This window comes from Rhipicephalus microplus, chromosome 8 (genome assembly GCF_043290135.1).
Source record: "Rhipicephalus microplus isolate Deutch F79 chromosome 8, USDA_Rmic, whole genome shotgun sequence".
Lineage (NCBI taxonomy): Eukaryota > Metazoa > Arthropoda > Arachnida > Ixodida > Ixodidae > Rhipicephalus > Rhipicephalus microplus.
This window is the reverse complement of record NC_134707.1, coordinates 81,641,288-81,775,013: the sequence shown is the minus strand read 5'-3', so window position 1 is coordinate 81,775,013 and position 133,726 is coordinate 81,641,288. Positions and strand designations below refer to the sequence as shown.

At 45.2% G+C, this 133,726-nt stretch overlaps 1 protein-coding gene and 1 long non-coding RNA gene across 4 annotated transcripts; both read left to right on the top strand.

The window, feature by feature from the left end:
• Positions 1-23,072: 23,072 nt before the first annotated feature.
• On the top strand, positions 23,073-25,174 carry LOC142769198 (uncharacterized). Its single transcript, XR_012885705.1, has 3 exons — positions 23,073-23,316; positions 23,381-23,654; positions 23,949-25,174. It is a non-coding gene; the product is annotated as an uncharacterized LOC142769198 (long non-coding RNA).
• Positions 25,175-68,387: 43,213 nt separating this feature from the next.
• Positions 68,388-126,982, top strand: LOC142761695 (uncharacterized). 3 transcript variants are annotated; one of them, XM_075872211.1, is made up of 11 exons: positions 68,388-68,996; positions 71,918-72,004; positions 72,080-72,219; positions 77,041-77,227; positions 79,564-79,635; positions 104,938-105,028; positions 106,269-106,690; positions 109,024-109,133; positions 115,885-116,044; positions 122,454-122,562; positions 126,689-126,982. In XM_075872211.1, exons 1-11 carry the CDS (start codon positions 68,819-68,821, stop codon positions 126,729-126,731), a joined length of 1,599 nt encoding a protein of 532 aa, XP_075728326.1. In that variant the 5' UTR covers positions 68,388-68,818; the 3' UTR covers positions 126,732-126,982. The 3 variants fall into 3 exon arrangements, with proteins under 3 accessions (XP_075728326.1, XP_075728327.1, XP_075728325.1); XM_075872210.1 differs by having other exon boundaries at positions 68,389-68,996; positions 109,024-109,217; XM_075872212.1 differs by lacking the exon at positions 115,885-116,044 and having other exon boundaries at positions 109,024-109,217.
• Positions 126,983-133,726: the final 6,744 nt, after the last annotated feature.

The window sequence follows — 133,726 nt, the reverse complement described above, 5'->3', positions numbered from 1 at the left end:
CCCCAAACAAACAATACGCCGTCTTTCGTAAGTTCATTTAGCGGTTCAGCGATTTTAGAAAAGCCTTTGACGAAGCGTCTGTAATATGCGCAGAGTCCCAGAAATCGGCGGAGGTCGCGCTTGTTCGTTGGGACAGGAAATGCGGCAACAGCTTTCGTTTTCTCAGGGTCTGGGTGTATACCAGCGTGGCTGACGACGTGACCAAGAAATTTTAGTTCCTCGAATGCAAAGTGGCATTTCTCAGGTTTGAGAGAAAGTCCAGCTGTTCGAATCGCTTGAAGAACTGCCTGTAAGCGCTGGACGTGCTGCTCAAACGTGTCCGAGAAGACGACCACATCGTCAAGGTACACAAGACACGATTGCCATTTTAGCCCAGAAAGAACCGTGTCCATCATTCTTTGAAAAGTAGCTGGTGCCGAGCATAAGCCGAAGGGAAGGACCTTGAACTCGTAGAGACCGTCAGGAGTAATGAAGGCGGTCTTTTCGCGGTCGCGCTCATCAACAGATATTTGCCAATAGCCGCTGCGTAGATCCATGGAAGAAAAGTAGCGAGCATTGCGAATGCGGTCCAGCGAGTCGTCTATTCGTGGTAAAGGATACACGTCTTTCTTCGTGATCTTATTCAACTTTCGGTAGTCGACGCAAAATCGCAGAGTACCATCTTTTTTCTTGACTAACACAACAGGGGACGCCCAGGGACTGGTCGATGGCTGGATGACATCGTCCTTGAGCATCTGCTGAACCTGTTGGCGTATAACGTCTTGTTCTTTTTGCGAGACCCTGTAGGCATGCTGTCGAATGGGTCTCTCGGTAGGCTCGGTGATGATACGATGCTTGGCAAGCGGTGTTTGGTTAACTTTCGAAGTCGTAGCGAAGCAGTCCCGAAATGAGCCGAGTAGCTTCAAAAGACGTTCCCGTTGTGCAGACGGTAGACCCTGGTTTACGTCCAGAGTGCTTGCAAATGTCATGGCGGAATCGTCGCACGACGAAAGAGCAGATAATGTTGAGGGACCAGGGACGTCAGCAATATCCTCAAGGTATGCGATCGCAGTGTGTTTGGTAAGATGGCGATACTCCTCGCTAAAATTCGTGACGAATAGGCAAGCCTGCTTTCTGCAGGGCTTAACAATACCTCGGGCAACGCAGATTTGTTGTGCAAAAAGTAGGGACAAATTTCCTTCTGCAATTACAGCATCGGAGACGTCTTGGTCACATTCAACGTTGATAAAAAGGCTGCTGCGGGGAGGCAGAGTAACAGATTCGGAGGATACACGTAGGGCAGCCTTCGATGAGCGGGCGTTTTCCGGTTCAGGATGAAACGGGTCCTCGAACGACACCTGCAAGTCTCGTAGGTCAATAATTGCGCCGTGTTCGCGAAGAAAGTCCAGCCCCAGAATGAGTGGACGGGAGCACACAGGTAATATGAGGAAAGACCCTGTGAACGTCGAAGCATGGACTCGAACACGGGCTGTGCACATTCCAGTAGGCGTGACGAGGTGGCCCCCTGCCGTGCGCAACGGTGGTCCTTGCCAAGGGGTAGTTACCTTCCTCAGTTGGGATGCTAGGGTGCTGCTCATAACTGAATAATCGGCGCCGGTGTCGACGAGGGCAGTGACGACGTGATTATCGACGTGTACGGTGATGTCGGCGGAAACAGTCTTATGACTTTCGGAAACGACTGGAAAGTCAAAACGGTCTTCGTCGGATCTTTGCGTCGAAGGAGGCTCTTTGACAGTTCGTTTGGACGCGGCTTCACCCCCAGGAGCCGCGGTTTCTAGTTTCCCCTGTGGGGACTCGGTGACCGGCCTCTGAAAGGAGCAAAAGATGACGAGGGAATGCTAGGTGACGTGGGGCGGCGAGGTGATGGTGATCTTGAAATGGGGCGTTGACCAAGGCGAGGAGCTTGCTGGCCCGTGAGGTACGCTTCAATGTCGCGGGGACGCTCACCGTAACGCGGGCACCGAGCGTCAGGGTGAAAGCCACGGAGACCAAGTTGGCGGTACTGGCAGTTACGGTAGACGTGACCCGCTTCGCCACAGTGGTAGCAGAGTGGTCGGTTATCGGACGTACGCCACACGCTGGCCTTTGTGGCGTTCTGCCGCGATCCAGACGAACGATAAGTTGGTGCACTTGGAAACCTTGAGGCGGGTGGTGGAGTCGAAGAGGTGCCCTGGAATCGATGGCTAGCCTGATCCATTCTCCCCATGGTGGGATCAAGGCCATGTGGTGCAGGAGATCGCAGAGCCGCCGCATAAGTCAGTACAGGGGCCTCAGGCCTTGTTGGCGCGAGTGGGGTGACCACCTGTCGGATCTCATTTCGGATTAAGTCTGTGAAAGCACTTACGGGTGGTTGGGGTCCCGCTGCTTGGAGTTGGCGCAGCTCGTCCCGCACGACGCTTCTTATGAACTCAGCGAGGGCATGCCTCTCGCTGTCAGCCCCGATAAAGCATGCAGCAGGGGTCACGTCGTGGCGTTCGTACTGTGACGACCTATACTGGAGAGTACGCTCCATTGTGGTTGCCTCATTTATGAACTCTGCCACAGTCGTCGGTGGATTGCGCACGAGTCCGGCGAAGAGCTGCTCTTTTACCCCACGCATTAAATGCCGCACCTTCTTTTCCTCGGACATTGCAGGGTCAGCACGCTTGAAGAGTCGCAGCATGTCCTCGACAAACATCGAAACTCTCTCGTTGGGTCGTTGGTTCCGAGACGAGATAGCCTGCTCTGCTCTTTCTTTCCTTTCAGTGCTGCGGTACGCATCACGAAACTGTCGGCTGAACTCATGCCAAGTCGCAAAGGAACCCTCGTGATTCTCGTACCACGTTTTGGCAGAGTCTTCTAATGCAAAGTAAACTCTCCGCAGCTTGCGAGCTTCATCCCATTCGTTGATGTTGGCAACTCGATTGAAGTGGTCAAGCCAGTCGTCAACATCTTCATAAATATCTCCATGAAATGAGCGTGGTGTTTGCGGCGCATGAAAAACATGCGGGAGAAAAGAATAGGCGTCGTTGGTTTGACTCGCCTGGTTGTTAGTAGAAGTTGCCATCTCGTCTTGAGAGAGGGGACCGTACTCGGGAGATAGTCCTCGCAGGCGGCGACTGCTTCTTGCCGTGGGAGCTGTAGCTGTCTCCAAGTAGCTTGGTGTGTCAGCTGAAAATCTGCAGCCAAGGCGCATTTACCCAGCACCTCCACCAGTGCCGCGAACGTAATAACAGACAGCGACGAAACGACGTCTTGCTTGCCCTCAGACCAGGACGCAAAAGCCCTCTTCTTTCTTCACTTCAAAGGGATTCCGCCTACAGTTGATGGCTCATACCCATTACCTGTGACAATATACTCAATAAGAATTATGGAACGCTCACCATATACTTTTGGTGCTTACATCACGCACCTAGTCATACTTAAATACGATGTACCTTTCTTATGGCTGTCATTCAGAACATTATCAGGTGCCCAAACATCAGTAAACTTTGTGTTATTTTGGTGGGTGTATCCTTTTGTTTGTACACTAAGAAGAAACAGTTATGCATTGCCTTTTTTTAGGCCTCTTCTAGCTGTTCACTGTAGTTGCAGTCGAAGGAGTGACTTTTTGAGTATTGATCAAGGGTAATGCTTATTTTTGTGATGGTGGCACAGACTGCCGCCAGTTTCCATGAATTAGCCAGGTTTTACCAAAGTTCCTACAGTTTTCCAGCAAGGCCCCAATTCCCCGACTTTCCCAGGTTGGTAGACACCCTGCACAAACAAAGATAGATGGCAGTTAACTCGCGTCCTGTTCCCTGTCTTATGCAAGTGTCATTCTGCACTTTATTACCTTAGAAGTACTTGCTGCTAGGCAGGTTGGTATAACATTATTAGGGAAAATTCTAGACGATGCAAATGTGTGGTGCAGTGTAAATATTTTCTGTTGTTCAGCTGCGACCGATGCTCTTTTTCTGTGCTTTTTCATTTTTCCAGTGGTGCTTAGGCGTCTATAATTTTCCCCCTTAGCTTAATTAGCTCCCTGAAGCTATGCATCATCTTGCCCATTAAAAACCATTGTTAAGCTATTGTATGTGGCATTGTTAATGCAAAATGACCTTAGAGTATATGCTAAAGCTCCTGCAAGATCACCGGCTGAATGTGACAACCAGTTCACCATTTATAGGACCCGAAGTATTGACATTTTCAATATATTTGTTCGCACAGTGCTTCATTGGAGTCATGCAAGCTTAAAACATGGTGCTCCCACAGAGAAATTTTTCTTCCTGTGCTGTGACCAATGGGAAAACAATGTAGACAATAATGAAAAGAGATCACAACTAGGCTTAGCTGTGTGATGTCTGCCTCAATAAAAATGTAATAAATTAATGCAAGTGTGCTTGTATAACCATGGTGTTGCCAGTTTATTACTACATTTGATATGAATCTCTGCTCGCTCCACCATGGTGTTCCTAAGGGCATACACAGTCTTACCTCTGAGACAGCATTGCCAGAACTAATTTCACTGTCACAATCTTGAACAGGTGTGCAACAAGCATGCGCCAATGCAGAGAACACAAGAGAAGTGGTCACTGCTTGCATGTTCAAGGTCGTATACACGCACACCGGACTATGATTTTGCAGTGTCTTACATTTTGAGTGGAGTATACATCCTGATGGCGGGAGCCATCTCTGTGGTCACCAGCTAGACTGTCACAATGTGCATATTGTTGCTTCAGACAACTGTTTAGGACAAAAAAAGGGCACCGTAGAAAAAAAAATATTTTTAGGCTAATGTAAGAGCTTGTGGTGAGGAGACTCTCAAAAGGTATATGGTGTGTCATCTTGCAATAGAGAAGCAACATTTATACCTAGTTTATGTTAGTAGGAGTCTGCTAAACATTGGCCATACAAGCTTGTGGCTAGAGAAGGATGATGTTCAGAAGATGCCCTCCTGAAATGTTAACCTGCACCGTCCTCCTTTGCCCTTCTTGGTGCACTGGAATTTTTGCCCTATAGGTACTAATTCCTTTAGTGGGTACTCTTGAAGGGCTTCTGAATAAGCTCACTCTTACCACCTGCTTTACCCAAGGGCAAATCCTACTGTTGGAACTTGTTTGCTTGGCAGAAATTTTTAACAGGAAAAGAAGCTTCACTCGTTACACAAATAAAGCTACAGCATTGCAAGATTACTATGATGGTATGTACACAGACCTCCCACATACAACTCACTGAAATGTCACCAATTACCTCTATGGTGAGCATGATTATGCCTTAAGACAGCATGTAAGTTTCTTTATCCTATACTTTTTAATCAGTACATGAACCTTGAAAAAACAAGATCGTCACGTGCAGTGCATAAAACCAGTGCTTACGAAGTGCAATGACGCAATCGGAAGCATCAGCAAAAGTAAATTCACCCTGCTGAAAAGCAAATTGTGCGTGAAGCCTGTAAATGTACTGTTAACAAAGTCTTCTCGACAACTTCATTACTTCTACTTCTGCAATTTTCATAATCCTGTCTCTTCATACCTTGCTGTCAACCCAAAAATTATTGACCTATGAGGTGTTACTCATATGACCATGCTCATTTAACATACCTGCAAGCCTCAGAGGTAACATAATAAAATTGAAGACTTTAATAAATTAATGCTCTCTGCTACTCACCCCTTCAAAAAAAATTTTTAGCATCCCCTTCAAACCTGTTTTTTAAACACTGAACAGGCACAGTGACGTGAATCATGAAAGGCATATCCGGAGCTTGTGGTGCAACTAAAATCTTTTTGGAGCAGCATAAAAGCTGCCTGAAGCTTTTAAGCTAGAGCTGTTGCACCACATCTTACAGGGAACTAGTTCATGAACATATGCATGCATGTTCACTTGGACTTCTGCTCAACATAAACGTAGGCTTTTTGCTTTTTTGCAGACATCCCCAATTTATATAAAGCTACATAGCGCTTTCCGGGAATTCACATGGCATTTGTAAATGACTCTGGCTTTCAACGATAGTTTAGCTACAATATTGAATCACGGACTGGTTAGACTATTTATGCCTTGTATTTACTTTCCAAAAAAAAAAAGTCTAATTATATTAATGCTTTTATGAGTACAACCTAATCGTTCAATCTGCGGAGAAGTGGTTGCTGTCATCGTTTATGTACAGAATTGTTAGGTCCCTGATTAAAGAGCACTTCATAAAAAAAGGGTTTTGTAACTGGTTCTTACTGCCAATTATTTATTATGGCTCGACAAAATTTAGAGTTATGGGGGAGTAAGTAGTTACACTTGGCAAACTGTTTGACATGTACAGTCGTCGAGAAGCCCAGCCGAGACATACCGGAATAGTGGAACACCATGCTTTCTAGGAGAAGTAAAAGTGATTGTACAGCATGCGGTATTGCTCATAAAATTTGCCCACTGTATGGACTTAAAACTTAACCACCTTGTATGAAATATTTTGAAAGTAAACTGTAACAAATAGGACCACAAATAAAAAAAATAAGTGGTCAGTTCTATATGCAGGTACTAAATTACTGTATTTTAATACAGTAAAGCAAGACTGTTGTTCAAGCACAACTAGCTCATTATTACTTTTATCTGACAGTAACTACAACAGTTACAAACTATTTGGCTGAAGTCACGTGGTAACTTTTGTAGTATAAGCGGGTTCAGATTGTTAAGAAAGTTGGTGCCCAGCAACATTTTCAACTACATTGCACGTTCATGTCCACTGTGATAACATCTTCAAATCGCAGGGGTAACGTATGGATTTCAAGCGTATGCCATATACTTGCTCCCTGAGAGAACACAACAACGAAGAGTGCACGCATGCTTGACACAAATAATGAAATTTATAAAAAAGATGTAGCAGGTTTCGTCTCTTGGTGCAGATCCCTACAGGCACTTACCTAATTCCCACCCCATTTTGCCAACAAGCAGCCCATGTAAAACGTTTGAACATGCGCTATTATGTCGGGTCATAACCAGTTTCCTCTAACCACCTTGCACTTAGTTCTGGCACGACATACGTTTCAAAGATCTATTTCTTGCAAACTGTGTGAGTAATTGTAGACCATTCTTCAACAGTTATTTTTGTGCTTACTCGATAGGAAAACATGAGCTACAAATTTTCTAAGTTTCTAAAATATGAATGGTAATTGAATTGTGAATGGTAATCTACACCCAGCCTTAGCATATATTTCATTTATAATCATTTTCAATTTGAGGCATGGCACAAATTTTGAAGTACGACTGAAGCCTCTCATATGCATGTTTCGTTTATTTGAAGGTGCTATTTAACAATCTTGAATTAATCCTGCAATGAACTAACATGTGAATGCCTTGCGAATTGCCTGCCACAAAATATATTTTACTAGGTAAATTGTTCTGTGCTTGTTACACAAGCTGAAGATGATGACGATACTGACTGCCGCATCGTCACTGATGAGGAAGAGGATAGCGCGTGTACAATTTAGGTGCACACACGAGGCCCAATGTCGGTGCTACATTTCCAATTTACACACGAGCGCGCGCAATATGTATGCTTTACCGCAATACACAGCGTGCACTTCACCGCAAGACACGACTGCCTTGCGGCACTGTTTAATTTTAAGAAGAGGCTCAAGGTGGCAATTTTGAGCGAATATTTATAGTGCTCCCAGCATATCTTCAACTTTATTTCTTTTTTTTTCTTTGTATACACCCACAAGAAAAGACATAGCTTAGAAAACCGATTATCGTATTCGGCGACAACATATTTAAGCCACTTGGAAAATAACGTCGTGTGAACGCCTGGTAATAGTCCATCGCTTCCAACTTGTGCATTTCGTATCTGTCTTACGCAGTTACGCAAGAAGAAGCTTCAATGAAAGTTTTGGCGCAAGCATACACTTCACCGAAGCGACACATCGATCCTTACGCTACACACGCACTTACCAGACATACACGTACGGCATACATCCACAAATAGCATAACACACGGTGTTCATGATCGGGCAAGTCGTTACCACATTGCTTATAGACAGTATTACAGAACGAGACCACGTATTCATGCGCAGAGGCGGTCCTCGCGAATGCATGAGGCTCCCGGCCAAGCAAAGACCACGGATAAATAACCACCGCACGGTAAAGATCCTCACAAGCTAGTGAGGAACCTTAGACCTTTCGTTCCCACCACCTAAACGTCCCCCAAAAAATGTCCAACACGGCGATTTTGTCGCCGTCTATTCATACGTTTTCAGCCAAGTCAAGCCGGTTTTAAGCGGCTATTGGGTGAACCGAACCGTTTTGCCTCGAAAAGGTTCGTGCCACCCGGTGGCAGCAAACGCGGCCCATCTTATTGCGGTACATATACAGGCGAGTAAGGCCAAATGTTTATGTAGACAGTGCTAGGCAAACGTACAAGCAAATGCGCTAACAAAGTGGGACAAACCACCCTTTGAGCACGAGCATGATGTACGTGCACGTGCTAGCCTATGCGGATAGCAGACAACGCAGGGAGCAATCCATGCTAGGTGCGCTTCAGCCTGTGGCCACCAGGCGGCGCATGGAGGAAGTAAAGCCTAAGGTCCCTAGATAAAAACTTATTAAAATGTCCAGAGTACCTAGGCCTTACCTAGGCCAACCCCTTCCGCTTCATTTCATTTATTTTACCCTCAATCGCACATAGCTTCACAGAGGGGAGTGGGGTACAGAAAAAAAAACTATAACCAAGAGCAAACATAGTAACATCAAAATAATAAAAATTACAAAACATGAAAATTCGATGTTAGGCAGTACAATGAATGTACGTGTAAGTATCATCAGAATGGGGCAAACAGAGTACAAAATTATATATGTACAATATACACTTTCACGTGTCATCACGTAAGTAATTCTGTACTGTAGATGAGAACAAGTCGTGACTTGAAATGGAAATCATGTCCGAGGGAAGGTGGTTCCAGTCGTTGGATGTGCGTGGGACGAAGGAATGATGAAAAGTGTTAGTGCGGCAGCTAATGACGTGTACCTTATGTTGATGATATGAACGAGCTGAGTAATAGGCAGGAGTGGTAATGAACTCAGCTTTCAAAAGTGGATGATTGAATATCTTGTGAAAAAGTATGAGACGAGATGCTTTCCGACGTGATTCAAGTGACTGTAGTGAAAGGCTGTGTTTCATTGACGTAATACTGCTAGTGCGATGGTAGTTAGAATGAAGCGTGCTGCGTTATTCTGTACCATTTCAAGCGAGTGAGTTAAGTTCAGTTGAAAAGGATCCCAAATGGAGCATGCATATTCAAGTTTTGGACGAACTAGTGTTTTATACATGGTTAGTTTCACGGCTTGAGGGGCACGGCTAAAGTTGCGTCATAGGTACCCTAGCATACGGTTGCTATTGTTAATAACATAGGTAATATGATGTTTCCCGTTGAGTCAGATGTTATATGAATCCCCAAGTATTTATACGAAGTTACAGACTCTAGATCAACGTAACTTAAGATGTAGTTAACAGGGGGTCCGGTAGTTTGTGAGATACGTAAAACTTTACATTTGTTAGTGTTGAGGTCCATGCGCCAAGTTCTACACCAGCTGGCAATATTATTAATGTCACTTTGCAAAGAACTAGCGTCAGAGTTAGATGAAATTTCTCGGTAAACAACGCAGTCATCGGCGAAAAGCTGAATCGAAGAAGTTACAACATCGGGTAAATCGTTAATATAGATAAGGAATAGTAAAGGGCCCAACACAGAACCCTGGGGCACACCAGAAGTAACGGGGAAGAGGGTGAGCTGTAGTTGTTAGCAACAACGAATTGTGAGCGATTAATTAAGAATAACTCGATCCAAGCAAGAATGCCGCCATCAATATTAGGGGTCCTAAGCTTATATAGTAGTAGGTGATGATTAATCTTGTCAAAAACCTTCGAAAAGTATAAAAAATGCAGTCGACCAGTGAACTCCGATCTAGAATGATATGTAACGAATGGGTAAAACAAAGCAACTGTGTTTCCCATGAGAATGACTTCCTAAATCCATGCTGTGACGTGCTAAAGAACGATTTTGATTCTAGAAAGTTGACCAAGTAAGAGAAGATTATGTGCTCCAAAAGTTTGCATGGTATAGAAGTAAGTGAAATAGGTCGGTAATTAGTAACAGAATGCTTGTTTCCTGATTTGTGTAGCGGAACCACCTTTGCCTCTTTCCAAACACAAACGCGTGGCGCCACACCTTCATTCAAAGACTGTCGGAATATTTTACACAGGAATATAGATGAGGCATGCTTAGTTTCTTTAAGGATTCTTGCGTTTATGTTGTCAACACCACAAGCAGAGGATATTCTTAGTGATTCAATTAGTTTTACAATTCCATGGGCCTCAGTGACTATAACAGCCGTTGATGGATAGTTGCGCGCTGGTAAAGAGACGGTAGCAGAAGTGGACGACCCTGAAAAGTTCCGGACAAAATTTTCGTTCAGACGTGCTGCACACATCTCGGAAGATACGGGAAGGCCGTCCGAGTCAACAAGTATGATTTCACTGTCGTTGGTATTCGTAATAGTTTTCCAAAACTTTCTAGGGTTGCTTACAAGCATTGATGGCAGAGTGTTAGATAGAAAGTTAGCCTTAGCATCCGAAACTGCTGACGAGTAAACTCGCGCAGCACTTTCGTAGGAGCGCCAGCGTTTCTCCGTACTCTGGAGTTTCGCAGCACGAAACAAGCGTTTCTTTTTGTTAGAAAGTCGCTTTAGGTATTTATTGTACCAGGGTGAGCAAGATCTCACAGGTATAGACTTTAAGGGAACAAAGGTACGAGTAAGTTCGTAGATTTTGTTAACAAACAGATCCCAGTTTTCCTGCACGGTTCTATTATCAAAGTAATGTAAATAAGTGTCGTAAAATAGAGAGAGTTCGTTGTTGATTGCCTCAAAGTTTGCAGCATTGTAGTTATAGATAACCTTGCGTTTCTTAGTAGCAGTTGGCATGCTGTTGCGTATGTAAAAATGTAGCAGACAGTGATCGCTGAGACCAGGAAGTGAGTTTAGTGCATGAATGTTGTCGGGCATTGTTGTAAGAATCAAGTCAAGAATGTGCGATGAAGAATTGGTGACGCGAGTTGGGTTATTCACCATCTGCGTAAAATTAAACAGGTTGCAAGTATCGAGAAAACATTGGCCATTTGAAGAAAATGGTACGACGTCTGGTAACGATGACGCCCACATTATGGTAGGATAGTTGAAGTCACCGAGAATAGTTATCGAAGAAGATGGGTACCGCATTGTAATTTCATTAATGTTATCGTGAAACTCCTGAACAAAGCTGATGTCTGTATCTGGAGGGTGGTAACAGACGCGAAGAACAAGCGTTTTATTATTCACAACCAACCCGCACCATATCACTTCCAATGTAGACGTCACGTTTATAAGAAAGGACTTGAAACGCTTCGAAATGGCAAGCAAAGTACCACCACCTTGTCTTCCATCTCTATCGCGGCGGTAAATGTTCAATGATTTGAAAGTAGTAAAAATTTCGTTATCGCAAACGTTACCGCGCACGTAACAAAAGTGCGGCATCAGGCAATAAACGTACGTGAAGGTCATGACTGTGATCGGAAGTTGAGTGCGCCCTATTTTCGATGCGCGATTCACTGCCATTACTGCGAGAATGCGCAGTAGTCTCGCGAACAATGCCCGCGGAAGCATCATAACAATAGTTTCTGTGGTTAACAACGAGCTTGTCGTAACAAAGCTGAAAAGCGGGTCGGCCAGGCAATGATTTTGCATAATTGTGCAGCATCTGGCGCACTGTTCTTGTAGCCTGACAGTAGACTTCCGATACAGAGACTTTATGACTTCTCAACTTAGATCGACGTGCCAGCACAAGTTCTTTTGCTTTAAGGCTTGCAAATTTTACTATCACTGGTCGAGTTTTCTCGCGTATATATGGACCACCTAAACGATGGGCCTTTTCTACTGCATTCGGGTCGAACTCGGCGCCTAGGCTACTAAAGAGCAAATTGGTAAGTGCCTCTTCAGTAGCTTGCCAGGTCTCATTTTTATCGGGCATACCGAAAAACACTAAGTTGCACCTTCGGGCTCTGTCCTCGAGGTCGTTTAGACGGGACACCAATGCGTCATTTGTTTGAGTGATGCTGCCGATAGCTTCATTCGTGACCTGCAATTCCTTCTCAATGTCCGCAACAGAGTTAGTCCGCAGTTCAACCGTCGAAAGCCGCCTTTAAATCTCGCATAATTTGCTCGCCACAAGTTGCTGGTTGGCTTTCACCTCGTCGATCGCCTTTGCCAAATTGAACTGCTCAACGGCAGATGAATCACAGCGGGCACTTATCTTAGGAAGCATTGCCATAACTTCTTTATGCGCGCATCAGAAGAAGCTGTGTTGTTCTCGACATCATCTAGTGGCCCAGGGGTCTTTTTTGGAGGCCCTGGGTTTGCTTCAACGTCACCGCAACACAAGAGTAGCGAGCAAAGCGCGTTAGGACACTCTCGCGACAAGACGTATAACACCTGTGGGCGTGGAAGCAGCAGTAAACAACGGTTACTTGTCTTCTTAGCATATAATGAATCCGTTTCACCAACCTGTATAACGTGAAAGCGAAGCTCGTCAGCCATTGCCACAGTTGTGCTGCCTCCACGCCCACTAAACCACTGACGTTCGCTGTTGCCGCTTTTGTTGCTTAATAATAACGATGTCTCTGACGATGACGATGTCCCGAATGGCCTGGAAAGCTCAGGTGTGTCAGCGCAGGCACTCGGATCCGTAGAAAAGCCGCAGTCTTCTGGAAACTGCAGCTGTTTGGCAGGGGTGTCAACCGGCCTTCTGGAGTGAACCACAAGCGGCAGCCAGACCAAGACGACCTGTATAACGTGAAAGCGAAGCTCGTAAGCCATTGCCACAGTTGTGCTGCCTCCACGCCCACTAAACCACTGACGTTCGCTGTTGCCGCTTTTGTTGCTTGATAATAACGATGTCTCTGACGATGACGATGTCCCGAATGGCCTGGAAAGCCCAGGTGTGTCAGCGCAGGCACTCGGATCCGTAGAAAAGCCGCAGTCTTCTGGAAACTGCAGCTGTTTGGCGGGGGTGTCAACCGGCCTTCTGGAGTGAACCACAAGCGGCTGCCAGACCAAGACGACCTGTATAACGTGAAAGCGAAGCTCGTAAGCCATTGCCACAGTTGTGCTGCCTCCACGCCCACTAAACCACTGACGTTCGCTGTTGCCGCTTTTGTTGCTTGATAATAACGATGTCTCTGACGATGACGATGTCCCGAATGGCCTGGAAAGCCCAGGTGTGTCAGCGCAGGCACTCGGATCCGTAGAAAAGCCGCAGTCTTCTGGAAACTGCAGCTGTTTGGCAGGGGTGTCAACCGGCCTTCTGGAGTGAACCACAAGCGGCAGCCAGACCAAGACGACCTGTATAACGTGAAAGCGAAGCTCGTAAGCCATTGCCACAGTTGTACTGCCTCCATGCCCACTAAACCACTTACGTTCGCTGTTGCCGCTTTTGTTGATTGATAATAACGATGTCTCTGACGATGTCCCGAATGGCCTGGAAAGCTCAGGTGTGTCAGCGCAGGCACTCGGATCCGTAGAAAAGCCGCAGTTTTCTGGAAACTGCAGCTGTTTGGCAAGGGTGTCAACCGGCCTTCTGGAGTGAACCACAAGCGGCAGCCAGACCAAGACGACCTGTATAACGTGAAAGCGAAGCTCGTAAGCCCTTGCCACAGTTGTGCTGCCTCCACGCCCACATTGAAGTCTCCTTATTCACTTGAAAGGTGAGGCGGATTCTCTGGGGACATTTCTGCAAGACAGAATCAAGACATTTCAGTTAATAAACTGCATTACTTCCACGCCTTTTACATGAGGAGATACTTCCACTCATTTGACACATTTACGAACATAATATCGAATCCTCACAATACAGGGCATCTGTTTCTCTTCTCTATACCAGTTCATTGTTGAAAAAAAAAAGTTACGTACATGATGCAATAAACAGACACCTGCTTGCCTGGTATACGTACGGCACGCAGAACTCTGTTGCACAATGTCCAGAGTACCTTGGCCAACCATTTCTGCTTCAATTGAAAGGTGGGGCGTATCCTCTGGGGACATTTCTACAAGATAGAAGCCAGCCATCTCGGTTAATTAGAAGCATTACTTTCACGTCTGCACCATGAATGTCACCGCAATCGTACCTTGAGTATCACTCACATGAGATCCGTGAAAGTAGCAATGGTCATGTTCTATTGAGCTGCTGTCAATGCTCATGCCATTTCCTGAAAATGTCGTTCACAAATGAGCAGACACTATAAAATCAAACGAGACAAGGGTAGTACAATTGATTGAAATGCCGTTTTATTCAACCATTCTAGCAGCTGCTTTCACTTAAACCGCTCCAAAGAAGTCGACACTTTGTTAACAAACTTTGAAGTCTCCTTATACGCCAACCTAGCAAATTCATTGCACTCATTGTATTAGTGTTTCAATGATTATTGTCACACACTTCCTCAACTCCGGCATCTGAACACAAAACTAGCATGTATGCCACACTGATGGGATGCCTGATGAATACGTGAGACACAACATTGCTTCGAGTCTTACGCGTATGCTTTCATGTACACATAATCACAATCAATGGACACATTCCTTTTTACTGTGTGCACGTAACATTTGTCGCTACAAATATGGAAAAGGGCGCGTCGATTGCACAAACCAGATACCATGTTCAGCTGTGCAAATTAAGGCAGGGCAGTTGAAGTTCATGCAACAGTGCACGTAATATTGCTGCAAGATTTAAACACGCACAAAAGGAAAACAAAATGCATTGGATTTTGTTGCATGCCCTCCAACTGCTACCACGTGGATTGCATGCAAATATGCGTACACGTGTTTTATATGTGCACCAAAATGCATTTCTAACTTGGTGAAATGAAGCGCTATAAACGGACCAACAAAAAGAGAGACACAGAGGAGAAATGACTGCATTTTCAACTGTTTGCAGTAGCAAGGAGCGCACAACCCTTAAATGCTGTTTGCTGCCAAGCGGCTGTCATTTCGAAACTCCGAATCCGTAATGCGTCATTTCAGCAATGGTGGCTTCAGCTTATGACAATCAGTTTTCGATTAGGGGATGTCCGAAGCACTCGATGGCCCCAACGGGCAATGCACCAACAACCAACATGGAGGGCCAGGTGCCCCAAGCACCGGTCTCAGCGGCTCACAAAGCTTCGATGCGGTCGCTAACCCCTGTCGTCACTTACAGATGACAACATTAACGCAACTGATCATGCGGCGTGCTTCATACATGCGTAAATCTTTAATGAGTCCCTTTGCTGCAGCCCCAGAAAGTTATATTGTAAAATTATGCGTAACGCACAAAGCATGCGACTTTTCCCGCATTAATGCATGCGAGTCCGTAAGAAATACACCGGGTTATTCGAACAAAGTGATTAGCTCTTGCAAGTGATTCCTTGTAACGTATTGATGACATAAATAACGTTAAAACTGAATTTTCTCTCTCTCCGTACATGTTGATTTTTTTCACAGTCTATCGATTTCTTGCGAATGCACAATGTTCTTTAATTCAAACGTGAAGACAAAACGTTCCTGTGCCGGCGCTACCACTCACAAATAAAGTGGGGGTAGGGGGGGGGGTTTGGGATGGTATGCTGGCAATGCAAACTAGCAATCTTGCAGCATCGCGTGAAAGTGAGATCAGCTGTGATGCATTTTTACTCCACTGCGCCTTTCAGTGTAGTCATCCCGTGCTCACCGCAGGAACCAAATATCGGTCGCGCACAGCCCGACAATCTCTTTCAGTAACTATGTTCAAGTTGCTATGTTTGTCTACCTAAAAACTAAACGTGTAATGCTCCTACAAGATATCGCGCAGTGCGATTATTCAGATAATGCAGCACGAGTAATACAAACAGCACAATGACATACCTGAAAGCAGAGGTCTTTTCGTGCGCCTTCGCTGCCGGGAAGGCTTAAAAATCGTTGGCACAGCGTCGCGTCTGAGCTTCTTTACGCCGCGCTCAAGAGCAAGTGGCTCAAACTGGTCTGGCGTGAAATGCTCCTGAAGGTGCAGTCATTTCAGCTGTATTAAACCGTACATGCATACGCACAAATATTTGTAACGAAGGTCACGTACTAGACGCGCGTTGTGTAGCGTTTCAACAAAAGCCAATAAATCAACTCACCTCGCAAAGCCGCGTCGATGGCATTGCACGGAAGTCCTCACGTGAAATGTAAATGTTTTGTAGCCACACTTCACGGCGTGCACTATTCCGGATGCCACGAGGTATGTTGTAGAGCGAGAAACCATCTTCTGTTTTGTTGCTGCAGCCTACAGCACAACAAGCCGGTATTGTTCAAAAATTGGCAAGTACCTAACGTAGTTAAGATCCACTGCGAAGCATGCTTGGCCGAGCGACTTCGCGCCAACTGGAACGCTCCTCCTCTACGGCTTATGCATAGAGAAAGAAGACAAGAGAGGACACTCCGCTGTAGTAGCTGGTCGTGCTTGCTCTGGGGTTTTGGCCTAAGTTTGTGTAGTGGCTGTGGTTTCTTTGTCTTTATTAGGTGTTCCTATAGTGCTTTTACAGCTAAGTAAGCGCTTTTAGCGCTAGAAAGTTCACTTAGATGCAGTTTTCTTCACCTGGACCAGGGGCTTGCCCCTGGTCTGCTTCACTTCCGCCACAGGATATACCAGTGGATCAGTTTCTACGCAACGGCATTCCCGCAGTTCCTGTGGCCCTCGTCCCTAGCAACGACGGCTTCATTCGGATGAAGAATCCGAAAGTGATCCAGGCGGAGCTTAGAGCTGTGACGTCTCACTTTCACAGCATCACAGAGGTCCGCCAGTTCGGCAGAGGTGGTGTTCTATGTTTTTCATCTGATCAGCTCTGTATCCAAGACCTATTGAAGTGCTCGAGTTTCGCGACCAATCCGGTGAGCGCCTTTATTCCCCCGCATCTGGCATGTGTGAAAGGTATTGTTCGCGGTGTCGATGTTAACTTGACCCCGTCTGAGGTATTAGAGATGTTTGCCATGACTGGTGCTATTTCCGTTTATAGGTGTGCACGACTAGTAGAGAAGCAGAAGACGCCGACTGAGTCGGTAATTGTAACCTTTGCTGGAGTGAATCTCCCAAGCGAAATCAAGGCGTGGCCACTAATATACAAAGTGGAACCGCTGTCACCGCGACCACTCCAGTGTACGAAGTGCTGGCGATACGGTCACACTATTAAAGGATGCAGGTCAGAACTCAGATGCCGAGTGTGTGGTGACAACCACGAAACAAATTACTGCAAAGCTAAAGAAGAGAAATGTTGTCTCTGCAACGAACAACACTGTGCAGATAATCCTGACTGTTCTGCAAAGGCTCGAGAAATGCAAATGCTTGAAATTATAGGGCGTAGGCGCTGTTCTCGACGAGAAGCCCTAGCGGAAATACAGACTAGAACTCAGGGGTATGCCAGTGTTGCAGCACGACATATCTCGGAAATAAATGGGTCGATTTCCCTGAATATAGCGGAGGCCATAGAAAAGGCTCTAGAAAAAGCCATGGAACGACTGACTTCTAACCTTTGCGATTCTCTATCTCAAATTTTGGCTAACCAGATGACTCGCATATTTGGTACAGCGGGAGAGTCAGGCCTAGTATCCCAACATGTTGAGAGTTCACGACCAATAGCTGACGGTGAATCTGAAACTGCGCCATCGTATTATCAGCCCGCAGGAGCCTCTGCAATAGGCGTCCACAGCCAAAATGAGGAATTTGAAACCGCACCATCGAATTCTCCGTCTACAGCACCCTCTGCAGTAGATATACAGAGTGTAAGTGAAGACAAAGCTGCATATACAATAGATTCCGATGACATGGATTTGGACCCTAGGTCCCTGAAGAGATCTAGATCCCCTGTGTCAAGGAAAACTAACTCACCGAAACAAACAAAGAACAAAAAGTATCTGAAAGAAAAGGAGAGCCTTTCAAAGAGGGATTTCTTGAAAGAAAGCATTCTAGAGAAAGCTATAGCGGAAGCAGCTCTTTCGAAACCATAGGGTCGCTTAAGATTCTCCATTGGAATTGCCGATCAATCCACTCTGCATCTACGGATTTGGTATACTTGACTTCTAAATTCGCTCCTGATATTATAGCATTACAAGAGACATGGCTATCTGTACATAATTTGTTCCATTTAAATAACTTCCAATCTTTTCGATTAGACCGTCCATCGAGAGGTGGGGGTCTAGCTCTCTTTATTAGTAATAGAATTAGTATGAAAGTCAAATGCTCATACAAACATATGTCGCCAGAATGCGAAATTTTGGCAGTAGACATTACACTGCCCAACTGCACTCCTTTCACTTTAGTTAATATGTATTTTCCGGATGGAGTTCAAGACACACGAAGTTTGGATCTAGCTACAAAATCGTGGTGCAAAGACAAAGTTTTAGTTGGAGACTTTAATTCCCAACACACGAGTTGGGGTTTTAGAACTGATCTTAGTGGGAAACGCTTGTGGGAGTGGACAATGGACAATGACCTGACGTGCCTCAACGTCAGGACCCCCACATTTATTCGTAATCACTCCAGGTCGGCCTTAGATTTAAGTTTTGTCAGTTCAGCCATTAGTACTTCTTCTTGGAAGGCGCTGGACTGTGGCACCAACAGTGACCACTTACCGATAAGTTTTGAAATTTCTTGTCCGATAATTCCATCTTGTTCAAATGTAAGAGTATTTGTAAATTACACTAAATTTAGAAATGACCTGAAGTCAGCACTGGCTTTTCACTCGGAAGAGAGCGATGATAAAAAAGCACTGAAAATAAACGCAGTCATTAAACGATCCTACAAAAGAGCCGAATTTACTGTTGAATCCACAAAAAGAGTATATAGCCGTTGGTGGAATGATGAATGTACAAGAGAGCACCGAAGACGACAGGCAGCTTGGAAGCAGCTCTTACATAATCAATCCCCACAAAACTGGGCCGATTATAAATTCATTGCTGCGGGCTTTAAAAGAACGGTAGCTCAGGCTAAACAAGTTTATGACAGAAGACATTAAGAATACCTGTCGAAGCCTAAACATATGAAAGCACTGTTCCGATATATGAGAGCTCGGAAAATCTTGCCATCACCAGTTAATGTAGCTTGTGATAACCTGTCGGCACAAGAAATGACCACTACCTTAGAGGCTATCGGTAAAGGTCTGGAAAGCAGATTCACTTCAGTAGTGCCAAACAACTGGCACAAGTCTACGACAAAGTCTGACTTTGAAGAAGTGACACAGACTGAAGTATCCAACGTGATTAAACATTTACCCTGTGCATCTCCTGGCCCAGATGGAATCACAGTACCCATGATTAAAATTCTGTTCAATTTATCGCCTCGAGACGTCGCCAATGTTATTAACTACTCCTTAAAAAACTCATGGGTGCCGCAGGATTGGAGGATAGCAAAGGTGATTCCTATACTAAAAAAGCCGGGTGGAGGATTAACAGTCGATAATATCAGACCAATCTCTTTAACATCTAACATGGTCAAACTAGTAGAGAGGGTCCTTCATAGCCGAGTAAGTATCTGGATGGCAGACAATTTAGTAATAAAACCGAACCAAATCGGCTTTCGTAGTGATTTCTCAATTTGGTGTGCCCATGCTGATTTAGAGAGCCGAATACAGCTCGCGCGTAAAAGAAGGCAATACGCTGCTTTAGTAACGCTTGACATAGCCAAGGCGTATGACAGTGTGGAGCACTTCATATTGTTAAATACGCTAGAGAGATTGAACTTCCCACAATATTTTATTGAGTGGGTGGCAGAATTCTTAAAATCAAGAGAATTCTACTGCGTCAAGGATGGATGTTCCTCATCTAGATTTAAACAAACGCGCCGAGTTCCCCAAGGAGCAGTCTTATCTCCAATATTATTTAATGCTTTAATGAGCACAATTCCAACAGATCAAGAAGTTACTGTCTACATTTATGCTGATGACATCGCACTCTTTGCTGCTGACTGTGATATTTACTCATTACAACTTAAATTACAAAGATATATTAACATGTTGGAAATTTGGTTGCAGTCGATTTCGTTATCGTTAAATGTCAACAAAAGCGCGCTCATGGCGTTTCCGCTTGCAGAACCAATTTCAATTTCAATTCTATATAAACAGGAACCCATCCAGCAAGTAGACTCTATAAAATATTTGGGAATCATTTATAATGACAAACTTAACTGGAGTCCACACATAGAGTATATAACTACCAAAGCACAGCGGGCTTCAGGCTTACTACACAAGCTAAGTAACCGGAAATATGGGTTACGGAGGCACACCTTGATAACGTTGTACAAGATGTACATGCGCCCCATCATGGAATTCGGCTGCATATTATTCTCGGGTGGCCCTGCTTATAAAACGAAACCTCTAGTTGTCTTGGAGCGAGAAGCACTGCGAATGTGTCTGGGACTCCCTAGATTTGTGGCTATCAACGTACTGTACCAGGAAGCGCGCCTGCCTACACTGCTTTGTCGATTTCGAATTTTGACCGTACAAGCATTTTTAAAATTTTACAGCTTACCGGCAAGAAGATCTCAATATGCTTTTATCGCAAACCCAGACGCCTTCTTCCTTGCTCATTGGCCACGGTTTCACACACCTCAGATAATGTTTGTACAAAAAAATCTACAAAGTATAAATGTGAACATTAGAAATGTAATTGAGACTAATGACTCGAATTGTCATGTTATTATTGAGTATGATGATATATTCCCGCAAAACGCCAAATTACAATCCCTCAAATTTTTAAATAGCATACTATTAGATTACTTAGAGCATGCAAAAACTAAAAATATAATAGCCACAGATGCTTCCGTAAATAATCAAAAGGCAGGTGTAGGCATTGCCTCTGATTTGCTTGACTGGTCCTTTTCAGTGAGACTGCCTGATTTTACTCCAGTTTTTGAAGCGGAGCTCTTGGCGATTATTTTAGCTCTTCGAAAACTTCCATCAAATCAAAACAATGCAGTAATAATGACGGATTCTCTTTCAGTTTGTGCAGCTCTGACAGCTTCAGAGAACTCTCGAATTCTAAGCACATTCAAAACATTAGTACCGCCGCAGTTGAGACTCCTGAGATTAGTATGGGTTCCGGGTCACTGTGGATTAAGATTAAATGAATTGGCCGATTCCTTAGCTCGAGCCGCACTTGATGGGCCAGTTTTGTCCATACTGCCAGATGTAGAATATATCACGGCTATAAGATATCGAAAATCGGCAATCTCCACTGATACGATAGAAAAAGTAATTACATGGACAGACTATAACCACCTCATGTTTCCATGGCAACCCCACTGGAGTCAGTCCAGAAAGATCGAAGTCTTAATCACTAAATTCCGATGTCGTGTCCCCCCCCTAAACCTATATCTACACAGAGCTGGTCAGACAACATCACCCCTCTGCGCATTCTGCGCAGAAATGGAATCACTAGATCATTATTTTTTGTATTGTCGCCGCTACGAAATACTTAGAAAAAGGTTACTAGTTATGCCATTTCGGAAAATAGGCCTTACATTGACGGCGGAAACGGCGCTAAGCTTTGGCGCCTCAGCTTTGGGACATTGCCACAGGGATGCTTTCAATGCCGTTTGCGATTATATTCAGGCAACCAAGCGTATACCTTTGTGATCTTAAATCAAAAACAAAAAAAAATTATTTATTACTCCCAAGGTCAGAGTGAAGTAAACGCAGCTAAGTGATAAACATAACACCTCAAATATCAAAATTGCTCAACTTGATTTTTTTTTCGTTTCCTCTTTTTATGTTGTTTTTATTTTTACATTAGTCTTATTATAATACCAATTCATTACACATAGTTAAAATGATTACAGATAAACTGCACTACACTTTCTTGGCCAATCCCCCTGAGTGGGTATGAGCCAACCTCCCCGGGAAACAAAACAAAACAAAACACTCCGCAAAACCTGGCCTCAGGAAGTGCGTCACGATTACGTAATCAACTAGTGCTCTCATCAGAATAGAAAGTTGGGCGAGTTGGTGCGTATTCATATTCAAAGAAAAGCGGCGCACAAAAAAGACGGAGACAAAGAAGAGAACCCCACATTGTTTACAATGGTTACATTGCACAAAAAAGAGTTCACTTTTATTGATGAGCGTATCACTTAATCTCGTTGTACCTCACTTGTCATGCGCGGCTATTACTTTTTAAATTCTTGTTGCTCGGATTAAACTTTCAGTTGTGAGTGCAAAAAAAAAAAGAAGAAGCAGCGCTGTGTGTGGTTCTCTTCTTTGTCTCCGTCTTTTTTGTGCGCCGCTTTTCTTTGGATTGCTCTCATCAAACGTCAAAGGGCGCAAGTGCAAAAAAAAACAGTTATAATCAATGCAACAGAATTGTTTTCACAAAATAATAATTATACGCCCAAACTAGGTATGTTCTTTATAAATAAAAACAATTTATTCAACACACCTTACGCGATTATTTTTCTTCAGCCGTACTGTCATAAACACCATCCACCCAGCGACAAGCCCATGCATGACTGACAGCGAGAAGCTTTCGTCGCTTTCGTCAACGTCGGCTGCGTCGGCGTTTTCGTGCGTGAGATAACAGGTGAGGCACGTTTTCAAGCGAAGCTTGTTGAATGACATGTTGTTGGTCTTGTTGGGTCATTTTTTCAGAAAACGGTTACACCTGTGCGAATAAGACACTATGCAACAAACATAGAAAGATGCACACACACACGTTGCGCTTCGTGTGTGCGAGTTTGTTTCTTACGTGGCGTCTCATTCACGCAGTTGTAACCTTTTTCTGTAGCTTGCAAGGACGGGGAGGTTCGCTAAAAAGAAAGTTTGCGGCTCTATGCGGCGGCTAGACGGGAACATTGTGCAACGTATGCAGTATAGCATAGGCGGCACGGCGTCAAGCCGAGGCGACGCGTGCTGAGTCTGCCACGGACGCGAGCATCTGTACCTTTCATCAGTGAAAGCTGGCACTGTTGATAATTCCAAAAATCACAAATTACTTGTTTCCTTGTTGGTGTTTCCTCTTTTCTTCCGCGTTCTACCAATTTATGCGTTTGAAAGAGTTGTTTAAGGTTCCCCATGCTACAAGCTTTGTAACTTGTACCAACTGCACATATATGCAGATTTTCTGAGCGTCGCTTCAAATAGTGACTGTGACATGACTGCAGAAGCTGCACTGCAAGGTGCGGATGAGCTTCAGTTTGTGTTATTTTAAGCCTCTTACTGACACATTGTCGTAATTTCATTTCTTCAGGACCTGCGGTAGAGGCTTCAAAAAGTGGCTCCCACACATTGAGGTGCCCCGATGAACAGGGTGCGTTCAGTGTCGCGATTTCTTTTTTTTTTACCCAAATTGACTGTTGACCAAACCTCTACAGGTGGCAGCTCCCTTGTAGCTGGTTAAAGAATTTCTGCTGACTTCGTCTTGCCGGAGAAAGCCTTAACCAGTCGTTCAGCTGTCACAGAAGGAACTTGTGTGACCGGTAAGTTGTATGTTCACTTCAACACCAGAGTGGATTGATATTGAGACTTCCGCAGGCCGCTCGCAAGGTTGTTCCGACAGCACTGTCCGAGGCACTGAACAAGCTTCACAAGACCCTCCAGAAGATGTCTTTGCCAACAGCTCCACGTCTGAGTGCCCTAGAGAAAATGGTGACTATGCTTTTATTGCAGCTGTTTTTAATGTGCTATTTTATGTTTAGGACATTCTGAGGAAACTATCCTCAAAAGGACACTACGTGTGCACTTACAAAATGTAAGGGTGGGCTCTCAGTGATTTTCATTTTTTTGTGCATTGTCAACATTGTGAATGGTTTGTTTTTAGGTAGTGGAATCGAAAACTTTGCACCACAGAAAGTTGTGCACCTTGGGTCTGAAAGAGCGAGGAAAGTGCTCGTATGGGATTAGTTGTTCTTTGCTTTTACATCCATTTTTTGTTTATTGCAGTGCGTTCCTGTGTGCCAGCGACAATGTCTCCATCAATGAAGTACAAGCAAACCATTAAACATCTGCAAGCCAAAGTAGCAGCACAGCGGAAAACTATCAAAAGACTGCGGAGACAGCCTCACCAAACTAACCACTCATTCGTTGCATACATTGTTTTGGTTACCCGTTATGAGGAGTAGGGACACTGTGTATTCGCTCGAAGTGATTTGCATAACCTTAAAAAAATGTTGGGTATCCTGTCTGCATTTTTGTAGCAAATGCGGGCGAACTGTACACTTTACTGTGGGTCGCTTGGTCACTGTGTATGCTTTATCTCTCCAGCTCAAGTAATATATCGATAACAAAACCGCTTGTTGAAATGTCTTCGAGCGGGTAAGGAACACAGTATGAAGTGGGCACAGTTCACGTTATCACGCTTTTTGTATTTTAGCTTCTCATCAACCTCCTCATCTCGCCCATCAAAATTTTCAGAAGAATACCCAAACTTGTAGCGTTTGATGGGGCTGCGGACGCTGCCATTTTATTTTTATATAGCTTGTGAGTGATAACGTACGATGTAGAGCCTTTGTGAAAAATAATGAGCCAAAGTGGTTTTCTTCTGCTATTTATTAGCCCTGTAATACCACTCTCGTAACACCAATTAAGGTCCACAATTCCGGATAAGTGATGACTACAATCTATTTTAGCTCGCAAGCGTCACAACACCCAGACGCAAATCACTTGGGATCTTAAGTTTTTGATGATAAGAAGAGCCACAAGACCTGCCAGTGTTGTAGCATAAAGTTTGTCTTTCACGTAGGGAGCAAGCTGCAAAGCCCTACCTTTCTGAGGACAAGCAGGCATCAAGTCTCTGCTTTTTTTTTCATTTTGGGCTAGCTGTTCTTAAGCACAGCCAGCACACTGCAGCTTTGCCTTTCTGCTATATTGTGTCGCGTGGTTTGTGTGCACTCTTTTTTTCTATGCATTATTTTGGTTAACCCCAGACGTGATTCGCGACTTCATTGCTGTGTATATGTCACTTCTTCCTTCTTCTTCAGCATTGTGCGCTGTGTTTTTGCCATAGATCCTTACTTACCCACGGGCCCGGTGTGTCATACTTCACCAGCTTCTCGGCTTCTGCCAACTCTAGCGATGTGTGCGTTGTCTGTGTTCTCTCTGTATTTGTTACAATATTTGTTACAATTTATTTGTAAGGCGAGATGCATTTGTTGTCTACCTTTGTCATGTTGTGCTTTTTTATATTCTCAGACTCTACCTTGCCTTTGAATAAAACATTGCGGATACTCTGTCTCTTTGACTGATATATACATTGTTCACTTGTTCTTTTGGAACAAGTGAACAAAAGCACAAGAACAAGCGCGATGAATAAAATCGTAGTGAATTATCACTACCTGCATCTCTCTTTATTATAACTTAATCAAAATTAAAAAAAATGAAAATAAATATTCATAATTTGCGCCCGTGAAACCGAAACAGGAAGCGCACGCTACTTGCTCTCACCAACCACCAGGTGTGCTAGGGTCGATTGGGCCACTTGGGTCTACGGGAGTGTCCACTCTTCACCTTTCTTTATTTCTCTATGGCTTATGTCTTGGATACAATCTCGTCTTTCGTCGCGGCTAGAATCCAACTAGAACCATATGCACACGCTCACTCGTTTTGAACCTTTTGCTTTATAATAAATATCACCACCATCCACTAATGTCGTCACGTGCAACCAATTCACCTATCACAGACACAGATGATGGAGAAAAGGAGGAGTAGGCGCGAGAGTGAGGAGAACGGCGCAAAGAACAACGAGTGTCGCTACCTCGAAAACTTTTTTTTTACCTAGGGACCTTAGTAAAGCCTAGAGTCACTGGCTTTAGTAAAGCCTAGAGTCACTGACTCAAGTAAAGCTCCTTGATCTTGAGAAAGTAGCGCCATCCACTGTACTCGCCGCCACGCGCTAGACCTCTCCCTCCTTGCCCCCCCTTCGCATCCTCCCGGTCTCCGACACTTTTTCTGCACGATGATCGGTCTCCTTCGCGGTTGCCTTTAGAGACGCGTGGATCTTGTGCTTTGCTTGTGTTTTTCTTTTTCGCTTGCGCCATTTTTCGCCGATGCTCCACGTAACAACCGTAGCACGCTTTGTTATCTGTGCTTCGTGCGGGCGCTATGCCGTGCTGTTGCGCCTATGAATGCAACAACCCCAGCGGAAAAGGTTACGCACTTTTTATGATACACCAATGTAAACGCGATGACTTGCGCAAGCAGCAGTGGCTCCGCACCATCGCCCGAAAAAATTTCATTCAAACAAAGAACAGCGTTCTTTGCGATGTAAGGCACCTTTCTTATTCCTCGTAATTAAAGCATCGCCGAATGTTGCATTTCAAATATTGTTTAGGCCTGCTCATCAACATAAGTGTTGTTTAGGAGCGAAGCTCCTTACGCTGTGGGTCGTATGTACCGTGTCGTCGTAGTTGTCGTAGTAGCCAGCTGTATTGCACTGGATATTACAAAAAAAACGGTGTCACAGCATACCTACGAAGTGAATGATGGGCGGACGAAGCGTCCGTCAGGCGGTCCGTGCGTCCATCCATTCGTTTGTGTGTGCATCCATCCGTCCGTCCACGCGTCCCTTCGTCCGCACGCTTAGCCCCACTCAACATCACTCACCTCGGGGATATGCTGTGATTTTTTTATTGGCTATTTGTGCGATGCTTCAAACAGAAGTTGTCACCAATATGCTGAATTATTTTGTTAGAAACAAGAAGAAAGTTTATTCGTTTAACATTTTTGTACAGAATTACTGCAGGGAAAGTTGCCTTAAATTTACCTTGTTGCGTTCAGCCTGCCACTATTAGAAATACCCGCCGAAAACATGATAGACCCTGTGCACCCATATTTACACGAAATAATGCTTACAAATACAGTTATTTTTTAGAAGAGTTGATGACTGTAATTCACTGCCTGGTGAGATTTTTTTCTGCTGACAATTTTGCTATATAGCCGGAACCTTAAGTTTGGTGATTAGAGTGTTCAAATGTTTTGTAAATTTTGTTGCTTGCTGTTTCACAGACATGTGACCTCTGTTAGCGTGTATATATATATATATATATATATATATATATATATATATATATATATATATATATATATATATATTTATATATATATATATATATATATATATATATATATATATATATATATATATATATATATATATATATATATATATATATATATATTGTGGTAAAGCCTTTGAACAGTGGGTCGTCCTCTTCAGCGCCTACTAGTGGGTCGCCCTTTTCATAAAAAGAAGAGCAGCTCGCGCAGAGTCGATCCCCGCATTAACTGTCGCTCGGATTGCCAGTCAACACATCCACCCTATTATCGTTTGGAGCCAGTCAGTTGGGTATGGGCCACAGTGCTATTCTGTCAGCGCTACATAAATTCATTCAGGCAACCGGAAGGATACGCTGCTAGTGGTACTGCCAGATATATCCAATTCTTTCTTCCCCTTCCTCATTCTTGTTAATTTGTTTTATATATTCTGGTTTATTGTATTCTTCTGCAATTTTTTCACGTTTTTTCAAAGGAACATTATTATTGTTTCTATCTAATTTCTCTTTATTTTTTTAGCAAGCGTTATAAAAAGTGATCTATCAAGAGGTACAGTGTGGCCAATCCCCCATGTGGGTATGAGCCAAAATCTCCTAGGAGACAAGACAAGACAAGACTGTCGCTGTCGTGAATCATCGCTGAGTGTCCGCCAATAAACCGCTTAACAATTTGGTGGAGAGTGCTGTGCCCTTCAAACACCTTCGGTCCGCATTCGATGCCCTTGGAGCTTCGATCCCGTACCGTGCCTCCAACCATGCACCAAGACGCCGCCCAGCAAACGCTTCCTCCTACGCCGACGCCATGTCCCGGTGTCCCCTGCATCCGCAACCCTCCTGTCTTCACCGGAGCGGATGGCACCGACGTCGAGGACTGGCTGGCCATGTACGAACGCGTGAGCGTCCCCAACCATTGGGACGAGGCAGGTAAACTGGGCAACCTGTTTTTCTATCTCGCGGGTGTGGCCGGCATGTGGTACAACAACCACGCATCTGATTTCCCGACATGGTCCCCTTTTAAAACCGCTGTCGTCGACGTGTTCGGCCGCCCGGCCGTTCGTAAGCTGCAAGCTGAACAGCGTTTACGTGAACGAGCCCAGCAGACCGGAGAGTCCTTCACAAGTTATATCGAGGACATCCTTGACTTGTGCAAGAAAGTCGACCTGAACATGTCAGAGGCTGACAAAATCACGCATGTTCTAAAAGGCATCGCCGACGATGCCTTCACCATGCTCCTGGCAAAGAACCCCCGCACTGTGGCAGAAGTCATCATGTTATGCCAAAGTTACGACGAGCTGCGGCGGCAGCGCTTGATGACCCGTCGACCGCCACCACGTAATGCTGATCTCCCGGCCTTGTCAGCAGTTCCTGACCACGCAACCTTGCTCGCCGAAATCAAGTCGTTCGTGCGTGAGGAAGTTGCCCGCCAGGTCTCTCTACTGGCTTTTGCTTCCCCACAACATGCTCAACAGCCATCAAGTGCACTTCTACCTCCGCTCCGCCGAGCCATTCAGCAGGAAATCGCGGAGGTCGTCCCTGAATACCACCAGCCGCCTCCTGCATCTGTGCCACTCAGCTACGCCCAAGTTGTTGCCAGGCCGCCCCCACCGATTTCTGCGACTGTTCCCCTAAATTACACCGAAACCGTCGCGAGGCCCCAGGCCTTTGGAGAAACTGTCTTGCCTACATACGCCGGCGTCACCCACGTGCCCCGAGTGCCACCTACCATGCACTCATATCAGCAGCCGGCTCGCCAATCGCGTTCTGCGACATGGATGCGACCCGCAAACCAATGGCGCACTGCTGACAATCGCCCCATCTGCTTTGCTTGTGGTCGCATTGGTCATGTAGCACGCTATTGCAATCGTGTGCAACAACCGCAGGTCGCCTCCAACTTTCCCAGCCAGTCAAGCCGCTCTTATGACCAACCGCCGCCTATGTCACCGTCGTCCCGCCCCGTTCCGTCTACCCGCCGTTCACCATCTCCACGACGTCGCTCACTTTCGCCAATGCGGCCACGTCCACTCGAGGGCGACCAGGAAAACTAGTCGTCGCAGTCCACGAGGCAAGGGCTGCGACGCTGTCGAACTGCGGAAGCCCTCAGGAAAGCCCGTCGAACGTGATAGACGTGCTTGTGCATGGCGTTCGTGCATCTGCCCTTGTAGATACTGGAGCCGCCGTATCCGTGATGGACGAAAAACTTAGCCGATTACTGCGCAAAGTGACCACGCCGCTTTGTGGGCTCTCCCTCCGTACAGCCAGCGCCCAAAGTATTCACCCTACGGCGATGTGCACAGCCCGCCTTATGATTCAGGACGTGATGTATGCGGTCGAATTCATCATAATTTCTTCATGCTCTCACGACGTCATCCTAGGATGGGATTTTCTCTCCCGCCACGACGCCGTCATACATTGCGCACCAGCAAAAATAGAACTCACGCCATTCTCTTCTTTGACGCCGGCCGACAGTCCATCCGCTGCAAGCAAGGTACTCGTCAGAGACGACACTCAAGTGCCTGCAAACTCGTCCGTTGCGGTGTCACTGTTACAAGCTGCCACTCTTGCGTCGCCAGCGCGAAGTCGGCGACGGGAATGACAGCAGGTTGGTTCGTTCCGTACGCAAGCAGAGACAGTGAAGAGATCAGAGACGTGGGAAAACAAAACAAACTTTACTCTAGTGATATTGCAGCAACACGGGATCTAATACAACACTTCAATACAACTAACAAAGTACATCGACACTTGATACAACTAAAGAAATATATAACAGAAACAATAAATCAGCTTATGAGAGAGAACTATTACAAACTACACAAACTAACACAACAGAACTACAGAGGAGAAAGTTCGAAGATATAAACAGGTGGAGGCATACGTGTGATGACCGGCAGCGTTGTGTCCCCGACGATCGGATGCGAGAAGTCGAAGAGAGTTCTGGCACGACTGCGATGTCGGCGGTGTTGCAACGCTGGTGGCTCCGGGAGGCTAGTGCTTGCAGGTGACTTCGAGCAGGTTGAGCTAACTCGAGGCGAAGTCCCGATGTCTACGTTGCAGACGTCAATCTCGCGTCACAACTAGACGAACGGCTAAGTTTAGGTGGCCAGCCGATACAGAGCCACACTAAAACTTCTAGAAGAGATGCTTGTTGATCTGTTTCTACACCATCTTGGTCAGCGACTAGTCTGCCTAGAGGGGCAAAATCCTGCGCTTAAATCCCCCTCGTGTCTCCTCGCTCTCTTCCTTGGGGACAAGAGACCTCTACCTGGGTCCAATCATGCGCGTTTAATTGAGGGGAAACTCCGCCCCAAAAATATTTTGACCCCGCCCCTTTTTTAATTGGGAGAGGGGCCTCAACTAGCGAGAGTGACAACCTGTCGGGTTGTTGTCATACGGCTTGGCCACCAGAGCGTTTCCCACGCTTTTCCCCGTGGGAACGGTCAAACGTTTGGCTCTCCGCCGGTGTGTCTCGTAGTCTAATCCTTTTTCGAAGTATACCGCGGCCTTCTACGACCTTGCAGACGCCCCCACAGTTACAAAAGGATTAACCGTCGGCGGCGACGTTCTAAGAAGAGCACCCCATTTTGCACTTATCGGTTCCCTTTCGTGTGCCGCCGTTTCTCACGGTCAGTCGGGGAGTACGGCGCCCGTTAATTGCCGTGACGCGGTGTCGCCGAAAATAGCCGTCCGTGACAGTCACTCTACTGCGCAAGCCTTTCTGACACCGCTGCACTCCTCTCGCCATCTCATCGTGTTTTCATAAGAAAAAGTTTGCTGGTTCCTTTCGCGACCGTGCAACTCACTCACGGCAGCACCACTATTTTCGTTGTGAACTCATCTCCGTACAGCGTTACGTTGGTGCGAGGGGAATGTCTCGGCAGCGTGGAACCCATCGAAGACACGCAAGTTATAGATCAACCCGATGACGTGCACTGCTCAAGTTCCTGTACGCTTGGTGCTGTTTCGACATCTGCTTCATCATCCGATGATACATTCGGTCCCTGCTTACCCGACGACCTTACGCAGGGCCAGCGTTCCCAGCTTTTGGGCCTGTTGGAAGAATTCCGCTCTTCTTTCGATGTCGCTCAACCTTCTCTCGGCCGCACATCCACCGTTACGCATCGCATCGACACAGGCGCACAGCCACCGCTGCGGCAACGTCCATATCGCGTATCTCCCACAGAACGACGTGTAATCAATGAGAAAGTCGACGACATGCTTCGCCGCGATGTTATTCGCCCCTCCAGCAGCCCCTGGGCATCTCCTGTCGTTCTCGTCACGAAGAAGGACGGTTCTGTGCGGTTCTGTGTGGACTACCGACGCCTCAACAAGATCACTCGTAAGGACGTGTATCCACTACCGCGGGTAGATGACGCGATTGACAGCCTGCAAGGAGCAGAATTCTTTTCATCCCTCGATTTGCGCTCAGAATACTGGCAAGTACCTATGGCTGAGGACGCTTGACCGAAGACCGCTTTTGTCAACCCCGACGGCTTGTACGAGTTCAACGTTATGCCGTTTGGGCTGTGCAATGCGCCCGCCAGCTTTGAGCGCATGGTGGATATAGTTCTGCGTGACCTGAAATGGCACACGTGCCTGTGCTACCTCGATGACGTCGTTGTTTTCGCTCCTGACTTCTCGACGCATCTTCAACGCCTTCGGCATGTTTTAACGCGTCTGAGCAACGCCAGTCTGCAACTGAACCTAAAGAAGTGCCAATTTGCAGCTCGGCAGCTGACAATACTTGGCTACGTCGTGTCCAAGAACGGAATTCTCCCTGATCCAGCCAAGCTTCGAGCCGTGACCGAGTTCCCCAAGCCGACATCGGTCAAGGAACTGCGCAGTTTCGTAGAACTGTGTTCCTACTTTCGGCGCTTCATTCAAAACTTCGCGACTATCATATCGCCGCTGACGAAGCTTCTCGGAAGTAACGGGCCTCTCCATTCGTAGTCATCACAGTGCGACGACGCTTTCAGAACACTTCGTCATTTGTTGACGTCGCCTCCCATACTCCGCCACTACGACCCTACGGCCCCTACAGAGGTACACACGGATGCCAGTGGTGTCGGCCTCGGCGCTGTCCTTGCGCAGCGCAAACCAGGGTTCCCGGAATATGTCGTGGCGTACGCGAGCCGTACGCTTACTAAAGCCGAGACTAATTACACAGTCACCGAGAAAGAATGTTTGGCAATCGTCTGGGCCCTTGCAAAGTTCCGACCTTATTTGTATGGCCGCCCATTTGATGTCGTCACCGACCACCACGCACTATGCTGGTTGTCGTCATTGAAAGATCCCTCAGGCCGTCTCCCCCGGTGGGCACTTCGCCTGCAAGACTATGACATCCACGTGCTGTACCGCAATGGAAGGCAACATGCTGACGCCGACGCCCTGTCGCGCTCTCCCTTGCCTGACGACAATGCCAACAACTCAGTGTCTCACCTTGCCATTTCTTCGATTAGCATTCATGCCATTGCTACTGAACAGCGCAAGGATCAATGGATTGCCTCACTGATAGACTTGCTGACTGATCCATCCACTCCATCCACTCGCGCGTTGCGTCGTCAAGCCCACCATTTCGCCGTTCGCGACGACCTCCTCCACCGACGCAATTACAATGGTGACGGCCGCCAGTGGCTACTAGTCATACCTCGCAGTCTGCGCTTTGACATATGCGAATTCTTTCATTCTGATCCGCAATGTGCGCACTCCGGGGTATCGAAGACTTACCACCGCATTCGCCAACGGTACTTTTGGCGCGGCATGTGCCGCTACGTGCAGAAATTCGTTCGCTCCTGCATAGAATGTCAGCGCCGCAAAACTTCAACGCAACTGTCGCCGGTATGTCTGCAACCTCTACCTTGCCCTGCCAGGCCGTTTGGGCGCGTTGGCATCGATTTGTATGGGCCACTTCCACTAACGTCAGCTGGTAACCGCTGGGCCATTGTTGCTGTGGACCACCTCACGCGATACGCCGAAACTGCCGCTCTCTCCGCGGCTACAGCGAGCGATGTGGCCTCCTTCCTGCTCCAACGATTCATGCTGCGACACGGTCCACCTCAGGAACTGCTCAGTGATCGAGGCCGCGGCTTCCTGTCTGAAGTCGTCGAAGCCATTCTCAAAGAGTGCAACGTTGTTCACCGCAAAACTGCTGCTTACCACCCGCAGACGAATGGCCTCACGGAACGCTTCAACCGTACGCTCGGCGACATGCTTTCCAAGTACGTCGCCACCGATCACACAAATTGGGATGACATTCTACCCTTCGTCACCTACGCATATAACACCGCCCCTCAAAGCACTACTGGCTTTTCACCTTTCTTTTTATTATATGGAAGGCACCCGTCACACCCCATCGACACTATACTTCCGTACAAGCCAGATCCGTCCGAGTGGGCGCCTATTTCTGCTACAGCCAAGCTTGCCGAAGAGTGTCGAGAGCTTGCAATGACCTTTACAGCGCATGATCAAGAGCGGCAAAAAGCCATTCGCGCTGACGCCAGCACTACTGCGCCCACGTTCCTCCCTGGAGCGCTCGTCTGGCTCTCGATCCCTACTACTGCAACTGGCCTATCTTCAAAACTATTGCCCAAATACGAAGGCCCCTACCGTGTCGTCAAATGCACTTCCCCAGTCAACTACTTGATTGAACCCATCGAACCATCTTCGGACATGCGTCGTCGAGGACGCGACATTGTTAACGTGGAGCGTCTCAAGGCCTACCATGACCCACTCATTGTAACCAGCTGTTAGGTCGCCAGGCGGCTCCCTTTTCGTACCCGGGGTAGTTGTGGTAAAGCCTTTGAACAGTGGGTCGTCCTCTTCAGCGCCTTCTAGTGGGTCGCCCTTTTCATAAAAAGAAGAGCAGCTCGCGCATAGAGTCGATCCCCGCATTGACTGTCGCTGTCGTGAATCATCGCTGAGTGTCCGCCAATAAACCGCTTAACAATATATATATATATATATATATATTGTTACGGAGCTCGCAAACACACGGAAGAGAGGAATGAGCGTATTTCCTATATTTACATGCCAAAGTGACGCTTCAGAGCTGCCAGTCTCTCGCGCGGCGAGTCCACTTCTTTTTCATCGAACTGTTGTCCACGACGGTAGAGCCATGCCCACTGCCTCGTAATATCACCCCCGGCGAACAAAGCGCCGTCACGGCGCCCCTAAGTCAATCAGGACTGGCAGTATAGTAGGGCTTTAGGCGCGACACATGAACAACATCAGTAGATGGTGTAGCAGAGGATGAGTGCGGTTGAACGGGAGTGATGAGGTAGTCGACGTCGGTGACCTTGCGGAGAACTTTGTAGGGTCCTGTGTATCGTGGGAGGAGCTTCTCGCACAAACCTTCACGTCGATACGGCGTCCAGAGTAGGACAAGAGAGTCATCAGGGTAGTCAACGTCGCGGTGCGAGTCATCGTAGCGGACTTTTTGTGCGGCCTGAGAAGCACTGAGCCGAGTGTGCGCGATTTGGCGAGCGACGCGGGCTCGAGAAGCAGCGTCCTGCGCATACACCGTTGGTTGGATAGTAGCAGAAGGAAGGAGTGTGTCGAATGGCAACGCAGGGTTGCAGCCGTACAAAAGAAAGAATGGAGAGTAGCCGGCGGTGTCATGTCTTGACGAATTATATGCAAATGTAACGTAGGGGAGCATTGCGTCCCAGTCACGGTGGTCAGCAGAGACGTACATAGACAACATGTCTGTAAGAGTTCGGTTGAGACGCTCCGTGAGACCGTTAGTCTGGGGATGGTAGGCAGTAGTAAGGTGATGTTCGGTAGAGCAGCTCCGGAGGATTTCGTCGATAACTTTTGCGAGGAAGCAGCGGCCCCGATCCGTCAAAAGCTGGCGCGGAGCTCCATGCCGCAGAATGACGTCATTTAGGAGAAAGTCTGCGACGTCTGTAGCGCAGCTAGTTGGCAATGCACGAGTTATCGCGTATCTGGTCGCGTAGTCGGTTGCGACAGCGATCCACTTGTTGCCTGACACGGACGTCGGGAAAGGTCCGAGCAAGTCGAGGCCGATGCGGAAGAATGGTTCCGGGGGAATGTCGATAGGTTGGAGCAGGCCAGCCGGACGGAGAGCAGGACGTTTCCGACGCTGGCAGCGCTCGCAAGCAGCGACATAACGGCGCACAAATTTATACATGCCAGGCCAAAAGAACCGTTGCCGCACGCGGTGATAGGTGCGTGAAAAACCCAGGTGTCCCGCCGTCGGTGCGTCATGCAGATGTTGAAGAATAGTGGCACGCATGTGTTGGGGAATAACTAACAAATATTCCGGGCCATCAGACTTCATGTTGCGACGATACAGAATGTCGTTGCGAAGGACATATTGACGGAGAGAAGGGTCGGAATGTCCTGAAGATACTCGCTGAATGACCTTCTTGAGGGTTGCGTCCCGGCGCTGCTCTGTGCCGATGTCGTGCAAATCAGATATGGCGAGCACACAAGAATCGCCTTCATGGACAGCGAGGCTAGCAGGGTCCACCGGATAACGCGAGAGACAATCAGCATCTTGGTGCAACCTGCCCGACTTATAAATTACGTCGAAGTTATACTCCTGGAGACGTAGAGCCCAGCGACCTAGGCGACCAGTTGGGTCCTTGAGCGACGACAGCCAACACAGAGCGTGGTGGTCCGTAATAACTGAAAACTCGCGGCCATACAAGTAGGGGCGAAATTTCGCTACAGCCCAGACCAACGCAAGACACTCGCGCTCTGTTATCGAATAGTTTCGCTCAGATGTGGAGAGAAGGCGGCTGGCATACGCAATAACACGCGTTTGGCCTCCCTGGTGTTGAGCGAGGACGGCGCCGATTCCGTGAGCACTGGCGTCTGTGCGTACTTCAGTCGTCGCAGACGGGTCAAAGTGAGCCAGTATTGGTGGTGAAATGAGCAGGTCGATCAGCGTGGAAAACGCAGCTGCTTGGTCTTGGCCCCACGAGAAGGGCACGTTCTTTTTGAGAAGATCAGTTAGTGGTCGTGCAATTGTAGCGAAATCGCGTATAAAGCGGCGGAAGTACGAGCATAAGCCCACAAAACTCCGAACATCTTTGGTTGAAGAAGGCAGAGGGAAATTCTTGACAGCGCTAATCTTGTCAGGGTCAGGTCGGACGCCAGCAGCACTTACAAGATGACCAAGGATCGTGATTTGTTGTCGGCCGAAATTGCACTTTTTCGAGTTCAGCTGGAGTCCTGCTCGACGAAAAACGGCTAAAATGGTCGACAAACGAGTTAAGTGAGTTTCAAATGTTGGGGAAAAAACAATCACATCGTCGAGGTAGCAAAGACAGATGGACCATTTATAACCACGAAGAAGAGAGTCCATCATGCGTTCGAACGTTGCCGGGGCGTTGCACAGCCCAAAAGGCATAACCTTGAACTGATAAAGGCCGTCCGGTGTGATGAAGGCAGTCTTTTCTCGGTCTAAGTCGTCGACAGAAATTTGCCAGTAGCCCGAACGCAGATCAATAGATGAGAAGTATCGCGCGCCATGAAGGCAATCAAGGGCGTCGTCGATTCGTGGCAGCGGATATACGTCTTTGCGGGTTATCTTGTTCAAGGCACGGTAGTCAACGCAAAATCTCCAGCTGCCATCCTTCTTTTTCACTAAAACAACAGGTGACGCCCATGGACTTGAAGAGGCCTCTATGACTCCTTTGGAGAGCATTTTCTCGACTTCTCGTTGTATGACCTGGCGTTCGGACTGGGAAACACGATACGGTCGCCGTCTAACAGGATTAGCATCGCCGGTATGTATTTGATGACGCACGAAGGACGTTTGCCCTAAAGGGCGGTCATCGAAGTCGAAAATATCTCGGTAGGTAGTCAGAACGTGGTGAAGTTGCGCCAACTGACAGGGCAGAAGATCAGGGGCGATCATCATCGTGATTTCGTCGCTAGGTGCGTTTGCTCGGCTGGCTGCAGTAGGGGACGAACAGTCTTCAGGGTCCAATGCCACGATGCTACATGCATCAAGTGGGGAAACGTGGGCTAACGAAATGCCTTGCGGGAGAACTTGGGTCGAACTACTGAAGTTAAGGAGCGGAAGCTGAACGTAGTTGTCCACAATAGTCACGATTGTATGCGGCACAGCAACACTTCGAGCCAAGAGCACATCCACCAATGGAGACACTATGTAGTCACCGTCAGGAAGAGCTGGTGATATCGTTAAGGCAACACACGTGGTGGCTTGCGGTGACAGCCGAACATAATCAACAGCGCACAAGCGGTGTGACGGTGAGGACGGCACAGGTCCAAGTCGAGGCAGTTCAAGTTGAAGAACGCCGGTTGCACAGTCGATGAGAGCAGCATGGGTGGACAAGAAATCTAAACCAAGAATTAGGTCATTTGGGCACTGCTCAATAACTGCAAAGAGAACAGATGTGGGGTGATCGGCGATAGTGATGCGTGCTGTGCACATTCCTGTGATGGCAAGACTTCTTCCGTCGGCGACACGAATAACGCCAGGGGCAGCCGGTGTGAGCACTTTCTTCAGGCGGCGACGAAGTCGGGCACTCATCACAGAAATATGCGCCCCAGTGTCAACAAGTGCAGAAACAGTCAGGCCGTCAACGTCGACGTCGATCAAATTTCGTCGTGTCGGCAGTACAAGGAGAGGATTTGAGGTCGGTACCGAGGATGCAGCTTCACCTCCAAGAGCTGCACCGCTTAGTTTCCCTGGTGAGAATTGAGCGGGGAGGTCGGGCGTCGTCGTAGAGGAGAAGGGGACGACGGGCGACGTCCTGGCGGCGAACGAGACTGGTGACGTCGAGGCGACGGTGAGCGGCTGTGCTGCGTATCAGGGGCATCGCAGGCGTAGGAATCGACGGGCAGAGGCCGGCGGTAGTTGTCGGCGATCGGCTCAGGAGGTTGGAAACGACGGTAGCTATCGGTGCGGCGAGCAGTGTTATACTGGTTTCGGGACGAAGACCAATGGTTGTGGCAATACCGTGCGACGTGACCTATGCGGCGGCAGTTAAAGCAGATCGGCCGATCATCCGCAGTTCTCCATTCGGCCGGATTGCGAGAGCGTGGATAAGACCTTTCTTGGGGTGGTGACCTGGGGCGAGGCGGCGACCTTGAACGGAAGCCAATTGGTCGAGACTGAGCAACGGCGCAGACATCGAAGCCCAAATTGCTCAGTTCTTCCCGCACAATCGACTGTACCAAGCAAACCTGAGGTACTTGCAAATCGACGTGGCCGTTGGCGGGAAGAGTAGGTGTAATTGCTTCGATTTCCCGCCGGACAATTCGCGTAATTTCAGACGCTGGTGAAGACTGCCGATGGGAGGACAGTCCATCTTCGCAGGAGGACGTCGCTGCGGTGTTCGGCAGTCGAGTAAATGATCTTGAAATCCGCCTGCTTTTGGCCAGTTCAAAACGCCGGCATTCCTCAATAATTTCGTCGACGGTCGCACAGTTCCGGCACATTAGCAGGTTGAACGCGTCGTCCGCTATGCCCTTGAGGACGTGGCCAACCTTGTCAGACTCCGACATGTCGTTGTCAACTTTACGACATAGAGCCAGCACGTCCTGTATATATGAGATATACGGCTCTGTGGACGTCTGAGCACGTATAGACAACTCCTTCTTTGCAGCCGCCTTTCGACCGATGGGCTTCCCAAATAAGTCGCGAAGCTTTTCCTTGAAGGTGTCCCAACTGCCGATCTCCTCCTCATGGTTCTCGTACCAGACTTTGGCCGTGCCTTTCAGGTAAAACAGCACATTGGCCAGCATAAGAGTCGGATCATACCGGTTGAGAGCACTGGTGCGTTCGTAGTCGGCTATCCAGTCGTCGACATCAACTTGGTCCGTACCGCAGAACGTTCCAGGATGCTTCGGATGCGTCAGCACGTACGTGGGTGGGGGTGGGGCCAGTGGAGGCGTTGCCGTGGATGGTGCGGGCGTCGCCGAAGCCGATGGAGAGGTGGCCGTGGGATCAGTCCCGTGTTCCATCACGGAAACTCCGATTTGACGACCACTGCGGAGCTCCGTTGTATGGCGCTTCGTTACCCAGCACTCCCACCAATTTGTTACGGAGCTCGCAAACACACGGAAGAGAGGAATGAGCGTATTTCCTATATTTACATGCCAAAGTGACGCTTCAGAGCTGCCAGTCTCTCGCGCGGCGAGTCCACTTCTTTTTCATCGAACTGTTGTCCACGACGGTAGAGCCATGCCCACTGCCTCGTAATAATATATATATATATATATATATATATATATATATATATATATATATATATATATATATATATATATATATATATATATATTAATGAGATCTTACAGACAGTAATGCCAAGGAATGTACAGGGGAAGTTATTAGAACCAATGGAATGTAAATAAGAAGAAAGAGAAGTGGATGAAAAGATAACCAGCCGTCACTTCATGTTCCTTGTGCCCCTCCTGCCTGGACCAAAATGCTGATCAGCTGTATGTTTGAATAAATATTTGATGGCTATGGGGGTGGACTAAATAAATAAATATATATATATATAAAAATCTGCTCATACTTTATCACCTTGCTCGCACCTCAGCAATCGTCAAAAATACACAACTGTTGTCTGCTTTCAGCAGAGTGACTTGTTGGGCGAGTTGATTCATTCTTAACGGGCTGTTCCTTCTCTCGTGTTTTTTGCGCCACAAGCTCGTTCAGTCTGCTTTCGCTGCAAACAATTACTTTGAATGAGACAGCTTCTTAATCACGCTTTGTGTGACTGTTGGGTTTTGTTTACGAGAACGTTTGTGGGAGAAAACAAATGAATGTGTCAATAGAGATGACACTAATCGGCGCTCGTTTCCATGAAGGCAATTATTTTGTTGTTGTTTTTTGGCGGGGGGGAGGGGAGATTAACACACAAAAATTATGAAGTAGATGTGGTCCATCGAAAAAAGAAAAAATACAGAGGAACAACGCAAAAAAAAGCTATAGCACAGTAATATCAAAAATGAGCCATTTTCTAGGAGACCATGGCCGCAATCGCTTTGGTCACGCCTACATTAGCATGGCTTCCGTTCACCAAAAAGAAACTATTATTTTTCATACCAGTGTAGCATGGGTATGCTTTTCACCGGGATCAGTCAGCCCGGATCGGATTGTTTGGTTGTTATCGACGCGCAGATTATGATGACATTGATCCCAATCGGGCTTGATCGCAATTATAAGTGACCGCGTAGCAGCACCTCATCCAAATCGAGTCTGAACCGGAATGGGTCTTATCGCGATAATAATTGTGATGCCGATATTAATTACAGCCTTGTCTGCTACATGACGACTTACCTTAGTGATCACTTCTTTCCGCGAAGTGCTTGTGTTTTCCTATTTAGCTTTCACAGATTCACGTTTGGGTATGCGTGGTTTTGCGAATAAACTTAATTAGAATTTCAGCGCTTAAATGACGTGTCGTACACGCCACCAGCAGACATGCCACAAGGGGAACTACATCATGTGCAAACGTACAGCATGTTATCATGAGACAGAAAAAACATCCGCGTCGTAGAACTCCCCATAAAAGCTTTTATTTAATTAGCATGGTTCACTTATACGACCTTTGGAAGAAGCTAATTCTTCAATAAACTGTTGCTTCCGTGTTCCTGATTTTATTATTACAATTAAAAAAATTCAGCACTGCTGTGGCATGGAAGCTGCCGGAAATAACCCTCTTCCATTGAATTCTGCAGTGTGCCCGCGGGGGCGTCGGCGAAAAATGGCGCCGCGCCTATGGCAAGCGGGCGAGGACAATCGAGGAGGAAACGCACGCGGGGAGGAGAGTGTCGTTACTTTCCCAGGATCAAGGGGTTCTAGGAGGAAGGAAAAAACTTTCCTTCTCCATGATGCCATGATGTCTTTTCCTTCCTCCATAATGCCAAGTGACCTAGCGGCAGCCGGCCAAAGTTCCCATGTTGCGAAGCCACTCTAGGCGCTGATGTGTTGAATGGTGGTTTGGCACGCATTCTTGAAGCACCGAAACTTCATGTGCTCGACTTGTCCCCACAAGAAAAACAGCAAAAACTTCTATCCACTTGTAATGGTCGTTATGTAGGCTAAAATAAACTGCAATATAAATTCAGTGTAGTCGTATCTGTTGAAGGTTATAGATAGGAAACTGAAATGTTGATACTTCGTGGGGTGACTTTGTGGCACGCGAACTGCCGCAAAGTTACCCCATGAAGGGCAGTTCTTTTAATGGTATCAGAGCTAGGTGGCCTTGGAAGAGGTCTCCTCTTGAGGACAACAGCGCAGAAGAATACTGTGACAATGAATTGTTTTAGATGGTCAGCACGGCGACAACAAAAAGTGGCCGGAACAGGGAGGAAGGGTGTTTCCTTCCTCCGTGGGTCGGAAGGGGTATGATTCCGAGGTATACTCTCTGGAAGTCTTGACAACCTATCTAATACCGACACTACCACTTTTGTGATACCAACTACTAGCAACGTCTCGAGGGTAAATGATGTGGGTCCCGGAGAAAGAACCTTCAAGAAGGATGACATCGTCGTAGTAAACTTCGAACGACCACTTTACCAGGGAAGCACAGAACACCTATACGGGAAGTGTGACGGTAGTTAAAACTGACGGGCACATCGTCAGTACTATAGAGAGCATAGAGTTCATATACTGACTCTACAGGAAAAGCTGGGCCGGGCAAGCTTTAACTAGAGTGCCTAGAATATTCCCCTAGTGTCATGAACAGGCGCCTTCCCCATCGGCGACTGGGAAATTGATTTGGATTCAGCGTTAGGGGGCGCTACTTGCAACTGGCGCGTCAGTTTGCGTGCCGGCCGGGCCTTTCAACGTTGTGTCGGGTGGCGACTTGTCTGTGTGGTGAAGCGTGTTCTCGCTACGTTTCGAATATGTGCCGTGAATTCTCGTGCAGCGATTGTGTGTGACTATGCCTGAAAAAAAGACCCCCTAAAGACCCCCGATTGTGTGTGACTATACCTGAAAAAAAAGACCCCCAGACCCCCTAAAGGAGGTAACTCTCCTCCTGAACTGGTTACTGCTCTTTTAGAGCCTTCTGATGTGCCCGAACAAAAGGGAGCTCGTGTAACAGCTCTTGTTGATAGCCTTCTGGATGAAGGAAACCTGCCGCATGCTGAAGAAGTGCTGGAAAGGCATGCCTCCCTGCTTGACCATGATGGCATGGTAGAAGAAAAGAGCGATAGCCGGCTAATTTTCTATATAGCTGGCTATGTTGTGCGCAAATCTCTGAAATAATTTCCATGCCCTGATTGTGCATCTTGTCTCTGCATTATGCCTCTGCAAGCAGAATCGAACTGCAATGCCACGCTGACGAATCAGTTCAACCATGGGGGCCTGCTCTACCCATCAGACGCTCTTGAAAAGCTCATCACAAAGCTTGAAAATGCTTTCACTGTGTTTTTCAGCCAGAACAAGCTTCATGCCGAAAGCTTGGTTAGCTTCTTGCTTTTTCTTCAGGGTCATGAACTTGAAAAAGTTGGCTGCATTGAGCACGGTCGTAAGCTCACTACAGCGATTATTAAGTTTTACGCACTCACCAGACTGCACTTCTTCACGAAAGCAACAAATAAGAGCCTGTCCTCTAAGCGAGAGAAGCAAAAGCTCTTGAAAATGCGGCGGTGTCAGTAAGGTGTTCAGTGCTGTTCATGTAAAAAATGTAAATACGTTCCTGGTACTGTGGCTTTTGTAATTAAGAAATCTGGCATTGTGAATCTGTTAGGAGTTCGGAGCTGCCAAAGTGAAAAATGTAAATAAATTCTTGACACTGACTTCTGCAATAAATGTTGATATTGTAAATTGACATTTTGTATTGGTTTCTTTTCTCTTACTGCTGGTAACTCATTCGCAGGGGGTCCTGTTCGCCAGTGGTTTCGTCTGGCGCACTGTCATTGCTTTGGCATTATTTATTTTTCTGAATACTTCGAGGCGTGAAGGGCCAATCGAAGAGATAATGACCCTTGTACCTGGGTGCGTCCAGGCCTGCCACCGAGTGCAGGGAAAGTAAGTGTCCATAATACATTGTATATATAAAAAGTTTCGAGAAGAGGGTTTGTACAGTGCCTGCGATTCTGCACATGACAACAAAGTCGCGACAGCAGCCTACGGGAGGGAATGGTGGTCGCGGATGAGGAGCGAAATATGTGATTTTTTGTGTTGAACAGTCGTACCGCTGGGAGCCCCCGGTTGGCCACCCCTTAATTACCGCAATTTAAAAAGTAGCATTGGTAACGCGCGAGCGGCCAATCTATGAAGAGGCGGCACGGCAGGAGGACACAAAATCTCAACAAGGCAGAGAGCTCGCATACATTTCGTTCAAATTCACATGCTTTATTTACAGTCTGCATGGAAAACGCAGGATAACAAGGCAATCGCGTGCTAAGCCAAGAAACCACCACTGCAATTTCAACGCAAAGCATCTGCTCCGGCTTGCTGCCTCCCCAGTTTGCCGAAAAAGCAGCGCGCCAGAGAGCGATACTGCCACCTGGCGGCTGTATCGCATACCATTTCCCCTCGGCCGGCCCGTTCACGACACTAGGAGAAATATAGAGGTGTGCGCCGACTGGTCGGCGCGCCGCCGCCGATAGTTTTCGCCGCGCCGCCGCCGCCGACGCGAACTGATCGGCGCGCCGCCGCCGCCGCCGCCGACGTTTTTCATCGGCGCAATCGGCGCGCCATTTATGCGCCAGTACTGACTTTTCACAGATTTGTCTTCTTTTTCATCGTGATTTATAGCTTCGTTTCACATTTTATGTAGCCAGTAAAAACCAGGCTTCTTAGTTATCTTCATCCAGCTTCAGAGACCGAGAGTACCACTATGAACAGCGGAACGAGTTCGGCGGCCGCTGCATGAAATGACATATTGAACAAATTGACAAAAAATAAATGTGACAGTTACAGTAAAGCATAGACACTGCCATCTTAGGCTTAGAAGCAATTTATCTGTTTTTTGTGTCGTAATTAGCTATGATTATGGTGATACGACGTTGAAGGTAATGGCCCAGCGTTTTGATGCGTGCGAGTTCGCCATAGCACAATTCGAATATTCATACGGATGGAAAACGGCATCATTATCAGTCCAAGATGGCAGCCTATAATTGTGCCCGAAACAGAGCGTACATAAAGAAGAAATGAAGTGGCAGCAGTGCAGCACGAATGCAGCGCGTTAGATGAAGGGAGGAGGAGGAATAAATGAGGAAGGACATGGAGGTTAGGCGTTAGATGAAGAACTACACAAAACCCCGAAGGATGAAATCAAAAGGGAGAAGTTTAATGAAGAGCAAAAGCGTCGAGGCATAATACATGCTCGAACCTACTCAGGGTATATCAGCACCTGTCCGCGGTGTTAAAGTTGATAATTTTCGAGGATGACCACTTATACGCGGCGTCTGAACATGCTGCAAAAAATATTCACCATCTGTTTTATTTTTCAACTTGTCTGTTTGTACCGGCCTTTTAAGACATTGGATACCCGGGATGAAGATGCCAAGGCAGTAAGATGGCAAGAGAAAGAAAGGAAGGCTGGGGGATTAACCATATCTTGGCATCCGGTTTGCTGCCTAGCACCGAGGGTTGAGAAATAGGGGCAAGAAAGGGCGTGTAGAGAGACAGAGAATAAAACGCATGTGCACTCAGGAGTAAGATGGCAAACTTAACAGAGTATTTATTACATTCTGTACAGACAGGGCGAGAGGTCTCTTGCGAATGAGCTGGGTGGCTCACTATAAAGTGTACGTTTTGACTTAATCAGCGAATGGGTCCAGAATGCGCTGTTGAATCACGAGACACACACGCCATTTCTGACGGTGCCGCTCTCACTCGCTCAAGTCAAGGTCTTTGATAGGGGCGTGGCCACCACACTGCACCTGTGACACCAAGAAACCATTGTGGTCGTCTCGTCGAACGTCTTATGGTGTCGGAACGCCACCTCACTTCCCGGCTAAGATGGACAGTACACGGCGGACAGCAGGCTGGCAGCCCTTCGATTACTTGTTTGATGAACAAAGAACGCGGCCCTCCCCCGTCGGCCCAGGCGCCGCGCGTAACAACGGCTATCCAGTGGTGAGAAGAGGCGTAATAAGCTTGTCTGAGACCACCAGTTTTAAAAAGAACAAAACAAAATTTTAAAAAACTTGCCAGTAGACAATTTACAAAAGACGGCTGGATTCATCAAAAATGCAGAGACCGACATTTGAGCGACATGTCATATATGACATAGTTCAGCAAACTGGTTTTCATCACGTAACCTGAATGGACGTACTGGCACTGGGAAAGGTTAAAAATGATTGTCGCTGACAGATGTACTTCTGTTGCGAAGGTAATGCTCAGAGTCAACCAAATAAAACTTAACATTATATTCAAGTCTTGATAAAAAAATAAGTCAAGTTAGAAAGCTCCTCAGGTGGCCAAATAATAAATTACTTCACCATACTTTATGAAGAAGTAATTTGCAAATAAATAATGCAACCACTGTATAAATGACATTCAATGACGTGACCGCAATCAACGGTGTGTCGTCGCTATAAAACGGGAAAGTTATATGTGGACACGATCGGGCGAATGCGGCGGAGAACGAATATGTCACGTAATAAAAGTGATGTGATGTTGCACATTTTCATCTTTACAACTCCGTGCCCTTTTGCTTGCTCGTGATGTGTTCGAAGGAGCTAGCCAAGTCTTAGGTAGAAGTCAAGCAGAGTAGGCGGGGCTGATAAGAGCAACGTTTATGTTCCCTATTTACACACTAAAGGTAGCATCATGGAAGCTTGATGAGAGCTTCTGAGAGCTGGTTCAGAGCGTCTCGGTGCTCGCATTTTAAGCCGTGGTCTTCCTAAAATTCTCTGCAGGAGAAAACAATAGACAGTTTGCAATAATCTGCAAGGCAGCTTTTCTGTAAGGTTAGTTTTCCAACCATAAACTCTCGTTTACAGACGGCTTTTCTCGCTCATTTTGTTTTTGCCATTCACCTTTTTGAGATCTTGTGCTCGCGTGCCTTTGCTGGAATTCGGAGAGGTGACATTTTGTTGTACTCGCGTGCACTCGCTGGAATTCGAAAAGGTAAAGGCACAATGAGGGAGAAAAGCAGTCTGTGAACGAGATTTTTTGGTTAAAAAATAAACCTTTAGGAAAGCCGCCTTGCATATCACTGTAAACGGACAGACTGCATGTCCATTCAGTCAAGGGCAGTCCAAAGAAATTGCCGTCTTCATCTGCGTCCCCCAAATGGTGGGGGTAGTGGTTAGAAGAAGGCGCCTAATTTCTGCAGCCCAGCAGGGAGCACGGCGCAGCGAATAAAAATAAAAAAACGAGAAGGAGAAAGAGAGAGAAAGTCAAACACTGCCTTCTTTTCTACCCAGGAAATAGAAAGGATGCACGTTCAGTTCGTCACACGGCGAGAGAGAAACACAACGTAGGTCATAATGCAATAATACGCACAACACAGCACAGTGCAATAACGTTGCATCGCACGTGCAGAATAGGGCCTGCAGCGCTAGGCAGGCTAGGGCCTGGGGGAGTGGAAGACTTGAAAGCACCACAGAGTGTGGGAAACATACCTGACGATGAATCCCAACCTCTCGGCTAATTATTCAGCGCGTCTCGTGGCACGTCGAACAAATCAAGCTGCCTCGATTTCCGACAGCTCTTCCTAGGCCGTCAGTCAGCCAGGCGTGTCCAAAGAGTTTTTGACGAGGGGAGCCAACAGCCCTAAAGAATTCAAAGTATGACTTTCGTGTTGTCGCCTCTTTTGGCGCACCTCGAGAGCGTAGACCCTGAACAAATCAGGGTAGGTGAGGTGACTTTCCGCGAACCTTACCTGCTTTCCAAACCAGTTACTGCATGCAAGCTTCCCCTGAATGGATGAATGTGTGGTTGAAGAAAAAGAAAAAAACACTATCTTTCCTTGCTAGACCACGGCTCAGTCCCTTGAAGGGAAAAGGGAGAGTGGAGAAAATAGTTTAAAAGTAGGTAGGAGGAGAAGGTTTGGAAGAACGTGACGGTCATGGCTGCTAAAGCAGAAAGAGAATAGGGGCCGTTGGCAGGGCACTCGGAGTCTTACAACTTGGAAATGTGGAGTTGCAACAATGTACGCAGATGCCTATAGTCATTCCCACGAGAGAAAAAAAAAATATGGATCACCTTTCTTGGGCTAGAATACAGAAAACTAGCTAAACGAGAAAACTAAAATAAGTAAAGAAATAACCGATAATCTAACCACCAATTGTCACCACAGCTGCGGAAGGAAAGAAGCAAAAACGTAATCCGCGACCTCGGCACCAGCGGCTACACAGAGGCATTTCTTCGTAGAACACTGCGTATAAGAAAAGACACGGGAAACACGACACCAATGGCGCGGCAACGACGCCACGTGTCGACCAAACTTGAGCTCACGGAACAGGGAACGAAGCACAATGGCAGAACACTGCGAGACCACTCGCAACATATTTGCGTCATGCATACCAGTCCCGACGGCACGGTGTACAGGTGGTTGGGTTGTATTGTAGTCTTTCTGAATTCCTTGAAGTGCACAAAGAGCGCGAAAGGTTGGGTACAAGGAACATGAACATAGAAAAGGACTTTGCCATCAAGCCTTTTGCAGTGTGTACTGGACGAAGGTAGCGACGGGTGACGAACGACAGGAATTCAGTTCTTATGCGCTTCAGAAATGACTATGAATGGAAAAGTTTTTGAATGGGAATGAAAAAAAAAATCATCAAAAACATGGGTGTTGCTATGTCCCTGCAACAGAACTGCAAGCCTGTTGGAAAAAGATGGCAGCAATATCTCATAAAGAGACTGGAGAATTAAAAGCCTCTCTGATTGCCGAGAAGTAACAGAATTCTTCAATCACGTTACAGCTTGAATAAATTGATTTCCACGAGTGATGAAGGATCACGTATGGCATGAACGGTGCGTTTCTGCCTCCTTCCTTCTTGAAATATGGCCGCGACAATTTTCATGGTAACCTAAATTACGCAGCCACTGTTTAATTGGTAGCAAATGACATGACAAAACCCATGATCTGTGTCATCGCTACATTTTAACAAAACTTGAAATCCTGCCAGATGGCGCATTGCTATCGGGAAATTTCGAGCGCTAACTAATGCCTCCACGCGACGTTCACAAGCACCCGTCCTGTCTCACTCATTCTTGTTAGCGCCTTGTTTGGCGCTCACAACTTTCCAGATCGCCACATTTATTCAAAAAGAAATTGAAGTGACACCTCAGGGCACAAGCAGTTCAATGAAATACAGAGAGAGAACAGGCGCTCGATTGCTCGCGAATCGTGCTGCTTTCTCGTCTTTTAAGCCACATTAATAATGAGTCCGGAGCTTAGCTCTTATTCTCCGTTGATTAGGTACCTAATCATAGATCAAGCTCAGTGTGGATTTTGATGTCATGTATGAAAGGTGACCTGGAGTGGCACATGTGTCACAACATGCTGCAAAACCCAATTTCATGCCTTCGTACCGTCATGCTCGTTTAATGCGAACGTTTGTAGATTGGACTACAGAAACAACATGAAAAGGCCGAGAAATATTTCATTCTTCCGTTCGTTAGTAGTGTACTTCGTTATGCGTTTTCCTGTTCTCTGGGAGCATATCAAGAGAGTTGTGTAGCATGAATGAACATAAATTGCTGTTTCTATTTCACCACAGTCGTTGAACGGTGTACTCTATAAACGCATCATCTACAGTAAACTTCGTGCCAGCACAATGAATAAAATGCTCAATTACATCGCCCCCCCCCCCAAAAAAAAACGCGGATTTCACCGAAAGATACTCGTAAACCTCATTAGATATTCAAACGTCAAATTTAGAAATAGCACTGCCATGAACGAGATTAACTCCATGGCCAAATTTCACTGCAAAAAGCGCTTGAATAACTGCACCTTGCAGGTATGCAATATACATTGCATGAGGTTTTAGAAGTGTGGTGACATTATTAGTTAAGGTTACATTGTTTTAGCGTTGAATTAGCTTTTTAGGCACGTTTACTGTGCTTTTAGAGTTAATATTTCACCTCATCGGTAATTTAGTGACGTCATTTCATTTCCACATATTTAAAGGAGAATTATGAATAGTTGATATCCAAGCATTTTTTTAAAGATATGTGATTGGTGTTTATCAAAGGACCAACCCTAGAACGAGTGCCGGGGAGGAGAGGGGGGGGGGAGATATGAACAGTTTATAATTTGAAAAATAAAATTTTCGGCTTTACAAGCCAGAACGTCAATACGACACCAAGGCACGCCATAGTGGGAGGTTTAAAATATTCCAAACCATAGGTCGGCAAAATAAATAGAGCCTATACATAGACTCTCTCAGTTAATAGGCTTTTATCTTAGGACTCAATATAGGGCCCAGCCTATAGCTGAAATTTCAGTGACATATAGGCCACCAAAAATATTTTTCTCTCGAAAGAATTTTCGCGATAGACTGATTTCAATGGAGTAAATCAGCCCGACTTTTTTTTTCGAATACACCTGAGATAGTCGACAAAACGTTTAGGACGTTTGGCGGGAAACGACTGATCAAACTTTACGTGGATACCTATCACTTTTCGTCTCCACTGTCTCTTTCTAAGTTCATGTTCTTCCTTTCTTGACATTCAACTTCACAGTATTTTAACAAATCCGCATCATATTGGTTCTATAGAAGAAAATAGCTTGTGGTATACGCATCTTAAACAAAACTTGGCGTGCACTTACGCCCCATCTCACTGTTTTGTATCAATCATTCCACCGTTCTCATTTCACTTACGGTATTGCCGCGTGGTTGCGACGTCAAAGAAGATGGTACGTGGGTTGCTCAAGACGACACTTTTTATTGAGTGAACATGTGCATAGGAAAGTGCAAAGTGCTCGAAATTCGCGCTTTACACAGATAGCGGTAATCAGAGCATTGGTCGTTGGTAATATGATCTGCGCGAAGGTACGTCGCCATTTATACACGTAGCATCCATATCGTAGGTGTCTCAAGCTTATCAGGAGATTCTAAAATAATGTAGAGTTTTCGCAGACAGCCAAGCGTCCTTTGCGAAAGGAAACTGATTAATATGTGGTGTTTAACGTTTGAAAACCACCGCATGATTATGAGAGATGTCGTAGTGGAGGACTCCAGAAATTTTGACAACGTGGGGTTCTTCAACATGCACCCAAATCGCAGCACATGGACCTACAGCATTTTCGCCTCTATCGAAAATAAAGCAGCCGCAGGTGGGACTTGATCCCACGACCTGCGGGTCAGCAGCCGAGTACCTTAGCTACTGAACCACTACGGCAGTGCCTTTGCGCAAGACAGTGACATAAAAATACAAGCGAGCGTGGCAGTATAATAATGTTGCGATAAAATTTCAGCAGATGCAACATGTTTCACTGTGGATGCCATTTTCATACAGAACCGTCATCGGGTGGCCACGCGTTGCACGGTGGATCGACGTCTTTGGGTATTTTGAGTAGGCTAAATTTCTACCTAAAGCATACGGCGTGACGACAGCACTCACGTTGACTGTAAATATTAACGAAACGAAGTGCACGCTTCGGTGGGATGATATGCATATCATTAAGAAGCTGTTGTGTATTTCTCAAAGGTCGAGATCATCAATGGTCGAGCAACCCTTCTGGATGAAAGGAATATATTCATTTAATGTTTACAGCCAGCCTGTAGACCGCAACAACTAACGGTGTGGGCAGACATCACTCCTGTAAGTCTATTTAGTGATGTATCCGTTACAGTAAAAAGTAACTAAATACCTCACTAGTTACTCAAATAAGAAAAAGGAGAACGTTTCATGGCTCCACGTTATATAGATACATAAAAAGGTAACGCATTACCCTTACCGTAACTGAAAAAAACAGAATGAATGTTACCTCTGCCGTAGCTCCGGAGTCATCAGTTTTAATCAATGTGTCTTTGCTGCAGAAACACACAATGATAATTTTAAATCACAAATTTATGTTTCACACATACTAACCCAAGCAAGGATTATACTCAAAATATTCAATTAACGAGAAATATTTGTACAAATGTACTGAACCTTAGCAATGTCATATAGAAGCTTATTGATTCCTGCACAAGTGATGGCTTCTGACTCTGCAGTCACACAGGATGAAACCATTTTTTTTTCATTGGAGCATTATACACAAAGTGAGGTCCAATAATCCACGGTATTCATGAAGAAACTATCACTGAACTCTCAAGAAATTTACAAATATCGGCCTTTTCTTGATCCTTCAGCACCTCCAATAAAGCAAGTCGAAATCGCCACTGTTGGATCTAGCCACCGGATTGGCCCGCCGCGCGCCGGTAGGCAATCACGGAGGCCTACATGGGTGCCTTTTTATTAGAGGGGGGGGGGGGGGGGATCGGGAGATGTCGTGGGGAAAAGGGGGGACACTTACAAGTTTGTGACACCAGATGTGCCTTGCAGAGACTTAAGTCTAGAAAAATCACGTCTTGCAACACACATCTTGCAATAGCAGCCTTTTTTTAATATGTTGCAGGTTTTATTTTTGTTTATATAAGAATTCAAATCATGCCTAGAAATCAAATATACAAAAGAACAAAGGTTCCCAGCACTCGTAATTGCATTGTTCTATTGTGTCTTTTCCGGAACAAGTCGAGAGTGGCAGTTGCTATTTCGATTTCTCACACATCTGATGGGTATTGAGCACGTGAACACGCTACAAAAAAGCATTGAAAAGTTGAATGTATTATACATACTTATCAAGCATTCTTATTTGTGACGTTTTTAAGAGAAATTTTAATGGGGCCCACTTGCAAGGGGTGTTCCCCTCCCCTGACCAAACACCAAGGGGTCGGGGAGTCAACGTTCTCTGCAGGCGTGGTCAACGGACGCCCAGCTCGTGACCAGTATGGGCTGTCTATCTGAGCAAATATTGCATTTGCTCTCATCTGCACATATGACCATCGACAGGTTTTTGTCTTGGGGGGATGCAAACCCTTCTTTCAACTTGCATCACGACTGAGGGAGTAGGTCGTGTTGGTGTCGCTAGAGTGGGTAGCAAGTGCTGGTGGAGCTTGAAGGGTTCAAGTGTCCTTTTTGCACCACCCGCCTCGCCCACGCCCATGTCTACACTTCATTCATTGAACACCGCGCTGAGAACTAGTTGAATAAATGCGCAGATTTGTTTCCTTCCGCATCCTATACCGCTGCATAAAAGATTCTCACATTGCGAAAAGTAGGTATTTTGATTCGTTTGAAGGAAAGTTACATTCAAAGCATGACAGATACTCAAAAAAGCGGTTTCATGCAATCGTAATAAGAAAACTCGAAGCAGAGGTGCTTCTTCTTTTGTGCAGCGTACCATGTAAAAGTAAGATCAGATCCGGAAAAAGTGAAATGAGTGACGTGCGTCACTGCTTGCTCGTTGTTCAATGAAAAAAGGTTTCATGAAGTATGACGTTGCCAACAACAACAACAACTTAAAACAACATCTTAAATTAAAAAAAAGCAAAGTGCTGCACATTTACCGTAGAACATGGACATAGATTGAAATACGCGTTATTTTTTCATGAAAGCGAAATAAAAACTATTCTACAAAACGCTTTGCATTCATCGGGATGTCGACACATCTGTGTAGTGTCATTTATGCTATTTGGATTAAAATTCCTGAATTTCAACTAATTCAGTAACCTGTGGCGGAAGAGCCTTTTGAATATTCAGTTTCGGTTTCTGCGCCGCCGACGCCGCCGCCGCCGACGAAAATTGGCCGCACGCCGCCGCCGATGAAAAAACCGGCGTGCGCCGACAACGCCGCCGCCGCCGGTCAAAATCGCCTCGGCGCACACCTCTAGAGAAATATTCTAGGCACTCTACTTTAACTATAGTGGCTAGAAAGGTTTTCCTAGTGTCGTGAACAAGGCGGAAAAGCTGAAAGGTTTTACAATACAGCCGCCAGAAGGCGCACCCGCTTGCTGGCGCGCGGCATTTACGTCTCCGTGTTCGCGCTCTCAGGTGTTTCTCGTTGAAACCAAGCTTTGTGGTAACGGTACAAACTCACTGGGCTCGTCACACAGGGTGCCTGCCGGTGAATTGTGAACGAAGGAAAAAAAACCAGATTTTCGGCATATGCTGCCAAGTTATCTGCTTCTGAACAGCACCTACAAGCGCGACATATAGCGCGCATGGAACGAAGATGTAGGAGATTCAGGGCTTCAGTCACAGTTTGTTATCACTCTTTTCCACAAAGTTGCGTTTGAGTATAAAGACATCAATATCCGTATATATTTACAGCTCTTACATCAAAAATGAAATAGAACAACCAGATAAATAGACGCAAAGTGTTTTAACGCAGAATCTTATGCAAAGTGTTTAATGCAAATGGCTGAACAGTGAAACGAAAATAGACAGGTATAGCTCAATGAAATAAACACTAAATCATAAATAATTAATTCAAAATGAGCATCAGCCTACAATAAATTGAAATTCATGCACACACGAGCAATAAATATTAAACATGTTAGGAAGCTGCGACAAAACAAATGTACATTCATTAACATGAAAAAAGAAAAACAATCATTAAAAGTCAAGGAACAGCTGGATGCAAACTTTGATTGCTTAGTGCCCCTGTTTTCAATGACACTTAGCAAAAAGAAAATCGAAATTCTTGAGTTAGGTTTTAACCGTGGTTACTGGTAACATCGCATTTTCAGGTGTTTCGTTTGTCCCATTTTGAGGCCTCGTTCTTATTCAGTGACTTTGTGAAAAATTGCGACCTAGTGAGTGAGTGAACAAACTTTATTTAACCAGCGGATTGAGGCGTGGGCCTAAGCCGCGCCAGGGGCGGTGGAGAAACCCTGTCTCTCAGCCGCATCCCGTGCTTGCTGGATGGCCCATATTTCATCTGCCCGATCTGAGCTGATCAGCGCGGCTCTCCACCACGCCCCAAGCTGTTCTGGGGAAACTGCATTGGCGTCCTGTATCTGTGTGCATTCCCATAAAATATGATATAGGGTGGCGTGTCTCGCGCTTACATAGCTTACACGAGTCACCTGGGTATGGTTCGGGGAAGATGCAATTTAGGTGCTTCGGGTTGAGAAATATTCTAGTTTGAAGTCGCCTCCAGTCAACGTCCTGAGATCTGTCCAACGTGGAGCTAGGCCAGTCAGTGCATAAAACTTTATCACGTCGCCAGGGAGCCGCCACTTATGTACTGTGCAACGGACTAGTTCGAGCTCACAGTTAACTTAGAATAAAAATCAAAATGCTGGTCGTTCGCGATCAATTTCTACAGCCTCGTCGTTGATCACGTGCTTGAAAGTTGACATAGCAGTCATCAAAATGCCGCGAACGCACCCCGTACGTATCATCAAGCTCCCTCTTCTCTTGATGTTTGCCCACCCTTGCAGGCGTACTGGGTCCGTGGGAGCTCTGAATAAGGATACCTTTTCTTCGCAGGATTTGTATCCGCCTTTGCGCAATGGCCATGAAACAAGTTACTTTTTTTTCTTTTTAGCCATATGATACGTTGTAGCGGCTAGACAGATTCGCAGTTGCAAGCGGGCACGACATGAACCTCTCAAGACGCAGCTCAGAATCAAATTGCAGCAACCACCGAAGTTCCAGTGCCGAATTTCAACACTCCCCCTCCCCTCCAACTAGTGACGGTGGTTTTCACTCCCCTTCGACGTACCAACTCTTTCGCGAATGGGGAGCATACCTACCTCACTCGTCAGCTACATATATATATATATATATATATATATACGGTAGAAAAAGAGGTCGACAAACGTGCGAAAAAACACTAGTTTTACTAACGTTTCGGCAGGTGGGCCTGCCTTCATCGGAGTGAATGGTTACACATGGCACACAGGGCACATATATCAGACGCTTCTTTGCGTATCACACGGCTAAGTCATTATCAGTAGTTTAAGAAACAAGATTATATATCACCAAAGGTACGTGGATATAGTGCATATACAGCTGAAAACGCGTATCATTATACAATAGTGAATTGGCACGTATTAGATACCCTACAACTTGTGTGGAATGAAACAGGTCAGCAAAATAACAGGCTGCGCACGCAGTAGCTCACTGGGTCATACGTCCTGCGGGATAATCACAGCTTAAAAGCATTCAGTAAGCCTTTAAAAAAGAAAAAGAAGTTTAGAGAGATAAACAAAATCACAAAGCAGGCAGAGCGAAATGGATGCGAGTAAATGGTGAAGCGACAAATGCCACCTACATTATGTAGGTAATATTTGACAATAGGCCAACATCGTGCGAAGAATATACACTTGTCAGTAAAACAAAAAAGCGATTTACTAAGGCAATGTGCAAGTAAGCGTACCCGGGCTCTCGTTCATGCCGGCAGATAGTGTTTTGAATTTATGAATTAAAAATAACTCTTTTACTTCACGTTCATGGTGTGATTTAAAACCCGATTCCAGTATTGTAGCTATCATGTTACTGAATGAATGACCTGCCTCGGTGACATGCCTTGAAATCGGTAAGTTAGGAAGGGCATGCACATGAGCTTTATGATTATTGAAACGGTATCGAAAAGCAGTTTCAGTATGACCTATGTATTGTACATGACAGATTGAGCATTCTAGCAAATATACGACATTTGCAGTATCACAAGTAAAACTGCCCTTAATTTTGAACTTGAAGTTCGTCGCAGTACTGGCTGCCAGTGTTGTTGTCGTCATGTGTGCACACACTTTACAGCGGGGCTTTTTACAAGGACGGCAACCAAGCGTCTGGTCGTTATTGCTCTGTCTGGTTTTAGAGGAAGTTAATAAATCTCGCAAATTTTTGCCTCGTCTGTACACAACACGTAGTGGTTCTGGAAACGCTTTTGCAAGGCGTTCGCTCTGCATAAGTATGTTGTGGTGTTTACGGAAAATTGATGCGACGTTAGGTGCCGATGCGTTATGGGTTAAAACCAGGTTAACCTGTGAATCACTTTTAGGATTTGTCTTGGGGATGCAGAGTGCTGTACGGTCTTGTGCGTCGGCACGCCTTACTGCGTCATCGACTAACTTGGGCGGATATTTCTGTTTAAGAAGTGCAGTGCGTAGCTCGTTACAGGTATTATGAAAATCAGATTGCTCAGAGCAAATTCGCTTAAAGCGTAAGGCTTGGCTGTAAGGTATGCTGAATTTGCAGTGCCTTTTGTGGCTGCTTTGAAAGTGTAAATACCTCTGTCTGTCAGTCGGCTTGCGGTACAGTTTAGTGCTCAATTTTGCATTATCGAGACATACTGTGACATCGAGAAAGTTAATGGTCTCTGGTGAATATGTGTGCGAAAAGGATATGGAAGGGTGAGCATTATTAAAGTCCGAAATAAAAGACAAAAGTTCCTCCTCTCCATGTGGCCAAATCATGAAAATGTCGTCAATAAATCTTTTATAATAAAAAGGTTTTAGCGAACGACCCGACAAGAATTTGTTCTCAAGGGATCCCATAAATATATTTACATAGCTTGGCCCGATCTTAGTACCCATAGACGTACCACTTACTTGATATATATATATATATATATATATATATATATATATATATATATATATATATATATATATATATATATATATATATATGTATATATATATATATATATATATATATATATATATATATATATATATATATATATATATATATATATATATATATATATATATATATATATATATATATATATATATATATATATATAGTGGGAGTAATAATTCAATGGGCCAGTTAGTCTTCGTGGAGGTATGGGATGTGGCACAACGGGAGCGTTGTCAACAAGGATAAATATATTTATTTCCCAAAAGTATATATATATATATATATATATATATATATATATATATATATATATATATATATATATATATATATATATATATATATATATATATATATATGTATATATATATATATATATATATATATCGCTCATAATCAGGCCTTCATAGTGCAAACCACCTTCTTTTAGCCTCTCTCTGGTCCGGTGGGGTCAAGCTGCGAGGTAAGCTTAGCTTCCCACTGTGCTCAAGTCCACAGCTTTATTCGTCACCCTTTACAAACTGCTGCCATCGCTCCTAGTTACCATAAGCAAGGCTGATCAGATTCATCAGAGACTAAAGCGGAAACTTTTTTTGTGTGTGCTTCCAGTACGGCAAAACTAAAGCATTTATAAAGATCGTCACAATCATCTCACAGCAGCTACGACAGAGCAGCGATGATGCTATTCATTTTCGATGAAAGAAAATGATTTCACTCATGCAGAAAATACCCTGACTGGCCCATAAAACGATTGCTCATTCCCATCCACAACAAAACGACGCTTTCGCGCCTTCTACTGTAGCCTGCTTTTCAGTGCTGCAGTGCAAGGCGCGAGAGCGTCGGGCGAGAGGCCCGCACCGCAAAGAGCCTTCAAGGAAAAACGTGGCAGCAGAAATGCTGCAAATTTTTGACTATATTAACATTCCCTCGTAACAATATAATTGATGATTACGGTGGTGAAAGAAAACTTTGCCTTAGTTGTTGGTTACCCCATCGTGCAGCCGACAGTAACCACTGTCTAAAGTGGCCGGGGGGGGGGGGGGGGGGGCTTAGCTCCCCCCCAGCTTTTTTCGGTGGGAGGGGAGTGGGGGGCTTGCGTTCCCCTTGCCCCCTCCTCCGGTTGATACGCCTATGCCACGTACGATCCAAACAATACATACTGGTCTTCAAAGCAATTGACACGCTGATTTTCAAGGAACTTTTTCGCAGCTGCTTTCTGCGTGCGTAGAAAAGCACAATAAAGCGAGTGCATTTCCCAAATTAACAATTGGTACAAACAGCTCTAAGTAGCGAAAAATTCGGTAGATCCCACGTACCTGGGAATATATGTTATGCGAAGCATGCAGAGGGTAGGTAACCGTTTTGCAATTTTTTTATTGAGGGACACGTCATGAAATGGCTCTAAATATATGTACAGATGTTGCACGCACAGACATATGTTCAAGAGTTGCAGATGTTTATCTAACCAGTTTTTTGCACTTGCACAATGATGTCAACTGGACCATATTGTCACGTTACAACGTGACTATAACCTGCTGATAAGGGCACACAAGGACGTCAAACTGATTCGAACAACGGCAGTACGACTATTGTTTTTCTCTGCACGCGCATCTTTGTCCTCTTCTGAACAGCGGCACATACAAGCATGCTAGCATCTGTAGAAATAATAGTTTCAGAACTTGTACTAGTGGCATTACCCCCCTTCCCAAAGGACATCGTCCCGATGTCATAACATTATTGCCAGATGAAAACACACACGATAAGCAGTACACAAGCGGGTGTTCACAATCACTGTAAGTCTACTCAAGGGAGTGTGACGAATAGTCAGCGTTGGTAAAATGGTTTCATCCTCGAAACATGGACGACGTGTGGCTGTTGTAAACGGCGGGATTGACGAGCCATGTCCTCGTCAAGAACCTCGTAGTTCACTTCGCTGAGACGACGGAGAACTCTATAGGGACCAAAATAGCGGCGTAACAACCTTTCCGACCGGCCCCGTTGTCGATTGGGAGTCCACAACCATACTCGTTCTCCGGGTCGGTAAGAGACATCGCGACGACGAGCGTTGTACCACAGCGAGTCGATGCATTGTTGCTTATGGATTCGTTCGACTGCAAGCTTACGAGCCGCGTCTGCCAGTCTGATAAATTCGTTCGTCTTGACACTAATCTGGTGTCTGTCTGGTAGAAGCATGGCATCCAGCATTGTAGTGACCTCCCTGCCATGAAGCAACCGGAATGGTGTGAATCCAGTTGTTTCTTGCACAGCGGTGTTGTAAGCGAACGTGACATAAGGGAGGATGTCATCCCAGTTTTTGTGGTCTTGGTCAACGTCTTCAAAAAGCCGGCTGGGCGCTGATGTGGTGCTTTACGGCGCTGGCACTCGTGACACGTCTTCACGTAATGCTTCACGTCTCGACTGAGCTTAGGCCAGTAGTAGTGTTGGTGAATCCGGGCCAAGGTACGTGTGTATCCCAAGTGGCCTGAGGAAGGCTCATCGTGACAGGCGGACAAGACATCGGTTCGTAACGCTGGCGGGACAACGAGCAGGTACTCAGTCGCGTAAGGGTCGAAGTTTCTTTTATAGAGGATATTTCTGCGGACGCAGAACGATGATGACGAGCGGGCGAATGCTGGTGGTGGATGCGGCGTACGGCCTTCGAGATATTCGATGAATTGTCGAAGCTCGGAATCGTTCTTCTGCTGTTCGGCCAAGTCGGATACACTAACGGCGCAGAGAAAACGGCCGTCAAGATCGTGATCACCTGACACTGTCTTAAGAGGAGCTCGGGAAGGGCAGTCCGCGTCAGTATGCTTCCGGCCAGACTTGTACACGACTGTCAAATCGAACTCCTGAAGGCGTAAGCTCCACCTGGCCAGACGTCCGGAAGGGTCTTTAAGGTTCGCCAACCAGCAGAGCGCATGATGATCGGTAACAACTCTGAACGGGCGACCATACAGGTACGGTCTGAATTTAGCTATTGCCCAGACAACAGCTAGGCACTCCTTTTCAGTTGTTGTGTAATTTGCCTCCGCAGATGATAAAATCCGACTCGCATAAGCAATAGGGCGTTCGACACCGCCTTGCCACTGGACAAGGACTGCACCAAGGCCGATGTTACTGGCGTCTGTGTGTAGTTCAGTGTCGGCATATTCGTCGTAGTGTCCGAGTAAGGGCTCAGATTGGAGACGCTGCTGGAGCTCGGAGAAAGCGCGTGTTTGCTCAAGGCCCCACACGAAGGGAACGTCGTCTTTTGTCAGACGAGTGAGGGGTTCGGCAATGTTTTCGAAATTTTGCACAAAGCGTCTGTAGTATGCGCAGAGGCCTAAAAATCGACGCACATCACGTTTGTTGGTAGGTGGTGGAAAATCTGCGACAGCCAATGTTTTGTCTGGGTCCGGCCGAATACCATCAGGGCTAACAAGGTGATCGAGGAACTTTAATTCGTTGTAACCAAAATGACATTTTTTGGGTTTCAGTGATAGGCCTGCCGTGCGAATTGCAGCAAACACAGATCTAAGTCGCTGCGAATGCTGCTCAAACGTTTGGGAGAAGACAACGACGTCGTCTAAGTAAACAAGGCATGCTTCCCACTTGAGACCGGAAAGCACTGTATCCATCATCCTCTGGAATGTCGCAGGGGCAAAACACAGACCGAAGGGCAGCACCTTGAATTCGTACAGACCATCAGGCGTTATGAATGCTGTTTTCTCTCGGTCGCGTTCATCAACTTCGATCTGCCAGTAGCCACTGCGTAAATCCATAGAGGAGAAGTATCGGGCGTGTCGGAGGCGGTCTAGTGAGTCGTCGATGCGCGGAAGCGGATAAACGTCTTTCTTTGTGACTTTGTTGAGTTTGCGGTAATCGACGCAAAATCGGAGAGTGCCGTCCTTCTTTTTTACCAGTACGACGGGGGACGACCATGGACTGTTCGAGGGTTGGATTACGCCATCTTCGAGCATCTGCTTCACTTGAGAACGTATAGCCTCTTGTTCCTTTTGTGATACTCGGTATGCGTGTTGACGTATGGGTCGCTCAGAATGGTCAGTGACAATGCGGTGCTTTACGGTTGGCGTTTGTTTTATCTTGGATGTAGACGCGAAACAGTCGCTAAACATGCGGAGGATACAGCGGATTTGCTCTTTCTGTGCACATGACAGCTTCGGATTGACATCGACTACATCGGTTACCGCGGTGTCACTTTGAACGGCTGCAGAAATTGGGGCTATCGTCGTACACGCTTCATCGTGAATGGATTCGAAATGAGCGATAGTTGTTCGCTTGGCCAAATGTTGGTATGATCCACTAAAATTGGTGACCAACAACTCAGTCATCCCACGTTTAAATTGAATTATGCCGCGGGCAACACAGATTTGCTGAGACAAGAGCACCGAAAGGTTGGCTTCAGCGATACCACTACTGTCATGGTCTATGTCGCCCTGTACTATAACGAACATACTGGTGCGTGGCGGAAGTGTGACGGTGTCGTCGACAATGCGAAGCGCAGTCTTCTGCGGATTGGTATCTCTAGGCTTCGGGCCATAGTCGTCAGCAAACGTTACGAGGCAGTCTCGAAGATTTATAACAGCGCCGTGCTCACGAAGGAAATCCATGCCAAGGATTACTTTCCGGGAGCATTCGGGAAGCACAACGAAAGAAGCAACGAACGTCGACTCACAGATTTGCAGCCTTGCGGTGCATCTCCCGATTGGTGTCAAGATGTGACCACCGGCTGTCCGAAGGTTTGGTCCGTGCCCCCAAGGAGTCGTGACTTTCCTGAGTTCAGCCACAAGTTCAGCGCTGATAACCGAGTAGTCGGCGCCGGTGTCGACTAGAGCAGTCGCTGGATGGTTGTCGACACGAACGGCAATGTCAGCAGAAACGGGTTCGTCAGCGATGTGAGGTGTCGGCTGAAAGGAATCGTCGAAGGTCGGTGAAAGGGTCGGAGGAGGCTGTTTTGACGATAGCTTAACAGCGGTCCCACCCCCGGAGGCCGCTGATTCTAGTTTCCCCGGCGTGGACTTGGGGACCTAGCGGATCGTCCCGCAACAACATCGGCGAAAGTGGAGTATTGATTCGCGGACGTAGAGCGTCGAGGAGACGGAGAGCGTGATTGGCGTCGCTGAAGATTCGGAGACGGTAGACTTGCCAAGTATTCTGCGATGGCGCGGGGTCGTTCGCCGTCCCTGGGCCGACGAGCGTCTGGCCGAAATCCAGGTAGGCCCATCTGTCTGTACGAGCACTCCCGGTACAGGTGACCTGGCTCACCACAGTGGTAGCATAGTGGCCGATTGTCGGAAGCGCGCCACACGCTAGATTTACGCAAATTGGGTCGCGGATTATCATAGTGTGGTGGGCCCGAGAAGTACTGCGGCATCTGCAGTCGTTGGTTTTCATAGCGTGGCCCGCCAGAGAAGTGCTGTGGCGTCTGCAGGCTAGTCGGTCGGGGGAAATAGCTGGCTGCCGGTGCAGGAGTACGTACAGCTTCCGCATACGTTAGCAGAGGAGCTTCGGTTGGAGGTGGCGCTAATGGTCGTACCAGCTGCCGCACCTCTTCACGGACGACGTCTGTCAGAGCAGCCACTTGAGGCTGTGAAGGCACTGCGTGAAGCTTTTGCAGCTCGTCGCGTACAATGCTACGGACTAGCTCAGCAAGGTCTCTCACGCTCGTGACATCGGGTGTTACCAAGGCTGCTGACAGACATGCAAGGTTGTCGGACCGCTCACACTGCGAAGATCGCTGTCTCAGCATTCGCTTCATTGTCGTCGCTTCACGGAGGAATTCTGCCACGGTAGCTGGTGGGTTTCGTACAAGTCCTGCAAACAGCTGCTCCTTGACACCCCGCATCAGAATGCGCACCTTTTTGTCTTCCGTCATTGCAGAATCCGCTCGACGGAACAGACGAGACATCTCCTCAACAAACATGGCCACGCTTTCATTGGGTCGTTGATTGCGAGAATTGAGGAGACGTTCGGCTTGTTCTTTCCGGTCAGCGCTACCATACGTGTTCCGCAGCTGAGTGCAAAACACCGGCCAGGTTGTCAGGGCGGCCTCGTGATTCTCGAACCAAATACGCGCCGAATCCTCCAGGTAGAAATAGACATACCGCAGTTTCCGGTGCTCGTCCCACTCGTTGGCGACGGCGACTCGATCGTATTGGTCCAGCCAGTCTTCAACGTCTTCGTAGGGCTCCCCATGGAAGGGCTTTGGCGTTCAGGAGGCTGGTAGCCATGGTGCTGGCGGAGTCGCGGACGGTTCAGTCTGGCTTGCAGTTGTCGCATATGCCATGGTTCTGGAGCGTTCCGGAAGAGGGCTGAACTGGGGTGGTAGGCCTAGTTGTCGCCGACTGCGTCGAAGGTTGGCTGTTTCTACTAAGGTGTCAATGTTGGGACCGAGATCTTCCTCGTGGTAACAGTGCATAGACTATTACCCAGCACCTCCACCAGTGTCACGTTACAACGTGACTGTAACCTGCTGATAAGGGCACACAAGGACGTCAAACTGATTCGAACAACGGCAGTACGACTATTGTTTTTCTCTGCACGCGCATCTTTGTCCTCTTCTGAACAGCGGCGCATACAAGCATGCTAGCATCTGTAGAAATAAGAGTTTCAGAACTTGTACTAGTGGCAATATGTATCAGCAACACCAGAAGCTGATATGAAGCATTGATGCTCGCGAAGATGCTGGGCCTGGACACTGTTTCATAAATCAACTTCAGTGCATGACACCTAACCACAATTGACGTTAACCCGATGGGATGGCTGTATCAAAAGAGTACATATGTAATGTTTATAAAATTGGATAGGTAGCAAGCATTATTGACGTTTCACGAAGATTAGCCTCTATTTCATAAGTAGTTCCGAGACCTGGCGCAGCTCGGCGGTAGAATGCTTAATTGCCACGCACAACGCTTGGGTTCAATTCCAGCTGGAACCGTTATATTTATTATCTGCATTCGTCAGGGGGTCAACGCTGCTTATGCCAGGCGTTTCTCAACACTGACATTTAAGTCGGGTATTGCTTGACGCGCACGTGTTAAAATTGCCCGTGTGTGTTCTCCTCGTTCCGGGATAGATACCAAGTGTCAATCACCTGTGGCACATACCCATATATCAGCGACACATACCCGCCCGTGGGAATGTGCCACTGTCTGGCGCGAAGTGTTTGACGACGTACGCGACGGGATTGTGACATTATCCATGTCTTGACCAGCGCGTCATATCCGTCAAACCATATGTTACCCTCCTATGCTAATTTTGGTTCACGCCAAGTTAAGGGGGTGACCACAAGAGCACCCAAACGTAAGTAGCTAGCTAGCTAGCTAGATAGATAGATAGATAGATAGATAGATAGATAGATAGATAGATAGATAGATAGATAGATAGATAGATAGATAGATAGATAGATAGATAGATAGATAGATAGATAGATAGATAGATAGATAGATAGATAGATAGATAGATAGATAGATAGATAGATAGATAGATAGATAGATAGATGCGCTCAAAGTCGCCGAAGTTCGCTAAGAAATGCTTCGCCTTAAAAAAAAAAAAAACAGGGGCGTCCCCTGTTGCACACTTTTTTTTTTCATTGCATTGGTACTTCATCAGTCTGGCAGTTGCTTGTTGACCATTGCAGCCTTTGTCAGCTAAAACGCCACCTTGATCGGGGGGGGGGGGGGGGATACAGGTAAAATTGCATTTTGAGATTTTGAGGAAGATGTATTTCTAAGACAGTTAAATTGTGTGCGCGGGGCAACAGTACGTCGAACTCCTAGTTTGTGCATCTGTGGAAGGCTATATGGTTAGTAAAAATGTACTTATTTCTTTCTATCCCTGCCGCGAATACATTTAGCGATAATATCTGCGGTTGCAATCAATGTTTCGGGAAGCAGTTTTGCGATAGGGACGCAGTTTCAATGCCTTGTCCACCACCGCCTGAAACCACAGTATCGTACGAAAAAACACGCTAAATAAAAAAAACATTAATGACACAATAGAATTCGAACCCAGGTCTGCTGCGTGCCAGCTGCGTATTCTACCACTCAGCCACGCCAGTGCTTGGAACTAGTTTCTGAACTGGCCTTAGGCAGGCTTAATTTCGTGCAAGGAATCGCGTTAATATGAGCAATAACGCGTTTTAGACCATCAAAGGAACAGCCAGGAGCCACACTATGTGAATTCCGTAACGACTGTGTCGTCTAATCATTGTTGAAATCAAGAAGAAGAAATGGGCAGGGCATGTAGCACGTAGGCAGGATAACCGCTGGTCATTAAGGGTAACTGACTGGATTCTCAGAGAAGGCAATTGGATTAGGGGGAGACAGAAAGTTAGGGGGAAGATGAGATTAAGAAGATTGCGGGTAAAGTGGCAGCAGCAAGCACAGGACCGAGTTGATGGGCGGAACATGGGAGAGGCGTTTGTCCTGCAGTGGACGAGTCACGCTGACGATGATGATGAGTCCTATGCTCCAACCCATAAGAAAACTTGCAAGGCCAACCTTGAAACTTGTTCTTGATCACCTTATAACTGTGGCGCATACCGACTTCACGCTTAGTTTTTCATCGTCGTCAGCCACTGCATAAATGAATTGCACAAAATTTTCACAAGTGTGTAGCGGCGGATAGCACGCTTTTTCAAAGAATGACGAAGAATAGCATAGTGAAGGCTGACCTACCACACAAAATTTATGAATATTTATGACGTTGTTGGTACCCAGCAGTGTGCTTGTAGCATCCCAAAGAGTGTTTAGAAAAGGCTCTGGAAGGCCGCTCTTCTAGCTTTTGTTATGACTGTGGTGCCCGTTCCACGCAGGCCTGGCGTTTTTTTTTTAGCACGCTTAAAACGCGTGCTAAAACCATTGTCGTTATCGAGGGTCCCGTTACAGTTTTTAACTTTGGGACCCTCGTCTGTATATTAATATTACTGTACTACTTTTTTGAAATGAATAGTAATAAACTGAAACTGAAACGCGAAAAAAAAATTAAAGCAGATGTGCATTAAAGTCCCTCCCACGTTCCCTCGCCTCCTAAGAATGATAAGCACGTGCTTTAGTAGCTATAACGAAACGCATGCCAACAAGCGCCCAGAGCATTACGGCACTACAAGGCAGTCACCACCTCCTTCTGCTCTGACAAATATGGCCACCGTGGCTTCACTTCGATATGTGCGGGTATGCGGGACCACCACTCCAGAAGTTTTAGTATAACCTCGTTGGGCATTTATGTGAAGTGTACCAGTAAGCTGCATCTGTGAGTCCCCGGCATTACCATATGCGTCCAATGCGCGGTGCGTTCTACAGCTCGCAGTGCCAGTTTTCTTTGTGTAGGAAAACTTAATGATCTAATTGGGGCACGTGCCTTTATGCCCGTGCGCTTCGGGGAAGTCTCGAGGACATGGCAAACAGACGCGAGAACTGTGAGGAATGACGAACTCTGCAGTAATTGCTGTCATTTCGCGAGTTTCCCCGGAGCGAATCAGGAGTGGTAGGCATCAGAGTTCATGAATCGTGCAATATGTGATTGAATAGCTATGGTTGGCAATGGTGTAGGGACGCGTATTTACGTACAGACCTTATCCTCATGTTGTTCATAAGTTTCGGCACGCGTTTTAAGGGCACAAAATGGGTATAACAAATTGATTATCAGACGCACAAAGGCCTATATAGAAACGCGAGACAAGGATAAGGTTGATTCGTAAATACGAGCCTCTATGGCCGCAGAACCATCTGCGAAATGTAAGCCACAAGCACAAACATATACACTGCTCGCTTCATCAATGAGGCGTCATTTGCCAACTTGTGTAATGTGACGCACAAAATTACTTTTTACTCGGTTGTTTTTCTGCGTACAGATGACGCAACAATTTTATTCCGCTATTTTGACGTTTGCAGTATCCATTGGTCTACAGCTTGGCTTGGCGTAGATGTCCTCTGGACAACTGTATTCTTAGCATTTTTTTTCACGTCAATAAATTTCTAGCTCTACTCACACTCATGGTAGGGCGTGCGAGAAGTGCAAGAGCGTGCGAATTGAGCGGGATGTTTTTTTTTTCTCGTTTTCCTGCCGAAAGTGCGATTTTCACGCGGCACGCAGGATCTAGGTAGGCAACGCTGGTGCTACACACGAGCCAATAAGTGGATGGTACAGTGTACTAGAATTTCTAGTACACTGTAGTGGATAGCAAAACGGCACGTCGCCTGCTACGGTACTTCCGGTTTGAGGCCTATCCCTTCGCTGCTTCAGGGTACCTGCTGCGCAATGTAATAAGGGTGGAAACACGTGTAATTCTGCGAAGCTTCTGCTGCCGCTTGTTCAATGATTGTGTTTATCTTTTTTTGTGAATGAATAGATGATATTTCGCGCATTTCAGAGAACGAAGCGATCGAGACGAGGACATGGGCAAAAACGAGGAACGTTGAGAGATGGGGATCAAGCACAGCTTGTGGTTATTCTTTGAAACACGCTGTTATATTTAGCAGGATCACCTCGATTTAGTATTTTCGAGCGCATACACTTACCGAGACCACTTTAAGATCACTCATACATATGTTCACATGCTGTCATATATCAATACACGTACGATGTCTACATATGTACCAGTACTTTGCGCGACCAAGTATGCCGATATAGCATATTTCTATTGTATAATCTGCATCGCTAACTGTCTGTTAAATTGATTGAAACAGGTGAGCGTGTAAAAAGCCCACAGAACAACACGGCCACTCAATAATGTCGTGCGACGTAAAGCGATCGAAGTCGCTTTTGAAACAATGAGTAGCATGGATGGCATCTTTGTTATGTCACACTTGCAAGGCGTGTAGTGGCGATAGGTCGTGTTATACTCCGACTCATAACCTTAACGACTATCTTGCACAGCTGTAGGCTGAGTGCGGATAATTTCACATGCATTGAAAAACATTGTTCTAGCGTGTGAGAAACGACACTTCATTCAAAGAGATATTTAGAGAAGTAAGAAAAAAAACCAGAAAACTACGAGAACGTTTCGTTTATAGCGTTCGAAATACATTACTACGGCCACTTGCTATATCGAGCCCGGAATAGCATCTTTGCAACCAAAAAGTAAATAAATAATTTTATAGGTACGTAAGCCACATGAAAACAAGTGAGTGGATATTTCATGATTCCATGATGTGCAGGAAATCCTTGTATGTGACAAAACATGCGCGATATAACCTTTTTCGCTCCAAAACAAGCATGTGTCCACAGGTGCGAGTCACTTCAATGAGAAAATAACCGCTCGCACAATATCTCGTAGTGATTGGATCCATTTGTTGTGCAATCATGCTGCATAGCACTCGAAAGTATTACGCAGCAGGTTGTAAGAAAATGGCACCACGAGTGCAAGGTGGAACACGCAAAAAACGCCGGCACTTGCAAGAATGCCCGCAAGGCATTACGGTGCCTTGAACCGGAAGTCGGTGCAAATGGCTGCCGTAGGCTAACATAGAGTTTCCCAAATTAACTAGAGGGCACTCTGGCGCTGTGGTCGTTCAGCGACCATGGGAATCACGGAGGAAGATGGGAATGATAGGTAGTACGCACATTTGCCTAGTCTTCGTACTTGTGGGCGGCGAATCATACTTGCGGCTTTGTTTATTGCTGGTTACGGTTTTGTTTTGAGAGAAAAAACAAACTCTTTTGAACTTAGTGACTTGATTCATAATGGTAAGCCTAAAAGAATAAGGTTGCAAAGCGCAAACGGTGAACATTTGCTAATTTATGTTTTCGTGAAAAAACAGCTCCAAGCCACACGAACACACACGGAGCCAGAAGCAGGCCATAAGCACGAAAATTAGACAAATGCACGGAGGAAGGAAAGGTGGACAAATGTGTGTACTTCCCATCGTTCCCATGCTCGCTGAAGCGCCGTGTGTTGCAACTTGCAACTTGCAGCTCCCATAGACACTAGCGACAGAGTTCCCTCTAGTGTATATTGAGAAACTCTATGGCCGTAGCCCACAATTCACTACGTGAGCCACGATTTTCATATCCACCTATTCGCATCTCTGCCGACACGTCGTGAGGACGTCTTTCGTGAGACCACTCCGGTGCTCTAGCTTCGTCACTGCGACAGCGATCAGTCTGCGGAGTGAGATAATCTCTTTTGCACGCGGTGTTCTGCTGAGTGAACGCGCTGGTCGTTCGAAGTGTGCTTTTTGAGCGCGCGACGCTGTAACTAGCACAGAGACGCCGACACGCTGGTTTCGCTTTGGCGCTCGCTAGTGTATCGTGAAATGTTCACAAACATCGACTTCCGTGGCGTTGCGCGGGGGCCGTGCGCCTACAGTAATTGCGAGTGCGACAGCTACGAGCGCTCGGATTCCTGTGACGCGAACACTTCGCAAAATGCGACGCTGCAGTGCGGATGGTGTTGCTATTGCGGACATCCGCCTGTCTCTCACAGACGTATTGGTGAGTATAATCTGTTAATTCTGAGAGATTACCGAGCCGCAGTTCAACATTCACCGAAATCGCCGCTGCGTACGCCAATGTCGACTACGGCTATCTCATGTCAATCTGTTTAAACGGTTGTACTTGCTGTAATCGTTCAGACATCTTACGCTGCTTCTGCAAACGGTTGATTTTGCACACAGTACAACGGTTAGAAATGGTATGCACCTAGAATGATTTATTGTTTCATAATTTGCAGGTGTGGGTTTTGCTTGTGCATTTTTGTGCAGTGTTTTGCATTTTATGTTTGCAAGTTACGACATTCTTTCATACCTTGGGTTAATGCATGCCCCTAGCAACATGACTTGCAGTACAAATTTCTTCATGTATGCTGACCTTACACAGACCTTAGATGTGCACTATTTTAACGACTTGATTAGACAGCTGTGTATTTAAAATGTTGTTGAAGTGTCAGCAGTTCAACAGTGTTCAGTTTTAGACATTTTTTTGTATATCTTTTGTCACATTCCTGCTAATATTGCTATTATTAAAGCTCAAAATGATACAGCCTTCAGGACGTCAATACAAGATGTTACAAGTTCTCTAAATAGGGCTTGTATAAGTATAAATAAGTGTCACAGAGTCTCATTTCCATGACTTTTCAATTTGTGGCTGAGGAGGGACCATAAAATGAATGTTATGTATTCTTTACGATGTCTTACCAAATTTTGGAAGCATATGCAGTGCTTTGTAAACTGTTCTGCTGTACAATGGCCTAACTCATTTTACACGAACCTTGTAGATGCCAGCTTCAAGAATGTGTTGTTGCAGCCGTTCTTTCCTAGCCTATGGGCTTAATTCACTTGAGTCGTTCCTTTAGTGTAAGTTCGCTTTGAGGCACCATTAAAGATAAGACAAGGGAAAGTGTTTTTAATCCGGAAATATAGACCCCAGAAATCTTTGGTGGGATTCTTCTGGAAAGTGTAACAAATTGTTTTACAGCCTATAAGCAAGCTAACATGAGCGGTGACAGTAGAGTAACCAAAAATGTTTCTTCAGGAAGGCATGCCCTTGATCCTGAAGCAGGGGCTGGAAAGCATTTGTTTATTATTTTCAAAAGTTTGTCTTTAAGCACAGAGAAATCAGGGGTCAGAGATAGCTCAAACAGATCCGATTCATGCAGGAAATCTAGCTTATCAAGTGGGTTGTCGACCCTGATGACATGTGGCACGGAGGTGGTGAAGCCATCTTAAATGCAAGCTTGTACAATTCCACAAAAAGCTTGTCACTTTCACATTGTGTATTATGGTTTCACACAATGACCATGATTCACCAGTGGGGTCACAATACTCTTACTGCCAGGTAGTGGTCATACATGGAGGGAGCATAACTCCGACACTCCGTAACGCAACTCCCTCTCGGCTGTTTACACCACCATAAATTTATTTACACGGAGGTATAAAAGTGCAAGTAGTATTGCGTTTCTTTTTCACGTGGCAAAGGTTGTCGGCATCTTAAAAAAAGATGCGGAAGGGGGGTGCAGTATAATTTGTGGGTGGGTTGCTAAATCACTTATTTGCACAAGACGCCCATTGAACACGATTGTATAACATCGTTTTATGCCAGGCACTCTATCATAGGCGAAACTTGTTGCATTCAGACCAAGAAAGAAGAAAGCGGTCAGGTCTGCGTGGCGAGAAAATGCTTAGCTTGGAACTGCTGCAACTAAGCACAGCTCAAGAACAAGATCGTGAAACTGTCTTGATGTAATTCAGGCACTACAACACGTCATTACTCTTTGTACTGTCCTGTTGTATTTTTTTCATGCAAACTTAATTGACCAAGACAATAGACTCAGAGTAGTCACCTCCAGGCTCGTGTCAGCAAGTGTCCTCGTCATGCTGCAGCGCCCACATATTCCTCATTGTGTTAGCATATTTCGCCATTTGAACCATGTAGAGATCCACTCCACACATATCGCATCACTTTCATAATTATATTAGTCATATTGTGAGCGCAGTCACCGACTCTTCTTTATCAATTGGACGTGTCATCATCATTTGTATAATTTCCTCATCTGTAGAGATTATCATCATTGTGTGCCAGCTCGAGCTCATCTCAAATAAAGCTCTTCCTCATAAGTGCTGGACGCTGCTTCTCGATCTCCAAGTCCTCTCGCACATTACCACTGGAGCTCCGCTCGGGTCGTCGTCTACTACCACCTGCCATGGCAGTGCGAGACAATCCTGGTCCATCCAACACCACCAGCCCAGTGCAGCCTCCGCTGTCAACCCTGGCCATCCACAGCCACCTGTGTGATCTGCCAGTATTCTCGGGTCTAAAAAGGGGATGACATTGAAGAATGGCACACACTGATGATGATATCTACAGATGAGGAAATTATACAAATGATGACATGTCCAATTGATAAAGAAGAGTCTGTGAGCGCTGTCACCGACTCTTCTTTATCAATTGAACGTGTCATCATCATTTGTATAATTTCCTGATGATGATCTCTACAGATGAGTAAATTATACAAATGATGATAACACGTCCAATTCAATAAGAAGAGTCGGTGACTGCACCCACAATATATATTTTGCACACATTCAGTGCCAAGGATATCTTAGGCCTTTTTAGAGCCATTTTACATTTACCCTTTGCCACTGACCATAACATTTGTAACGCTTTTATAGTCTTGGCACTCATTGGCCATAACTGCTTCACATGCCAGTAAGCAAAATGTACCATGATCGTCATCAAAATTATGTGCTACTTTCTTTTTTGCATGTTCAGGGAAATAGAGGCAGTTTACTTTGTTAACTAGTTGATTCTCTGTCACTCAGAACTGTACATTTCCTGTTCTTGAAGCTGTGTCAAAACTTGTGCACTGTTTTGTATTTCAAACCTGGCAAGCTTTATTCTTGTTCTGTTTGACCCAGACAACGTGGACCACAGTCACTTCCAGCCTGCTTGCTTGGCTTTGGAAGCTGCTCCGTCACCGCCGCCTCTGCCCTTATTGATGGATGGTAAGCACTTTCAAATTAGCCATGCAGCAGTCCCCTTCTAACGGCATCCTCACAACGCTGTTTGAAAATTTTCAGGGACAGAGATTTCCGTGGAACCGCCGCTGCTGGAAGAAGACATGCAAGTCGTGGAAAATGTTAACATAAAAACAGAGCCGGAACCAGCATCCGAGGAGGGCCTGCAAGTGGGCCAAGCCTTCAGCTGGCATAGACAGCCCGTAAGCCTGCTCGTAGATGCTGCATCGAAGAAGCTGCAATTGATAGATCTTTACAGATGCTGTGCACAAGGCTATTATTAGTATTTGTACACTACGATCTGTAAAACTTGGGTACAGTCTCATTATTTTTTATGCCCGTGTTGGAATGTAGCATTGAATGAAAGCATGTTCGACACTCACCGACAATATCAAATGTGATTGGAATCTCGAAGAATGTACAATGATGAGCGGTCGTTTACTGGGAAGTGTCAGTGGAGACGGCCTTTTGAGAAGCGGGCATAATATTTGACGTGTAGCATACATATTATATGCATGATGAACGGTGACAAGTGAGCATACGCACAGGTCGATGAAAAATTGTAGCACTCACTCGGACTCTCATTGTAAATACATTTCGTGCTTAGAGCTCACTTCGACCAAGACTCGCCAAAATTTTCCGCAACCAGACTTGTGTGGACTCTGACACAAAAAAAATTTTTGACAGGAAATCCCACTCGGACTCAAGCTCACCAAAATACTAATTACCTGGACTATCTGGACTCGGTCTCGTGGCTTGATTTGAGTCTGAGTGAATACGCCGACATATGGGCATATGTATAGTTTGCGCAAATGGGGATGTATACTGTTAGCAGCCTAGTAGTGTTACCTAGTCAGCTGAATAGTCGGCTGAAGCCCTCGGAAAGTACACAGAGGCAGAGCAAGAAAGTGCACATTTACTACGCGTAGTCGCAGGCTCGATAGCCAGCTGCCATGAGCACGTGCCCCCGAGCTACGTATTGTCTTTGCTGAAGCCAGAGCGATTCCGACAAGGTTTTAATAGAAAAGTACGCCGACTGCTTGGCTAGTTACTTGTATTGAAGGGACACTGAAGTCAAATAACAATTCATGTCAGAGTGAAAGCTCAATGTATGACAACATCTAAAACGACAATATTATCAACAGTGGTGCCTTACTTACCGAGAAATTAAGGTAAATGCCCAAGAATACATGCGCTAAAGTAAGATATTTTCAAAATGATACCAATGACATCAGACAAACCGCCTACAATTAATCACTAGTAATCGATCTAGCTGCACTAATTAAAGAATATTCCGTGCATCATGAGATGCAATAAAATGCTGCTTGTTCGTTTTTATTTGATTCATGGAATAAACAACCGCCGAACGTTATTAAGGGAAATGGCACAAGTTGTTCGAAAATTGAATTTTCACGTGGTTATACGGGCAGGTCGATCACGCCATCTCGGAGCCAATGTACTCATTGTTGAAGGCAATGCCTTTTTTTTCTGGCTATGAAGCATAGAGCAAACTTAGTCATTGAATATGCAGTGGAGTCCCTTTAACAGTCTGTGAAAACTTATGAACTAGTTTCAAAAGCCTTGTTCGTACAGTCATAACAAATATGAGTGGAAACACTGAAGTCTTAATGTGGAAATATATGAGTGCACAAGGTAAAATAAAATGCACTTGAAGGAAAGACGCTCACTTACAACTGAACTTTTATGAGAAAACATTCATTGCACGAGAACACAAACGTGCAGGCGCAACCAACTATCGCTTCAAGGCTCCACCCTCTCCCCTCTTCCCCCCCAAAAAGGAAGGTATACGTTAATCTACTTCAATACCTCAAAAAAAGACACCTCTTTTTCACTTATTGCTACCGAAGGAGCACTGATACACGTGCTCGCATTTGCCCTAATCTGTTCTGCTTCCATGATTTCTCTGGTCAGTTTATGTTTTGATTTGCCCAGAATTCTCGTGCTGCCAAACTGCGGATTGCACCCACAATCCCTGCAGTGCATTGACAAGTGCGCGCCACCTGCGAGAACCTTTAAGGACGTCGCATGTTCTCGGAGTCGATCATTTAAACAACGACCCGTCTGGCTGATGTACACTTTTCCGCTGCTCAAGGGGATTATGTACACAACCCCTGAATTACACAGTACAAACAGTGTGGAATGTTTTTTAGTGCAACTGCTCTTGTTCATCCTTCCATGATTTTCTATTATGGGGCACAGTTTTGCCAGTTTGCAGGGAGCCGTGAGAACAACGCGTACTCCGTGCTTGCGCCCAATCTTCATCAAGGAGTGCGAAATCTTGTGCACATAGGGCATAGCTGCAACCTTTTTTGTTGGCCTCGTTCCCACCTTGTTGGTGGTACTTAACCTCTTTAACTTTTAACATGGGACTGCCTACAGCCACAAGCAAGCTATCTGGGTAACCCGAACTGAGCAGGCGTCTTACTTAATTCCGGAAACTGCATTCCATTTTGTGTGTACATGATTTGCTGAGTGAACTAAGGCAGGAATTAGCTATCTCCCTTTTCACTAGCTTGCTGTGAGAAGAGGAGAGTCAAAGGGTAACAGGCCCTTCTTTGACCGCGGGGAAAACTCTCAGCAAACGTGATCAACTGCACTAAAATCAATGTTAAGGTCTAAAAAACTGCAAAGCATCTTTGTTCATGTGCAAATGACAATGAACTTGTGCATTGTTTGAAACAATCCAAAATGTTGGTTACTATTGAAGTAGGTGAACAGTTATCCTCTATCTTTAACATCACTAGGAAGTCGTCAACATATCTGTAGACATTAACTACAGATTGTCCCACGAGCTCATGTTGTAGCTTCCGGTCAAACTTTGCTAAGAATATTTCACAAAGCACAGGGGCCACACAGGACCCAATGCATATGCCCCTCCTTTGGACAACTGTCAAATCATCAAACTTCACAACAGTTGCACACAGGTAGCACTGAAGTAGCTCCATGAAAGAAAACTTTAAACCATTCAGTGGGACACCTTCCAAGATCAAATCAAGAGCGGTTGTTCTCCTATCAGAGATGGGACTGGGAAGTCTTTCAAAAACCGTGAAGTCTTGCAAAGGTGACGTTCTAGAAGTATTCTTTTTAGCCAAAACACATAGTCATGTGTCCCCTACGAGCCATTGTCACTGAAAAAGGATGTTGACAGCATCTCGTGAGCTCCTACCTGCAACGACACCTGAACCTATTGGCTCCTGACGACCCCTTTAAACTGAAGTGTTCGGACGTACTAGTGAAAGACCTGTTGTCAGACATGTGTGGTGCTAGTTATGGCTTTTCGGTTGATGCCGAAGAATTGTTTCACTCTGTCCCGCACAATGAACTGTTTATTGCTACATGGGAGGCCATTGACTTTTTCGGGGTAGTAAACTTTCAAAACAACGCACTAATGAATGTAAATAACTTCATGGAGCTACTTCAGTGCTACCTAGGTGCAACCGTTGTGAAGTTTGATGATTTGACAGTTGTCTAAAGGAAGAGCATATGCATTGGGTTCTGTGTGGCCCCTGTGCTTCGTGATATATTCTTAGCAGAGTTTAACCGGAAGCTACAACATGAGCTCATGGGACAACCCATGAGCTCATGTCTACAGATATGTTGACTACTTCCTAGTGATGTTAAACATTGAGGATAACTGTTCACCCACATCAGTAGTAAACAACATTTTGGATTGTTTTAAACAATGCACCAGTTCATTATCATTCACACATGAACAACCAGCCAGAGAGGCTTCGCAGTTTTATATCTTAATATTGATTTTAGTCAGTTGGTCACGTTTGCTGGGAGTTTTCCCCGCGGTCAAAGAAGGGCCTGTTATCCTTTGACTCTTCTTTTCTCACAGCAAGCTAGTGAAAAGGGAGAGAGCTAATTCCTGCCTTAGTTCACTCAGCAAATCATGTCCACACAAAATGGAATGCAGTTTCCGGAATTAAGTAAGGCGCCTACTCAGTTCGGGTTACCCGGATAGCTTGCTTGTGGCTGTAGGCAGTACCATGTTAAAAGTTAAAGAGGTTAAGTACAACCAACACGGTGGAAACGAGGCCTACAAAAACGGTTGTAGCTATGCCCTATGTGCACAAGATTTCGCACTCCTTGATGAAGATTGGGCGCAAGCATGGAGTATGCGTTGTTCTCACGGCTCCCTGCAAACTGGCAAAACTGTGCGCCATAATAGAAAATCGTGGAAGAGTGAACAAGAGCAGTTGCACTAAAAACATGCCACGCTGTTTGTACTGTGTATTTCAGGGGTTGTGTACATAATCCCTTTGAGCAGCGGAAAAGTGTACATCGGCCAGACGGGTTGTTGTTTAAATGATCGACTCCGAGAACATGCGACGCCCTTAAAGGTTCTCGCAGGTGGCGCGCACTTGTCAATGCACTGCAGGGATTGTGGGTGCAATCCGCAGTTTGGCAGCACGAGAATTCTGGGCAAATCAAAACATAAACTGACCAGAGAAATCATGGAAGCAGAACAGATTAGGGCAAATGCAAGCATGTGTATCAGTGCTCTTTCGGTAGCAATAAGTGAAAAAGAGGTGTCTTTTTTTGAGCTGTTGAAGTAGATTAACGTATATCTTCTTTTTTGGGGGGGGGGGGAGAGAAAGATGGTAGGGGGAACCTTGAAGTGATAGTTGGTTGCACGTTTGTGTTCTCGTGCAATGAATATTTTCTAATAAAAGTTCAGTTGTAAGTGAGCGTCTTTCCTGTCAAGTGCATTTCTTTCTACCTCGTGCGCTCATATATTTCCACATTATGTTTTACCAACTGGCTCAGCATTCCACTTCATTAAACACTGAAGTCGCCTCTGAAAAGCCATAGTGGCTGAGCGCAGTAGCTGCCAAATCGTTTTTAATAGAAATTTTAAAGGGGAACGGTGCCTCTTGCAATCACTATTTCACATGCTTGTCAGTCCACCTTGAGTGATCACAATGTAAATACGAGCTTGGTGTTCTCTTTCATGTTGCTCCTGACTGCACTGTCTTTGTGCCTGCCACAACTCCTAGATATTTGCAGCAGTGCGCTTCTTGAACGACAAGTCGGTTGCGGTGGTGCCACTGGAATGGATTAAGGGTAGCCAGTGCATGTGGCCACACTTTCTGTCATCTTCAGACATCGCCGAGGCTGCCCAGCGTGCCGATAGTCCTGACTCATCTTTTATTCGCCGCAACGTCCAGGTCCTCAAACTTACATGTATGTACAGGCAAGCGTATGTACTATAATGAATATGGGCATAACAACGTAAATTAAGAATAGTGTAATGAACATTAGTACAGTTAGTGAATGTCTGCTTATAGTGAAACACTAGATGTGATGAAGTTATTTTCAAGAGGCCCTACAATCTTCTCTTTTCTACCTTCTGTAGCACTGAAGCCAAGAAGTGAAGGGAACGCCATGCTTAATTTTCATTGCTGGAGCCCTGAAATGTAATTATGCGAGTATAAACACAATTTAATATGCTAGTAAAAGAGTTCATATTTCCCGAGTTCTAGGAATTTATGTACTGTATTTAATGTGGGCATAACATCGTAAATTAGCAAAAGTGCAATGAACATTGATACAGCTTAGGAAAGTCCACTTATAGTGAACCACTAGGTATGATGAAGTTATTTTCAAGAGGCCTTTCCAATGTTCTCTCTTCTACCTTCTGTAGCACTGAAGCGAAGAAGCGAAGGAAACGCCTTGCTTAATTTTCATTTCAGAAGTCCTGAAATGTAATTATGCGAGTATAAACGCAATTTAAAATGCTAGTAAGAGAGTTTATATTTCTTGAGTTCTAGGAATTTATGTACTGTAATTAATGTGGGCATAACGTCGTAAATTAGGAATAGTGCAATGAACATTGATACAGCTTAGCAAATGTCCGCTTATAGTGAAACACTAGATATGATGAAGCTATTTTCAAGAGGCCCTGCTATGTTCTCTTTTCTACCTTCTGTAGCACTGAAGCGAAGAAGCAAAGGAAATGCCATGCTTAATTTTCATCACATAAGCCCTTATTTGTCATATGCAAATTAAACACAATTTAATATGCAAGTAGAAGAGTTAATATTCCCCGAGTTTTAGGGATTTATGCTAAGTTGTGTATTGTTGTGTTGTTAAATGCTGTGTAATAAATGTCGTACGATCTCTTTCAAACAGACACTGCCGCATGTTTACATCTGTGTTGTTGCTTTTCCTTTTCCTGTTTTTTTCTCTCGAAGCCGTAGCTTTCTTTGTTTTGTATTGTATCATACATGTTATTTGCAATTATGTAAATTGGGAATGACATATCGCACTGCTTCAGCTTTTACCCGGGTGATGTCTAGTCATGCACATTTCAGGCCTTTCGATGAATCTCGTAAGACAGTTGTATGTTGCCTTGAATAAAGTCTGAATGAATAAATTTATTACGATGAGGTTTGGCTGGAGCCGTGTTTTCTTAATCTGTTCATTGTTTTGGTGCTAAAAGGCGCAGGTAACTTTAAATTGTTTAACACTACCTTGCAAGTGTCAAATTCACGAGGGTGTTTTCACCCTGTCAGTGCTCATGAACAGTACTTACAATGCTGTTTCTCCTGTGGGTTACATTCACTGTGCTTGCCTATACACTCAAACCTCATTACAACAGTCACATCTGCCATGAAAGTACTTTACTATATTCGAAAATTAGTTTTTAAACATATATTTTTAACTCTGCATCTAAGACAAAGCCATTCTTCACTTATGTACATCGCTATGACCGATGATTCGTTGTAACTGGTTTATTATATTGAGGTTTGAACACATTTTGTAAATGTATTATTGGGCTACTGCTTCTGCCATTTATGTTGATTTGCTATGCATCATGTAAGTTGTCAATACATGAAAGCAAATAAATTACCATGAGAGAGAGGCAAGTAAATATATTGATGAGATATTGTTTACAGTATTTTACCAGACCCGAGTTTTCATGTTCAAGTACTCTGAATACTTTTTTTGATGTTAGTTTTTCAGATTTGAGAGTTTATTTGAAATTTTTATTTGCGAAATTTATGTTCATTAAGCCTTTCGTGTCTTACATCAGTGGGCCCTGCTACCACAGAAAGACAACTGGTACTGCTTTTTCCAGTCCTTTCTCCAATTTATAATGGTGTTGATATCGTACTGCATTAGAAGAGTCAGACAAGTTGTATAATATGTAGATTTGACATAGTGAGTAGTTCCTTAAAAGAACCATTGTTGAGGCATGCTGGTACAGTTGAAACTGGTAGACGATTAGGTAGAGGCATTAGGTTAAAAATTTGTAGCAAATCACTTCATGTCATGCAGGAAAAGGGTGATCAAATTTCACCAATAGGGGGCGTAAAAGCACACACAACGTTGCAGGTCAGTGAGGGTAAAATGTCAAAGTTGTCACCCTAGTGTATACAAGAAAGATTAATAATGCGGGAAAATACATAGTAGGTTGTGTGCACCTGAAACCGTCTTCTTTAAGTGTCAGAGTTACTGTTGTGTGGGGCATCCGCGTACTGCTAGACCCTCACAGTGTTCTTGAATCAATGGTGCAGATTCATACGACAGGGCACATACCTGGTTGCAAAGGGAAACCGAAGGCAGCCTTGAGGCATTGACTGACGAAGGTGAGTGCGCATGCCTTTTGCACGCTTATGTTAGAGTTCGGAAATGAAAGGCAAAGTGCCCTTGATGATAGTTATAGCGCGAGAACAGAGTGACAACAAAGCGACAAGAACCTAGCCCAAACCTTTACACTTCTAAAGTGCCCTCCTTGCACAACACAAATACGATTATTTATGTTGTAGAGCTTTACGATCTGAGAATTTCCTAATTCAAATGTGGGAGCTGAAGAGAAAAACTAGAAACTTTTAATTTTGACTATGCAGGGGTGGAACAGCTGCCCTAATGGAGCCGATTTGATGCAATTCCCCATTTTTGTGCCGAGCTGAGCCAAAATGTCCAATCAACGTCAAAGTTTTCTCAATTTCACTTATTCTAGCGAGAATGGATGCTGCGTTGGCCACCTGTAGTTTGCGTCATCAGTCAATTCAGGTGTGTACAATTTAACCCTAAACCACTGTGTAACATACATACTCATTAGGCCAGGACACTCGCAAAATGCGATTGACCAGATAAAATAACAATGCCGCGCACCCATCGGTCCGCTGCCCGCAGCTTATATCTATCGGTGGGACGACGCAACTTAGTTCGCAACACGTTGTGGGAAATATCAGTTTCATAATCGGCAAACGCGGCTATGGCATGTTTGGAATTAAATCTGGAAGCGTATACTGCTATGATTACGTTGCGGCAAACGAACTCATCGTGTGGTGAATGCCCGCATTGCCGACGGCCTTGTGTATGGTTACCATAGCAACAACACATACGATTGGCCGTGAGATCGAGCAGAGTCGCCGCCTGGTGGCAACTGGCCGAAATGGTGAAGTGTGGATTGCTCCTTGCATCGTCTGCTAGCCAGGTCGTGCACGTACGTCATGTTTATATGTGCACGTACGTCATGCACGTTCTCAAAGTGTGGCTTGTTCGGTCATGTCAGCACGAGTGTAACTGTTTTTATGCATGCCTGAAACAACATACGAAAGCATTTGGTCTTGCTCGGCTGCTAATTGATCGTAACAATTTCGGCGAGTTCAACTTTCCAGAATGCTGTTTATTGTCGTCGTACCCTCCATTCACCGGAACAATTTCAGAGTGGGTGCCGCTTTCTGTTTCAAGCACATCGCAAATGCTCCTGGCATCCTCCCAAACATGAGTACTATTAAATGCTGCAGGAATGTAGCATTATATATAGACTCGATTGTAAAAAAGAAAAAAAAAACAGGCTGGAGGCAATGCACTTGCGCGCTGTTGGTAGGTCTACACCTACGGCACTGTAGTTTATCAACCACGCGAGGGGTCTTAGTTGTGCTTATCTGGCCGTGGTACCACTATATAGAAATATTACTATCTCATAAACTGTGAGACTTTCGTACTTATACTGTACTTAAAACAGAGTTACTATGCGAAACCATTTGCTTATATTTAAGAACGCTATAAAGAGCCCAGACTTTGAAACTTTGAAAATTAATTCAGAAGGCATGCCTTATATATAATATCGTACAATTTCACTGAAAATTTCATCTTTTTTATGTTGTCTTCACCGTTTGTGTGGCATTGTTAGTGGCTGACGAAAGGAAGTAGTAATTTCTTGTCTGGAAAAAAAAAAAAACATGCTTGTTCCATTAATCAGGGCTTTGTTGTAGCATTGTCATGCACGTAATTTGTCGATGAAAGCTTTCTGCTGAACTCTTATACAATAATTCACTGCTGCAAGAATATGTGCAAATGGTAAACGCAATGTAGCACAAAGTGCCATCAGCCAGAGCTTTTGCCATTTTTAAAAGTCACACCTGACAATGACAATCCAAAATGTTGGTTACTATTGAAGTAGGTGAACAGTTATCCTCTATCTTTAACATCACTAGGAAGTCATCAACATATCTGTAGACATTAACTACAGATTGTCCCACTAGCTCATGTTGTAGCTTCCGGTCAAACTTTGCTAAGAATATTTCACTAAGCACAGGGGCCACACAGAACCCAATGCATATGCCCCTCCTTTGGACAACTGTCAAATCATCAAACTTCCTAGTGATGTTAAACATTGAGGATAACTGTTCACCCACTTTAGTAGTAAACAACATTTTGGATTGTTTTAAACAATGCATCAGTTCATTATCATTCTTTAATCATATGGTGTAGTAGCGCAAATTCACGGGGACGAAGAGGACAAGAAAACACGACACTCGCTACGAGAAAAAGAAAAGAAGGATGCATTAGTCAGTCATCGGTTTCGTTAAGTAACCGAGAAGCCAGCTACCTCGAAGGACTTAATTGAGATCAGTGTTTGCATGTGTCATACTCTCCTTTTTGTCGTTTCAAAATTTTGTTTCAAACACGTGTGAATTCCCGCAAAATTTTTTGGTTTTTTTTATTTGATGTTACCCAGGGCTGTTTTAGTTATGTCATCTAAAAGTGTCTAAGCTTAACTGCCGTGCACTATCGCTTGAGTCTGCGCAAAAGCTTCTGTTGGCAATGATTCAGTGTTCGTAGTTCTTTTCTGTGTCGCTAGGGTTGTGGGTTATATATGAAGTGCTGCTTCTGAAAACCATATGGTTAAATGATGTCTCACCAACTAGCCCAGCTCTCAACCCTACTGAACTTCATTATCATTCACACATGAACAACCAGCCAGAGAGGCTTTGCAGTTTTATATCTTAATATTGATTTTAGTGCAGTTGGTCACGTTTGCTGGGAGTTTTCCCCGCGGTCAAAGAAGGGCCTGTTACCCTTTGACTCTTCTCTTCTCACAGCAAGCTAGTGAAAAGGGAGATAGCTAATTCCTGCCTTAGTTCACTCAGCAAATCATGTCCACACAAAATGGAATGCAGTTTCCAGAATTAAGTAAGGCGCCTACTCAGTTCGGGTTACACGGATAGCTTGCTTGTGGCTGTAGGCAGTACCATGTTAGCCTACAGCCAGAGCTTTCCTGACTAGACTTATCTACTGTCCCACATTTCATAGTGAACAGAATAAGAGAAAAAAAATCATATACATATGAGGTGCGAATAGTGCTACTGAACGAATCACACAGATATGTGGGCATTTTACAATCTTTTCTTTCTCTCTTTTTGTGGTATGCACTATAGAATAAAGGAAGCCTCCTCGTTGGAAGAATGGAAAACAGGGCGACATTATTGCCCAGAGCACCTTTGCATGAACGCTTCTCTTCTCGGCCGATCCAGTTCAGTCCAGTCTCGCGCTGCGCGCTCCATGCACTGCTCCTATCATCGTCCCTCTCTTCTTCCAATATTCAACACACTCCGGGGCCCGAGGTGGCTATAGTTAAAGTGTGCGGTTTTTGTGCAGGCCACAACCGTCGAGAGTCATTCGGTATTCTTAGTTTGCATGATCGAACTATGCCATTTTTAAAAGTCACACCTGACAATGAAGAACTCTAATGCACCCATGTTCTAAGCACATGTTGGTCGTTCACGACTACTTATACCAGTTCTAGGTCAATCAGTCCGTGATAATTTAGGTTTTCTTCTGTGCCTGCTCCTCCATCCGTGCTTCTGACACTTGTGCCAAGCTCGTGTTTCTGAATGCGTCGCCTTCTCGATAAGCTTGTGCTTTTGATGATCAGTTTCTGTTGCCACAAACATCCATTATGCTGACTCTTCCACGATGTTCTCCTGCATCCCCTTTTGAAGATATTTCTCGGTTTTCTTTTCTTCGCTTGGTTCATCCTAGAAGCACCAGCATTCTCATTCTGTCGTGGTCGGGGCGGTCTCATTCGCGGCTGTGATGCTGTCTTGGCATTTTTCGCTGTCATTTTGGAGTCGCTGTGCAAGACAGAAGTGGTAGGCCTCCTGTCACGCCTTCCTTTAGGTGTGTCGCGAACAATGGACTCATGTTGCGCACCTTTCTCGCTGTCTTGTACCTCCAGTCGCAGATGGTCCAACAGCTGTTGCACTTCATCTCTGATGAACGAGTCTCGTTGGGCCTTTCTGATGAGCTCTGTCATTTGTAGTGTGGCACCATGATGTCATTGGGGATCATCTTGGTCATGATTTTTAGAAGCATCGCAGCGTCTGAAAGCTCCGATCGTCCAAGAGCCTTGAGACCTGTCACGTTTATGGTCACAGTATCTAGGAGAATTCTCACAGCAGTGACGTCAGTGGAACATCGTACGAGGTTGAGTGTTCTCAGGTTCTCCAAGTACTTATGCTCGATGATTCTCATGTTGCCAAAGCGGTTGGCCAGGATTTCGATGGCATCTGCACATGAAGAGTCTGTCACTTGAATTCCCTCGATCGTTTTGGCTGCTGGTCCAACCAAAAGGAATTGCAGGTAGTGAAATCTTTCGACGTTCGTCAGGCCGGTTATTGTATAGACGGCATATTTGAGCACGTCCCAGAATGGCTGTCACTGTAGCACTGCTCTGTTCAAGTGAACCAAGTCAAGCTTTGGTAGCTTTGAAACATCACCAATGAAACGATTTCCCGAAGCCGCACCTGGAGTTGCATCATCGTTGGGTATCAGTAGGCTCCGATTCACCGCTGTTTCAGGCTGAGGCTGCTCGATGTGATACGAAAGAAGGGACAGCATTGCTGCTGCATTGTCTTCATACTTCAAGACTGATATGTAGTCCTCAGAGTGGGTGCCGCTTCCTGTTTCAAGTACATCGCAAATGCTCTTGGCTGCCTCTCAAACATGAGGACTATTAAATGCTGCTTGCTCAACCGGGAGTCCCTCCAGTTGTTCAATGAGCACGCACGCGTAGTTCATCGTTGCAGTTCTTCAGTCGGTCGCGCTGAACTCAAAGGGCCGGGGCACTAAACTAACTCGATTTAATGAGTCGGCTTGCCTTGTTACGTAGACGAGTATGCGAAGCTCGTTGGGTCGCTCGTTTACCCTTGATTTGATACATCTTCATTGGTGTGGAAGTCCTTTCGTTGTCGGGTCGCTCGCGTCACAAATCCCGGGTTTCTCGGCACCATAAAATGTAAAAACAAGAAAACCTCCTCGTTAAAAAAATGGAAATCAGGGTGACTTTATTGCCCAGAGCACCTTTGCATAAACGCGTCTTTTCTCGGCCGATTCAGTTCAGTCCAGTCTCACACCGCACGCTGCACGCGCTGGTCCCATCATCGTCCCTCTCTTTTTCCAATAATCAACATGCAGACGACAAAGATGTAAATAAGTAGTTCAGTCACGCTACAGCATTGCGTAGCAGGCAGAACACAAGCTAACCACGTACAAACAACACAGAAAAAGCGTGATTTAGTGCAAAAGTGTGAGGAGAGTCACCCAGGGCGAGCATCCCTACGAAAGGCAGAATGCGCTTTACTCCCTGGTAGTGTTACCGTGGCATAGGTGTCGTGCGCCGATTCAGCAGAGAAGAGTGTAGATATCAACAATAAACTGTAGTCAATGCATTGTATCCGCCGACAATCGGCTCAGACCGCATTCAATGAAGCGCCGCTGTGTGTATTTGTATATGCACCGCTGACCGCCTATCCACACTTGCGTGGGGGCGGTGCTGCCACCTATAGCCCGATCTCACTGCGAATAAATATTCTGTGCCATCACCAGGCTAACAGGAACGTGCCGCCATTACTTTATTTAAACGCGCCTTGCTTACAAGCTTAGCAGTTCTGCTCTAAACCTTACTTCATTGCGGAAAAAAAAAAAAGCGGGGGAGGGGGGAGTGTAGAAATTTGAAAATTTCTTGGCCTTGTTCTTACTTGTACAGAACGCCGTTTAAGCCACCCTCACCGCATTACACTATTAACTTGCGAAAAAGCGTTTTAAGGTTTGGAAGGGGCTGTTAGGGCAGCACAGTTTGTACAATTACTCATGCATTTATACACTACATAATTGTGAGTACTAAAATGATTGCTTACATCTTTAAAAGTTACTGGCCATAATTTGGAGCATTGTTTGATATTTCTGTAGCCCTTTAATGTGAAATAAAACTGTGTGCCAGTTTTTCTCTGTTTTTCTTCACCTCTACTTCTCACTTCTATAAGGGAAAGTGAGGAGTACTCAAGAGCGAGGTATATAACAGCTGCATCCTGCCACTACTTACCGACAGAGCAGAAACCTGGAGGCTTACAAAGGGGGTTCAGCCTAAATCGAAGATGACACCGCAAGCAATGGAACAGAAAATGATAGTTGTAACCTTAAGAGACAACAAGAGAGCACAGTGAGTCAGGGAACCAACCGGGGTTAAGAATATCATATATAGTTGAAATCAGGAAGATGAAATGGACATGAGCCAAGCACATAGCGTATAGGCAGCATAACCGTTAACGTTAATCATTAAGGGTAACTGACCGTATTTCCAGAGAAGGCAAACACACGAAGGGGAGACAGAAAGTTAGGTGGGCCAATGAGATTAAAAAACGCCAGGCCTGTGCGGAAGGCACAGCACAGTCACAGCGAAAGGTAGAAGAGCGGCCTTTCAGAGCCTTTTCTAAACACGCATTGGGTAACTACTGCAAGTACACTTGCTTGATACCCACTACAGAATTATTAACCAAATTTTTTGGGTAGTAGGCCAGCATTCGCTATGCTATTTTTTGTCATTCTTCTGAGAAGCATGGTATCCTCTAAATACTTGCAAGGAATTTTGTGCCAATTATTCATGCATTGGCTGACGACGATGAGGTGAGGAATTATGCCAAGATGGATATGCGCCACAGTTAATACCTGAACAAAAATAGGCTTTTGTGATGGTTTGGAGCATTGGACGTCCCACTCGTTACGCTATTCATATTGTGCGATGACTGGTTGTTCTTTCGTTGTTTTAAAATGCTTTATAAGTCATAATAACGCGGTCGCTTTCGCGACATCAAGCCTACCTAAGGCAAATTTGCCAACAAGTCCCAAACACCGGCGTGGCTCAGTGATAGAATACTGGGCTGGCCCCCAGCGGACCTCAGTTCGACGGACACTGGCGGCGGCGACTGACAACTACGACGCAGCGCGTGATCCTAGTTGTGATTTCATAACAGCTTTTGCTGTAAAAGTTTGCAGGCAAGTGTAATGTGGTTGCAGAAAGCACAAGACTGGGTTGACTGGTGAATCATGGAAGATGCCTTTGCCCTGCAGTAAGCGTAGTCAGGCTGATGAAGATGATGACTCTTCACTTTTACGAATCTCCGATATCCCAAGGTGGCCAGCTTGGCAGACCCACATTTCGATCCTCAGAGTTCGTCAAAAGATTCGACAGGCATGGCGAATGCCGATGTGGACTTTATAATTGTTTGCCGAGGGGGGGTGGTTCAAAATATTGTTTTTATTCAAATAGCAGGGAATTTTCACTCTGCATGATTCACGGGATGCTTAACGGTTGCACATAATTTTTTTATACATACTTCTTTTTCATACTGCTCCATATTTGGTTTCTTGTGATAAAAAGTGAATGCGTTTTTTTCTGTAACCTGCTCCACACTTGGATATCAGTGCTCCAAAAGTAGCATTCGCTCCTCCGAAAATTTCTCTAAATTCTATTTCGGCTGTTGCACACCTGGTCTTCACATTAGTCCTAGAAAATGACAGGTTTAACGATCGTCGCACATAGTAGGGACTCCAGAAAAGTAATCATTGGCAGCAATAAGGAGCACAATGAAGTTATGCTTGTTGTCCACTCGGGAGTCCTCTACGAGTGTGCACACTGCGTTTCAAGCCATTTAAAAAAATGCATGGTGCATGTTGTGCCTTCGTAGTTGGCGTGTACAATGGTACACACTGCTGCTGAAGGGGTTAAATTAAAAAAATCACAGTGTATCCACGAAGAAAATGATGAGGGGGCCAAGTAGTGGGATCATTTCGTGTTATCGTGAATCACCCATGACATTAACCACTTACGCGTGTGAATGAGTGACAATACATTCAATTTTTATTGGTCATAATTGATATGTTGTGTCGAGTGTTGAATTTCATTTTTCCTTCATTATTACTACTTTGTGGTTTATGATCTAGCCTGAATTTGGCAGAAATGAGGTCTAGGCACATATTCTGCTGGTTGTTTCCAGTCATACGAAATGCAATGTAGAGCATATCGAGATGTCATATATTGCACGAGTCAGTCGTTGTCCGTTATCATCGTCGTCATAATTTTCATCAGCGTCATCGTCATGGCGTATAGTGGGTATCTTGCATGGGCTGTATCATGACGGCTGTGTCATGATGCTTACCGAGGACAGCTTCCGAACCAAATAGAATTACGAACTGTGTGTTAAAATGTTTACTTTTAATCCTGTTTACTCCTACCTAATGTTTTGCTAGAACAAGTGAATTATTCGTTAGGGAACACATGGATAACTTCAGAATGGAAACTTGCCAAAATTATATTGTTCCTCAAATATGAAAATGAAGCATACATGTTGGATTACATAAGGCCAATCACACTGACATCAAACTTAGTGAAATTGGTAGAGAGAATCATCAGTATACGAATTAATGAACTTATTATCATGAGGTCAATTCTAAGCCCCTGTTAAATTGGGTTGAGGGCTGGTTGTTCAATTTGGCATGCCCACGTTTATTTAAAAAGTCTGCTTCAATTAGCTCAGCCACATAAAAAATATGCAGCTTTAGTTGCCTTAGACATCGCTAAAGCATACGATACCGTGGAGCACTGTATTTTTATAGATCGATTAGAATATCTTGATTTTCCATCATACATAGTAGCGTGATTCACAATTTTTTTGCAGACAGGAAATTTTATTGTCTTAAAGATGGGTTTTCATCATCTACTCATACCCAAACGAGGGTAGTACCGCAAGGCTCAGTGCTTTCCCCAGTGCTATTTAATTTACTAAGAAGCACCATTCCACGTAAACAAGATATAACAACTTATGCTTATGCAGATGATATCGCATTTTTTGCAATGGCAGATAACATTCAGACCTTATATGAATGGCTGCAGACTTACCTTAATATATTGGAGAGCTGGCTCGATGGCAACTGCTTTCTACTTAGTCCGAGTAAATGTGCCCTCCTTGTTTTCCCGCTGCAATACCCTGTGCACATCTCTCTGTCTTACCATCATGAGGATATACCACAGGTGGAATCTGTTAAATACCTTGGAGTAATTTATCACACATGGCTTAACTGGCGACCTCATATCGAACATGTCGCTGGAAAAAGTGTGCGGGCCATTGGCATATTACGTAGGCTAAGCAACTACCACATAGGTATGAGAAAAAACACATTGGTAATGATATATCGCATGTACATTTGTCCCATTTTAGAATTTGGTTGTGTACTTTTCTCCGGAGTTCCAGCTTACAAGTTGCGGCCTCTAATTCTTCTGGAAAGAGAAGCTTTGTGCTTATGCCTTGGCCTGCCCAAAACAGTTGCTAACAATCTGTTGTATTTCGAATCGAGGGTCCCTCTGCTTTCTTGTAGAATTCGCCTTCTGACTGTTCAGACATTCTTAAGGATTTATGAATCACCATTTGGACATTCAGAAACAGCTTTTATTTCCACCCCGAAATCATTTTTTGGTGCTAGATGGCCGCGATTTTACACCCCACAAATCATATTTGTGCAAAATTTACTGGAGCCTCTAAATGTACGTACATGTGATATCATGCCGAGTTGGAATAATTCATACCCTGTCGAAATTCAATTTGACGAATTTTTTCCTAATAATGCCAAATTACTTCCCCATAATATTTTGGATGGTTTACCACAAGATCACCGGCATAGTATTACAACGAACATTATTACTGCTACAGACGCATCGCAATATGATGAAAAGTCAGGGGTTGGTATTTTCAGCCCGATTTCAGACTGGATTTATTCCCTTCAACTACCCGATTTCATACCTGTTTTTGTGGTTGAATTTCCGGCAGTAGTGCTTGCCTTACGCAAGTTAGATACAACAATTACATCAGCTGTCATAATAACAGATTCCCTATCTCTCAGTGCGGCACTTTCTGTTGGTGCTGATAATGAAGCAACAGAGGCATTATGTGCACTAGTGCCTGCACATTTGAGAAAAGTACGATTAGTTTGGGTGCCTGGACATAAAGGTTTATTTTTAAATGAAATAGCCGATTTCTTAGCTAAGTCGTGAATTAGCAAACCGATTCTATCGCACTGTCCATCATCCGCTTATGTGACTGCTTCTCGATTCCACAGACGTCCCCTTATGGAAGTCTTTAGAGGTACCACACTAACAAACTCTACAGAATATCGCCATTTATTATATCCCTGGCGAAGAGACTTTTGCCGCACTCATAAACCAGAAGTAGCTATCACAAGGCTGTGTTGCTGGGTGCCAAGTCTAAATTTCTATAAACACAGGTCTGCTCAGGCACCTACCTTCGCCACTGTGTGCATTCTGTGATGAACTAGAAACAATAGATCATTTCTTTTTGACCTGCAGGCAGTTTAACACATTACGAAAAACCCTTTTAGAAACACCTTTACGTGCTATTGGTATAGACTTATCTGTGCCTGTCATTTTGTTTTTTGGAGCTTCCATTTCTGTGTTCTCCAGTGCGACAGTATGTGTGGCTGTCCGGGACTATATTGATGAAACTAATAGGCTGACTAATTAACCTGTTTCATTATCCTAACATGTCCACAAAGTTATATATGTATAAAAATCAGATTATTGCTCTATTCTAAGAATAAATTTGTTTATGTAAATAGCTGTATGCATTACATTAAGCCCCACACTTTCCTAGGCTATCGGTAATCTTTCTATTATACCACCATTATTCCAAATCTGAACAGTAATTTTGAAAACCACTCTATTCTTGGCCAATCACCCATAGTGGGTATGCGCCATGATCAATAGGTGAACAACAACAATGTGTGGTCCGGCATCTGCTTTTTCATCATCGTCATCGGCAGCCACGGTGCGACAGAAAACAAGCCTTGTTCGTAAGCTGCTTTACTAAATGTTTATGATTCTTGCTAGTACTAACATTGCGTGCTGCAATAACTTCTCGTCCGAGGGCTTTAAAGAGGTTTTGAGTAATCTTGGAATTAATTCCATGATTACGGGGCACAACACCGCATGCCACCTGATGCTCAACGCTCTGTTAACCTTTCAGGCGATGGTGTCCTGGCTCTCTGCCAACGCCCCAGTGTTTCCCAACCCACCACGGGTACCTGGACCGGTCCGTGAGCTTCAATCCTGGAGCTTCGAACTTCCCTGGAACACACCAAACCCGCCCGGAAATCCAGTTTTGGCTGCATCCCGCTTTGCATGGCAACAACCACCGGCTTCAACGTCATTGGTCACATGGCCCGAAAGAACGCAATATATTCCTGCAAGTGACGCCGTCTGCTTGGGGCACAACACCGCATGCCACACGATGCTCAACGCTCTGTTAACCTTTCAGGCGATGGTGTCCTGGCTCTCTGCCAACGCCTCAGTGTTTCCCAACCCACCACGGGTACCTAGACCGGTCCGTGAGCTTCAATCCTGGAGCTTCGAACTTCCCTGGAACCCACCGAACCCTCCCGGAAATCCAGTTTTGGCTGCATCCCGCTTTGCATGGCAACAACCACCGGCTTCAACGTCATCGGTCACATGGCCCGAAGGAGCGCAATATATTCCTGCAAGTGACGCCGTCTGCTCGGGGAACAACAACAGATACATGTAATGACCTACCATTACATGTATCTTCTAACATACGCATGTTTGCAGACGACTGCGTTATTTATCGTAAAATAAACAACGTTTCGGATAACACAACTCTTCAAACTGACTTACTAAGCTTACAGGAATGGTGTAACCTTTGGCTAATAAAACTCAACTCTAACAAATGTAAAACTGTTTCCTTTCACCGCCGTCGAAATCCGATAGTATTCCCGTACCAAATTGCTGACACAAACCTCGAATTAGTTCCTTCCTATAAATATCTCGGAGTAACCCTTTGTAGCGATTTAACTTGGGCAACGCACATTACGAACATCATTGCATCTGCTAATAAAACACACGGGTTCTTAAAACGCCATTTGCGTCACGCTCCTAATAATGTAAAATTACTAGCTTATCAATCTCTCGTAAGGACGAAGATAGAATACGCATCAGCCATTTGGAGCCCAAATTAAGCATATCTCATCAATCAACTCGAGTCACTTCAAAATTGAGCCACACGATTTATTCATTCTACGTACTCTTACGACGTCAGCATATCAGCACTGAAAACAGAATCTGGCCTATCATTGCTTGCATCTCGTCGCCGCATTTCTAGTCTTTCCCTTTTTCACAAGTTTTTTTACAGCTCGCTCGGCAGGCCACCATACATTCTTTCTCCGGCACGCATCTCCCATCGCACTGGTCACCCGCAACAAGTTGCGCGACCGCGTACGCGCACCGTCACTTTTTCGTCCGCATTCTTTTTTTATGCAGCTACGGACTGAAACGGCCTTTCTAACGAAATCACCGCCATAACCTGTCCTACCACCTTTTTGAACACCATAACAAATTACCTTGCATTGTAAAAAAAAAAAAAAAATATGGCTTTCACGTTTTCATATATGTACCCACCCCTTATGTAATACCCCTTCAATGGGGTCTTTAAGGTAATAAAATGAAATGAAATGAAATGAAACGCCGCATGCCACACGATGCCCAACGCTCTGTTAACCTTTCAGGTTAGTTACCTCGACTGTTCGAAACAGTATCGTTCTAGCGATCGTTTTCTTGTGTTGGTGTTGTGCCCCGGCAACACTAAACACGTTGTCGACTTTCATTTGTGCTGCGACATGCTCACCTGTCCTTTGCTTTCCGATTTGATATTACTGCTTTCCAGCGACATAGAACTTAACCCCGGACCCCCAAACGCTGTTGACCTCCCATATGTCTTGAGCACTTTTAGGCAACTAGAAAACGAACAGGCAGCATTGCGCACTGAACTAAACCAGCTTAAAGAAGCATGCAATCAACAATCCATTCTTCTGACATCTTTTGACCAACGCATTACAGCACTAGAAACAAAACAACCCTTTTCACCCACGCCTTTAATTAATGCTGAAACAGGCCAGCTAAAGCAAGAAATTGCCACGCTTAGAGCTGCTAACATCGACGTAAGCAATCGCATGCGTCGGAATAATCTTTTTTTTTTTTTGGTCTTGATGACGACCCCAGGGAAACATGGCAGCAATCGAAGATAAAGTTAAAGCGTTTTGTTCGACGCAGCTCTCCTTGCCGCTGCTTTCGAGCAACATCGAGAGAGCCCACCGTATCGGCACCTTTACGGCCAGCAAAAAACGTCCTGTTATTGTTAAATTTTCTAGCTTCAAGGCTAAAGACGGGATTCTATCTTGTGGACCCAAGCTGAAAAACACAAATTATGCGATTAGAGAAGATTTCGCTGCCGCCACTCGCTTGGCCCGCTCCAAGCTTCTTAAGTACATACTGTTGTGTTTTGGGTTTTCAGTTTCGGTTTCGGATTGACATGTGAGGATGCCAGGGGGCGCCGCTCTGGCATCATTCCAAGGCGACTGTAAAATAAAGGCAGTGTGTGTTAGGTAACCGGAGAGTGTGGTTGTGCTTTCTTTCGGCGCTGTGCGCCAACCTGCGTGTTCGGGCTGGTGGGTGTCCCCGCCGGCCGCGTACGTCTCCGTCGGCCGTCTTCTTCTTCTTCTGCTTCGTCGGGACCAGCCAGCCCCCCATACAGCAATGGCGACGAGGATGGGATAGGAGACGCCATTTCAAGCAAGAAGAATGGAGAGGTGCTGACGAGAAGAAAATGGCGCCAGTACACTGTTTGAAGACGAAGGCAGAGGCGGCGTAGCTGAATGAAGAAATGAAGCAACGCAGCACGCAGTAGCCACCTTGCTGAGAACAAAGAGCGTCTAGGGTTAGCACGAACACGGAGAACGAAATGGGTTCTTACAAGTCCTCGTCGATCTATCAGATTATTACATGTGGCCTCCATGTACAGGCATTTCTTCTTCAAGGGGGGAGGAGTTACCAGTCGGTGTCGCTGGTTCAAGTACACCAAGTCATACGGTTCACTTCGAACCTTCAAATACGGCTGATACCGTTGAACCGGACTCCGGTCCGCAAAATTCTTCCGAAGCTCATGCTGCGAGCTCCGATGAGACCGCAAATTTTAACGCTCATTCAGAGCCTTCACAATCTTCCACTGCTCTTGATGTGTCACATCAGAGCAGAAGTGACCAAGGTGCAGAGACACCCGATTCTACAACCAAAAGGGCCCGCCCTAAGCGGAAGCGGCAGAAGCCGCGTCGGTTCGAAGACTACGTGACGTAGAACTCTTGTTCCGAACAGTTGTGTACATTTTTTTTGTTTGTCAGTGCATTTTCAGGACTTGTAGTGTGTGAGTTCGGTGTGCCGTGTTCTGAATTTTCATGTTCTAATGTACATACCTTGTAAAATATGTTGGTATCGAGCATGTATAAATGTAAACAGTGTATAGGTGTGCTTTTTTTCGAGGAGAGGATGATTGTTGTGTTTTGGGTTTTCAGTTTCGGTTTCGGATTGACATGTGAGAATGCCAGGGGGCGCCGCTCTGGCACCATTCCAAGGCGACTGTACAATAAAGGCAGTGTGTGTTGGGTAACCGGAGAGTGCGGTTGTGCTTTCTTTCGGCGCTGCGCGCCAACCTGCGTGTTCGGGCTGGTCGGTGACCCCGCCGACCGCGTACGTCTCCGTCGGCCGTCTTCTTCTTCTTCTGCTTCGTCGGGACCAGCCAGCCCCCAATACAGCACATACGTTCCGCCAAATGCGCTTTTAAACTGAAACTTGATAAACTTCTTGTAGGTAAACGTGTTTACTATTACGATTTTGTCAGTGATACCGTTGTGGAATGCACCCAAAATGGCCCTGCTGAGCCTTCACGTACTTAATCATCTACAAATGCAAGAATTATCACTGATTGACATCATGTGAAGGCGTCCACGACCTTGCCACGCTATCGGCCCTTAACATACCATCTTTTTAACATCGCTTTCACGAATTGTCGCAGCGTAATCCCCAAATGTGACCACCTCCATAGCCTAATCGAAGACGTTGATGCAGACATCGTACTCTTAACAGAAACGTGACTACATCCTGACATTAGTGATAACAAAATACTCCGATCTAATCTGAACTTCAGCATATATCGTCGTGACCGGCTGGACCGGAGAGGGGGTGGTGTTCTCATTGCGGTCTGCAATACCTTGTGTTCCACTTTTTTATTCCACGACGACACCCTTGAACTAACATGGGTTTGTGTGCGAAATCGCACAGTTACGGCTGTATTTGGTATCTGCTACAGGCCTCCCGACAGTCCGAATTCTTTCTGTTCATTACTCGAGCGCGCCTTAACTAAAGTCAAAGAAGAACTTCCCGATGCCTCTATCTTTTTGTTCGGTGACTTTAACTACCCTTCAATCAGCTGGCCCCTCCTCTCCACTCCAAGCGCCTCCCCAACAAACGAAGCTAATCAGTTCATCCACCTTACTCTAGACTAACTTGCACGAAGTCATATCATGCCCCACTACAGGGAACAGCACACTAGATCTTTTACTAACCACGAACCCTGATGATGTAAATAGTGTAACGGTGTTACCTGGTATCAGTGATCATAGCGTTTTGCACATTCGCTTATCCTTGCCTCTCATAAAGAAGTCACCCGTAACTAAAACGATCACAGATTACAAAAGAGGAAACTACGACGCCATAAATATGGGACTAGCACAATTCCACGAAAACTTCCGGCATTCCTACAAAATCGTACCGTGAATGCTAACTGGGAACTGTTCAAAAACAAGCTCATAAGTCTCAAAAATAAATTTATCCCTACTATTCTTATCAAAACCGACTCACTCAATCAGTGGTTCACTGAATGCCTAAAATCCTTACTCAACAGAAAAAACCGCCTATACCGATCAGCGAAACTACGCAACAATACCGACGTCTAGGAAAAATATCGCCTGTGCGCCGATCAGTACATGAAAGAGGTAGTTGAAGCAAAAGCTAAATACTTCTCAGTGGATCTGCTATCTATCCTAAAATCGAATTCCGATAAGTTTTGGCGTTTGCTTTCACCAAAGTCAAGTAGCTACCAAATCGAACTTGTTGATTCAGGAGGTCAGCCGATAAACAGTGAGGATTGCGCATCCGTCCTTAATGACTAATTTGCATCAACATTTAACCCCGCCAATAGCACTGCCGTCTCACCCTCTCCCTTCAGTTCCCCTCGAGAACTCTCCCCATTCGACATAAATCCTGATGGAATTTCTAACTTAATTCGTAATCTTAAATCTTCTTCATCGGCTGGCTGTGATTGTATCACCACCAAGCTTTTGAAAAACACTGTCCAATATTCTAGCCTATTAATTTCTCTAATATTTTTGCAATCCTTAGAGCTGGGCACCGTTTCAGACGAGTGGAAAAAAGCCCAGATTATACTGATCTTTAAGTCAGGCAACCGTTCAATCCCAGCTAATTACCATCCAATTTCTTTAACGTGCATTTGTTCTAAACTATTTGAGCACATTATAACATCTAGTCTGAGGAGCCACCTTGAATCAATTAATTTCTTCCATCCACTTCAACACGGCTTTCGCAAACATTTTTTCTGTGATACCCAGCTCGCCGAATTTACGCACGACTTACTTAATTCCATGGATAATAACCTTCAGACAGACGCCATTTTTCTGGACTTTGCAAAAGCCTTTGACCGCGTACCTCACAATCACCTGATTCGCAAGCTAACTTCTCTTGGTATTCCTCCGAATTTATTAAGCTGGATTAAACACTTTTTGACGGGACGCATACAGTTCACGTCAGCTAATAACTGTCAATCAGCATTTGCTAAGGTAACATCCGGCGTGCCGCAAGGTGCCGGTTTATCACCCTTCTGTTCCTCATCTACATTAATGACTTGCCGGCTAACATTAAACCTAATATCCGACTTTTCGCTGACGATTGCATCATCTACACTGTCATCAATAGCCCTACCGATGCTAATAAGCTACAACGCGACCTCGACTCAATTGCTTCATGGTGTAATAAATGGCTCATGCCCCTAAACATAGATAAGTGCAAATCATTATCATTTACCCGTAAGCGTGCCGTACTTGCCAACATATATTCTATTAACGCTGTGCCCATAGCTTCCATATCATGCTACAAATATCTTGGCGTCCACTTGACTTCATCGCTATCCTGGATAACCCACATCGATTCCATCTGCTCTACAGCATCCCGTACACTCGGCTACCTTCGACGCAACCTGAAGTGCGCATTCTCCGACGTAAAAAAACTAGCTTTCATCACCTTCGTACGATCTAAACTTGAATATGCTTCAGCAATCTGGCATCCTTCACAAGCCTACCTAACAACTAAATTAGAGACCATCCAAAATCACGCAGCTCGCTTCATATCTTCGCAATACTCACACAAAACCAGCGTTACCGAGCTAAAACACTCTCTTTCCCTTCCAACTCTTGAATCCCGCCGCTTGATCACCCGTCTATGCCTTCTGCCCCGCTTCTATCATCCACGCTCAAGACATCAGTTGCTCCAATCTGCTCACAGAACTTCATCGCGCATAAATCACTGCAGGCTCATTGCACGCATGAATGGCCGGACGACAGCATTTATCACCTCATTTTTTCCTAATGCAATAGCCCTCTGGAATGCCTTACCGGATGACTCCGCCTCATGCGCCGACAGAGAAACTTTCCGCGCAAAACTGAACGAACAGTTTTGCTCTGCAATTGCTTAACATATGTAAAGCAGTGTGTATTCTTTTTTATCTTGTTCTAGTTCGTTCATGTGATTTCTGATTCCTGTCTCCTGCGTAAACTTATTTGCTTTTATTCATTTATTTATTTATTTGCTTAGCCTGTTGAACATTGTACCCTATCTTGTTACTTGTCCCCCCTTTATGTAATGCCTTCGGTCCTTTAAGGGCGAAATAAATGAAAAAAAAATTCACTTGAAAACCGTATTGTCACGGGGTCGTGACGCGGCCGAAGACAGGAAACTTCATGTTGGGATTTAACTGTTTATTTGGGCGAACCTGTGCCGGTAAACTGAAAGTCTAATTACAGCAGCAGTCTCACACAGATAGCAGTCTCGGGCTGATGGCAGCGAACGGAGCGTCGGCCTTCGATCAACAACTGACAAGCGGCGAAGCGCGTCGGCATTTATACCCTTGCCGTCAAATGTTCTAGCGTTATCGCTGGCGGTGGCGTAGGTTCCAGAACAATCTGTACCGTTCGCACAGTGGGCGTGATCTTATCGAAATGATCTACTACAGTCCGGAACCTTCTCGAAACCTGCAGGCGCGGTTTGCGCCGAGAATCATGTGGTGTTTCGGAACGATAACAAAAACTTGGGAAATGGAACATGGCATTGCCCCCCTCTGAAAAAAAGGCATCGTCCCGATGCTTTAACTAAAGATGAAGGTACAATAATAATGCAAGAAAGTACAATGAATAAATTACAATACAACAATAATACAAAAAACACTGTTTCAGTTTGTTAACGTGCATGAAACGGCTTGAGGCACGCGACATGGACGACTTCAGGTCGCGATCGGCGTCGTTGAGAGTTCGTGATGCCGTCGGGGACAACCTCGTAATCAAGTGGGCCGTGACGTCGAACCACCTTGTACGGTCCGAAGTACCGTCGCAGAAGCTTTTCACTTAGTCCACGTCGGCGTATCGGCGTCCACACCCAAACACGTTCACCGGGCTGGTATTCCACGAAGCGTCGTCGAAGGTTGTAAAGGTGGCTGTCGGTCGTCTGTTGATCCTTGATACGGAGACGCGCAAGTTGTCGGGCTTTTTCGGCGCGTTGAAGGTACTCGCTCACATCGAGGTTTTCTTCGTCGGTGACGTTGGGTAACATGGCATCGAGCGTCGTTGCCGGGCTCCTTCCGTACACCAATTTGTATGGAGATATCTGCGTCGTCTCGTGCACCGCCGTGTTGTATGCGAAGGTCACATACGGAAGAATGGCGTCCCAGGTCTTGTGTTCGACATCGACGTACATTGACAGCATGTCGGCGATCGTCTTGTTAAGCCGCTCGGTGAGGCCGTTGGTCTGTGGGTGGTACGCTGTCGTCCGGCGGTGGTTTGTTTGGCTGTATGCCAAGATCGCTTGAGTTAAGTCGGCAGTGAATGCCGTTCCTCTGTCGGTGATAAGGACCTCCGGGGCGCCGTGACGTAGGACGATATTTTCGACGAAGAACTTAGCTACCTCGGATGCACTGCTTTTTGGCAGGGCTTTTGTCTCGACGTAGCGGGTGAGGTAGTCGGTAGCTACCACGATCCACTTGTCCGAAAGCCGACGTCGGGAACGGCCCCAGTAGGTCCTTACCAATCTGCTGGAAAGGTCGGCAAGGTGGATCAATTGGCTGCAGAAGTCCCGCTGGCCTTGTCGGCGGTGTCTTGCGTCGCTGACAGTCCCGGCATGTCCTCACATAACGAGTGACGTCGGTGGTAAGACGTGGCCAGTAGTACATTTCTTGTATCCTCGCGAGCGTGCGGGAAACGCCGAGTTGCCCTGCCGTCGGATCGTCGTGCAGGGCCTGCAGGAGTTCTGGTCGCAGAGCTGAAGGCACCACAAGGAGGTACTTAGCTCGAAGCGGTGAAAAGTTTTTCTTTTGTAGAAGACCGTTTCGTAGAAAGAACGACGTAAGTGCGCGCTTGAATACCTTCGGGACTTCGGCGGTCCTGCCTTCGAGGTATTCTATTAGGGCCTTAAGTTCCGGGTCGGCCCGCTGTCGTTCAGCGAAGTCGTCGGTAGTTATCGTTCCCAAGAAGTAGTCGTCATCCGGGTCGTCGGGTAGCGGTTGGTCGACAGGCGCACGAGAGAGACAGTCAGCGTCGGAGTGTTTTTTGCCGGACTTGTAAATGACAGTAATGTCATATTCTTGGAGTCTCAAGCTCCATCGTGCGAGGCGACCTGAAGGGTCCTTCAAGGTGGCTAGCCAACACAAGGCGTGGTGGTCGCTCACAGCTTTGAAGGGCCTGCCGTAGAGGTAGGGACGAAATTTCGACGTAGCCCAGATGATGGCGAGGCACTCCTTTTCTGTTGTGGAATAATTTGCTTCTGCTTTGGATAGCGATCGGCTGGCGTAACTAATAACCCTTTCAAGTCCGTCAGCCCTCTGCACAAGAACGGCGCCAAGACCTACGCTGCTTGCGTCAGTATGTATTTCTGTCTCGGCGAATTCGTCAAAATGGGCAAGTAACGGAGGCGTCTGGAGGCGATGTTTAAGCTCCTGAAAAGAGTGTTCCTGTGGCGTTTCCCACTTGAACTCCGCGTCGGCCTTGGTAAGGTTAGTGGGAGGATCGGCGATGCGGGCGAAGTTTTTCACGAACCGCCTATAATAGGTGCACAGGCCCAGAAATCGGCGCACGGCCTTCTTGTCAGTGGGCGGCGGGAAGTCGGCGATGGCGGCTGTTTTCCGTGGATCAGGACGAACTCCAGACTTGCTGATAACGTGCCCCAGAAACAAGAGCTCCTCATACGCAAATCTGCACTTTTCTGGCTTCAGTGTGAGTTCGGACGTCTTGATGGCTTGAAGTACAGCTTCAAGGCGCCGAAGATGCTCGTCGAAACTCGAGGAAAACACGACGACGTCGTCCAAGTACACAAGGCAAGTCTGCCACTTCAATCCTGCCAGTACTGTATCCATAACGCGTTGAAAAGTTGCAGGCGCTGAGCAAAGGCCGAAGGGCATCACCTTAAACTCGAAGAGGCCGTCCGGTGTTATAAACGCCGTCTTCTCTCGGTCTCTTTCGTCGACTTCGATTTGCCAATAGCCAGTCTTGAGGTCCATTGACGAGAAGTACTTGGCGTTATGGAGCCGATCAAGTGCGTCGTCTATTCGTGGGAGAGGATACACGTCCTTTTTTGTGATTTTGTTCAGGCGGCGATAATCGACGCAGAAACGTAGGGTCCCATCCTTTTTCTTCACTAACACCACGGGGGATGCCCACGGACTCTTGGACGGCTGGATAATGTCATCTCGCAGCATTTCATCAACTTGTCTCTTCATGGCCTCACGTTCTCGCGTCGAAACCCTGTACGGACTCTGACGGAGTGGTCTGGCATTTTCTTCGGTTATGATACGATGTTTCGTGATTGGGGTCTGCCGAATTTTCGATGGCGACGAAAAGCAATCTTCGTATTGCAGGAGCAGGGCCTTGAGCTGTTCTTGCTTATCGTTCGGAAGTCTGGGATTGACGTCGAAAGCTATGGGAGGGGCTTGGTTCCTCTGAGCAGGTTCCGCAGAATCGGCGAGGGCGAAAGCACTGGTGGCTTCGACAATTTCTTCGATGCATGTGACCGTTGTTCCTTTGTTCACATGTTTGTACTCATTGCTGAAATTCGTGAGCATAACCGTTGCTTTGCCTCCCCGCAGCTCTGCAATTCCTTTTGCGACGCAAATATTTCGGGTGACCAACAAATGCTGACTGCCTTCAACGACGCCTTCCAAGTCAGGTGATTTAGGAGCGCCGACTGAAATAATGACGCTTGAGCGAGGCGGAATGGTGACTTGTTCCTCCAGCACATTCAAGGCATGGTTTCCTGACGGCGTGCGCGGCGGTAGTGCTTCTTCTGTGGATAAAGTTATCGACTTTGTTTTTAGGTTGATGACAGCACCATGGAGGCATAAGAAGTCCATGCCAAGGATGACATCTCTCGAGCAACGCTGTAGGACTACGAAGTCTGTAGGATAAATACGGCCGTTAATGGTGACTCTCGCTGTGCAGATTCCTGCAGGCGTTACGAGATGACCTCCGGCTGTGCGGATTTCAGGGCCTTTCCAAGCTGTCCTAACTTTCTTTAACTTCGCGACGAACGACCCACTGATGACAGAATAGTCGGCTCCAGTATCGACGAGAGCGGTCACACTGTGGCCGTCGATAAGAACGTCGAGGTCGCTAGTTCGCCGTCTCGCATTACAGTTAGGGCGTGGCGTCGGGTCACGGCTGCGTCGGCTTGTTCCGCTGCTTCCCTGTTGCGTCGTCAGGCCACCTTCGGTAAGTGAGCTTTCGCCGTCCGGGGTTTGCCTGTTTGGCGTTGTGTTCCGAAAGCTCCGTCGCGGCGGCGTCGTCGTCGGAGAATCTTCGGTAGTTCGTCGCACAGCAACCGCACCTCCATCGGTTGCTGCCCTTAGTTTCCCGGATACGGGCTAGGAGACCGGCCCCGCGTTGGGCCAGAGTACTGCCGGAGGTGTGGTGACATGCGGCGGCTGGGCGACGGCGAACGGGAAGGACTTCGTGGTGTCCATTGAGTTCCTGCCAGGTAGTCGGCGATGTCACGTGGCCGATCTCCTGGCTGCGGACGCGGTGCATTGACGGCGAAGCCACGCAGTCCCATCTGTCGGTACTGGCAATGGCGGTATGTGTGCCCGGCCTCGCCGCAGTGGTAGCAGAGCGGGCGGTTGTCAGGTGCACGCCAAACGTCCGTTTTCCTCGGTGCACTGCGCTGGCCCGCTGGAGAACGGTAGGACGTCGGTGGTGGTGGTGGCGGCGGTGGCGTCTGGCGACGGAAGTGCGACGGGGCGGCGTTTTGGCGTGGACGGGGAGGAGCGTTGTGGCGCACTGCAGCAGCGTAGCTCATAGTTGCTGGCTCGGGCGGCGGTGTTTGGGGAATTCGAAGCGATTTCCGGACTTCTTCTCGCACAATGTCGGCGATCGAATCCACTTGAGGCTGCGCCGAAGGCAACAGTTTGCGCAGCTCTTCCCGCACGATCGCTCGGATCGTTTCACGCAGGTCGTCGGAGTCACTGGCTTGAGCAGCAGCGCATTCTGGAGTCAGGCGACGATTATACTGTCTGGTGCGCATGTCGAGCGATTTTTCGATGGTGGTCGCCTCGGATACAAATTCTTGGACGGTGTTCAGTGGATTTCTCATTAGTCTCGCGAAGAGCTCCTGTTTGACCCCTCGCACGAGGAAACAAACTTTCTTTTCCTCAGGCATGTCTGGGTCAGCGTGACGGAATAGGCGGGTCATCTCCTCTGTGAAAATTCCAACCTTTTCATTTGGTAGCTGAACCCAGGTCTCGAGTAGAGCAGCGGCCCTCTCTTTGCGAGCGACGCTCGCGAACGTTTGCAGAAATGCGCCGCAGAAGACATCCCACGTTCGGAGCGTGGACTCCCGGTTCTCCAGCCAGGTCCTTGCGGTGTCTTCCAGGTAGAAGTACACACGACGGAGCTTTTCTTCGTTGTCCCAGTGGTTGAGGGCGGCCACACGGTCGTATGTTTCTAGCCAGGTTTCCGGGTCTTCAAACGGTGAGCCATGGAACGTTGGCGGTTCCCTGGGTTGATGAATGACGATCGCGGGCTGGGACGCTCCGGTTGTCATTGTCGCTGCCGTCGAGGTCATGGTCTTGGTCTTCCGCACCTTGTCTGGTAGAAGGCCATACTCCGGTGGGAGACCTTGCTGTCGGCGGCTCGTTCGCTGCTCTTGGTTGGCGTCGGTATCCTCTTCCCGACGGGGGCTGGGTTCACGGCTTGACGGGGGCGTCCGGTACATGAACGAAGCAGCACCTCCACCAGATTTCACGGGGTCGTGACGCGGCCGAAGACAGGAAACTTCGTGTTGGGATTTAACTGTTTATTTGGGCGAACCTGTGCCCGGTAAAGGGAAAGTCTAATTACAGCAGCAGTCTTGCGCAGATAGCAGTCTCGGACTGATAGCGGCGAGCGCAGCGTCGGCCTTCGATCAACAACTGACAAGCGGCGAAGCGCGTCGGCATTTATACCCTTGCCGTCGAATGTTCTAGCGTTATCGCTGGCGGTGGCGTAGGTTCCAGAACAATCTGTACCGTTCGCACAGTGGGCGTGATCTTATCGAAATGATCTACTACAGTCCGGAACCTTCTCGAAACCTGCAGGCACGGTTTGCGCCGAGAATCGTGTGGTGTTTCGGAACGATAACAAAAATTTGGGAAATGGAACGTGGCAGTATTATCTCACAAATTCAACGCCGCAAAAATGTTAAGAATCCGTCCAGTACGAGCGGAGTTACAAACATTTGTCACACCCTGCAATCCGATTCTCTCTTCTCTCGTCCAGACGAAAGCATTGGAAGCTAAGCAGGAAGGGATGGGAAGGGCAAACAAAAAATGTCACTTAACCTTGAGCACTTTTTTTTTCTTCGAGTACGTGGATTTTCCCGTGTCACGCGCAAGCATGGACAAGGGACGGCCTCTTTTCGCGACTTCTGTAACAACTGAGCGCGCCATGTTCAAATAAGCCCATCGCTGATACATGGGCTTACTACGAGCGATTTTCGGTCTTATTCTGTGATTTGTCGAGAGAAGAGAAAGCTATTTTTAGCTGACTTTGAGAATTTATTGTGAATTCCAGGTCGCGTGCTACGCTATAATATTTGACTCTCATGCTTTCGGGATCCTCTAATACCGATCGGCAGTGTTTTCTGACTATGCTCAAAAAGTGTTGCAGGGCCCCTTTAAGTGTTTGTGCCATGACAAAAGTTTTATTAAAGCGATTCTCTGTATAACTATTTTGTGAGGGTATTATGCAAAGTATTGCTTTTTTGTGCCATCTAGTGCCAGGTATTACTCAGGGTTCGTAGTGGTCCTTGAAACTCTTGAAAATGCTTGAGTTTTAAAATGGCATTTTTAAGGCCCTGAAAACCCTAAATATATTTGAAGTCCTTCAAAAGTCCTTGAGTTTCATAAATCAAAGTTCTTTCAGCCATAATTTAGTGTATCTTTTGTGAACCTGGCAATTATGTGCTCTCAAGCCAATAAACCATTCATTCCAATTCACTTCTCTAGCCATATTGCAGTGTTGTGATACAGTGTACTCTTCCAGTACACTGTGATTGTGGTAGCCCTTGCGTGGTTACAGCAGCAACGACTGAGCTAAGCCGGACTTTTTTGTGCAGGCTGTGCAAGTGTGAACAGACATTTGCAGTCGCGTCGCTTATGGTGGAACTATGTTGGACAAGTGCAAATTACAGCCGTCGTGGTTATGCTTTGTTGCTTATAGGGAGTGGATGGCACCAGATATGTTAAACCCGCACTATTCAAAGTCTTCCCATGTGGGAAGAGCTTGGACGTGTCATCAATAGAGGCGTCTGCCCTTAAAAGTCACATGGAAGAGTACGAAATGCATTGAGAACACAAAAGCGACTACAATCCATGGTAACTTCAGTGCATTCATGGTGCAAATCATACAAAAGAAAGTACAAATCTTTATGCTGTAAGAAGTGGCGTTGTCAATTCCTGTGGTTTCGAGTGTTATTTTAGGTCCTTGAAAAGTACTTGTGAGGTCCTTGAAAGTCCTTGAATTTTGTTTCACTTAGGTGCTACGAACCCTGTTACTGATAACATAAACTCACTGGTGACTTTCAAAGCTTGCTTTGCTTGCAGTTGTTTGTCATATCAAGTTCCCGAGGGTGTCTTCTCCAGCTGCCAGGGACGACGAAAGCAGGTTTAAAGACTGGCCACATGAACAGTCAAGGTAATCATTTACAGTCGACTCTCATCAATTCGAACTCGAAGGGACCTCTAAAGTTTGTTTGAATTATCAGAAGTTCTTAGATATACGACTCTGGGCAAGGTGACACATTGATTTTGTCACATTTATATTTTTTAGGTGTTTTAAGCCCTAACAGTACCCAAATAACAAAAGCAAAGGTTTAAGGTCTACAAGTTTATTGGCCATTTATTAGTGATCAGACCTTTTAAAGAAATTCTGAATTGCCTACCGCTTCTTTGCTATATGTGCCTTCAGCACAAAGCTCTCTATACCAGTTGAAAAGCACCATGGTTTACCATGCGTGTGCTTCATTTGTAACATTTGTTTACTAGCAAAGCCTTTTTTCTTGAAAGCCTGAGGCATTTATTTTTCATTTTTAGACTGTTAGGATTATGTGGGGACACAAATATTTAAATACTAGTAGTAGGAAAGCCACAAATATTGTCTGGTATAGAACCCTTAAAACTATGAATTAACCAATTGACAGAGTTTGATTTTTACAGCTTATAAATACATTGAAAGAATAGAGGGCTTACCAAAAATTTAATTTTGTTTGAATTAACCAAAAGTATGAATTATCAGAGATGGAATTATTGAGAGGCTACTGTAATTAATTACGATAGTGAGGGCACCATACAAAAATTCAAAAAATTGTTTGACCACCACCATTGCAAGTTAAAGATAGCACAATCAGACTAACAGGACGAACACGAACTGCGGTGCATCATGCGTCGACTACAAAGTGACTAAAGCAAGCATATTTTAGCATTTCACAGGCACAATAACTTGTATGCATGTACAGAGTTCGGTATCTCAGCGTGCACTAGCGTTTCTACTAACGTCTTTTCTATTGAGGCACCTATCCAAGCTTGTAGCACTTGGCGTTATTAACAATGGTGAGAACAAGCCCACTGATCAGTGTACAAGTTAACATTTTGGCTTGGCAAGATACTCTGAGAAACTGCAGATGTGTGGAATGCTGTTCTTTATTTGGAATTGTAAATATAATATAGCTTGTAGTTTGTTTACTTTAAATCGTTGTGACTTAGGTCATTATCATTACAGAGGAGTTAAAAGCAACAAATAATGTTTGCTGTGCTTTCTTCGACTTATTTAATTGTCTGGTGGATTTATAGGTTGCGTCTAAAGCAGAAACGAGTGGTTTCGAACAATACCTCTACTTTTGTTTATTAGATTATCTGTGTGTTATTGAATCTTCAAGCCCAGGGAATGGTGTTGGCAGTGCCTCGTTGTTAGAAGCAAAAAAGAATGCCTGCAGCCCGCAACACAGGGTTTGGATTCACCGCCTGAGTAGCAGCGACGAATGCACCCAACTGACGAGCTTCGTGGTTGACGGAAACGACACCACTGACGGTCCTTGCGCACTGGATCTTCACAACCGTCGCAATCTTTTGCCGGTGTGCTCGTCGAGGATTGCTGTGTGCAGTGAGGGCAAAAGTCACGCAACGCCGGAAGATGACGTCACCGACACCAGCGCCACTTTGAGCGACAACGCGAGTCCAATGTCAGTAGAGAACGGCTACCAGTGTTCTCAGAAGTCAGCGAGGCACTTCAGCGCCACAACACAGGCAGAGCTTGAGGAAGGGGGCGAAATGATGAACGGTTCCAGTATTGAAGGAAAAGGTTTGCATTTGTTAATGCTTTTGTTATTTGGTGGGTATTCTGTGGGCTGTAATTACAATTTATGCTCTCATGAAAAAAATAAGAGCTGTGTCACATAGTGGAAGGGTGGAAGCGGTGGGGTGCAATCGCATTTTCCTGCTGATGCCCATGAAATGAACTAAGGTCACCGTTTTTGTCTGACACAACAATATAAAGCCAGCATATAATGAAATTAGGGAGAGGACAAGGAGACTTACATGTGGTATCTACTATTAACGAAATAGCACTAAAAAGCTCATTTTGCAGAAATTGTGATGTCAGCGTTGCAGCCATTGGTGACAAGCAAAACATCTCCGCTGTTTGGGATAAAAAAATTGACATAGATGCAAACAGACAAATATATAATTTAAAAATCTATAGTTTAGGCGCGTTCTACCATGGAGCCACTCCCGTGCGTCGAATTATTTCAGAAAGGAACAATGTATGCGTGTTAAGTAGTGTGAGGAGGAGTGCCATTAACACATGTAATGTTGCGTAACAGAAACGGGGAATTTCACCAAGCATCAAAACATACGAGTTGCACAACAAGTAGGTGGTTTAAATGCCAACCAGTGACAAAGCGATCGGGTTTAATCATCATCGGCAACCACATCAACAAAGTGGGCAGATGCAAAGGTGTGCACGTTGCCTTGCAAGCACGTAGTGGGTACTTCAAATCATTAAGAAATAGAACCGTGGCGTAGTGGGAAGTTCGCAGCTGTACTCGCTATATGCATTCCTGGATAGATTGAAAAGGCCAATGTTTCGTGCAGACATTCTTTTCCATGCGGCAAAGCTGAGGTGTAAACTGGAAGTGAAGCCAGGTTAGCGATTTAGAAGGCGATGTCAACGGCGCGCAATTGTGCTATGGAGCCTTGTTTTTAAAGGTAAAGCCTACAAGTTCTTGATATTTTTATTGGTTAATTGCACAAGCAGCTCAAGACGTCCACATATCTGCCAAGTCTCGCTATTTGCTCGAGAGACTCCAGGCTTCCGACCTGTCTTCTTGATCTAATTGTCTTGGTCATAAATCTCCTAAAAAACTCACTCAGTGCAATTAAAACAAAAAGTGCAATACTCTAATGATCACGAGTATTAGTTACGAGACCACCACCTCAGCAACCTGTCACGCATGCAGCAACTACGCAGCACGCAAGCACTTTTGGCGCTCCTACACTACAGTTTTTCTCAACTTGGCTAAGCTCTGCTAGTGCCTGGATCTCACCAATGTTTTGCGGCGTCAGGTTGACCGACAGATTGTAGCAAAACCCAAACAGTAGTGCATCTTGAATAAGCTTCACTTAGCAAAGCACCAAGCAATATCTGCCAAGGCATTTGCTTGCGAGGCACGTAAAAGAGAAAGTGCATTTTGGGCAGCGTGCCAGTGGACTCTGAACTGACAATATAAATCAGTAGGCACTGTGGAAGTGTGTTAAATGCGAAGCGAGTGACCTCCTCAGGTCTGTTGAGTTCAAAATGGCATGGGCTTCACAAAGCAGCATGCCACCTTGCACGAACATGGGAAGAACCAAAATAACTCTTCTGCCTAACCGGTTTCTCTCTTGCCATGTCATTCTTTTTTCAGTCTCTTTTTTATTTTCATGTCCTGCTATAATATAAATATATATACATATATATTTTATAGTTTATATTTCCGGTTGCATATAGTTAATGAGAGCATCATCATTTAATTGTATCTATATTTTATTTTTTTAACCTTGATTCTCTTATTTTTGCACTGTTGTTGCTAGTCAAATACTTATGATTACATTTCATAGCAGGTCCCATTTCAGTGTATACTACGGGACCTTCTTCTGTATATTCTTTTTTTGTACATCTTATTATGAAATAATAAAGCTTGATCTAATTTGAATAGATTTGAAGCAGACGACAATTGAGACATGAACTACTGGGACGGTTTCCTTCAGTATTTTCAAAGTGAGGCAAAGTTATATCTATTGCTCATTTAACTTGAAACTGCCAATGTAAACTACTGCTGACAGGACGAGTTGGTGCATGATAAAATGATATTGCTTTAGCGCAGCTCGGATTGAGCATGAAGAAAAAATGCTATACAGTCAAGAAGGGAAAAAAACAGACCACAGTATGAGTCATACATATTTCAGTGTAATTTATGGGAACATGCTATCAGTGAAGACACTTCTATTTTAGCTCCACACCGGTTTTATTACATGAAGTTGTTGATTAGCTATTAGTAATTGTGTATGTGGTAATGTTTGATTCACACGTAACGAATTTACAAACTACCTTTTGTCGTCTATCAATTCTTAGCGTGTTTGATGCATTCTTTACAGGTACATTGAGTGTAATACTGAAAGAGCTCCGAGCAATCCGGCAGCAGAACCAGCAAATTCTGGCCGCCCTCGGCAAAAGCAACCAGAGGGACAGCATGGAACTGGCCAAGGTGAAGCTGCCCGTCACTGACTTGTACAGCCTGTATGAGCTCGAATCAAAGCTGGCCCTCGATCCAGTGTTTCGAACTTGCCTGGTAAGCGCGCTACGAAGGGCTTTATTATCAAAGGGACATGGAAAAGAAACAGCGAATCGGTTTAGATCAATAAATTTTACTCTGAATCTGAGCACTATCTGAGTTCGCTTTGACACTGAATTTGAATTATTAAGAATGAACTACACTCAACCTTATCATAATGCTACACTCCTTTTTCAAGTTTTGTTATTGCCTCATTACACATGTAAGTGCTGCCTTGCGCAAACTGAGCTGGTTGACTAAGAACCATAATTATAGAACCGTCCGATGCGATAGCGCGCACAGCGACAAAGAAGTCAGCGAGGACGACTCGGATTGCGCTGCATTGGACAAGAAGCAGCGCGAAAAAAGCGACGTTAAATAAACACACGCAACAGGACTAGAGGCTGTATGTTTCTCGAGTCATTTGCATCAGGAACCAACTACTTTGTTTCGTTTTCATGTTTAATAAATGTTTTCTCTTTGTGAACGCTGTCTTGGCTATTTCGTTTGGCCTACATTCGAGGTAAGTTTTTTTTTTTTTTCGGGCTTCCCACTTTTGGGAGTCAGCTTAGAATCGGGGTCGGCCTAGATTTGAGTAAATACAGGAAAACAGTTTCATTTTGGACAAGCCGTCTCTGCCTTCGTGAGAATCATGAACCCGTGACGATAACAAAGTTGCATCTTACACGAAAATAAGTTAGTTATACCTGAAAACTCATTTCAAATTTACTATTTACTTCGTTGTAATATATATTTTGTTATATCTGTGTTCGTCATATCGTGGTTTGAGTGTAGTTTATATATGTGTATTCAAACGCATATACATGGCCTATCTGCACTGGGAGCATGCTATTGCATGAAACCGGTGATTCAAGGCAAATCTGCATTGCCGCAAGGCCAGACTTAAAGGCTAAATGTAGATAATTACCTTCACCTCAATTACATTTTAAGTTTAAAATTGTGCTGTACAAGCTTAAATGCGCCTTCACTTTGAATCAAAAAGGTGACATTCGCACATGCATACTTCCAGTTTTTGAAGCTGTTGTGCAAGTTAATCAAGTCGTGACAAAAATGCTCATTTTTCCTAATAATGTGGTATACTATTTTTGATTCGAAGATATTGTTACGGGCAGAAAAGGCGTCGTCGAGTATATTTACAAGGTGTGTCTGAACACGTACTGCCAGACATACAACGCAGAGCCAAGTCCCTACGGATATCAGCGAGCGTTGTCTTTCTCTTTGCGGTCTTCCTCTTCATCTCCGACAGCGCTTCGTAGCATCACCCCCGACGGCGAAGGCACCGACCCGGTGCTCGACTGGTCGGAGTGGAACGGCTTCAGTCGCGTGACGTGAACAATCAAATGATCGCGCTGTGGTGGTCTACAGAGGTTCGATTTCGTACGCGACGTTGGTGACTTGGTGCAAGACTTCGTATGGACCAGAGTATGGAGAAGTCAATTTCTCGCAAAGACCAACTCGCCTTGACGGTGTACAAAGAAGGACCGTGTCACCAGGATTGAAGTGGACATCTCAGTGGCAAACGTCATAGATTAGTCGTTGCTTTTCTTATAAAGTGTTAAGCCGAAAGCGGGCAACCTGGCGTGCCTCCTCAGCTCTAGCGATTGTGTCACGAGCGTATTCTGATGTCGTATCAAGAGCGGGCGGAAGGAGCGTTTCGAAAGGCAGCGTGGGTTCTCGTCCGTACAAGAGAAAAAAATGAAGAGAAACCTGTAAAGTCATGCCGAGACGTATTGTACGCAAATGTTACGAAAGCCAAAGCTTCATCCCTGTCACGATGATCAGGCAAAACATACATGGCGAGCAGGTCTGTAAGCGTTCTGTTGAACCGCTCTGTTAGGCCGTTGGTCTGCAAGTGATACGCAGTGGTGAACTTGTGTTTTGTAGCGCAAGCATGCAGAATATCTTCTACCTTCGATAGAAAGTATCGATTCCGGTATGACGTCTTCGAGGAGAAAGTCGACGACGTCAATTGCACAACTGGTGAGGATAGCCCGTGTGATCGCGTACCGAGTCATGTTGTCGGTGGCAATAGCTATCTGCTTGTTCCTCTGACGGATAGAGTAAAAGGGCTGAGGAGGTCAAGACCAACTCCGTAAAATGGTTGAGACTGTATCTCTATGGGTTGAAGGCGTGCTGCTGGAAGGGTGGCCAGTGTTTTGCGTTGCTGACACGATTTGCATGACACTACGTAACAACGAACAGAGCGGTAAATATTGGGCCAAAAGAAGTGGCACCGAACACTGTCGTAAGTCCTTGAGACGCCCAGGTGACCAGCAGTAAGAATGTCATGCAACTGCGCAAGAACAGTCTGACGCATATGTGTAGGTATGGCCAGCAGAAAGTCGGGATGCATGTTGTAACCGTATAGAACACCATCATGAAGCACAAACATGTGATGCGATGGAGGCGTTGTGGGGTCACTCAATCAGCTGATGATCTCTCTTAAGTGAGAATCATGTCGGTGCTCCTCTCTGATGTTTGCCAATGCGGAAAGCGGCAGGACGCACATGGACTCGCCACTCTCAGGAAGATCTGGTGGATCTACTGGGTGACGAGACAAACAATCAGCGTCCTCTTGTTCGCCCGTTTTATAGACGATGGTAAATGAATACTTTTGTAGCTGCAACGCCCGCCATCCCAGCAGTCCGGTAGGGTCTTTCAAGGATGACAGCCAGCATAAGGTATGGTGGTCCATGACTATAGTGAATGACAGTCCATACAAATATGAAAGAAATTCGCCTATGGCCCAAACAAGCGCAAGAAATTCGCGTTTGGTGATGTAATAATATCGATTTGCTGGTGATAAAAGACGGCTAGCGTATGCAATGATGCAGTCACTACCATGCTGTTACTGTGCCAAAACAGCGCCATTGCCATGGCCGCTGGCGTCCGTTCGCACTTCTGTTGGAGCCGATATATCGAAGTGGCCTACAATTGGTAGTGATGGGAAGCACATGGTCAGTTCAGCAAATGCAGTGGCTTGTTCATGACCCCAGACAAAAGCCACATACTTCTTCAGTAGGTCTGTTAGAGGGCATGCAATGTTGGCGAAATTGCGCACAAATCTTCGAAAGTAGGAGCAGAGGCCTACAAAGCTTCGAACCTCATTTGCACAGGTCAGAACAGAAAAATCCTTGACTGTGTGCACTTTGTCGGGATCGGGACTAACACCTCAATAATCGACAAGATGTCTGAGGACAGTAAGCTGCCGACGGCTGAAGTAACACTTCGACGAGTTCAGCTGAAGGCCTGCCTTTCGGAAAACAGAAAGAATTGTCCAGAGGCGTTTGAGGTGTGTCGCAAAAGTCGGCGGAAATACAGCGACGTCATCAAGGTAGAATAAGCATATTGACCACTTTAAACTGTCTAGTAGAGCGTCCACCATTCGTTCGAACGTGGCTGGGGGGTTTTGTAACCCGAATGGCATCACTTTAAACTGATAAAGGTTGTCCGGTGTAATAAATGCGGTCTTTTCATAGTCCATGTCATCAACTGCAATCTGCCAGTACCCCGAATGAAGGTCTACCGAAGAGAATTATTTCACATCACTGAGACAGTCAAGGGCGTCATCTATGCGTGGTGGGGGTACACATCTTTTTTTGTTACCTTGTTGAGGTTTTGGTAATCGACACAAAAGTGCCAGCTGTTGTCTTTCTTTCTGACGAGCACGACAAGGGAAGCCCAAGGGCTTGAAGAAGGTTCTATAATGTCCCGGGCGAGCATTTTGTCGACTTCTTTTTGTATGATTTGACGCTCAGTCGAAGAAACACTATAGGGTCGCTTGTGTATCGGGTTGGCATCGCAGGTGTTGATCTGATGCTTCAAAATGGTTGCCTGGCCAAGTGGTCGATCATTAAGGTCAAATACGTCTCGGTATGAAGCAAGAAGTACACGAAGAGCGTGCACATGCGAAGAGTGTGCACATGTTCAGCCGAAAGATCTGATGTGATCATTTTTGTGATCTTTTCAAAAGCAGTTTGACCCAAATCAGGACTCGTGGGTGGTGGGTTACCCACTGTTAAAGCGGAAAGGTGGTTGTCGCAAGCCTGAACAAGGGAGGCAAAGGAGGTACCCTGTGGCAGAACTTGCGAGGATAGTCGAATATTGACAAGAGGAAGACACGCGGCATTGTCCTTTATACTGATGACCGTGTGCGGGAATGTGACGTTTTGCGAGCAGAGGATGGCAGGTTTGGGTGACATGACGTAGTCACCATCAGGCACGGGTGGATTGGGAGAGACTGCAATTATATAACGGATAGAGAGGGGATGCAAACGTAATCGGCAGAATGTAGTCTGCTCAATTCAGTATCACGAGACTCAACGGTATATGATAAGGTAAGTTGGACGACACCCGAGCACAGTCAATGAGAGCTGAATGGGAAGATAGGAAATCAAGTCCTAAGATCAGTTCATGCGGGCATTACTCCAATACATAAAACAAAACAGAGGTATGGCATCCACCAACAGTGACCCGAGCAGTACACATCCCACTGACAATATGAGTCGTACCATCGGCTACGTGGAGTGCAGTGATTGGAGCTGGAGTGATAACCTTCTGTAGTCTTGCACGGAGGTTCGAGTTTCTAACAGACACGTGAGTGCCGGTGTCGACTAGTGTTATTACAGGTGCGCCGTGGACATCTACTTCGATTTTGTTGTTGTCTCCAGGTAGTCTAAGCAGAGGAATTTCAGATCGGGTCGTCACGGCAGGCTCATCTCTAGGAGCTGCGCCCGTTAGTTTTCCCCGAGGAGCAGCAGGAGGAGGAGGGGGAAGACGCTGAGAGCGAGACAGGAGACTTGACGGCGAAAGAGAGCGGTGCAGTCGGGGAGGTGTTGATGGGTAGCAGCATCGTCTTCGTAGGTGGGCAGTCAGGAACTAACAGGAGAACGCCGATTGTTGTTGGAATAGTTGTACCAGGGTGGCAAGTTCCAGGAACTACGGCAGGCAGTGGCGGAAAATGTGGCCGACGCGTCCACAACAGAAGCAAATGGTCCTGTCGTCAGGAGTTCGCCATTCTGCCGGATTCCGATACCAAGGACTGGCGTACGAGTTTCGGGGCAGATCGGGAGGACAGGGTGGACGGTAGTCTGGTCTGTTCATAGGGCAGAGCGTTTGGTGTCCAACGTTAGCGAGCTCCTGGTGTACGACGGTCTGTATGAAAGAAATCATGTGGGAATCGCCGTAGCCATGACTTTGCATGAAGGAGCAGGTGGCGGATGCATATTCTCGCAAGTAGACGTCGCTTCTGTGTTGGGAAGGCGTAAAAAATTAGGAGCAATGCGAAGACTTTTCCTTTCTTCATAGCGCCAACATTCGCTAATAACGTCGACTGTCAACGAGTTGCGGAACACGAGGAGAGTGAAGGCATCATCCGCGATTCTCTCAAAGATGTGTGCGACCTTTTAGGATTCCGGCATATTTTCGTCAACCATGCAGCAGAGGGCGAGCACATCCTGAATGTAAGTCACATATGACTCGGTGCAGGACTTCAGTCGGCACGCGAGTTCTTTCTGCACCGAACGACGACACCCAATGGTATTGCCGAAGAGGTCGATGAGTTTGCGTTTGCATATGTCCCAACTGGTGATCTCTTCCTCGTTGTTGAAAAACCAAACTTTGGCCGTGCCCTCAAGGTAAAATAGAACATTGGCCAGCATGAGGGTCGTGTCCTAGTTGTACAGTGTGCTCACCCATTCATATAACTAAAGCCAATCGTTGACATCCTTGTTGTTTGTGCCGGAAAAGATGCCGGTGTGGCGTGGTTGGGTCAGAACAATGGTGCGGTTAGCGGCGGTTTGTTGCGGCGTGGCAGGCCCGGCTGGCTGAGGCACGGTTTGAGATGTTTCTGATGCATCCTCGTATTTCTCTTGAGCAGACATAGCAGAGGCAGCCAAGGAGTGTCCGCTATGGAGAATCGTCGTGATGGTGAAAGGGGGGACCCGCACTCTCCACCAAAATATTACGGGGATAAAAGGTGTCGTTGAGTATATTTACAAGGTGTGTCTAAACACGTATCGCCAGATATACAAGGCAGAGCCAAGTCCACGTGGATATCAGCAAGCGTTGTCTTTCTCTTTGGGGTCTTCATCTCCGACAGCGCTTCGTAGCAATATTTTACCAGATCACTACCTGGTATCTGGCGAGCAAGAGAAAACAGTTATCGAGTCATGTTTTGGTTTATCAGAGAAGCAACAGCGAGTGCCCCTAAACTTTACGCACTGCATCAGATGCAGAAACAAAATACAAAAAAGAAAAAAAACCAAGCCTGCAAACCTGGGGCAGATGACAGGACAGCCCTTGTTTACCCGCAACAGTACAGCGCATGGAGTGGTCGTCCACTCCCACCACAAAAAGGTGGCCACGGTCACTCCATACTTTTCGCTACATGTATGAAACACAATGAGAACTGATAATATGTGCTTCTAGATAGAGTTGAGGGATAGCGCGACTAGTAGAATCACGCGAAATGTGCTAGTATTGCACTTCAGCGCAGACTTGGGAACACGTAATAGCGTACCGTTGCGGCGGAACGTGGGAGTGTGCCATTACGTCAGTGGCAGAGAAAGGATTTATGGGCTTGGCGACTTGGTTATTCAGAGTTAATCAGCAAGGAGTGTCTGATTACATGTTTTCCTTTTATTTTTATGTACGCTTTTCTCAGGTTCACCGACTCTCCCTCATTGGAGGCCCCGATTTGCAAATTTTCACTGCCGGTGTCCTTAGCTGCTTGCTCACCAACGCCATGGGAGAGAACTTCAGCGTGCTCGGGCAATGCCACAAGAAAAGGCTCAAGGACATGGTCCTTTACGACGTTGTTGAACGTGAGCCTACATTCATCACTGCATCGAACGAAGCTTTGTCAAAGTGCAGAGCACTTTAAGTGCCTGAGCTGTCATATGCTGTTGAAGCTTAGTTTTAATGCGTTATTCATCAGTAGACAATCTGTTGTACAATGCAAACAGTGCACCAATCATTCAGTGGCATGGAAAAAAAAGAACATTGAACCAAATTTCGCTAGTTTGCATTTTCAGTAGAATCCCGCTGAATTCGCTAAACAACAATTTCCTGGAGACCACCTAGGAGGATTTACTGGAAAGTCAAAATAAAAAAAAAAAAGAATACATTAAAACCAGACGGCTCACAAAATTTCATGTTCCACCGTTCTATCGAGCGAAAAGGAGCAGACTGGCAAGCAGCACTTTCCTCCCTTTTGGAGCGTGCCGATGATGCGCAGTGTACAGGTTGATGCTTGAATGAGGGGCATTTTCGAGCAATTTTAGCACGTTTTAGGACGAATTGCAGTTTTTCTTCTGTTTTCTCACAATGTCAGCCAGCAAAAAGTCAATGGGAAACCACTGTGCCATTTTTGGTTGTCCCAAGAACTACAGAAAAAAAGAAAGGAGGGAAACTGACGCCTGAAGAAGTATGCGGCACACATCACCAAATGGGCAGCCTTTGCGGTTGCTTCATGATACATCGTTTGCGTTACGTGACAAGTTCTATATCGGCCAGTGCCACAATATATGTACTATAAATACCCAGTGTTCCACCCACCCATATGATAATCGGATATGGTTAGATTGACGACCAAACATAAACGATATGGTACGGCCTTGATCTTTAGAAAAACATCTAAGCATCACTCCTGTAGCTGTGTTTTCTTCGCTTCATTTTATTATATTTTAGTATGATGGGTTTGGTCAAAACAATTAGCCTCGTAGCTCGACTGAACGCGCTGATCGATGTAGTTGATGTGACTGTATTAACACTGACGAGAAACCCCTCACTTAGGTGCGGGGTAACCGGCATGACACATTTAACTTGTGCTGCACACTCGCCTTCTGGAACCCTAACATTCACTCAATTTCATATGAAAATGATGAAAAACCGAATGGTAAAAAAAAAAGGAATTCTGTCACTTCATGTTTGGAATAACTACCTCAAGTAGACCATTTTTTTCGTGGTCAGGAATCATGTCTGACAACTAGTGCAATGATATAATATACGACATAGTTAATCCTCTCTTAAGAGCAAAACAAAATGGAACCTCGTTGTTACAGTTGCCTATTGTTTCTATAACAGTTCATTTCACTGTTTAGCTTTGTGAACGATTGCCACTATTTCACAAAACCGTACAACTGGTAGACAAAATTATTTTTAAGAAGAAACACAAAAATGGCTCTTTTGCCGATCATGGGCTGAAGCCCGAGCGCGCTTGGTGCCTCGTTGACAGAAAAAACTAGCTGTCTTCATTATACTGCCGCCACAGTCCATTCAAATATCATGACTCTAAAAAGAAAAAGCGTGCTGGCATGTAAACATGAGCATCGCTTTTTGTATATCAGCACATTCCTGTAAACTGTTCTAACTTTGTCCACACCTGGGGGACCATAAACGATCGAGTAATGAAGCGTAATTAGATGTTAAGCAAAAGATGGGCAACAGATTGTGAGCAACAAACAAATGCTCTCATCGCCAAGAAATCGCAACTGCGCATGCACGATCGCATGTACGGGTGGCAGTCGCTGCGACAGCATAAGCAAACCGCAAGGGCAAAACGAGCTTAAATTTGACTATCCAAAAAAGAAAAATTGTAGTATCCTCAAATAGTGCCAGCACTCGCTTGCCCTGCTAGAATGGGTCAAAATATTCTTACGTTTTACCAACAGATAGAGTGCCGAAAATATGACACCAACTATTTGTGACATGTTAGTGCCGTCTCGTATCATATTTGACCCTGAACGAATCAAAACATTTCAGGATGTCTTACAGAATCATTTCCTACCTATACGGTATCATTTGAGATGAAATTTAGTGCTCCAACAAAGCGAAAGAAACTTGCACCAACTATGCTCAGTTTCAGTGTGTTCTATCAATATATGCATGTCCGCAAAGTAAACTCAGATCTGACGTGTGAATTTGCTGTCACTCATTGTTTTTTCACTATGCAGAACAAAGGTATGCATACCTACAGACAGTCAGGATAAAGAGGTTACATAATTAGCCAATTTGCATGTGCTGACGATTGTTACAGCAAGGCAATGCTAATGGCTTCTTTGGGTGATTGTGCTCACTTGCATTGATTGCGATCATTTGGCTGCAGTATTTGTCAAACTCGTTAACACTTTGACAAACCAAACGTGCACCGACTCTGTAGGCAAGTTTTCAGAACAATGAAACTAATGCAGATATAATAATAGAGCTACACAAAATCCAGAAATGAAAGGTGAACCTAAACTTTTTACCGGAAAAATTGACCTATGAAAATTTGTCCTATGGTTTTGTCTATGAGCTGAGCAGGATTTGTTAACCGAGCATGAAGCCTGCATGGCTCAGTTTACAGCAGAGCTTCAAGCGCAGGGTTGGCTCTGGTAGAATACTGGGCTGCCACTTCGAGAACGCAAGTTCGAATCCCATTCTATCCTGGGTATTTTGTGTCCATTTATTCTTATTTTGCGCAACAGCGGTCACGGACACCGATGGTGGCAGACAACTGCAGCATCGAAATCAGCCCTTGTTGTGATCTTGTAACAGCTTTCACTGTGAAACGTGTGACCCATCTGCTGGTCCACTTAAGTATGCAAAATAACCCGATTTATGAAAAAATATTTTGTAACTTGAACACATAAAAGAGGCACTATTCTTTGTGCTATGCAAATAAGAAAACAAATCGCCAAAGGCCTGCACTGCCAACTCTGGACAGCAGTAAAGAAGTTCTGGCTAAGCTGGCTGTGAAATCTGTCAGAAACACCACAGGTGGAATTTCAGTTTTTTATGCAATTGCATTGCAAAGGTAGCTTTTGAGCCTTACTTTATTACTAACTGGTAGCATCCATAACAATTTTAGTTCGTAAAACCTAGTTATAGTAAAATAGAAATGCACAAATGTGTGTCATTTTTAGGATAAATAACTACTGCTTCAAAGGCAGTTTTAAAGAATAGAAAAAAAAACAAGGAAGATAGAAATTACTATTCAATAAGGCAGATTACTATTGATATTATTAGGATGTTGTTTGAAAAGACATGAGCGTTTGCAAGACATTACCTTCCAGAAAAACTTGGATGCTTTTTTTTTTACAATGTTATCAATTGTTTCGGGCTATTTTAAACAAATATGGTATATTAGAACCTTCGCTGTTCCTGGTGTACATCAACCATATTGCTCAGAATGTGTCATGCAAAGTATGTCTGTATGTAGATGATTGTGTAATTTGCCACTGTATTAGACCTACCTCTGACCATCAACACTTGCAATGCGATTTATATAGTATTATGCGCTGGTGTGATAAGTGGCGTATGCCTTTGAACCCTAAGAAGTGCCGGTGCGTATTATTCACTCATAAATGCGACCCATACCTGTTTCATTTTACATTAGAAACAATCCGGCTGATGCAAGTAACTGAGTATAAATACCTAGTTGTTTACTTTTCATCAAATCTAAGCATGCTGAATATGTCACAGCGAGATCCTGCAGAATGTTAAACTTTGTTAAAGGAAACTTTCGGTTAGCTCCTCCCAAAATCAGAGAACCACTGTACTTTTCGAATCTTCGGCCTCTCTTAGAGTACGCCTCTGTTGCGTCGGACCCACAAACGAGAACTTTGTCTAATATGCTTGAGATTGTTCAAAACCGCACAGCTGGTTTTGTGACTAGCAACTACAACTTTAGTGTCAGTGTCACTGTTTTTATTTATAGGTTAGGGTGGGATTTGTTGGTGTTACGTAGGAAACACTTGAGATTAGAAATGCTATTCAAAGTATTTCATGGTTTGATCAAAATAGATGAAGAATCTTACCTTCCACCTCCCCATTTTTTCTCTAAGAGAACCGACCACCCCCTTAAATTAGAAGTTTTTTGCTCAACAAACATTTATCAAAACTCTTTTTTTCCACTCCCACAGGAGGTTGCAGACTGCTGCACTGAAACATCTTTCAGGGACATATTGCTACTCTCATAGCTGCATTTTTTATGATCGTTTTTTGTGACCATCTTGTTTTAAATAGTTCTTTTTGTGTAAGGGTATTTTGCATTGTGTATCTCCCCCCTGCAATAATGCCGGGCACTGCAGGTATTTTTTAATAAATAAATAATAAATAAAAAGGTGTCAGTTTCACTTCAGGCAAATAAGTAGATGTAATAGCAACAAATTGTAATTTTATCAAAGCCTAGAAGCTAACTTTTTGGGTCCGATCTCGCATAACTTGAGAAAACGCTGCTGTAAGAAAACACAGCTGCTTGAGGGATCAAAGGGCTTTTGACGCTGCCAGTTCTCTACAAGCAAAGTAGAGAGCAGAGCAACTTCATGAGCCATCAATCGGTGTCCATCAAAATAGCGCACACCTTTAAGCGATGCAGCCCCCCACCCTTCCACTGGTGTCCCTTCATGCTCCCTATGAAAGACAAGGGGGGCGTCTCCTCTCTGCTTGATGAGCAGTCGGTAACAGGTCTTTGACGAGGAATGATGCTATCGTATGTGCCATTTGTGCGATGTAGACGTATGGCTTGTTTCATTTTCTCTTCAGCCGTGCTACACCCAAACCTCGTTATAACGTAACGAAGGAAGTAAATGAAGTTCTCCTTGAAAGCCCCATTGAGTTCCATGCATTTTAAACCTTATTGTAACGAAGCAAAATTGAATGGTGAATAGATATAATGAACTAAATTACTCTACCAAATAGTCTATCGAAAAAAACAACAACAACCATAGTGCGTTAAGTATATCATTTTCTGCGGAGTTTGATGCTCATTCGGTGCGGCTCTTTCAAAACTACCGTGCCGACCTTACAGCCACGCCACACGTAGCCGAGAGAGCCGTCCTCCTCACACAGCCAGTGGAGAGGATTGAGAAAATACTCAGTGGGTCGCATGACTGAGAAGGAACACCGCGGTGCAAAGCGATTTCCCTCTCCGCGCCTTGAAGACGACGGGAAAGACGGTGTCTCCGCTGCTACCCTCTGCACCGAGAAAGGGGAACTCTCTGCGACAGCTTTCTTTTTTTTCCTCTCTCCACGTATGGCCATGAAAGGAGAAGAGCCTCTACGTGCAGAGACGGAAAAGGAAGAAGTGTGGTACGAGCGCATCGCAGATAGGCATTTGTGGGAGAGCAAACAATCTGCCACAGTTTTTTCTTTCCTTTTTTTCTTTTCCTTCTTCGCGCATAGCGTTGAGAGGTGCCGCCACAGGATTGAGCATGGTGCTGAGAGCATTTCAGGAGTGCGGTATGTTAAGTGTGTTCGAATTAGTGAGGTTCGACTGTGTTTATTTTCCGTCGCACACGTGGTCGCGTAGCCATACATTGGGCCGCGAGGCGGTTTCCTTCTTTTCATGCTTATAGGTGTGCGCCCATCTGAGCATATTGCCACGTTCCATTTCCCAAGTTTTGTTATCGTCCGAAAACACTACACAATTCTCAGCGCAAACCGCGCCTGCATTTTTCGAGAAGCGTCCGGACGGTAGTAGATCATTTCGATAAGATCAAGCCTACCCTGTGAACTGTACCGACTATTCTGGAACCTACGCCACCACCAGCGATAACGCTACAACATTCGACGGCAAGAGTATAAATGGCGATGCGCTTCGCCGCTTGTGAGTTGTTGATCGAAGGCCGACGCTCCGTTCGCCGCTATCAGTCCGAGACTGCTATATGTGCAAGACTGCTGCTGTAATTGGACTTTCCGTTTACCGGGCACAGGTTCGACCAAATAAACAGTTAAATCCCAACACGAAGTCTCCTGTCTTCGGCCACGTCACGACCCCGTGACAATATATTGCCACAAACTGTTATAATTGATACAACAAAATAATGGATATAACGAAAAAATGATGGCTCCCCTTCAACTTCGTTATAACAAGGTTTGAATGTAGTTGTCAGCACCCGCGAGCTTTTACTTGTGTGTAGAACATGTGATGCTTGGGGTCCACGATTGTTATCACAATGGTGTATTTAATAGAACTGCTTTTATTTGTTGGAGTCGATGGTTTATTGGTCTCATCTCTAAGCCACTTGGGGGTTCCAGTTTTGTAGGCAATGCAGAACTGTGTAGCAGTTCTTTAGCACTAGTGTTTAGACCTAATGTGTGGTTTTGACTAGATTGTTTTGTATGTACTACTGCCATGTTATTCATGTGGTGTTTTCAAATGCTGTTTAAAGACATAGCATTCTCTCATAAGAAGTGGTGTAATTATTTGAATAAATTCTACATTTCTGAGCAGATGATTTATGATTCCAGAGGCCATTAGGAGCAACGATTTATACAAGAACGCGACATCCTGTTCAATTCAAAAGGCTGCTGCTGCCTGGCTCAAGAAATGTCCTTCAAGGATAATGGCAGACAAAAGGTGATTTTGGTTGACTATTCATGGAGGGAGGAAAAAAAAGAAGACAGAGGAGTGACGGAGTACACTGAAAACTCAATGTAACGAACACGAATATAATGAAATATTGGTTATAACGAAGTAAATGAAAAGAAGTCTTGCAATGGATACAGTGTTAAGAATAATCTTTATAATGAATTTGCAGGTATAATGCACTTATTTTTTTGTAACATGCAACTTTGTTATACAGTGGAACCCCTTCGTAAGTGGCATGCTCCAGGCAGCGATTCTCATCTGTTATACAAGATGTCTTGTATAACAGAGGTAACAGAGGTTTAACATAGGTGATAGGGAGGGCACTATGTACGATTTTCTTATTAACTCATATTTTACTTTAGGCACTCTGGTGTCTCTTATATCAGTGGCTTCTATAAATGGGTTTGACTGTAATACCTTAAAATACGAGAAGAGAGCAGAGTGGGTCAGGGAAATAACGAGTCTGGAGGACATCATTGTAGAAACCTAGAAGCAATGGTGATGAGCAGGCCACATAGAACATAAGCAAGGTAACTGCTCGTAATTAAGCAACAGTCTTTATTTAGAGAGAAGGCAAACATGCGAGGGTAGACAGAAAGTGAGGTGGACAGACGAGATTAGGAAGTCTGCGGGTATAATGTAGCTGTTAGCTAACACAAGGCTGGTTCGATTGGCGGAACATGACGAAGGCTTTGACCCTTCAGGGGGCACAGTCAGGCTGATAATCTAATGAAAGTGATTCATAAAATGCTGTACTAAGCTTGTAAATCAGCAGTGTAGAGGAAGATTTGCATGACTGATCTGATTTTATACATGCAAAGTGCAAATATGTGCAAAATGTGTATGTATAAATTTGTCAAATAACATATTTGCAAGCGTTCACTAGCACTTGGGAATAACACATGATCACAAATATTGTCTTATGACTGGCTTGCTGTTGTGTGCAAGTCAGTCACGGATGATCGAAGCATTATCGAATAAGCTATGGGAAGCCATGGTAGGTATTCCTGTCGCATGTGCATGGCAGTTTAACGTTTGGCGCACTTTTTGGCTCACTTTGTCCTTTTTTTACTTTTGGTAATGTAAGCTTGAGAACTCAATGGAAAGTACAGTGAAATCATCGAGTGCCCCGTCCAATTTTCCTGCTAATTTCAAACTTCTGCAGTGTTCTGTACTTCCCACTCACCACTCCTCATTCGCACAGGTCATGTACCACGTCCAGTTACACTAGCATGACTGAATCCTATTCAATGCCGTTCACTAGGCTGATCTCTAAACACCTACGCCTGAAACTTGTTGAAAAAATTTGATTTCTTTCTCTCCATAATGATTGCACCCAAAACTTAGCACGAGACAGCCGTGATGATTTTCAGGGTCTCACAATAGGAAAGTATGGCCTTCGAGATTTGTCTTCTAAGATGGTGCCCATGACAATACCTGTGTTTGCTAGCTAGAGTAATTGTATTCGCTTATCGTTGGATGTCGTTGGATTATCATACCGTGCTTCTATTCTGCGTTGCCATGTGTATTTCCTTCCGTTATGCATTGCCATTGTTATTGTTTGCTTGTTTGTGAGCCATCATCGTTGTGCACCATGCCATGAACAGGAACAAGAAGACTTCTGAGGAAGTCCATATGCACTTTGCTCACGCCAGTGTGATTTTTCGTGCTGTTCCAAGAAAGACCTTTCCACTTCCATCCCTTCAGTCACTTTACTATTAATTTCTACTTGTTAAGAGAGCATACTTGCTAGGTATTTTACTGTACTTTTTATTTTCAGAGTGCTAGCAGTGATTATTTTCGATGACTCCCCACATAAGAATAGGATAGGAATTTACTGCTGAAAGTTTGCCTTCCAGCCTGATTCCTAAATTCAGCTGCTGGGAATTACACAAAGCCAGCTGGAAATCACATCCAACTTGTGACACAATGGGCCTCAACAAATAAGTTCAAAGTTGAATTTATAGCTTCCAAACTTTTCTTTATTCCTGTATTAAACAACTAAAGCTTGCAGTGTTAAAGGGGTACTGACACAAAATTTCAATGCCGAGATAGCCTGCGGGCTTAATTCTCGTGAACATTCGTATATCATCTGCAAGATATCAACAGCGAATATAGCTTGGATGGTATTTTAAATTAATTTTGAAGTTTGCATGAGCGACCGACTCTATAGCGCTATAGACACCCTCGGAGGTGACGCCAAGGTGACACCCTACTTCCCCTATGTCACCATGCTGCGGTAAACAAAACAAGTTATGATGACGTCATAGACACCATTTTTTTTTCGCCGCGTTAGTTCCCAAAGTCTATATTTCTCGGCGGCTGGTTGCGAGTGCGTGGCCGTGGCGCACGCTTAGAAAGTTTTGTGTTTGGCGACATTCCAGTTCCGTTTCCTATCCGAAAATAATTCTTGACGCGGATCGTGCAAAAGTGCGTCACAGTTCTGTGTGCTGACGTGGTCAAGAGTTTCACACGCTAGGTAGCGAAAGTTGCACCCATATTTTGGAACTCTCTCAAACCGAAACTGAAACTGACCGATAATGAGGGGCCTGTAATTAATTATCTATCACGTGCTGTAGAAAACAATGCATCTTGTCATGACTAATAGCCCTACAGCAAGGCATTGCAGCTGAAAAACGCGAGGCCAAGCTTTTTGTGTCAGTACCGCTTTTATAAACTTATTTGACAGTCCCTGATCATGGCTAGTATATTGTTTATGTGTACCGTACAGAAAAATATATTTATGTAAGAAAAAATGTGACTTTTCAGGAGAAATGTTTTTTTTTATTTGTTGCAACAAAGTATTGCCCTTGGGGCATAATTCTTGATTGGTATACTATATGTAGTACGCTTGTGTTGTATGTAAGTGCCATCTTGTGAATAGCAGCAGTGTTTTGTGGAACTTTTTATCATGTATACAGTAGTCATACCTGATTGAGACACTGTAGCAGAAGCCATCTTGTGTAGGACCTATCATTCATTAGCTTAAAGGGGTACTGGCACAAAGTTTTGCAGCTAAGATAGCCTGCAAGATCGATTCGCATGACCATGCGTACATTATCGGCAAAATGTCAATAGCAAGTACAGTTTGGAAGATAATCAACGTGGATATTGAAGCTCGCATGTGGAATCCAGCATTAAATGCGACATTTCGCAGCATTGGCATCATCCCGCGTGACCCACAAATTCCGAGACGTCCCCACTGTGGCTGAACTCAGAGGTGTTGCGGCTAGGATAATGACACCATAGTAGCCTTAGAGTTTCCTAAAATTAACTAGAAGAGACTCTGGCGCTGCAATAGTTCAGAAATCGTGGGAATGCTGGGTAGTATGCGAATTTGCCTTGTCTTCGTACTTGCAAGCGGTGAATCGCACTTGTGGCTTAATTTATTGCTGTGTTTCGGTTTCGTTTCGAAGGAAAAAATTGAACCTTTTTGAACTTCGTGGCCCGATTTAGAAAGGCAAGCCTAAAAAAAAAATAAAAGGAGGGGACGCATAACCGCTGAACAGTTGTTGATTTTTGTTTCGTGAGAAAACAGCTCTAAGCCACACGAACACAAACGGAGCCAGAAGTACAAAGATCGGGTACTACCCATCATTCTCATGCTCACTGAAGCGCCACGCATTGCAGCTCCCAATGACACTAGCGCCAAAGTTCTCTCTAGTGTATATTTAGGAAACTCTACGATAGTCCCCATTGTGTTCCTGTGGTGCTTACACGAGCAGGGTGCTATCTGGTGGCCGTTCCCGAGTCTGTGCTCTTGCACAGACTGTGCGTCACAGTTCTGCGTGCCGTTTGACGAGCTAGATGGCGTTGCTTGCACTTGTCGTTGTTGGAGCTCCTCCCAAGTCAAAAGTTAGATTGGTAAATAATAAACAGACTGTAAATATTGTCTGTTGTGTGCTGCAGCACACGATTTGCTATGCTGTGACTAATAGACTCCCAGCAACATACTTCAGCAAAAAATGCCAAACCAAAATTTTTGTTTCAGTACCCTTTCAACAGCATGATGGCGTGGTCTCGTCTTTTACTTGTGAGGCAGATGACGTGCACAAAATGCTGTAAATCTTCTAAAAAGCTTACTAATTTTTTTGCTTTTTTTTTCAACTTCTAGGAAACTTGAGGAGGATGCTAATGACTCAAGCTCCTGTGATTAGGCTCGTTCGAAATGCTGGAACGAGATTGTTTAATCTTTTGCCTATGGTCACAACTTTTTTATCATTTTTCAGAGCCTGACAGTGCTCTTCTGTCTAGGTTTTAATTTGCGTGGAATTTGTCTCTACATTTATAATTTATTTTTCATAAGGGCCCCTGAAGATGTATAGAGGGAAGCATAAAGCAATGCATTTGTACAAAAGATTTAGACATATTCACTAATTGTTTTTCAAATAAAGAGTTTCTGATGGTAGTCGTTTGACTCGAGTTATTCCACTCACTTGGCTGCCCTTTCAAAGCAGTGTGAAAGAGCCCTTGCCCACAAGTAGATGTGCATAATCCATGAAGAACATATCTTGTGGTATGAGAATGAATTTATTTATTTACTTTATTTATTTATTGAATACTGCAGACCAAGAACTGGTCCAAGCAGGACAGCTACAAGAGGCATGATATAAATACAAAAACACATGTGATAACATAAGAATATATCACAAGAAATAGAATCAAAACACGTACTAACAGAACGCATAAAAGTTAACAAGACAAAATATTACATGAAATAGCAACAGCACACAAATTCACAGTGCCTATTTCAGCTCTAAACAACCGAAAGTTTGCTGGGATCAGTCAGGCAGTTCCACTCTGACACAGTAAAAAAAAGGAAAAGTTATATGCGTTTGTTTTGGCGAAATACGGGGTTAAAGAACAGGGGTGATGATGACGTGTATGCCGAGTGGACAGTGGAGATACATATGCCCTCGGGTCAAGAGCTAACTAGCAGATATAGAAAGTTAAGACAGTTTTTTTTTTCGTCGTAATGAAAGTTTTTCAATGTTCTTAGCATTCATGAGTTCAGTCGGCGAGTCCGTAAGTTTGAACTTAGAATAAGCGAACCTAACAGCCTTTCTTTGTACTGCTTCGAGTTTTTTAATCTTGGATTTAGTAAAAGGGTCCCATACAACACAAGAGTATTCTAGTTTTGGTCTTAGGTACATAAAAGAACTAAGTAGTTCTACGTTAGAAGGAGAATTATAAGATTATGTTTTCGAAAACTCAGCTTACGAAATGCAGAAGAACATATGTTGTCTATGTGAGTGCTCCATGACAAGTCGTTATTGTCACGCCTATATATTTGTAGTGTTTTGCCTGTTGTAGTGAGAATGAGCCAAGGTTATAAGTAAAATGAAAGGGTATTTTGGAACGAGTCATTCAGAGATAAACAGTTTTTTGTGCGTTCAGTGCCATACCATTGTCATTACACCAGACTAGTATCTTATTAAGACATATGTTCAAGTTCTCTTAATCATTAGAACAAGTAATTTCATTTAAAAGCTCACAATCATCTGCGAATAATCTAATTTGAGTTCCTGGTAGTACTGTGTTTACAATGTTCACATAAATTAAAAACAACAGCGGCCCCAGAACACTACCCTGCGGCACGCCTGATGTAACAGGAAGAAAGCTCGAATTGCTAGAATCTATCGAAACAAACTGAATTTTCTGATAAGTAGTATTGTATCCAGGTAATAAATATGTAGGGTAGATTGATTTCCTTAAGTTTTGTAATTAGTTTGTGATGAACAACTTTGTCGAATGCTTTGCTTAAGTCAAGAAATATGACGTCCATTTGACCATTTTTATCCAGAGTTTCTGCAAATGAATGAACCATTAAGACTAACTGAGTTACCGCAAATAACATGCTGAAATTTAATTATTGATATGTGGGGTTTAACGTCCCAAAACCACCATATGATTATGAGAGACGCCACAGGTGGAGGGCTCCGGAAATTTCGACCACCTGGGGTTCACTAACGTGCATGCTGAAATTTAGTCAGCACAGAGTTTTGCTCGAGAAATTTCACGATGCGCTTAGATATTACATGTTCGAGCATTCTACAAACTAGTGAAGTTAACGAGATGGGATGGTAATTTTCTACAAGTGAATGATTGCCTTTCTTATAGACGGGAGCAACACGAGCCCTCTTCCAATCACAGGATAATTTTGCACTCAACAGTGAACAACAAAAGAGCACAACGATGAAGGTAGTAATACTTTCGGCATAATGGCGAAGAAAAACATTTGGGATATTATCTGAACCACACACAAGATGATTTAGTATTCAACTTCAAAATCATTTCGATTTAAACACCAGATACAGCTTGACTTCATTGTTTCTCATGGAGTGAATATTTCAACAAGACTTTATAGGTTCTCTCGGTTTCAATAACTACATCCTCAAATTATTCTTAAATATGAACCAGTCAGTACATTAGTGGGTGCGTGTAGATTTAAGTTTTCTTTAGCGAATCGTTCAGGTGAGGTATTTGCCACTCACATTGTCATTGCAATCACCCCAGTGTGATACCCTGACAACCGATTCCATAACAAAGTGATGATTACTGTCAAAATATTTTGTTGATTTGGGAAGTTCTTGAAATCAGGAAAGAGGGCCCTTAGGCCCCTCAAGATCTAAAATTGTACCACAGTGACGCCCGAAAGCTTCCTAGGCATTGCAATCGCTGCTCGCCCACAAGTGCGCGTGTTAAAACTCTGCAAGAACGGCCAGGACGTGGAACCTCCAGTGTGTGAGCAATTTATCAGACCGGGGATCTCAAACGCGCAGCTCGCTGTCAAACAACAGCACGCACATGAGCCTATGTCTCATATATATATTTAAAATTTTTGAATGTATATGTTGCCGAGCTACGTATGCATGACTGGTACAAAATGCTTTTTCGTGAGGCGCCCTTTGAGCTCATCATGTGTCGATACAGAACCGTGAAACAAAAATCAGAATCGGTATCAATATTGTAGTCGTTTGAGAGATCGGTATAGGTATGTTATTGAACACCTGGTGCAAAATCTCCTTCAGAAATTACGCATATAGTACGAGATATTGGACAGGCCTTCTCCTAGTTCGAAACTTTAGATGACGTTTTGTGCTAACAATTCCTTCCTCCCCTCTTCTACTTTCCTCACTGTCCTAGCACTTGCCGGAGTAAACTTTCTTCACTGTGACTCGCTGGCTGAGGTGAGATAGAGACCTTCTGATCTAGAAGGTCACGTCATGATACGACAAACTACTGTCGTATCAAGACAAGGAGAAGAGCAGTGATTCGGTGTGCATGCTGACAATCGTGCAAGTTGCGAAAAGACGATCCGTGCGGTTTTTCACATAAAGCATCAAATAACGAAAACAACCGCCGTAGTGTTTCTTTAATACACTCAAACCTCGATAAAACAAATTCAGATATAAGAAAATATCAGTTTTATTTATTTATTTATTACATACTGCAGACCTTTAGGTCCAAGCAGGCGGGCAGTTACAAGGGGACATAGTCGAAACAATTAGTGGCATAAAGATTGTTTGGGGTGAGTGTTTCATACACTCAGTTATAACGCAGTAAATGAAGAGTACTTTTGCAATAGACACAGTGCTAAAAATGTACATTTATAAGGAATTTTCGGATATACGGAACCTATTTTCCCGTTAGATGCAACTTCATTATAATGAGGTTTAAGTGTAATAGTAATAACCGTTGGGGTTTAATGTCTCAAAACCACCACATGATTATGAGACATGCTGCAGTGGAGGCCTTCGTAAATTTCAACCGCCTGGGGTTCTTTCACGCGCACCTAAATCTAAGCATGCGGACCTCAAGCATTTTCGCCTCCATAGAAAATGTAGCCACCGCGGCCGGGATTCGATCCCACGACCTGCAGGTCAGCAGCCAAGTACCTTAGGAATCAGGTCACCGTGGCGGGTCGTAGTGTTTCTTTAGGTGTACTTTTTGAATTGAATTGAATTGAATCTTTATTTTCATGTCTGGTACAACATGAAGGATGGCGGGAGTAAAAGCTGCACTAAAACAGCTTGACTAGCTCCCGCTACCTAAAAATAAATGGGTCACAAGCAGTGGCATAAAAATGAGAACAAAAGCATAATGTACAGAAATTCCCATGCTATTGGGAATAAAATAATTACATAATCTGAACGTAAACAGGACACAACAGTTCCTACGAATAGAAGAACAAAACATCAGTAGCTTGAAGAGGCTGTGTATACATGTGTTGAAAAATACATAAGAGGTCAAACGGATACAAAAGGGTAGATTTCATCATAATACAATTTATAAGAACAGAGATGCAATATTTTTTGTGGTCATGGTTTCTATATTTACGTCATTGCTGCTTAAATAATTCAACATTCTGGGAATAACACTGCATACCATTTGGTCACCATACTTTGTGCGTGATCGTGGTATTAACCAGAGGTTATGCTTACGGGTATCGTATTTATTTTCCGAAGGTTGCAGGTTGGCTAAGGGGCAATAAAGCACTAATACCACCAGGACCATCTGGTAAGTAAGGGCGCACCCTTCTGCTTAGTCCTTTATTTTGTACAGGGGCACGGTGTGCAGCTTGGTCAAAATAAAACTAGGTTGTAGCTCTATTCTGAACTAGCTCATCCCAGCAAGATGTTCCAAGTGCCTGTTATTGCAGACGAGCCTGACTCGTAGTTGATTCATTACCAGCTTCCATGCTTGGGCCAGTTCTGTATTTGTGTTTGGAGCATAAATGTTCACTTTCTTATTGTAGGTTATGTGTACAATATGAAACAAACATAGCGAAGTAAGTCAAAGTAGACAAAAAGTGCGTCAACTGGTTTAGTCATTCTTGAAGCAGTTCATATTAGCTTCTTCAAACGTCACAGGCAAAAAGAGTTAAGGAAAAAATGCAAAGAATGTATGCACCCCTCATACTGTTGGGGCAAGCAGCATGAGAAAGCTCGCTCGAACGAGATGACGACGTCTCATGTCGCTGCTTGGACAGCAGCTGTATTGGCCGTAAATAGAATCGCTCTGCGCTCGTGTGTCTACTGTCTTCATATCAACACAGTCTCTGGCAAATTAGTTGATGTATGAGGAAACACATGAGGGTAAGTCATTTATACAAATAAAGATTGAAGCACACAGTAACCATGCTTTGTGGAATGCCAGATTTCACAGCTGGGTGCTTCAAGTTAAAGTTACTAAGAGACATGGGCACAGCCAGGGGGGTTCGAACTACACGAAAATTTTCAATTTTGCTTGCACGCACACCTACAAACGTGCATGCACAAACCTACATAAAGTACGGTTGAACCCTCCCTGAAAAAAATTTCTGGCTGCACTACTGCTAGTAAAAACACAATTTGGAGCAGTTAGTAAGAAAGAATTTTAGCCAAGAAAACAGGGTAACAGTCACTGTTAAGCTGGTATAGTTTGTAACAAAATAGTTTATAGCATACCTTGTTAAACGCTTGTCATACCTTGTCAAAATTAAGTAAAACAAATGCAGTGAGTTAAAGAATAGTGATCAAGAATCATGCAAAGTTTGTGTGTGAATTGCATAATTTGAGTTTTGTAGAAGTACGATTTGCAAAAACTGCGTTGTGGTGGCAAAAAAAAAATTGGCAGATTCCACGTACAGTGGGAATCGATGATATGTAAATGATGAGGTAAATGATGCCGTACATGACTTATGTGTCGTGGTTATCATGTTTAGATGTGTGGTTTGCCTTCGTCATAGATCTATTCACGTCACGTTATACCAGATTTTGTATATGTGGAGCTACTGAAATCACCGGAGTATGCTATGAGTGTGGTATGTTGTCATGTTTTTGCATGACACGCTTGTCAGGATTATCATGTTTGCACCAGTCATATACTTTCATCTATTGACGTCACGTAACACCAAATTTGGTATATGTGGAGCTAGCAAAACGGCTGCGAGCGCATCGTGAAGAGTCCAATATACTTCAATGTAGCGTTGACACGCACGCACGCTAGGCACAGCGATGCTACGTTAGCAAAATGCGAGCACTCTACGTGAGCACACGCTACGTTAACAAACACGGCAGCGTTCGTTGGCGTGATCCGATGGCAACCGGCGTGAAATGCGACGTGCTGCACTTTGCGCTGATGCGTTACTCAGACAACACTGCGTCCCCCTCTTTTCGTGATGGAGGGACGCTGTACGCGCTGAAACGCACATGCGTTAAAGAAACGCAGCACGCCGCGCGTCTGCGAGTATATGGCACGATTGGCGCCTGACGTGGCAATGCCGGCGTGACGCAACGAAATGAACGCCGGTGAGCACGTGCACTGCATGACGTTGAAATGTATTGGCGCCTTGACTGTGGTGTGTAGTTATGTTCTCACATGACATACATCTCATGACTATCATGTTTGCACCAGTCACATACTTTCGTCATCTATTGACGTCACGTAATACCAAATTCGACATATGTGAAGCTAGCGAAATGGCCGCAAGCGCATCATGAGTGTGGCATGTAGTCATGTTGTTACATGACACGCACGTCGTGATTATTTTGTTTGAATGTGCATTTACCTATGTCGTCTGTTCGCGTAATACCAAGTTTGCTACATGTGAAGCTAGCGAAACGGCCGCGAGTGCATCACGAGCGTAACATGTAGTCAAGTTGTTACATGACACGCATCCCATGATTATCATGTTTGCACCAGCCACATACTTTGGTCATCCATTCACGTACCGTAATACCAAATTGGTATATGTGACGCTAGCGAAACGGCCGCCAGCGCATCATGAGCAAGGTATATGTTACATGACACGTATTTCATGATTATCATGTTAAGGTTTGTCGCTTGTGTTCGCCATGCAGTCATGTCATACCATACCAGTTCGTAACATGCCATGTGAATGAAGCCACCGCAAGAGCTACAGGACCATGAAATGTAAGTCATGACATTCATGTTATGATTTTCATGTTATTACAAGTCAAATATGTTCTTCATGCAGTCATGTTATGCCATATCAAGTTTGGTATCGATATATTTATCAAAACAAGCAAGAGAGCTAAGTCTCCTGTCCAGACAGATAGATATATAGATAGATATATAGATAGATAGATAGATAGGTACATACATACATACATACACATACATACATACATACATACATACATACATA

Coding starts and splice junctions, on each gene's coding strand:
- LOC142761695 (XM_075872210.1), top strand. CDS start 68,819: ATGTTCACAAACATCGACTTCCGTGGCGTTGCGCGGGGGCCGTGCGCC. Junction 77,228..79,563: donor CCAGGTCCTCAAACTTACAT/GTATGTACAGGC, acceptor TCAATGGTGCAG/ATTCATACGACAGGGCACAT. Junction 79,636..104,937: donor TGAGGCATTGACTGACGAAG/GTGAGTGCGCAT, acceptor CTTTGCTTGCAG/TTGTTTGTCATATCAAGTTC.